Source organism: Sorex araneus, chromosome 3 (genome assembly GCF_027595985.1).
Source record: "Sorex araneus isolate mSorAra2 chromosome 3, mSorAra2.pri, whole genome shotgun sequence".
NCBI lineage: Eukaryota > Metazoa > Chordata > Mammalia > Eulipotyphla > Soricidae > Sorex > Sorex araneus.
In genome coordinates, this window is record NC_073304.1 from 12,376,844 (window position 1) to 12,506,717 (window position 129,874).

At 42.7% G+C, this 129,874-nt stretch overlaps 1 protein-coding gene, 1 non-coding gene and 1 pseudogene across 3 annotated transcripts; 2 read left to right on the plus strand and 1 right to left on the minus strand.

Moving 5' to 3' along the window:
- Positions 1 to 32,210: 32,210 nt before the first annotated feature.
- Positions 32,211 to 93,483, minus strand: TTC8 (tetratricopeptide repeat domain 8). Of its 2 annotated transcripts, XM_004610246.2 has the most exons (15): positions 93,264 to 93,483; positions 81,294 to 81,323; positions 74,047 to 74,167; positions 72,459 to 72,522; positions 71,942 to 72,101; positions 71,503 to 71,592; positions 68,521 to 68,565; positions 62,168 to 62,253; positions 56,999 to 57,086; positions 54,612 to 54,722; positions 41,800 to 41,939; positions 40,165 to 40,339; positions 39,544 to 39,666; positions 34,504 to 34,587; positions 32,211 to 32,887 (listed from the first exon to the last, which is right to left on the minus strand). In XM_004610246.2, exons 1-15 carry the CDS (start codon positions 93,375 to 93,377, stop codon positions 32,771 to 32,773), a joined length of 1,548 nt encoding a protein of 515 aa, XP_004610303.2. In that variant the 5' UTR covers positions 93,378 to 93,483; the 3' UTR covers positions 32,211 to 32,770. The 2 variants fall into 2 exon arrangements, with proteins under 2 accessions (XP_004610303.2, XP_004610304.2); XM_004610247.3 differs by lacking the exon at positions 81,294 to 81,323.
- On the plus strand, positions 35,341 to 35,487 carry LOC129403730 (U2 spliceosomal RNA; annotated as a pseudogene).
- Positions 93,484 to 119,170: 25,687 nt separating the features above from the next.
- Positions 119,171 to 119,274, plus strand: LOC129404093 (small nucleolar RNA U13). The gene has a single exon (XR_008629686.1). It is a non-coding gene; the product is annotated as a small nucleolar RNA U13 (small nucleolar RNA).
- Positions 119,275 to 129,874: the final 10,600 nt, after the last annotated feature.

A 129,874-nucleotide genomic window follows, 5' to 3' on the forward strand; every position in this document is an offset into this window, starting at 1 on the left:
GGCATGCTCCCCAGCAGGGGAAGCCAAGCCCCCCAATTCCATTAGGTTTGCAGACAGGAAGTGCCCACCGAGATGAGAAGGTGGAAGGGAAGTGGACACCAGTCTTCTGCCGGAGACAGCAGGGAACCTGTAGAGAACCGAGGCTCGGGGGTGCTTGAGGGGCCACAGCCACATTCTGCAACCTCTGGACACTGATTGGCACTGTCCTTCCCTGCTTTCACCTCCCGCAGCCCAGGGGATGACCCAACATGTGTTCAGTCCCTCTTTGCCTAGAGGCTTCGAGCAGCTTCTATCTTCTGACGAAAACAAACATGCAGCTTCCATGCTTATGCTCTTAAATAATCTTTAGCGCTGTCATCTTTAAGTTCTGTACCAAATCTGCCAAGACTGAGATCATGGTAATCACTTTTATATAGGCAGAAAAAAGAACAGGAACTCTATGATTGGGGTCGTCTCTTCTAAACAGCTGCATAATTTGGATGCACTTCCTTAGTCTGCCTTTGCCTCCATTTCCCTTCCTGTAATAGGAAGGGGTTGGACCCAGACCTTTAGCTTCCAGCCTTTAATGCAACTCACTGTATCACTGTCATCCCGTTGATCTACTCAAGCAGACACCAGTACCATCTCTATTCCTCCCAGCCCTGAGATTTTAGGAGCCTCTCCTTACTCGTCTTTCCCAATGATTGGAGGCTTGAAAGAGCCTCATTGCCCTGAAAGGGGTCAGGGGAATGAGACCTATCGTTACTGTTTTTGGCATGTTGAATATGCCATGGGTAGCTTGCCAGGCTCTGCCTGTGCAGGCGGAATACTCTCAGTAGCTTGCCAGACTCTCCAATATATATATAATAAACCAAGTAATAGTGCTAAATATGGAGGAGCGCTTTCCATTTGCTTGTTTTGAGGAGCTTAGAGGTATTGGGTTGAACCCAGCTGTACTCTGGGGCTACTTTGGGCTGCGTTCAAGGCCAATATGCAGTGTCAGGAATCAAACCTGGGTCAGCCACATGCAAAGATCCTTAACTCCTGTAGTATCTCTCTGGCCTGAATTTTTTTCTTTTCTTTCTTTATTTCTTGGGTGGGAATGGGCATACCTGTTGGTACTCAGAAGTAACTCCTGACAGTGCTAGGGGGACCATATGAAATGCTGGGGATGGAACCAGGTCACGATGTGCAAGGCAAGTACCTCAATCTACATCCCCGGCCCTGGCATTCATTTCTCACAAGAAGAATTTATTCACAAATTTCGTATTTAATTCAAAGTGTTAATTTTAGTAACAAGAAGGGAGATTTCAGATTTTGGTTACCTGACTAGCAAAAGATGAGTAGATGAGTAGATGGGACTCACCACTCCCAAGGGGGCAGAGCTGAGGGCCAATAAGGCAGGCAGGAGGGGTGCACAGTCCAGGGAGATGGGAGAATGGCAGAGAGCTGAGAAGGGGAGTTCAGATGCAACTCACAATAAGAAATGTTTTGCATTATTCCCGAGTACTTAGAGTCGTGTATGCATGTGACTAAAACCATAGTTTCATTAAAACAGTACAAGATACTCTGATTTTCTCCCATTTATTTTATTCTTTTCATGTTCTTGATCATTGTTAGAGACTGAATGTGTGGGTTCCCCCTAAATTCACACTGAAGTCTTAAGTCCCCTTCTGTGACGGTAGAGAAGGAGGGCTTGGGGGAAGTGACTAGGTTATGAAGATAGAACTCTCAATGAGATGTGCAATCCTGCTTGATTCTGGCACCCTGACTCCCTAATGTCAGACTTCTGGTGAGTCCACGAGAAGTAAAATTCTGTTGCTTAGGAGTCACCCCAGCCTGTGTCTCAACCCCTGCAGAAACAGAGACAGGGATCTACTAGGTTGACTTTACCTCCCAAGGACTTAGGCAAGTTTCATCTGTTTCCTTGTTTCTAGTTACGTCTTCAAAGCAAGAAAAATAATAACTCGATTTTTTAGGCTATTGGTGGAATTCAGTAAGGGTCAATTCCAGCTCAGGGTTTGGCATATAGCTGAGTCCAACTGGCAGAACTAGATTTTACGTAGTACTATGATTGCATTAAAAATAAAGAGTCACATATGAAAACAGTCCAGAGAGGGGGGAAAAAAGTAACTGTTTCCAAAAAACACCAATTCCACCAAATAGTTCAAAATCTTCCCTTTAGATGGCAGGAGTTCAATGTGGAAACATGTGGGTGTAACTCACACTTGGGGGTCTGGGGGTGAAGGGGAAACAGTTTGTGTTGGAAACACACAATGCCATCAAGCAGTGCTCCAGTACAAGAGAAAGTTGCCTCCGTTTCAAAGTCTCTGCTCCATCCCCCTGGGGTACTTCATAGTCAAAATGTCTTGACAGGTTCCTGGTTGCCAAATACCCGCCTTCCCTTTTTAAGTGATGTTAACCCAATAGTTTTGCTCTCCAAGAGGTTGGGAGCAAACTGGATTTTTATAAACCAGCTCTCCTGCCCCCACTGGCTGAAATTATAACTTGCAGAGATTTTGTTTTTAATTCCAGACTTGTTTTCAACCCTAATGCTTAATTGAAAGGGTCCCTGTTTCCTCTACTGCCTGCATCCGTCAGAGTTCCTGGCTGAAAAAAATAGAAGGCATGCTCATAACTGACACAGAAAAGGAGCGCTTTCAAGGCTGTGTGATCACTTGCAGAAATTCCCGGAGGGTTAGACGCCAGCTGGCAGCCTAAAAGCCTGGGGGCCAGGCCTTGAGGAGACCACACAGGCCTGAATATTGTCTGTGGATCCAGAATTGGGGTTCCTAATGCTGACCCCACATTCTTCAGGCCAGACTTCTGCCTTCTCTCTTGTCAAAAGCTAAGAATAAGCCCGGAGCACTGCTGGATATGGCACCAGATCAGGCAAAAACAGAAAAGGGTAACTAAGAAGATAACTGAATCTCAGTAAAGCAAACCTTTGGCATTCAGGAGGACACTATGTGGAGACTTTAGATGTTCCCAAGAAGGCTAATGTGTTCATTATCCCTATCTGGTGAGACGGAGAATGAGGTTTCTTGTGCATCTTCTCATTGACTTTTCATTTTTCATTTGTGCTTCCATCTAATTACTGCCATTTTTATAGCAAAGGAGCAGAAGTTGTTTTACTTCAAAGAACACATCAAACAATAACCAGAGATCCACAGAGACAAGTAGAGATGAGAGTGCTGTATACTCAGTGGGGTAGACTCAGTATACAGGCTGCTCAGATCAAGTCACTGTGTTTAAAGAATCAGCAAAGGCAAGTCAGGGGAGGTTCAAATGAGGAAGCAGTAAATCCAAACTCCTTCCCTGGGAATTATCAGCACTGTAGGATTCGGGTATTATCTGAACTTGTCTACATTATCCTCCTCCTCATCTCATGTACTTCGGCCACCCTAGACTTGTCTCCATGATCCAAGTTTTTGGGGACCAAGAACCAAGTTTTCCCCCTTGGGACATGCCCCCCTCTTATTTGGGGATCACTCATCTCTGTGAAGCATGCAGTGGTGGGGATTAAACTCAGGAATCCTGCATACAAAGCATGCCTTCGACCCATTGACTTCATTCTCTAGCCTAGTGTATTGTCTCTGGTTCTCTTTATTCAAAATGATCTTTTCTTGACTAACTTGTTTCTTTTCATAGATTAAATGAAACCTTCTCTAAAAACGTGTCCTTGGGACCAGAGAGATAGTACAGCTGACCTGGGTTTGATCACCAGCACCACATATGGTCCCCCTAGCTCCAAAGAGAGAGAAGGAAGGAAGGAAGTAAAAAAGGAAGAAAGGAAGGAAGGGGGGAAGGAAGGATGAAATGAAAAAAGGAAAGAAAGAGAGAGGGAAGGAAGGAAGGAAGGAAGGAAGGAAGGAAGGAAGGAAGGAAGGAAGGAAGGAAGAAGGAAGGATGAAATGAAAAAGGAAAGAGAGAGAAAGAAGAAAGAAAGAAAGAAAGAAAGAAAGAAAGAAAGAAAGAAAGAAAGAAAGAAAGAAAGAAAGAAAGAAAGAAAGAAAGAAAGAGAGAGAGAGAGAGGGAGGGAGGGAGGGAGGGAGGGAGGGAGGGAGGGAGGAAGGAAGGAAGGAAGGAAGGAAGGAAAGGAAGGAAGGAAGGAGGAAGGAAGGAAGGAAGGAAGGAAGGAAGGGAGAGGAGAGAGAAAGAAGAAAGAAGAGAGAAAGAAAGAAAGAAAGAAAGAAAGAAAGAAAGAAAGAAAAGAAAGAAAGAAAGAAAGAAAGAAAGAAAAGAAAGAAAGAAAGAAAGAAAGAGAGAGAGAGGGAGAGGAGGGAGGGAGGGAGGGAGGGAGGAAGGAAGGAAGGAAGGAAGGAAGGAAGGAAGGAAGGAAGGAAGGGAAGGAAGGAAGGAAGGAAGGAAGGAAGGAGGGGAGAGGAGAAGAAGAAGAAGAAAGAAAGAAAGAAAGAAAGAAAGAAAGAAAAGAAAGAAAGAAAGAAAGAAAGAAAGAAAGAAAGAAGAAAGAAAGAGAGAGAGAGAGAGAGAAGAGAGAGAGAGAGAGAGAAAGAAGAAAGAAAGAAAGAAAGAAAGAAAGAAAGAAGAAAGAAAGAAAGAAAGAAAGAAAGAAAGAAAGAAAGAAAGAGAGAAAGAAAGAGAAAGAAGGAATGAGAGAAAGAAAGAAGAATGAGAGAAAGAAAGAAAGAATCATTGCACTTTGGGATAAATAGCACCCACCTCACCACTCTTTAGCACATTTTGTTTTATTTCTTTAAGACTACTCACCATTTGTGGTATCCAAATCATGTGCACTGAAGATCATTATTAACAATATTGTAAATAATAGAAACTCAATCCCAAATAAACAGTGTTTAAAAGGACTACTTACCATTATAGGTAATTACCTCATTTATTTGATCCCAATTAAAAACAAAACTGTCAGTCTCATTTTCTTTTTTTTTTCTTTTTGGGTCCACTCCCGGCGATGAACAGGGGTCACTCCTGGCTTTGCATTCAGGAATTACTTCTGCCGGTGTTCAGAGAACCATATGGGATGCTGGGAATCGAACCCAGGTCGGCCGCATGCAAGACCAAACGCCCTAGCCACTGTGCTATCGCTCCAGCCCCTGTCAGTCTCATTTTCTAACATAAGATTTGTGAGTCTGAAGAGCTCTCTGCATCCAGAACTATGTGTGACATACATTGCGTACTCAAAAGTTAAGAATTAAATATTAAGGGATAAATAAGAGATTTTAAAAGAGAAAAATTGGGGCAAAGCATTCCAGTCTGAGAATAGAAGGATGCATGAACAATCATGAGTCATAACAACGTGTCATTCTAAGAAACACATTGTTATATCTTGTCAGCTTGGGAACAGTATCCATATGATTAGAGATGGATGGTAGAGACAATTATTGGGGCCATCAATATATACTTGGCCCATCATTGAAGGCAACATCTTTGCACAGTGAATGACTCATCAACACTAAGGAGTGACACAGTGGAACATCTTGCAGAAGAGGCCAAGTGTAGGCAGGCACCAGTCAGAAGTCTTGTATGCCATGCTAGACAGTGAAAAACTTATTTATCAGGGATTGGAAAAAATCGAGAGGTTCTGTCTAAAGGTAAAAGGAAACTGAGATGAGAACATTTTGTGTGGAGACTGCCCTGCAGAAAAATAGATAACGGGAGGCGGGATTAGGGATGTCATTCCATTGTAGAGCGGGTGCCATTGTAGAGGCATGTGTGAGGCCCTGGGTTTGACACCCAGTACACCAGGAAAGAAAAAAAAAGAGGTGGGCAGAGGAAGGTGGTTAAAGTAACTCTGAAGACTGGTTGAATCTGCAGTAGGCACCTTGAAAATGCCAGATTACTATATATTATATTATTATATTGGGCTGGAGCACAGGGGGTAGGGCGTTTGCCTCGCACACAGCCGACCCAGGTTTGATTCCTCTGCCCCTCTCGGAGAGCCTGGCAAGCTACTGAGAGTATCGCGCCTGCACGGCAGAGCCTGGCAAGCTACCCGTGGCATATTCGATATGCCAAAAACAGTAATAAGTCTCACAATGGAGATGTTACTGGTGCCCGCTCGAGCAAATCGATGAACAATGGGGCGACAGTGCTAATAATTATTATATTATTATATGGAGTTGGCAAAAAAAGGAGACCAGAGAGCTAAGCAGGAGTTTCACAAACCCCAAACAAATGTGACACAAAGGTGTGATCAAAGTTGTCATCATAAACAATGATAAATAAGGGCCCCGAAGTCATTATATAGAATCAGCAGAATTTGGTGACAAATTAGTTGTTTGTGTCAAAGAAAATATTCAGATCTTAGTAAGTTGTCTGGATTGTAATTTGTGGGTTCTGTTCTCACATGGTGGAAAAGAGCCAAGAGCTCTCTTGAGACCTCTTCGATAAGGCCACAAATCCCACTCATGAGGGCCCCTGCCTGTTCTTTGACTTAGTTTTCTAGCCAACCCATCATTTCTGTGTCCTATAGCACACCCTGACATATTACTTTTCATTCACATTAGTCAAACTTGATTTCAGTGGTTGCAAACCAGGAAACCTGATTAATAAATTAAAGGGTCCTTCAAATGAGACCAAAAATAAAAAAAAAGAACCATGAAGTTCTTAAATGCTACTTGAAAAACATAAGTAGTAGAATATAAAGAAATAGACTTTTCTCCAAGTATAAGTAATTATTGCAAAACTAACCTATGGCTGGAGAGATAGAGCAGCAAGTAAGGTGTACAGACATATGTATAAACATACTGGCACATTCAGAATCAACAGATGTGCAAACCGAAAAACACACATACCTCCTCTGACTTCTCCCTACACTCCCTGTTTAGACCTCCCAGCCTCACCTTGCACTATTTCCCACTTGAGTACTTGTTGTCTGATTCCTGCTCCTTGAGCAGTATGAAACATGCATCTGTCCTAGGACTTTTCCAGAGATGTTCCCTTGTCCCCTTACCCATTATCTTACTCCACTCAACTTTGTGTAACATTTAAACTCATTGTTCCAGCCCTCTCCACAGTCACCATTCTCCCTTACACGTATGTTTTCCCAGACCACAAATTTTCTTCTCCATTTATTATCCCATTTATTGATCATCATTTCCATGTAGTCCCATAAATACAAGGCATTTTGTGTATTTTTCTCACTACCATATCCCCATATTCATTCCTCTCCACAGTGACGATGGACTGGAGCAATAGCACAGCAGGTAGAGTGTTTGCCTTGCACTCGGCCAAGCCGGGTTTGATTCCTCTGTCCCTACCGAGAGTATCCCACCCGCATGGCAGAGCCTGGCAAACTACCCATGGCATATTCGATATGCCAAAAACAGTAACAACAAGTCTCACAATGGAGAAGTTACCGGTGGCCGCTTGAGCAAATCAATGAACAACGGGACGACAGTGCTACAGTACTACCATATCCCCACAGTCTAAGCCAACACTTAGCACTTGGTCGGTGTTCAATAACATTTGTTGAAGAAATGAATGGGGCAGAAATTCAGCAAGACTGAGAATCAAGTCTTCCTCATTTCCTACACCTAAAACTCTGACTAGTAGGGAGGATTGGGGGTACATGAAATATCCATGAGAAACTTGAAAGGAGATGTGTTGCCCCAATCCATGTACCAGGATCAGACTTCAGGAGATTGTAGGAATGTGATGGAAGAGAGCACAGTGAGTTCTGACGAGTGAATTCTATGCCTGGTATCCTGGAGAGAGCCCCAGGAAATGCCCCATCCAAAGAGGGGAGATGTATCTGTGCATCTCAGAGAGGAGCACACTTACAAGGGAGCACAGCAATGGAGAGACCACCACCGATGTGGCCACAGGACAGGAAGAAGGAAGAAAACCTGTGTGGCCAGAGGTATCCTCCCCAAACCTGACTCCGTGTGACCAACTCCATGCCCCAACCCTTCATACTACCCTACAAAAGTGACATGATTGTTGAAGACTGACTGGAGTGTTTCCACTCCTTCCGTGGGGATTGAGGTGGAACACATCGGGGAGAGGAGTTACGTAAAAATAAGATTCTGTTTTCTGCATGCTGCTGTTCCAACTTGCCTAATTTTATTTCATGTCAAAACAATCGCTAATATTTAAAGGGAAGAAATGAATTTTAAAGACATCTTGCTCAGGCAGAGTCCAACACGGAGCCCAGAAGTCTGGGACAAGCGCTGTCGCGTGGCTGACCTCACATGCCCTTCTCCAGGGCAATCAGATCCACAGTCAGTGGCAGCTGCACGCAGCTGAGTGATCTCCATGGCAACCACAAGCAACCACAAGCCCATCACCTGGGCTTTATCCCCAACTGCTCTGTCAAGGGTGAATTGCAGACAACTGCCATACAAGGGAGATGGAAAATTCATATTCTCTCTTGCTATTCCCTTCTCGTGTTCGGATATTAAATTCTAAAAGCGGCCCTTCCCCTCTTTCCCTAAAATTAGTCTGAATGCCTTTTTATTTCTCTCTCTTATTTGCCATCTGATTCATGGCTTCTAATGCCTGATGATGTGAGGGGGTGGGATAGAATTAGCACTCAGCAGTTCCCTTGGGGGTCCCCTACCCCATGTCATACCATGCTACAGCTGGCAAGATGACAGCGTGTTCCTGAAGAAGGAAACCTCAGTGAGGCAAGGTCCTCTCCAGCGTGTGTGTGTGTGTGTGTGTGTGTGTGTGTGTGTGTGTGTGTGTGTGTGTGTGTGTGTGTGTGTGTAGGGAGATGTCCATCCCATATGATTTCCGGAGGGAACCGGAACTTGGATAAGGAAGGTCAGGCTGAGTTTTCCAATGGAGTTGTGTTGATGAATAAATGATGATCTACTGACCAGATCTTGTGGATCCCTCCCACTCCTCTGACCTATCATTTAAAGTTGAAGACAGTCAACATGAAATCCTGTGGAACATGGTGCAGGTGATGGGTTCTTTGGTTGCTATGGTGATTACTCAGCTATGAGTCAGTTTGCCTCTAAAAACAGTTCTACCACCTTAATGAGCCAAAGAATCAACTACAGAACATGTCTAAAGTGTCTATTTCAGGGACCCTTCCCTAAGGTCTGATTTAGTCTGGAGAAACACAGTGGACAGCCCAGGGATTGTCTTTAAAAGCATCCTCTCCCCAAGTAGGCTATTGCCGAGGTGGTTCTCATGTACTCTGAGAAACTCAATGTAATTAGACTCTGCTGGTACCAGGGTGCTCACTGACTCAGGGAGAGAGAAACATGGCTGTGGCAAGGTCTTATTCCATAAATCTCAATTTATCTCCTCCAACGTCTCTGAATGCAGAGTTTTAGAATACTCATGAATAAACAACGGGTACAAATTCTCTAACCCCTGAATATCAAACATACGTCTCAGCAGGCAAGCCTGAGTTCATTCTAGACTGATTTATATTAAAGTAGACATTTCTTTTTCAGACACCTTGGACTAATTTTTATTTTTTGGGAAAAGATTTCTATGGTATGGAAGGAAAACATAATCTCCTAGCTTGATGTTGAGATATCAGAAGAAATGGATTTTATATCTTCTTGATTCTACAGCTGTTGTAATAAGTAATAAAGGTTTTATGGAATTTTTTTTCTTATTTTTCCCTAAAGGTATTTGAATACCCATTTTAATGTGAAAGATACAAAATTTATATGGTTATATCATTGGGTGTTGAGCAGTGGATGGAATTGCACTAATTGCTGAAATTGAATGAAGTCTGTTGTTGCTAATTATCTCTTTAAAAAAAGAGCAACCATATTATGCCCAATTATACCTTGTCAACAAAATTATGGATTTCAAAAGGCAGAAAAATTGAATATGTAATCTCAGGTTAGCCTAGGATATTGTCCATGTCTAGTCTTTACATTAAGAGATTCTGATTATCAGTTAGAAATGATGACTCTGGGCAAGAACTGAGTGTTGAAAGTAGGTAAAGGGATATACAGAATAACTTTTCAGTATCTGTATTGAAACCATAATGCCCAAAAGGAGAGAGAAAGAAGAGAAGAGAGTGGGGAGAGAGAAGGAGAGGAACGACTAAGTGAGCAAGCAAGCAAGAGAGAGAGAGAAGAAAAGTGCTTGTCATGGGGGGGACTGAGAACACTAGTAGTGGGAAATGCACAATGGTGAAGGGACAGGAGTTGGAACATTGAAACCCAATCATGAGCAACTTTGTAAATGTGTATCTCACTGTGATTCAATTAAAAACAAACAAATAAAATCATCATCATCATCATCATCCCGTTGATTATCAATTTTCTCGAGCAGTCTCAGTAATGGCTCCATTCATCCGAGCCCTGAGATTTTAGAAGCCTCTCTTTACTCATCCTTCCCAATGGTGCCACATTGGAGGCTCTTTCAGGGTCAGGGGAATGAGACCCATCATTGTTACTGATTTGGGCATATGAATACGCAATAGGGAGTTCGCCAGGCTCTCCCATGCGGACAGGAAACTCTTGGAAGCTTGCCAGGTTCTCCAAGAGGGAGAACTAGGCTTTAAGATTTCGAGAGCTTGGTTTTACAGTCTCTGGATGTTGGCCATTAGTGGGATTACACGGTGTGGGGTTGGGGAGGAGGGGGGCAGTTTGTGTGTGTGACCACCTAGCTACTGGAAAATGGGGGATCTGGGCGGAAGGGGCCTAGTCCCAATCCCAGCAGGCTTGGTGATCTCGGCCCCAGGTCCCACACACCTGGGTTCCTTTGCCACTTGCTTCATGTGTAAGGCTCATCCGACTGTGCGGAGAGGGGCCTTGAGCATGGCTGTCGCTGGGTTCTGGAGGTCCTCGGCCGCAGGGGCTCTGCTCGGGGCGGGGAGGGAAACTCAACCCACCCCCTTTGAGGGGAACCTGTGAAGACAGCCAGATGAGGTGGCAAAACTCTCACTCTCTTAATTGTGTTGTGCTAGTTTCTCATACTGACCATAACTTGACAGGCCCATAGGGATGTAAATATCTTCATTACTTTGGTTTTGCCTACTCTTCCTTTGCTTATAAGAACTTAAATTTGATTTCTACAGCTTTATTTCAAACTCCGTTGTGGTTTTTGGAAAAATTTGTTTTTAGGGGCTTTAGCAGTAGCACAGCGGGTAGGGCGTTTGCCTTGCACACCTTTGACCCGGGTTTGATTCCCAGCATCCCATACAGTCCCCTGAGCACCGCCAGGGGTAATTCCTGATTGCAAAGCCCCCGTGCATCACCAGGTGTGACCCAAAAAGAAAAAAAAAAAAAGAAAGAAAGAAAAATAAAGAAAAATTTGTTTTTAGAGAATGGGGCAAGATGGAGGAAGTTGCTGGAAAACAGGAAAATAAGCTGCTATTAGACTTTAACTCCACCCCCACACCAAATTGGCTTTTAAAAGAGATAATAAGCCTATATTAGCTCAAGTTGCTATAACAAAATCCCACAGACTGGGTGACTTACACATCAAACATTTATTTCTTAAGTTCCTTGAGCCTGAGAAGTTCAAAATCAAGGTGCCAGTAGACCCAACTGCTGCTGAGGGCCAGTTTCTCTATTTGCTCGCTATAAACTCACCAAGCAGAGAGCTCTCTTCCCCTTTTTATTAGGATACCAATCTGATAGTGCAGCAGATAGGGCGTTTGCCTTGCACGCGGCTGACCTGGGGTTCAATTGCTCTGCCCCTCTCGGAGACCCCTGCAAACTACCGAGAGTATCCTGCCCACATGGCAGAGCCTGCCAAGCTCCCTGTGGCATATTCGATTATGCCAAAAACAGTAACAAGTCTCACAATGGAGACGTTACTGGTGCCCGCTTGAGCAAATCAATGAGCAACGGGATGACAGTGCTACAGTTTTACCAATCCCATTAAGAGGGCTCTCCCCTTGTGAGCTCATTAATTACCCCCAAAGCCCCCACCTCCACATACCATTTGCTATTTCAACATGTGAAGTTGGGAGAGCACAAACATCCGAGCCACAACCAGGGCTACACAGCAAAAGCACTTGATGTGGTTCAGGAAACCTGGTTCCCCTCACCAGTGATGGTCGTCGTGAGCTTCTTAGAGCCTGGGCAATTTCCTCATCTGAACCATAAAGGAAAGGATTAAACACTCTGATCTGGATCCCAGATGTTATGATCACTTAGTGCCCGAGTCCTGGGGACTGTAAAACAATGTGAATCAATGAACAAACACATGGATGAAAACCTGTGAAGAGAAAGAAATCAGGAATTTAAAACCTCTCATTCCTGTCAAAATACTCTCTCACTCCCATCAAAAAGAACTCTTCAAATTAAAATAAAATCATTCTATTGATAAGCATAATTGTTGAGGTACCTAAATGTGTAAAATTGTTTTAGTAAAAGATATTTCAACTTGTAGCATTGTAGCATCTTTTTCTTACATAAACCTCCAAAGCAGCACATTTTCTGAATAAGTGTTTTATTATTTATGAATCATTTATAATTTATATATTATTATATAATAATAAAATTAAAACTTTTATTATTTACTAAAAATAATTGTTTCTCTTTCCACAATACCTTTGATCTTTCCACGGTACCTAAGGTTCGTAGCTTTGCATATTATTCTCTTCCGTCTTCTTTTTTGTGGCCCTTCTCTGACCCTGAGCCTCAAGTGGCCCCTCCCCTCCCCCAACACCTAGTTGTTTTACATGAACACCTCACGCTTCAGTTGACCTGGTTATGGAAGCAGTACTGTCATCTTCAGATAGGTTTTCCTGCCTCTTTTTTAAAAAGTGAACAGCCATAAGAGGTAGACCTAGATGGACTATTGGAGAGTGAAGGAGAGAAACAATCAGATATAGCACTGGGCATCTTTTGGACGTTCAGTAAGGGTTTGTTGAATGGATAAATAGCTGCCATGGGAATTCTCCTTCCAAGATAATGCTTTCCTCCCCTGCAGACTGACATCCATTCTCTTGCTGGCTATTCCTTTGAGTCCATGTGTTCACCACAGATATAAATGTAAACTTCAGAGCTGCACTTATTGTGCCATCCAGAAAATAGCCCCTATTTCTCCCAACAGGCTTTTGTTACTTCCACACAGACATCAGTGTAGACATGGCCCCTGGCTGGCAGTGTCTTTTTCTTTCTTTCTTTCTTTCTGTTTTTTTTTTTAAGTCAAAACTCTTTATCATGAAAACAAAAACAGAAAAGGCTGGAGAAGAAGTTCATTTGCCTCAGCAATGCAGGGGGTAAAGCAAGTACTTTTCCAACAGTTGAAAGGGTACTTTGGGTGTTTCTGGCATTAGGAAACCTTGTCATGGTCCTCTGTGCCCAGAAAATTCCATCTAGCAGAATCTAACAAGACATTTTTGCTTTGAGATGATCATAAAAACCCTTTTCAGGGAGGGTTGGCCCCAGTAAAAATGATGGAAAATGAGATTATAATAATAAAGAAATAATAAAATGATAATAAAATAAAATAAAAATAATAAAGAAGATGGAAAATAATGAGAATACCCTGTCCTCTAGATGGCCATTTGTGAACCTGTCCATTTAGAACCTCACAATGTGGTCTTATTTTGAAAGGGTTTTTATGGATGCAATTAGCTAAAATGAGGTCTTTATATTGCTAGAGGTGATGAGGGGGAGGGTTTGAGCCACACCATGCAGTGCTTGGGGGCTGACTCCTGGCTCTTCACTCAGGGATTACTCCTGGAAGTGCTCAGGGAATCAAATGCAGAGCCAGGGATCAAACAGGAATGGGTCTCATAAAAGGCAAGCACAATGGCCCTCGAACAAACTCTCTCTGCCCTAAAATGAAGTCTTATGAGCAAGCTACCGAGAGTTTCCTGCCCCCATGGGAGAGCCTGGCAAGCTCCCCGTGGCATATTCATATGCCAAAACCAATAACAATGCTGGGTCTCATTCCCCTGACCCTGAAAGAGCCTCCAATGCGGCACCGTTGGGAAGGATGAGTAAAGAGAGGCTTCTAAAATCTCAGGGCTAGCACAAATGGAGACATTACTGAGACTGCTCGAGAAAATTGATGATCAACAGGATGATGATGATAATGATGATGATGATGATGATGATGATGATGATGATGATGATGATGAGTAGGCTTAAATCCAAATATGGTGTCCTAATGAGAAGTCAATACCACAAGCGTAGAGAGGGAGGGAAGCTAGGTGACCTTGAGGCTGGATACTGCAGTGACCAGAGAAAAGCCGAGGAATGGAAGGAGGCTTAGACACTGAGGAGTAGGGTTCCAGAGGATGCAGTCCTGATTCTTGCCTCAGATTAGTCCTCTAGCTTCCAGCATATGGTTCCCTTTCCCAAATTCAAATCTTCTTAAGGTCAGACAATATTTTTCTGGATTTTGTACTGTGATATCATACTGAAGAATGTTAGATTATTAAAGCCTTGGGTCCTTTATGAAGGTAGGAGAGAAAAGCTGGAGTACACGCTAGTTCAAGTGGAAATCCCCAGTCAGATGTTCAGGATGTATAAATCAGTTTACTTAATGCTCAAATCAAAATCTTAAGAGATGGGCTGGAGCAATAGCACAGCGGTCAGGACATTTGCCTTGCACGCGGCCTACTCAGGTTCAATTCCCAGCATCCCATATGGTCCCCTGAGCACTGCCAGGAGTAATTCCTGAGTGCATGAGCCAGGAGTAACCCCTGTGCATTGCCAGGTGTGACCCAAAAAGAAAAAAATATATCTTATGAGACGGTGTATCAGTTAGGATGCTTTCAGAACCTGTCAAATGTAAGAGCTGAGAGGTAGTTCAAATGGGAGAGCACATTCCTTGTAGATGTGAGAGACTGGGTGCCAGCCTGCTGCACCACTGGGTATAGTCTAGGTTGGCCTCTGACAGAACCCAGGCCTTAGCAACAAACTGTCAGGCCCACTACTGGGTCAAGCACTGATGCTGGAGAGACGCTCTTATTTTTAAAAAGCAATGGATATGAATAAGTTTAACAATAAAACAAATAGAGTGGTTTGTACATTAGAGAAAAAATTGAATAATCATGAAAGATAAACAATTTATGTTCGTGGACTACATACCAAAAGTAAGGCAAGTTTCTCTGGAATTTGCTATTAATCTCTAGTAATCTCAAGGAAAATAGCTAACAAAGAAATTGGTTATCATAAGTGAAATCTAAACATGCCTTATCAAAAGCATAACCAATGACTAGAGAGAGAGAGAGATAAATAGAGAGAGATATATATAGAGAGAAATAAGGTGAAATCAAAGTGCTGGATAAATAAGATGATGACATATAAGATTTGGTGACTTTGAATTTTGTGAAAAATGTTGGTAACATTAAATCAAATACTAACTTGAGGTGCCTCTTAATATTAAGCTCCTACTAAAAAGACAGAAAAATTGTTGGGTTCCCAAATCAGCACAAAAAAGTTAATGGGAAAGTTCTCTAAATTCTCTGACTCTTCTCAAGGGCAACCTTGACTTTTCTTTACCTCCGCTACTGGGGCCCATCACCTACAGAGATCCCAATTAACGCTGCCCCACCAGTAAAACAGCTATCCCTGGTTCCATTTGCTGTGGTGGAGAATGGAGGGCAGGAACATGTTTAAATAGAGTCCGTGGTGAGAGTAAATTCTTCCGTGGGCTCTGCCTGTACCATCAAATCACATCTACACTTCTATACCATGTAGGAGATGGATGCAGCTAATCTGAGTTCTCACAACTATAATGATGGTCTTAGTTTTACAAGCAAATAGAAGTCTTTGATTTCCCAATGGTGCCCACATAGCAAAGTTCAGGACACTCCTGAGAGTTAACTTGCAAGTTAAAACAAAAGAGAATAGGATCCTCCCACCATATCCACACCTACACACGGGCCTGTGCATGCTTGCATGCACACACACACGTGGATTCACAAAGCAAACACCCTACAGAATGCCAAAGGTGTAATCTCTGTGGCACCCTGTGGGCAGAAATGGGTATGTGAGTAAAACCAGCCCAGGAAGTGTCTCCAAACACTTATTCATCCTCCCACTGCCTTCCAAAAGCATTGTGTTGAGTTTACAGCTTTGAAAATGTAATGAACACTTTTACTCGTGGGAGAGCAGGTCCTGAGAATTTGCACAGGCTATGCTAGAAACAGACACAAATCTCACTGAGCACTGGTCTACCAAAGGCACAGCCCAGTCCTATCACCGTTATCTGGTTTCCTAGGAACCTGGAGATCACCAGGGCCTAAGGTGAACCTTTCATTCAATCCCATAGTCATCATTGGTCCATCAGATTGGAAAAATTTCACCCTGCAGGGTAGAATCTCAAGCACTGTCATGCCAAAAGCCATGCCCCGCCCAATCCATTAGTCACTACAACCTATAAATGGTTGGTTGTCCTGGCAACTTCAGTCCCTCTCCCAAATTGAGAATGGCAAGAGGAGTGTCTGAATGTCCTTGCTGAGGTGGCTGCTCTCACAGGGTGGATGGACAGATGGCCTGAAGCTCCTTGTCCTTGGACATCTATTCCTGAAGTCGGCCGAGGCACCTGAAGTACCATGTGAAAGAGAACAAGTGGTCTACCGGAGAGGGAGAAACATTTAAAAAAAATTAAAAATCCACACTGGACAACTCTATGGCATCATCTTGAGGGAAGAAGACACAGAACTGAGAAGTTTTGAGGAAGTGACAGAATTCCGAACAAGAGGTGCTAATAAGGCAGTCATGCAGACTCTAAGCGTTGGGCACTGAGCAACAGGAACACTGAACAACAGGAAAAGGACGCCCGTGAGCCCACCGGGCGGTGAGGAGAGGCAGGCACCACGCACAGTGAACCTCTCCCTCTCCGTCCCCCTGAGCTGAGGAAACAGGTCTAGGCGCTGCTGAAACAGACCTTATCCTAGAACAGCCGCTTCAGGTGAAGCAGTTGGAAGGTTATTTTTTTATGCTAGAAGGTATTTTTTTATTCACTTGGTTTGGAGTTAACTGCAACATCCATAGGGCAATTTTTTGAGGAGGATTGTTTGGACCATACCTGATTATGCTGGGGGTCTACCGCTGCCTCCATTCTGTGTCCAGGCTTGCTCCCGTTGGTGCTCAGGGGACTACACAGTGCCAGGGTCAAACTTTGACCATCATTATGGCATGCACAGGATCAGCTCACAGAGCTCTCTGACCCCACATGGCTATTTTTTTTAAAGTCAAATAACCATGAGATACAGTTGCAAAGTTTTTGTGATCTGGTTTCAGCCATACAGTGTTCCAACACCCTGGTTCCATTTGCACACGTCCCCACACCAACATCCCCCATATCCCTCCTGCCACTCCCTGCCCAGCCTGTCTCTATAGCAGGCACTTTTCTTCTCTCTCTCTCTCTCTCTCTCTCTCTCTCTCTCTCTCTCTCTCTCTCTCTCTCTCTCTCTCTCTCTCTCTCTCCTGTCCTTTTTGAGCATTATGGTTTGCAATACAGATACTGAAAGGTCATCATGTTTGGTCCTTTACCCATTTTGAGCACACATCTCCCATCCAGAGAAATCCCCTCCAACCAACGCTGTTATAATGGTCCCTTCTCTATCCCAGTCGTTGAGACAGGCTTCCAACCATGGGCCCTTCATCCTGGCCCTTGTTTCTACTGTCCTTGGGTATTAGTTTTATACTACATATTTTTATATGTATATCCCATCAAATGAGTGCAGTCATTCTATGTCTGTCCCTCTCCTTCTGACTTATTTCACTCAGCACGATAATTTCCATGTCCATCTATTTATAAGTGAATTTCATGACTTCACTTTTCCTAGGGCTGGAGCAATAGCACAGCAGAAGGGCGTTTGCCTTGCACGCAGCCAACCCGGGTTCGATTCCTCCACCCCTCTCGGAGAGCCTGGCAAGCTACTGAGAGTATCGCGCCCGCACAGCAGAGCCTGGCAAGCTACCCGTGGCGTATTCGATATGCCAAAAACAGTAACAACAAGTCTCACAATGGAGACGTTGCTGGTGCCCTCTCAAGCAAATCGATGAGCAACGGGGTGACAGTGACAGTGACAGTGACACTTTTCCTAATATCTGTATAGTATTCCACTGTGTAGATGTACCATAGTTTCTTTAACCAGTCGTCTGTTCTCAGGTACTCAGGTTGTTTCCAGATTCCGGCTAATGTAAACAGTGCTGCAATGAACATACAAGTGCAGGTGTCATTTCTGCTGTGTGCTTTTGCACCTTAGAGGTATATTCCTAGAAGTGGTATTACTGGGTCATAAGCAAGTTCAATTTCTAATTTTTGGAGGAAATGCCCATATTGTTTTCCAAGTTATTTTAAAGAGGAAAAACTGCAAGGCTTCAACTTCAAATGGCATGCCTCCAGGGGCCCTCCTGTTGGTGATCTTGACTCAGAATGTATCCGCTCCATCTTCTCACCTGTGTCCCATGCCCAGGAAGCTGCTTGCTCATCAAAGCCTTGTGATGTTGTGTATCACGGACACAGGACAGAGTCAGGGAGATGACTCGGCGGGCTGAGTGCAGGCTCTGCATGCCAAGCCCAGCATTGTAGGGCATGCCAAGCACTGAGCCAGGGGCAACCCCCCTGACCACCCCCCAGCAACAAGAGCTGAAGCTTAGTGAGGTCCGTATGCAGGGTGTGTCACACAGCCTATTTCTCTCCAGCCACGCAAGATCTTCGCCCACTACCTCTGCGGCTGAGGAACCGTTCCATGCTTCCTCTGTGGGCTGTGTCCAAGATGTGCTCGATACTATTTGAAGTAGCCGAGTTTCCAATTACAGGTCTCCCTTGTTTGGGAAGTTTAATATTCAGTTAGTCTCTATGTCATGAACAGGCTGCGTGGTCGGGAGTGTGGAAATATACTAGTGAAGGGGGGAGTAGAAGACCAGTATTTAAGTCCCCCATCTGTCTCCGCCAGCTACGTGACTGTGGGTGGATCATTTTCTCTTGCTCAGTTTTGTTGTTCTCATCTGTGAGAGGAGATTCTTACTCAGTCCCTCTGCGCAGAGTTGCTGAGAGGGCCAGGCAAGAACAGAGAAGCACTTTGTGACCTGTAGAACTCAGGGAAATAGCAAGACTCCCGAGAGTGGTAGCATATTGTGAACCTTGTTTTTCCTGCTTCCCCTCATTCTTTATCAAACTTATAATAAGTTGCCGGCTCCATCGTCTACTTTGGCTCATTTACCTCTTCTTAGGAGGCTGCTAGAAAGAGCACATGAGGAGGGTCAGACTCTCAGATATGTCCCTCCTCAGGAAGGTTAGCATTCTCCAATCATCAGCCTGCAGACTGGTTGTCCGTGTAGCAAGTTTGCTCTACTACCTTGGTTATAACTGCTGGTCAGTGGACCAATATGCAGGACTGGTGCCAGCTGAAGGTATAGAAAAAAACACTGAAGAATGCTGAGCTGGGTAAACTCGATGTAACCACTCTGAGAAAAAAAAGGGAATCATGGTAGTTAACTAGTAGATTTGAAACATTACAGGCAGCATTTAATACATAATACTTATTATCATGATGTTCTTTCTCCTGGCTTCTGTTCACAAGTATCTCACAAGGATTTTAAAAGCTGGATCCTTCTGGTGAAAGTTCTCTCTCTGGGGGAAACTTCGGAATCTCCTGTTGGAGATACTGGACACCTCTTGCTGGTGTTGTGTTAATAGGTTTTTTCATCAGCATAGGGTTATCTACAGGATCAATTTATTCTTGTAGGAGCTTTTAAAGTTGTGTCTTCTGAGGGATTTAATAGTGAAAATACTCTTGTAAACCATCTACCCGAATTATAAGGGACATTAAAATCATCACAGCCTCTCCTCATTTTGTAACATTCTCATTTTGTAACAAACATGTTGTAATAAATAGAACCACAGACTAGCCTAGCTATTCCTGCTTTTCTTTCCCTCAAATTTGTTTTGTGAAATAGCAAGCGGTCACATAATTAGTAATTTTGCATTTGTAAGAAGACAACAGTTTTATTATGAAAATTGTTTGCTGCAAATCATAATAATTGAAACCCCCATCTGTGACATTCTGTAGGCTTTTTCTTTTTTTTTTTTTGTGCATGAGCTGTGACTCTCTAAGCAAATTTTTATGCTTTTTTAGCACAGATGGAAAGATAAAAGGGTAGAAGCAAGCAGAAGTGTAGCATGAACTATCTGATCTGTTACATATGTTATGCAATTTGAATAACTGACTTAATTATCTAGTTTAAAGATACTCATTTTCACACTCTTCATGGGAAACTTGATTTTATATGTTCTATCTATCTATCTATCTATCTATCTATCTATCTATCTATCTATCTATATCCCAAGTTGTATTCTAAATTACCTTTAGAATTAGCATTGTCTCAAAGTCAAATCTTACAAAATGTTCTTTTTTGCACCCTCAGATAACATGTTAAGTCTATACTATGAAATTCAAAAATCTACACTCTAGCCCTTTCTGAGGGCCTTGAATTTAGTCCTCATAGCCAGCCTGTTGCTGCTACTGCCCAGCTCCTATGAAGCCCAGTTCACTTTCTGAGGGCCCACAAGTGTATTCATCCATTAGTCTGGCCTGATATGCCTCCCCATAGCTCTTCCCTTCACTGGTAGTCAAAATGTCATTATCCTTCGAGGTGAGTCTCTTTAATTCAATTATTTGTTTTTAAAAACACTTCTAGAGCATCTAGACTTTTGTAGCATTCACAATGTCTATGAACATAGCAATGCATTTCAGTTAACTGATTTTTAATCAGGTCTATTGAAATATAATATACACAGAGTAAAACTAATTTTTCTTTTTGTAAAGGTGTAGAGTTTTATGAGTTTTTTTTAAAAAAAGTTTCATTGAGGTACAAGAATTATATGAATATTGGTGGTGGGAAATATACACTGGTGAAGGGATGGATATTGAAATATTATATAACTGAAACCCATTCATGAACAACCTCTGTAATTGGTGAGAAACATGAACTGTGTATCTCAATAGAATTCAATAGTTTTTTTTTTTTTTTTGCTTTTTGGGTTACACCCAGCGATGCTCAGGGGTTACTCCTGGCTCTGCACTCAGGAATTACTCCCAGTGGTGCTTGGGGGACCATATGGGATGCTGGGGATTGAACCCGGGTCGGCTGCGTGCAAGGCAACACACCCTACCCTCTATACTATTGCTTCGGCCCCTCAATAAAATTTTTTTTAAGAATTATATGAATATATGTATCTATTTACTTATACTACACATTGATCAAACCATTGCCATAATTTAAATAGTAAACATATCTTGAGTGTTGAATGAGTTTACCCTCATGTACAATCACTGTCATCCCTTTGTTCATCGATTTGCTTGAGCGGGCACCAGTAATGTCTCCATTGTGAGACTTGTTACTGTTTTTGGCATATCGAATCCGCCAGGGGTAGCCTGCCGGGCTCTCCGAGAGGGGCGCAGGAATCAAACCCCTGTCGGCCACGTGAAAGGTGAACACCCTACCTGCTGCACTATTGCTCAAGTCCATAAGAAAAGACTGTTTTATTCGTTGTTGTTTTTCTGAAAATATACACATAAACTCTATTTTCCTGATGTGCCCTCATCCTGGAAGGACCCCTCCCTCAACGCCACCCCCCCCCACTACCCAATCTTGTTCCTCTCCCCAGCAACCACTGATACTCTGCCAATCTAGTTTGCATTTTCTACAATTTTACATGCCTGGAACAAAATGCAACGTGCTTCTTTTGACTTGACAAAATGAATCTGCTCTTAGCTCGTGATGTGCAGCTGTTGCTAATGCATCCCTCCTTGTGCTGGGCAAAGTCCAAGGGTGCCGTTGAAACATTTTTTAACAAAAAAAATTAATTTTTGTACTTAAGCTAAATTGCCTTTTAAATTCCTTCAGGCTTGGCTCAGGAGGCGGTTGTGGAGATGCTCTGGCTAGAAGTAGCTGTAGTTACGTTATGCCCGAGGAGAGCCCCAGGGACTGGTGCGCCTTCCGGATATGGCCTCGAAAGGGGGATTCTTCCTTTAGAAACAATGTGACATTCACGGAACAAGGCCCTTCCCCATTATCGGTGGGAGAAGTTTGGTGGCAGGGGACAGGTAACCCCGAACTGTGTGTGAGCTGAGGAGGGGGCCTGAAACCCACGGACCTGGTGGAACCTGGCAGGGGTGGACAGGCGGAGGTGGGGCACGGGGCTGGCGACCCGACTGGCCACCTGCGCCTCTGTCCCAGCGGCAGGCGGAGCCCCGGACTTCGCACAGGCTCCTCAACCGAGACTTGGTTCCTGTTGAGTCGGGTTGTCATTTGAGTTTGGGTGTGAGGTTTCTCTCCTTGCTAAGTCATTAAGAATTAAAAAAAGGAAAACTGTGAAAAAACAAACAACTGTACTGGCCATACACCGGATGAACTTTTTTTTTTTTTTTGCTTTTTGCTTCACACCCGGTGATGCTCAGGAGTTACTCCTGGCTCTGCACTCAGGAATTACCCCTGGTGGTGTTGAGGGAACCATATGGGATGCTGGGAATCGAACCTGGGTTGGCCGCGTGCAAGGCAAACACCCTACCCGCGGTGCTATTGCTCCAGCCCCCCATGAACGTTTGGATTGCCGCTGCGCTGATACTACGGCCTGAAGATGCAATACCGCTCAGGCCTTACATTTTTGGGGAACATCAGAGTCACGGGTGGTTTCGGGGCCTCCAGGGTCCTCCTCGGCTGTGCTGGGAGCCATGCGGTGTCATAGATCAAACTGTCACTCACGCACAAACTTCATGACCCCATCAGCTGTTCAGAGCGCAAGAGCTGCTGTCCCTCCGCCAGCTCTGGTGCTTGTGGCCGCCCGCCCACCGCCATCCTGACTGGCCAAAACATCCGTTTGTTTTAAAATTAAGATTTAATTGACATGAAGCCAGGAGAAAGCCCTGAGCACAGGGCTTTAAATCTAAATTTTAAAATTTTGCTGAAATTTCTAAACAAAATTTAATTGACATGTAATATTCTATGAGTGTCAGGTGTATGAAAGGGTAATCGATATATGGGGATAATACAAAACGATCAGCAGGCTGGAGAGACAGCACGGTGGGGAGGGCGCTTGCCTTGCACACCGCTGACTTGGATTCAGTCTCCGGCATCCCATATGGTCCCCTGAGCACCACCAGGAGGAATTCCTGAGTTCAGAACCAGGAGTCACTTCTGAGCATCACTGGCTGTGGCTCCCAAACAGACAAACAACAAACATACAAAATGATCAACAAGGCTAGTTAATATCTGTTACCACATGGAGTTATAATTTCTATGTGTGTGATGGGGACTTCCAAGATCTACCATTCCAGAAACTTTCAAATATACTATTCATCAGGGGCTGAGAATATCTGGCCCACAGGCCATGTAAGGTCCATGAAATCAAGCGATCAGGCCCTGGTACAAGATGGGAACTGACACATGCTTCTCCTCAGTGGCCAGTGCCCATATGTTGCATAACCCAAAAATGAGGTTCTAAACATCTAACTGACCATAGGCATAAAAAATTTTCCTGCCCCTGGCATTATAAACTGTAGTTGTTATGGTGTACATTACATCTCCAAACCTGTTTATTTTATAGCTGTAAGTTTATACCTTTAATCTTTTCACTTACCCCAAAACCTCTGCTTCTGGCTACCACCAATCTGGTCTCTATATATTTAGATTTTGGATTTTGTTTTAAATTCCACATATAAATGGGATTACAGTCATACTGGGTATTTATAAATGGGTACCAATCATTTATCATGATGCCCCCAATATCCTTCAGATTGCTATAAGTGATAAGATTTCCCACATCTTATGGCTTAATAATACTCTGTTGTGTCTCTACATTGATATTACCTTTTCTTCAGTCATTCATTTAACCATGAACACTCTGGTTGCTTCCTTGTCTTAGCTACTGGAACTCGGAGATGCCTATATCTTTTACAGTTAGAATTTTCATTTCCTTTGGAAAAATACTCTGGTGAGGAATTGCTGGATTATGTGAGCATGTTAATTTTTGTTTTTTGAGGCATCTCCATAGTAGTTTTCATAGTGGCTACACTAATCTACATCCCACCAACAGTATTAGGGTTTCCTTAACTTCACATTCTTGTCAATAATTCTTATTTCTTCCATTTTAAAATAACTGCTCTGACATATATGAGGTAATGTCTCATTGTGCTTCTGATTTGAATTGCTGTGAAGCTTAATAATGCTGAGCATCTTCCATGTACCTACTAATCATCTGTTTGTTTTTGGAAAATATTTGTTTAGAGTATGCTTATTTTTCAATCATATTGTATGTTTACTATAGAGCTGTATGAGATACATTTTAAATATTAACTCCTCTTCAGATCTATGAGTTGTGATTATTTTTTGATGCAATTATAAATAGATTAATTTTTCCAATAATTTATTGCTAGTCTATATAATCATGTATTTTTTGTATACTGATTTTGCATTCTGCGACTTTACTGAATTTATTAATCCTAACAGTTTTTTAAGTCTTTAAGATTTTAATATAAATTATCGTCATCTGAAAATTAATTTTACTTCTTCCCTTTTTATTTAGATGTCTATTATTCCTTTCTCTTGATTAATTGCTCTAGGTAGAATTTTTCATACTATATTGATAAAAGTGATAAGATCTTAGGGGAAACAACTTTAGCTCTTTACCATTGAGTATAAGATGTGGATTTGTTATATGTAAGCTTTATTAAGTTGAAGTACAATCCCTCTTGTTGGTAATTTTTATTATGAATGAATGATGAGTTTTCCAAAATAATTTTCACATCTATTTACATAATAGTATGATTTTTAATTCTCATTTTGTTAATGGGGTGTATCACATTGAATTGCAGGTGTTGAATCATCCTTTTCTCCTTGAAATAAATCCCACATGATCTGGGTATGTGGAGCTTTTGTTGACTTTCGTTTGTTAATAATTTTGGTTTTTTTTATTATTTATTTATTTATTTATTTATTTTTTATTTTTTTTTTTGTGTTTATGTATGCCCATCAGGGATTTTGGCCTACTTTTTTTTTTCACCAAATACTCTTATAATTCTACTGTACTTCAATTATTAGCTTATTTGGTACAACTATTTCTCTTAGGTATATCTAACATATCTCATCTAGTGATATGCAACCAACTTGTATATAAGTAGTTTGGAATTGTTGATTTTTTTTTTTTTTTTGCTTTTTCGGTCACACCCGGCGATGCACAGGGATTATTTCTGACTCAGCACTCAGGAATTACTCCTGGTGGTGCTCAGGGGACCATGTGGGATGCTGGGAATCGAACCCGGGTCAGCCGCATGCAAGGCAAACGCCCTACACACTGTGCTATCACTCCAGCCCCGAAGTAGTTTGGAATTGTAAGCTTCCTTTCTACTCTCCTCTCCAAGCTTCTGTGCTGACATTTCATTTGTGTATGTTATAAACTTCACACTATATTGATGATATTTTTGGTTAAACAGTAAAATATCTGAAAAATCATGTCCATCTCATCATCATCATCATTCCGTTGATCATCAAATTTCAGTAGCGTCTCCATTCGTCCTAGCCCTGAGATTTTAGAAGTCTCTCTTTACTCATACTTTCCAATGGTGCCACATTGGAGGCTCTTTTAGGGTCAGGGGAATGAGACCCATCATTGTTACTGGTTTTGGCATATGAATATGACACAGGGAGTTTGTGAGACTCGAGCAATTCAGAGACAAAGTTCTTATTTTCAATAGGAAATGCAGGAAGATAAACAGATCTGAAGGAGCTATCTATGAGTGTTTCTACTTTGAATCCAATGTAGCTCTGAGATTTAGGCAAAAAGTAGGAAGAAAGGTTCTAGAGTAGGAGAACATAGAAACTAAAACAGATTGGAAACCATGGGCACATACACGGTAGTTGAATTTATTTGGAGAGAAGATGTGCACAAAGAAGACTGAGTGAGCACTGAAAACGGTAAAGAATGGAACCCTGAGTTATAATGAGGTTTAAGACAGGCTAAAGAAAAGGAACAAAACGACGGGGTGACTGAGAATAGTTCATGAGACTGAGAAATGCTCTAAGAAGAAGAGAGATCACACTGGAGAACTCAAAGGAGGAAAGAGTTTCAATAGTGTATGCAAATGCTACAGCACAGTGGGTAACACAGCGGGCAGGGCGTTTGCCTTGCACGTGGCAGACCCAGGTTCGATTCCTCCCCTCTCGGAGAACCCGGCAAGCTACTGAGAGTATCCCGCCCACATGACGGAGCCTGGCAAGCTACCCGTGGTGTATTCAATATGCCAAAAACAGTACCAACAAGTCTCACAATGGAGACGTTACCGGTGGCCGCTCGAGCAAATCGATGAACAACGAGATGACAGTGATACAGTGACACAGTGATGCAAATGCTACAGACGATCAAAGAAATAAAGAACAAAAAGTCATCCACCGGGGCTGGAGTGATAGCACAGCAGGTAGGGCATTTGCCTTGCACGCGGCCGACTAGGGTTCGAATCCCAGCATCCCATATGGTCCCCTGAGCACTGCCAGGAGTAATTCCTGAGTGTAGAACCAGGAGTAACCCCTGTGCATCGCCGGGTGTGACCCAAAAAGCAAAAAAAAAAAAATCATCTACGGAGACATCCCATATTCATGCATTGTTGTTAAGATGATGCTATTTCCCATTCTGTGGGTACAACAAAATTTGCTACAGGCTTCCTTTAGGGATAATTAGAAATGTTGTAAAATTACTAACAGTGGGGCTGGAGCAATAGCACAGCAGGTAGGGCATTTGCCTTGCACGCGGCCAACCTGGGTTCGATTCCCAGCACCCCGTATGGTCCCCCAAGACTGCCAGGACTAATTCCTGAGTGCACGAGCCAGGAATAACCCCTGTGCATCAACGGTGTGACCCAGAAAGCAAAATAAAAAAAATTACCAACAGTTATGTTCAGCTGTGAAGATACTAAAAGCTACCGAAGGGGATCCAGGGCAATCAAAGCCATGGCATTCCTGCACTCGGATTCATTTGATCCCCAGCATGGCCTGGAGTCCAAGCATCAATGGGTGCAGCCCTCAAGGCCCAAGCACTGCTGTGCCTGAATAGTATCACAACGAACCCTGGTGCTGAATGACCACAGAACGTCAGTGTGTGTGACCACAGGCCCCTGACAACTGCTTGAGAGGCCACAAAATCCATAAAAGCAAGCGGGGGAAACAGTTCCGTGGGCAGGGATGCATGCATTGTCTGCATGTGTTGGGACCCAAGTGCAAACTGTAGTCCACATGGCCCCCTGAACACTGCTCCAAGGCCCTTGAGCACCCCCGAGTGGCCCCTCTGGTTCCTCCGCCCACAGGGCTCAGGAAGCTCTCTATATTTGTGCCTTCACTCTGGACCATCCCGTCCAGTTGGCCAAGTTCACCAACAGTGGCCCCCAGGTCACTCGGACACTGCTTGAGAGGACACCCTTTGAGAACACAAAACTTAAGATTGAAAAGAATTTCATCCTTTAAAATAATTATGAACTGGAGTGATAGCACAGCAGGTAGGGCGTTCGCCTTGCACGCAGCTGACCCAGGTTCGATTCCTCCGCCTCTCTCAGAGAGCCCAGCAAGCTACCGAGAGTATCTCGCCTGCACGGCAGAGCCTGGCAAGCTACCCATGACGTATCCGATATGCCAAAAACAGTAACAACAAGTCTCACAATGAGAGACGTTACTGGTGCCTGCTCGAACAAATCGATGAGTAATGGGATGACAGTGACAGTGACAGAATAATTATATGGCTTATGAATAATTTCTTGAAACTTATTGATGATGACCCTCTGGATTTGCTAACTAGTGACCTTCCTGCCAGTGGTCTCGGTGAGGGCTGTTGGAGGAATGAAAGGAGGATGAGGAAGTCAGCTATAGCACCTGCACTCTCGAGACACTGAAAAAGGAAGTAACAGGACGAAAGCTAAAGGGGACTCGGTTCTCCTCTGTGGGTTTTTGACAGATACCAGGCAGGGGGAAAGGAATGGAAGCGCTGGGATCAAAAATGTGGGGCTGAAGGAGAGAGTAAGAGGGAATGTGCCTGCCACAGAGTGAGGGGAGGTGGCAGGGGGGGATACTGGGATACTGGGAACATTGGTGGTGGAGAATGGGCACTGGTGGAGGGATGGGTACTTGATCATTGTATGACTGAAATGCAATCACAAAAGTTTGTAAGTTTGTAAAAAAAAAAAAAAGAAGAAGAAATGTGGGGCTGGGAAATTATAGAAATGGGAGTTTCAACCACTAAGAAAATCTGTTTCTTCTTTGATTTAAAATAAAGGTGGAGGGGGGATTTTTTTTTAAATTTTATTGAATCACCATGAGGTAGTTACAAGCTTTCATGTTTGGGTTACAATCATACAATGATCAAATACCCATCCCTTTACCGGTGCACATTCCCCACCACCAATATCTCCCTTTCTCACCCTCCCCATGCCTCCATGGCAGACAATATTCCCCATACTCTCTCTCTACTTTGGGGCAGTATGGCTTGCAACACAGACACTGAGAAGTCATCATGTTTGGTCCATTATCTACTTTCGGCACACATCTCCCATCCCAACTGGTTCCTCCAGCCATCCTTTTCTTAGTGATCCCTTCTCTATTCCATCTGCCTTCTGGAGGGGGATCTTTCTGTGTAAAAAAAATCATGTCTGGCCTTTTGTGTCTTAAGATGATACAGTTATCTTTCCTCAATATAGCTGCTTTCCCCAAGAATTCCGTCATCCACAGTTCACTAACTCTTTACTTGTCAGGATTCAGGTTAAGGGACTGGATGACATTGCAAGAAATATTATAGTCCCTGAAGATAACAATTTATTTATTTTTAAACACAAATTAAACAGTTAATCTCAAGAATTTGGACTTAATATAAAGAAATCAAAAAAACACCTCTTTAACATGACAAGATTGTAATTAGCCAAAATAAAACTAGTGTCTTTTATATGGAAGGTGTAAAACTGTGGTTATTTTCAAGTAGATGATGTCCCCTCCACACTCACCATTGCCACCCTACCACTGACGATCATTTTGAAATTCTGGGAGTTCTTTGAAAGTACTCTTATCCACGGAGTATTCCAGTTGACCTATTCTTTTGAACTTAAAACTATACAGTAATCATCTTTTACCTAAATTTGATTTCTGGGCTTATTATGAGTTCTACTGCATTATTTTAAAAATCTTTGTTGTTTTCTGAGTATTTATATTCAGTCCTTTGAAAACTCCTGATAGAAAATGCTCAGGTTAATAAGAAATTTTGATCAAACAATCTGCAGGAAGAGTGAACACCTATTAAGGCAAGGTAGAAAACATAGTCAACCTTCCTTCTTTAGAAATATTGGTACAGAAGCCAGAAGTTATGTAACCCAGAAATAATTTTGTTACAAGGATATATGTAGCTCCTGATACACAGTGTTATGTCATCAATCTGCCCTTAGCTATCCTGACTCATTCTTTGCATTGGTGTTCACAATGAATTAACATAAATTCAAGACATAAATCTTTCCATATCATCTTCAACATGACTCATTCGTGTGGTTCTTTTTTTTGCTGCGTTAATATTCCCTCATTACTTAATTTTACTCGTGCATGTAACATTCTTTTTAAATGATGATAGCATTATAAGTAAAACATTAAGAGTCTTTTTTTTTTTTTTTTTTTTTGGCCAGGGGTTCGGGGATGGATTAGGCGTTGCACACCCAGGCTCTGCTGAGGGCTTACTCCCAGCTCTGACTTTGTGCTCAGGGATCATTCCTGGCAGCACTCAGGGGAACCCATATACTTCTCCAGGGATTGAACTAGGGTCGACCACAAGCAAGCGCCTTATCCCTGTACTATCTCTCCAGCCTTAAGAGGTAGCTTAATACAGAGGTTAAGAGCATATCCACCTATGAAATGGCTCCTCTGTTCCTGAAAGACTATGATCCTGGAGGGCTACTAATCACGTTTGGCACCCAGCGGCTTCTTACAGAAATGCATCTAGACTGTGAACTGAGCTACAACCCCAGGCCGCCCGGGGAGAGGAAAGGGTTTTCTCTCTCGGCCTTATCTTTTGGTGACTTCTGGCAGAAATCTCTCTGGACTAAATTACTAAAATGTCAGAAATCCAAAACCACACGGCCGGTATCGCAGCCGCGCAAGCTCATATATTCTTCACTCTCAGCAATGGAAAACAAATTACCAAATAATGCCTTTTCAGCAGGTTTGATTGTTGGGGGAAAATTCTAAATAATAATAGTGAGTAGTTCTCTGTTGAAATATTGAATGTACTCAAAGTATAGAGAGTAAAGTGAAGATCATTAGCTACTCAGGTGGGGGGGTGGGAGGGGCATATATTGAGGTTCTTGGTGGTGGAACATGTGCACTGGTGAAGGGATGGGGGTTTGATCATTATATGACTGAGACTTAAACCTGAAAGCTTTGTAACTTTCTTCACAGTGATTCAATAAAATAAAAATTAAAACTCAAAAAAAAAAAGAGCATATCAACCTGCATTTGGATGCCCAATCTTCTACTAACTCTATACATCCTTGACTTTTCTTTCTTCATTTTCCTCATTAATAAAATAGAAATAACAGGACATCCAAGGGCCTAAGTAGTATTTAGTGAATTCATTCACATCAGTGCTTAGAATAGTGCTAGGTTCATAAAATATCCTCATTAAGTGCTAGACACTGGCTCTTAGCTGAAATCAACTTACAAAAACAGAGATTTCCCTGTTGGATATTAACCCTAAATGTTTTAGACTTCACCAGTGCTCTTGCAAGTATCCCAAATCCTCTGAGACAGGACCCGTATCGGAAAAGACAAGCTGAACTGACCTGAGGACTTAGTCTGGGCTTTACAGTAAAAACCTTGCTTGTTCTCAGAGAACTAAGAGCCCAGAAGAACTAAGTTTGGGATCTTTATCTCTTACAGCATTTATCCAAACAACTGCAAGTATTGGTAAGAAGTTGACTTAACTGCTTGACTGATTGTTTGAAGAACTGTTTGACTTAACTGTTTGGTATATACGACTAGAATGAAAGAGAAAAAGCAATATAGATATCCCTGGGAGACAGAGCATCTCCTTGCGTTCATCTTCCCCAGAGAACTGCCTCTGCCGTATTGTCTTACCTCTGTAAGTGATCAAGCACAGGGACATGCAGTCCTCTACCTCTGACCCCTTCAGCTATCTATAAGGATGCTGGTAGCTCTGCACTAAATGGGCCATTTTCACCATCAGTCTGTGGTCCTGCGCCTCTCTGTCTCTCTGCTGGTGAGGCCCGGGGAGGGCGGGGAGCTTGTGGCTGCAAGGCTCGAGGCACCCCCACACCTGGTGAACTCACATCCCATTACGTAATTTGACTCTGGAGGGTGGGCCCTGCCCAAGACCTGGCAGCTGCCCAGTGTGGCTCTGCTGAGGCTCTGGTAGCCGCATCGACACCGACAAACAGTGTAGTAAATCCTCACACAAAGACTTAACCTCACGGTGAAGAAACCTCATAGAATGATTTTCACATATTTTCTTTTTCTTAAGTATTTTTGATAACCCTTTAGCCATTTGGTTATAACAAGCAATATAAAACATATTATTGTGTGCCTGCTGTAAAGGGGCGGGCTTGGGGTGCAGTAGGGGAAATGGGGACAATGGGGAAGGGAAGGTCCCTCGGGTGGCGGGGTCAGTGTTGGAACACCAAAAGCTCGTAATAACTGTATTGTGAACAACTTTTTAAACCATGGTGTTTAGATAAAGTATAAAAAATGAAAAAGAAAGAATTAAAAAAATGACTCTAATGATAGAGTACAGTACTGGGGAATGTAACAGTGCTTAAGGAAATTCTCGTGAGTTAAACTAGCACTCGTGTGTCCTGGAAAACCGGAGAGGTAAAGTCCTCAAGTGCCGGAACAAGCCGTAACTCTACTGTCAACCTGCAAAGAGTCTCAGAACCCTACTTGCCTCATCTGTTCACCTTTGGAAAATACGTATTTTTGCTTCCACCACCCTCTAACAATATGTAGGTGTCTGACTTCATATGTTTTTTGTTATGTCAGCTAAGTAGTACTACTTCTACCAAGCTGAACTGAAATAAAGACTGTACTTTAGTGTTTAGGAAGTTAAAAACATGGACGGTACCATGGACAGATTACCAAGCAGAAAGCATAACCTTGAGCGGCCACTTCCGTGGACACATCTATATGAACACCGATGAGGACACCACACAATTGGGAAGAATCAAGTCTGTGAGCTTTTCTAAGATTTCAGGGTGTACAGTTATCAGGAAATAGCAAAACTGGTGGGAACGATGACTTGATTTCTAAGATTACTGAACTTCTGAAAAACTTGTTTTAGCAGAGATTACTGAAATAAAAATTCACAAAAATAACAGAATGACAGCGTTTTACACACTGATTTATTTTAGAAGACATTCTATAAAAATTTATGGAGCATCTGATGGAAAGCATTTTAAAATATAATTTGTAGGCTCTAAATAAAGTTTCTACTTAGGGTTTATATACACACTTTTAGACATAAAGGTTAATTTTGATGGCCTCTTAAGCTACATGAGCACTAGTGGCCAGCCTGTGGACATTAAAATACACATTTTATATAAAGTTGAGGATAATTTATGAAAATGTTTTATAAACATCATAAACAGATATTTTACCATACGATAGATGTATACAAATCCTTTTCCTTATCGGCGATGCTCAAGGGTCACTCCTGGCTCTGCACTCAGGAATTATTCCTGGTGGTGCTTAGGGGACAATATGTGATGTTGGCAATTGAAGCTGGGTCAGCAGCATGCAGGAAAATGCCCTATTTGCTGTACCTATCGCTCCAGTCCCAAATCCCATCTTTCATTTTCTATTATGCCTCTTACACATGAGTATGCACACATAACTTTGCCCCCTGCATAATGCTACTATAAAAATACATGTGGTCTAAAAAACAATCAGAGCATAGCAAAATGCTGCTTTAACTGCTTAATTAAAAGTTGTGTATCTACATGATCTGGAAATGCAGCTTCGGACTTTTGAGCAGCAACATAGCTTCTCTGTAGATCTCCAATCTGTAAGCAAGACCAGAGAGCATAGAATGAGATAAAACGAGCAAGGCAGTTTGGGAAAAAAAAAAAAAGGCATCGGCATACTATAGAAACTCAGAGGGTTCTTAAGGACACATCACTTGGTTATCATTATTACTTTACTTTTATAAGTCTTTCATGTAGATCATATTTCAATCTTTTAAAATGCGCGAGAAAAATCAAATCACCAATTACATAAATAATTTCTGCTCCATTACTGCTGTCTAGTACAAATTCAAAACCCAGAGTTTTCATATTCAGTCATGATAGAATTATAAAAATAAAATGACATGTGTGTGCTGAAGCAGTCAGCTCTCGGGAGCTTTGGAAAATTATTTGTAATGAACTACAAAGAGACATATTTTGATTGGAATATTATCTATTAGACAGAATATTTAAGATCCGATAACCTGCTCTGGGGGAGTCTAAATAGCGCAATCACAGTGATGCTGGGGAGAGATCTGGCCTTGACACTTTGCAACGGGTGTCTCTGTCTGGGGGTGAATCAGCAGTCTGCAGCTCATGTGGATCAGTGGCTAGCAAATGACAACTTATGAAGGAACAGCTTTTTGAGTACAGATGCCTTTGTAATATATGAAAAGTGACATTATTGTACTTTCCCGTAGTCTGTAAAGACTCCTCCTTACATCAGTCAACAGAGTGTTTTTTTTTTTCCTTTGGCCTTTCCATTCTCTTTAAACTCTCCTTTGAGTATAAGGAAAGGTTTCTAAGTTACAGCTATGAGATGCCTCTTGTCTTCTTGTAAAAATGACATATGATCCCTTTTAGCTTTGGGATACAGCAGGAATGCCTCATTTCCCTCTGTGCTGTTCTTAGCTAATATAGCTTTTGCAATTATCCCTAATTCTATGGCAGTCTTGCTGAGGAGTTGGTGGCAATGTGATGTACAAAAAATATACACATTTTCCTTTCCGTAAAAGCCAGTTAAGAAGCCCTTTCCAAACAATAAAATACTAGGGCTGGAGCATGATAATACAGCAGGTAAGGTGTTTGCCTTGCATGTGGTCAACCTGGGTTCGATCCCCAGTATCCCACATGGTCTCCTGAGCACTGCTATGGAGTAATTCCTGAGAGCAGAGCCAGGAGTAATCCCTGAGTATAACTGGGTATCACCCAAAACCAAAAAAAAAAAAAATTTAAAGCCAAATAAAGTACTTAATGAGCATTTTTTGGTAACTGTCACATATCTGCTTAAAATGCATAGACATAAATATAACATCTATATTTTGGTGTCGCTATGGATTGAATTCTGGGTCTCACATATGCAGAGCAACTTCCTTACACACGAATCAACACCTAGAACCCTTTAAACATCAGACTTTTTGACATGAAACAATTCTCTTTAATCTACTGAATCTTCAGTCAACATTTGTTGGTGAATTTATTTAAATTTTGTTAAACTGTCCCTTGAAGTGAAGGGATATATGTATATATGTTATGAATGCTAGATAACTAGAAAACTAGAAAATAAAATTGTTTATTCCCAGAAGTTACGGTTAGAATTTCCTTATGTACCTGTATGTTAAACACAAGAAAAAGAAAACATATCAGAAGAAAAATGATGGGGAGAGAGAGAATACCTTATCAGAGATGGTTGCAAAGTTAAAATGAGGCTCATACATATGGGGTGCTAAAGTTGATGCAGTTTGTAAAAGTGCCCTTGCCTGCAGGAAAAGGGGGGGAAAAAGGGAAAAACAAAGACATATAATTATTTATCAGCACAATACTTGTAATTTTCTTTTGGGGACTGGGGGAGTAGAAAGAAGTGCCAGAGATCAAGCCCAAGACCTCTGACATGAAAAGCATGCATTCTCTGACTGACACGCACACCCATCCCTTTATATTTGTGTTTAGGTTAAAGAATCCTTTATGTAGCATAGGACCTTAAAAAACTCATACTGTGGAAATATAGATGATATTCCTCATCATATAGATTTACTAACATATAATTAAATACTTACATCTAACCTAAATTATAATTAGATATACATTACCCAAATTATATCAATATGTATGGATTTATTATTAACAAGTCAAAGTTTATTCCATGCTTTAAAATATGGAGGAGGGACTGGAGTGTGGGGCCTACAGTGGTTAGGGCGTTTGCCTTGCACACAACCAACATGAGTTCCATCCGCAGTATTCCATCTGATCCCCTAAGCACTGCCAGGATTTATCCCTGAGTGCAGAGTTAGAAGTAAGCGCTGAGCACTGCTGGGATTTTTCTTGGGGGGAGGTATCCCCCCTCAAATATTTTATTTGAAAATATGGAGGGGGAAAAAAGAGGAGTGAAAACTCACTTCAGGGAAGATTTGTTTGTTTTTAAGTTAGGAGCCATAATTTACAATATTATTATTAAGAATAGATTTAGTTACTTGAGAAGCTCCTGTGAAGTCTATGTTTCAATATAGCATACAATCGCTTCTCGGCCTTTTGGCTAAGATCAAGTGTAGTATCAATACAGCATACAACTCAAAAGATAATATTCTTGATACTGAAAAGAAATAACACTTTTTAGTCTAGTTTTTAACTGATTTAGCAAGCTTCTAATGAACTATTTTCTAACAAAACATCAAAATCAAAATCCTAAAAGCCATAGTTAAACTCCAAAGTCCCAAATTCTGTGCTGGATGATAATAAGCATATTATTATTATTATTATTATTATTATTACTATTATTATTATACTGCTGACTTGAAAATAACAACTGAAATTAATTGAGCAGGATAAGTTTTCTGTTCTCTACTGAGAATCCCACAAGGCTGGAGCTGGTAGGGCATTTGCCTTGAACGCAGTCAGCCCAGGTCCAATCCCCTGCACCCCGTATGGTCCCTTGAGCCCACTAGGAATGATCCCTGAATGAGTCCTGAGGACCACCAAGTGTGGCCTAAAAACAAACAGACAAACAAAAATAAAGTATCCAGAACCCAAATTCACATCACTTCTTCTTTCCACTGCAAAGCTGGCTCCACTGCAAAGTCCCATTGATAATACAAGTGCGCTGGAGCGATAGTACAGTGGGTAGGGCATTTTGCCTTGCATGTGGCTGACCCGGGTTCTATTTGAAGCATCCCATATGGTCCCCCGAGCACCACCAGGAGTAATTCCTAAGTGCAAAGCCAGGAGTAACACCTGTGCATATGACCCAAAAAGCAAAAAATAAATAATAAAAAAAAAGAACAAACCCATCCATCTTACTTGCAGCTGGGGAATTTGTAAATTAAAGGCAACACCCAATAATGGCTCTTGTTTTGATAAAAAGTTTCTCGCTACTCTTAGGAGACCCTGTTGGAGATGGTCCTGTCCAGCTGCTCTTTCTGTCAGGGCCTGTGGGTGATTACTTCCTTGGTCTGTTTCTTCTCCTCTTCTTTTAACTGCTATTAATGCTGTAGGAGTATATTTAGCAGTCTTAACTTTCTGTTACTTATGTAATAACAGCAACAGAACAATTTAAACTCACACCATGTGCTTAATAATATGCTTTTATTATGCATGTGCTTTGTCCGCATCTTCTGCACACGCCCTCAAGATCTCCTGGGTGTCAATTCTGTCACACTCTATTTTCCACATCGTCCACGCTTTGCCACATACACTTCCTGAACACCTACCATCGAGCAGGCCCATCCCAACCAGCACTGCAATACAGAGGTGAGAAGACAGAGAAGGCCCCTATTGGGTGCCGCTGGCGTCTCTACCTTCTATGTCTGAATATGAAACAAATTTGATGAAACAAGCAATGTGAAGGGCACATACAGGAGAGTGATATGCCGTGCCTGAGGGTTCCTTTGGTCTGAAGGGAGACCGGGTCTTTCTACGGAGGTGGCAGTTACACTAAGACTTGAAAGACAAAAAGAAAGATGTCACGGAGAAGCTGAGAGAAGCACTCGGGCCTGACGGGAAGAACGGCAGTGCACTGTCAGGAGCAGGGGCGCCGCCAAGGCTGCCCCTCGTCTGTGGGGAAGGAATGGAGGAAGGAGAGGAGAGGCCAAGATTTTCTCCTGTTCAGCAGGCCGCCTTTTAATTTTAGCTCATTTCTTTTGTAGCAGCCACAAAGCTCAACAATAAAACCCACAACCCCATCCGAAACAGGGAGAGGAGATGAACAGATGCTCTCCCCAAGAAAAATGAATGGCTGGTAGGCATATGAAAAAAATGTTCAACATCATTTATTATTGGGGAAATTTAATCAAAACAAAATTGAGGTACTATCTCACCCTTGTGAGAGTGGCATATATTAAAAAGACTGGACTGGAAACAACCACAACCAGTTGGCAGGGAGGCAGTGAGAGAGAAACCCTATTCACCACTGGTTAGAATGTCATCTGGGTCAACCTCTAAGGAAAGGCATATGGAGAATTCTCAAAAAAGTAAGAATAGAATTCCCAAATGATCCAGTGAGTTGTTTTTTTGTTTTTTGTTTTTGTTTTTTTGGCATCTACCACCAAAACACCAAAAAAATATTCATTCCGAGTGACATATGCATACCTATGTTCATTGCAGCTCTTAACAGCCAGGATACCCACATGTACAACTAAAGTATGTATGGATCAAGAAGCTGCCATGCACAATGAACTACTAGGCAGCTCTAAGAAAGGTGAAATCATGCACTTTGCTGCTATCCGAATGAAACCAGAGGACATCATGCTAACCGAATAAATGCTTTTTATAAAAAGAAATAAGACACTCAAAATAATCTCGGAACTGAGCAGCTCACTGCAGAGATGCCCCTGGACCCTACACCAGGCCGACTTCACCAGGGTGCCTGAGATGGGAGCAGGCCTTGTGCCTCCACCTGCCCCCTAGGAATCCCGGTGGCTGCCAACTTCCAGAACCCAATGAGAAGCCCAAGTACTCGGAAGCAGCAAACACCAGGCCTCAGGAGTAAGGGATGAGCTGGTCCTTCTCCTCTCCCCATCCCTATGGGACCGTGGAGGTCACATCCACGAACTGCCTCCGGCCACTATTAGAGCTTCCTAATGGCCATGATCCAGAGACACACAAAAGAATCTCTGAACCGAGCAGCTCGCTGCAGAGATTTCTCCAGACCCTAAGGATCTAAAATTTTAGAGTTCCAGGAGTCTTGTGCTATTCAGAATAAGCAATACAAAATACATTATCTAGAATATGCCTCAAACGGTAGGTTGGAGTGGTGGCAGAAAATTCAAAATAATGGTGGTGGGAAAGTGTAATGGTGGTGAGACTGGTGTCGAATTATGGAAGGTTATCCATTATTGTGAGCAACTTTATGAAAATAAATAAAATTAAATATAAAGAAAAAAGAAATAAAAAGAAAGGGCCAGAGGCCAGAATAGGTGAATCCCTGCAGGCCAAGGTTTACAATCTACATCTTATTCCAAATGAAGGCAGGCAGAAGTCTTTGGAGGATGCTAATAAACAAAGCAGTAAAAAACTGATCTCACTTTTGGAAAAAAAAAAAAACAAAGTCACTTGACTGTTCTGAGGATATAAAAGAGGATGCAAATGAAAACGAAGAACAGCCAGGAGACTCCTGTAGTAGGCCGGCAAGAGAGGAGAGTGGCCAGAGCAGGAGGTGAGAAGGAGAGGGGTCTGGAAGCGCTAGAGTAGAAGAAAGTAGCAGGTCCGGATGTGGCCTAGCAGTACCCGACAGGACTTGTTGAACATGCGGGGGACACGAGATGACAGGGAGCAGTAACAGGAAGCAGGGGTTTCGAGAGTATAATGGGGGTTCAAGATACGCAACCCCCAAATATTCTATACCTTGGCGCCATCGATATCGACAGCTGAAGGAAAAATGCACAAAAATTGGAAACCAGAGACCTCTCTGGCCCTGCTTTCCCGCTCTCACCCATCACCTTCCTCCTTTTTTTTTTTCTTTTCGGGTCACATCCGGCGGTGCACAGGGGTTACTCCTGGTTCTACACTCAGGAATTACTCCTGGCGGTGCTGGGGGACCATATGGGATGCTGGGAATCGAACCCAGGTCAGCCGCGTGCAAGGCAAACGCCCTACCTGCTGTGCTATCACTCCAGCCCCCACCTTCCTCCTTAAAACAGGTCAAAAGGCCCCAACATAAGAGGTGGCCTCCCCGGGCCCCAAGCAAAGGAGATCTCCTGTGTACCAGACACGGGGCTGAGCACAGCACGGGAACTAACCCTCGCTTTCCTGTCTCTTTCACCATTCCTGCCTCTTTACAAACTTCCTGCTCTGATCTCTTTGTGGTCTTCATTCGCGTGTGTATTCTTCCATAGACATCTGTATGCTGTTTTCCCATGAACCATCTAGTCTGTTTTCTCATCAGACCCAGCCCGGGGGCCTAGGAGGGTTATGAAACTTTCTCCCCCTTGCACACTGCCCCCAGGGTTTGGGCTGGGGCAGAAAGACGATGGGGTGGGGATGGTGAGTGCAGAATAGTCTGCTGGGAAATGAAGAAGAGATGGGGCGGGGGACAGGAACGCAAGTTTGTCCCAAGAGGGTTGAGGTTCCTGACAAGGTCACAAGGGCCCTACACGACAGAGCTGGAATTCAACCCGGGCCTGTCAGCCTTGAGAGCTTCCTTCTCAACTGTGACGTCGTCTACTACCACCGGGGACAGAAGTCCACCTGGTCTGTCCACCAGGGCACCAGTCAAGGTCACCCACCTGCTCGACGTGGCCCTTCCGCATCTCCAGCACGGCCAGGTTGTTATAGGCCTCGGCGTGGTGGTTGTTGTTCACCAGAGCGAGCCGGAAGCACTGATAGGCCAGGCTCGTGTCTCCCACGCCCTGCCAGAGGAAAACACAGACTCACAAACACAATTCCACACGCAGCTCCGGCTTCCTCAGACACAGGCATCTATGTCCTGCTGTCAGAGACACCGCAAAGGGTGACTGCAGGAACTAAGTGTGAATGCTGTACACGATGGAATATAAAATGATGCAGAAAAAACTATATTTGGGGGCTGGAGCAATAGCACAGTGGGTAGGTTCGATTTGCACGCGGCCGACCCGGGTTCGATTCCCAGCATCCCATATGGTCCCCCGAGCACTGCCAGAAGTAATTCCTGAGTGCATGAGCCAGGAGGAGTAACACCTATGCATCGCCGCCAGGTGTGACCCCAAAAGAAAAACAAACAAAAAAACCAAACTACATTTGGGGAAGAAAAAAAAAAAACAACCCTGAATTGCACCTGGACAGGCAATAGCAGGAATCCCAGAAGTTGTCTTCGGCTGAACCTGCGTCCCTTTCGTTACACCAGAAGTCACATCGGAAAAACAACCTACCACAGCTATATGGCCCAAGTTGTACCAGACATCAGCCGCCTCGTCTTCATTTTCAGCCAGGGAGAGGGCGCGCTCAAATGAGGTCAGAGTCATATCATACTGCTGGGCATAGAAGCAGCAGAGCCCCAGATTGTTGAAAAGCTGGCAGTTGTAAACACCCATCTGCAGGAGTCGCCTTGGTGGGAAAGAACACAAATTTGGGTGTCAGCCCAAATTTATAAATGTTAGAACTATGTATAATTTACATCTATTTACTGTTTGAGATGACTTTATTTGATGTAAGAAGTTATAGTAAACTCCCACTCCCCCACCAAAAAAAAAACTCCAAAAAACGTGTAAAAGCTAGTACAAAAGAATTATCTTTTGGAATGGTACCAGGCATGGGAAATAATGTCCCGAGGCAAGGTCAGAAACGGGTTATATAAGCCTCTTTCCACAAACGCTTTGTGAGAGAACCACAAGTGCGGAATGAAATAGTCACATAAAGTTAATTCCACACATTTGTGTTTCAGAGAGTTTTGGTGGTCACAAACAAATCCCACAGACCTGAACTAAGTTGAACCCTGCATTAGGCGTGGACCTCCAGGCATCAGATTAGCTCTTCTCTGGCCTAGGTTATTTGTATTTTGAGGTGTAGCAAATTCCCACTAAGGAAAACAGGCCCATCAGTGGGTCTCCACGTTATCCATGTGGTTTTCAAGAAGCCCATCTTGTACCTACACATTTATGAGTCCCGAAGGACAAAGAACAACAGAATTCAAGTAAGTGACCGAAGATCCTGCACAGGCTGACTGGGCCTGGGGCGTATCAGCTGCCCGGGGCAGAGGACACGCTCACACTTTCTATTTTATGCTCCCATCACACAGTAGTCAACTGTGTTATCCAAGAATGGCAGAAGAAATAATAATTTTTTTAATTAATTTTGAAAACTAAAAGCAGAAATAAAATATGTCTCAAAAGGGGACCAGTGAAGAAATGAAGATGTTGAAAGCAATGTATCAGTAAGAACTGACAATGTGGGTTGGAGTGATAGTACAGCAGGTAGGGCATTTGCCTTGCACACAGCCGACCGGGGTTTGATACCCGGCATCCCATGTGGTCCCGTAAGTACCGCCAGGAGTAATTCCTGAATGCAGAGCCAGGAGTAACTTCTGAGCATTGCCGGGTGTAACCAAACCTTATTCCCCCTCCACCTCCAAAAATAGACAAAGAAAAAAAGAAGAAGAAGAAGAATTGACAATGTTTCACCAAGAAGGTCATCCGTGTGGGGTCTTTGTTAAGCTTGGAACGTGCAGTCAACTGCACTGTACAAATCCATCACTTCCTGCTCCAAGATTCTTAGGTTAACTGGGATTAATGGAGGCAATAATAGTATGAAATCTTTCAGTAATGGCCAAACTGTCATTGGTTGATGACAAAATAACTCTGCCTGTGATGTGGTGTCTTAAAAACTCATATTTGTCAACCAGGTGTTTCTGCATGATGCAGGTGTTTCCGCATCTCCAAATTGGAAGTGTTTGAATTTGGGGTCTCATAGTAATCTTTCCTGTACCTTATTATTATTTTTTTTATTCACTGTTTGTTTTGCTAATATTTGCCAGTAGAGCAGCTTGACAACTGGGAGGCAAAGCTGACCTGTAGAAACGGAGAGCTATTTCTGGCTGATCCGAATAGAAGTGGTTGCTCCCAATGCAGGCGATGGCCTCCACGTGAGTGCTGTCCTGTTTCAAGACTTCTTTGTAGTACTCTGCTGCCGACGATGTGTTGTTCATTTCCTGTTCTCCGGGAAGACAGAAGAACAAGACTTTACTCACTGCCAAGAATTTTTTTTTCCCCCTGATTTCACATTCATTCATTCAACAAACACAGTGAATCTATCATGTGCCAAACTCCGTTTTAAGCCCCCAGGGCACAAAGACGAATGACAGGAGAAAGTGACTCAATCCAGGAGGTGGCAGTTGGCAGGGAAGACAAACAAATGAACAAACATGCGAGCGATTGCCAGGCAAAAATGAAGAAAAACAGAGCAGGAAAGGCGAGGAGGAGGAAGGGGAGGAGAGAGAGGGGGCTGCTTCAGAAAAGGTTGCCAAGGAACCATCTGGAAGAGGAGTCCTGTGAGAGTCCTGTAGGAGTCCTGTAGGAGTCCCCAACCCTGAATGGAAGGGGGACGCAGGCACATCTGGGGGAAGCACATCTGGGCAGAGGGATGAGCGAGCCTGAAGTCGGGAGCTCGAGTTAGGTATGAGGGGGCCACACAAAGGTTGGGGAGGCTACAAAAGACGGGGGGGTTGCTGCAAGGGTGTATGGGGGAGGGAGGAAAAGGCAGGAGGGATGGAGGGAGGCAGAAGAGAGGGAGAGAGAGAGTACAAAGGAGACAGGAGAGGTAGCCAGGGGCTTTGGCAAGGGAAGAACTTTGGTGTTTTCCTAAGTTGAGGGAACTTAAGCGGTTAAGGGCAGAGGAGTAACAAAGTGTGTCACCTTTCAATTTGGTGACTACACACTGGGGCCAGCCAAGGGGAGAAGAAAGGTAGCAGGAAGACCAGGAGTCTCAAATTATGCATCTGATTGTTACCCAAGCATCTCAGATCTCGGGACCAGAGAAATAGCACGGGGGTTAAAGCACTTGCCTTGCTCCCCTACAACCCAATTCACCACACAGGGTTCCCGAACACCGCCAAAGACCACCCCTGAGCACAGAACCAGATGCAGCTCCTGAATACCCTGGGGTGTGCCCCCCGACCACTGCAAAACACAAAGGACTAAGAGCCTCGGATCTCTCGAAGCCACTGCTGTAGCACTCATTATTCATAACTTAAAATCAATTTTAAGCTTTTTCGCAAAACACAAGACTATGGATACATTTGTTGGCTAATTATGAGCTCTCACTTTCCCAAATTCTTCACTGTTTTGTATACAACTCTCCCTTAACCTCTTAATATGGGAATCCACTCAAAAGTATTAAAAATAAAACAACTGAAGAAATGTGGAGTTTTGTTATATTTTCCATAATGAAGGTCTCAAAAGAACGTGGTGTAGCTATCACACAATTACGTAGTCGCAAGGATTATGCAGTAAAACATGGTAACTGATTCCAGAGTAATCACACCCGACATGTATTCCAAGTCCTTCCCTTCTATGGGCTGAATATTCCAATGTTAGAATGAAGTCCCAGTACTCAGTGTGGAGGTGTTTGAGATGGAGCCTGTCGGAGGTAAATAGATTATGGGTGGAGTGATCATGACTGGGATACATGCCCTGAAGAAAGACACAAGGAATTGGAGAAAATAACACAGCGGGGAAGGTGCCTGTCTAGCAGTTGGCTGACCCAAGTCAATCCTCAGCACCCCAGATGGTCCCCTGAAACTTCCAGGGGTGATCCCTGAGCTCAGATCCAAGAGTAAGCCTTGAATACCGCCGGATATGCTTTCACCCCCCCCCAAAAAAAAGGGGGAAATACCTTTAAAAAAAATCAATGTTACCTCAACAATCATTGAGGATATCCCTTTCCCTCTGTGGGGAGACAGCAGGAAGACATCCGGCCCAGACAGGAAGAGGTCCCACTAGGAACCAAGGTGATCAGCACCTTCATCTTGGAGAGCCTGGACTCAGAAATTTCTGTGGCTTTTGTCACTGTGTTTAAGATATTTTGTTATAGAAGTCCACAAACAAACTAATACACTTTCCTCCCCAGAGTAATCTCCACATCTGGGCGGCAGCATCATCAGGAAGCTTTAATGGCCCTGGGACCCCGTGGAGCCCAGGACTGTCACATTTCTGATTTCTTGGACTGCCACATCTCCGCATGCTAGCTCCGGTGTTAGAGCTGCAAAGGGCAGTGTATTACAAGCCCGCATGGGCTTCCATGAGCAACACTGGGTGGCCCCGCCAACAGACATCAATGTTCTCACAGTTCTGGAGTCTGTCAACTCAAGATCAAGGCAGCAGTAGGGCCGGGATCCCAGGAGGATTCTCTTCTAAGCTTGCAGGCAGCCTTCACTCACTGTGCCTTCATGTTGCTGAGGGCCCGATTTTGTAGTGTCTCTTCTTAGTTAGGGCCGACACCGTCTTGAGCATACCAGACCTCTGGCCTCTTCTAAATAAGTTGTCTCCAAAGCCCCATCTCAAAATACAATTGAAGGTAAGAGCTTCAAGAGATGAATTTGGAGGCAATCAACTCAGATTCAAACTGGTGGCAAGCCCACTGCAAAGCTACTCCAGTCTGAATAGCTAGTTGTTTCAAGGTCTTTAGTTCCATAAAGGATGCTTTAGGATGCTTGTGTACTTGATTGATAGGCACAGAATTCATTTATGTATCTTCGAGGAATTTTAGAGTGAAATTAACTTATGTTTCTAGTAACCTCATATGGTGTACTTCAAACTCGTTCTTATAAAAACATGTGCTTATATTACATAAATTTAAACACGGCAAATGGATATAAAATGAAAAGTCCCCCAAATCCTAGTCAGTGGAAGCTACTAGTAGTTCCCTCAGTATTCTTTTAAAAGTGTTCCTAGGATCAGAGGAATAGTAGAAGGATTAAGGTACTTGCCTTGCACACAGCTCTACCTGATTTGGTCCCTGATGAGCACAAATGGTTCCCTGAGTACAGAGCCATTTTTGTTCTCCTTTCCGAGCTCATCTTTTGTGTTTGAGCACCGGTTCGTGAGTCAGAGTGGCCTAGTGGGGCACTTCCCAACTAACAGAGGTGTGCCTTGGCAATCTCTGGCATGGAACCCTACTTCCTTTTGAAAGAGGAAGCCTCAGTTTCCCCTTGCCAGCTACTGCCATGAACAACTCTATTTTCACTCTCTTCGGTCCACGTTTTATTTTATTTTTTTTTAATTTTTTATTGTGGAAAGTTACAAAGTTACAAAGTTTTCAGGTTTAAATCTCAGTTATACAATGCTCGAATACCCATCCCTTCACCAGTGCTCATATTCCACCACCAAGAATCCCAGTATAGCTCCACTCCGCCCCCTCACACCCCAAACACCCCCACGCCCCTAGCCCCCCCACCCTAAGCCCCCCCCGCCTGTGTAACTAATAAATTTCACTTTACTTTCACTTTGATTGCATACAATATTTCAACAAAACTCACTATTATTGTTTGGAGAGTCTCTCCCCTAAAGTCAGACCTGCTGAAAAGGAAGCATTAGGTAATTTGTTTTCCATTGCTGAGGATGAAGAAGTGTGAGGTCGAGTGACCACACTTAGCGGCCTCTCAGTTTTGGGTTTCTGTAATTTAGTATTTTAGTAACTAAGTCCAGAGAGATATCTGCCAGAAGTTGCATCGTTGCCAACTTGTACTTCTCAGTTACATTATATTCCACATATGAGTGCAATCTTTCTATGTCTGTCTCTTTCTTTCTGACTCATTTCACTCAACATGATACTTTCCATGTTGATCCACTTGTATGCAAATTTCATGACTTCATGTTTCCTGACAGCTTCGGTCCACGTTTTAAACATTCCTGCAAATTTCTGGGCTCTTCCTGTATATTTTCTGTATAATTTCCCAAAACCATAAATTCTGCCCCCAGGAGAATTTCAGGGCTCACAGAAGACTAAGAGATAATGGGGCCATACCTGGGCATATGGTGCAATAGAACCTAAAAGGTGATAAGTAGGCAGTCCCCACCAGCCGCAGTGGGAATGAAAGATGTTAATCTTATCTTAACCACACAAACAGGACCTAAATTAACAAGACATCTGGGGAAACAAATGGGATCCTCTTGAGATTTTGGTAAGAAATACAAAGCCTGCCCGGCTCCACAGCAAATCTCCAAAAGAACACAGTTTGCCAGTGTGCTGCAGAGTTCACAGCACACAGGCAGACCGGCCAGGGCTGACAGCTCTGGGTCCTTTTCACAGTGGCGATCGGTAGAGTCTCCTTTCTGCTTAAAGGCACAGCTGTCTGCAGCCACTCTGGACCCCCTCTGACAGACAAATGGCCCAGCTCCACAACTGAACCTCAGCAGGCTGCCACGCCACCAAATCATCCCAGCTCCGTACATCCTGGAATGACAAGGGTGGCCACACGACACCTCCAAATTTCACAGTACTGTCAGCCCAGGAGGATCACAGCAAATCTGATGGGAAAGTTGCATAGACGCCCACCAAGCTCAATGAGCAAAAACAGTAACCCAGAAGGCTCAATAAGCACCCGCTAACACGTAAATCCTCAGACGACGACTTCAGTGACACTGCTGTGAGATGTAACAATAATCACAAATTGACTTGCGTTGATCTAAGTTTTGACAATTCCATCTGTCTGTGTTGTAACCAATAATGTGAAATAAATTTTTTGTGCCTTCTAAGGGGGCAGCTGGGGTGGTGATGGGAAACCGGGGACATTGGCAGAGGGAAGGTCACACTGGTGTTGGGACATTCAATGACTGAAACTAACGGTCTTATAAACAACTTGGCAAATCATGGTGTCATAACCAATCACTGTATCACTGTCACTGTCATCCCGTTGATCATCGATTTGCTCGAGCAGGCCCAGTAACGTCTCCATTCATCCTAGCCCTGAGATTTTAGCAGCCTCTCTTTACTCATCCTTCCCAATGGTGTCGAATTAGAGGCTCTCCGGGGTCAGGGGAATGAGACCCATCTTTGTTACTATATTTGGCATATGAATACGCCATGGGGAGCTTGCTGGACTCTCCTCCATGGGGGCAGTAAACTCTTGGTAGCTTGTCAGGTTCTCTAGGAGGGAGAACTAGGCTATCAGATGTTGCCACACGCTTCGTGGAGCTTGACAGAACGTCATCACCAAAAATTGAAGAAAAAAAAAAAAGACCAAGCATTCCTATCAAAATCCCACAACATGAGCCAAACTTAATTTAGTCCTGTACTAAGTTCCTCCCTGACTGAGGAGTTTCTTTTTTCTTCGACTTTTCAATAAATTTGTCTGCTTCCAACTCTGAGTCTGAGCATCTTTACTCCTCAATATTTTCATTCTTGAAATCTTGAAGAACAAAAATATTGAATGATATCGAAGAACTTGAGAACTGTGGCTGAGCACAAAGACCAGTGGTCATTGCTCCTGCGTCACTCGCTCCAGGTGAAAGGAACCTCTGCTGATACTGCCTTAGTTCCCTGCCAGGAGGACCAGTGGGTGTAAGTAGACCCTTCAAAGGAAATACAGGTGGACTGAGCAGCCTCATCTTCTATGCACCGGGCACCGAGGCCTGCAGGGACCCCAGTCAAGGCGGAATGGTAGCATAGCTGAAAGCTGCTGGAATCTGGCTGCTGTCTCATTCCTGGGGGGATTTGACCTACAGGAAGAGGGTCAGTCATGACTACGCAGGCTGGTAGGGAAAGAAGGGCCTGGGCAAAGACCAGACCCGCTCTAGTTCCCATCACTCTTTACATCACTGACAAAATAAGTGAATTTGTAAAGGTGTGTGCATGTGCACTTGAGGTTGAATCTCCCACCAATCTGCAAGTCTCTTGAGATCCAGCAGTTTTTAAGCAAGGAACAGGTTGGGAACTTAAAAGTAACCTCTCATTCATCCAGGGTATGGCTAAAGGTTCTCCCATTTCACTGCGGTTTTATTTTGTTTTAACACTTTTGCTTTGTTTCGGTCAAACCTTATATTTTTGTTCTTATCACTATCACTATCATCCCGTTGATTCTCGATTTGCTTGAGCGGACCTAGTAATGTCTCCATTTGTCCTAGCCCTGAGATTTTAGAAACCTCTCTTTACTCGTCCTTCCCAACAGTGCTGCCTTAGAGGCTCTTTCAGGGACAGGGGAATGAGACCCATCATTGTTACTGTATTTGGCATATGAATATGCCACAAGGAGCTTGCCAGGCTCTCCCGTGTGGGCAGGAAAACTCTCGGTAGCTTGCCAGGTTCTCCAAGAGGAAGAACTAGGCTATAAGATGTCTTTGGCTGCCAGGGTTCTGCTCAGGGTGGAGAGGGAAACTCAACCCACCCCCTCCAAGGGGCCCCAGTGAAGACAGCCAGGCATGGGGGCAAGAGACTCTGCGTCACTCTCTTCCGTGAGCTTGGTTTTATAGTCTCCGGATGTTGGCCGTTGATGGGATTACATGGTCCCGGGGGCAGTTTCTGGGTGTGACTGCCTAGCTACTGGAAAATGGGAAATCTAGGCGGAAGAGGCCCAGTCCCAATCTGAGCAGGATTAAAGATCTCAAATTCTTAATTTCATAATTCTTAAATTCAATAGTCTTTTTTTAAAAATTGAATCATAGTGTGATACACAGTTACAAAGTTGTTCATGTTTGGATTTCAGTCACATCATTTTCCAACACCCTCCCCTTGAATACTCTAGGAAGTGGTAATGTGCAGCAACTTTGTATGTAAATGCCATAAGCTTGAACACTATTGTAACCCTATTACCTAAACTATCATATTATTTTAATTAAAATTTTTTATTCTTATAGTTTAGAAAAATTAACTTTTCTGTTCTCAGGTTTATCAGCATTTTCCCTTATAGTATTCTGACTTTGTCTCAGGCTTAGAAAAGTCTCACCATTTTTCAAGTTTATACAAATAATTCATCTGTGCTTTCTCCTGGAACTTTCATGGTTTTAAATCTTTCAGTCACCTGGCAGTAATGGATTCTTTGAGCAAAAGAAATCATTACTCACCCAGGTCTATTTTTATCTATTAATAACCCAACCATCCAAAGGGTCCAAAAGACAATTTTTAATGACATCATAAATTTTCATGTATATGAACCTATGTGGACTCTATTATTTTGGTTCTTCAACCAATTCCTGCAAAAGAGTTGTTTAAATTATAGTGGCTCTGCAATAAATTTTATTAAAATAGTATTTTCAAATATATAAATAACCATAATATCATTTAAGTGATTTTTATGGTGGCTATTTTTGACTCAGTCTGCAAAAAACCAACTTTAATTAGATATTTATTTAAAATTAAATTAACAACATTAAAATTTTAAAAATTAAGGAAGAGAATATTGCTGTTTTTCTCAAACTCCCCTCTCAGTTTAGTAAATATACAAATATCTTTTCCAAAAAATTGATGCAGATAGAGAATGGGCTGTATTTCTGAAACGCAACATAATTTTTCTGATGCCCAAGAAGTATTATTAGAGTAATATTCTTCAGGTAATATCTTCTACATGAAACATCTCTTAACAAAGAGCAGTTCAAATAAGGACACGCCTTTTGAATGGATAAATAAGACGCCTCAAGGAATTGCAACCAAACAGATTTAACAAGGATAAACCATCTCCAACAAGTTTCTCTGGAAAAACAAGCAATGAACATGAGACTGTACAACGTGTTCTTTTCAAAAGAGGAAACATTTAAGAGATACAAGACCAAAATTAAAGTGATAAATAAAAAGAAAAGCACATACAGGAAGAAAATCCCTCCAGAGAAAAGCATGGTGTACATATAAAAATCCCGAAGGGCATATGTCGTGTGGGCTGTGATGCCAAGGAACAAACTTGGCTAATTAACTCTAAATTCACTGACACATAGAGACGAAAAAGACGCACAAGAAATCTGTCTGTGTGGGGAGATCTTAGGCCTGGGGGGAAATGAACTACGTAAATCCAAGGGAAATACTATATTCAAGGATTTCAAGTGGCAGCTTAGTCCGGGATCACCCCCCGATTTGTGCAAGCCACATTCCCCCCTCCTTTAGAATACGCTCCGCTCCACTTTCTCTCGGTATGAACCCAAACTCTCCTTTCCTTCACTGTGCATTTATAAGTACAACTATAACATAAGCTCCTCCGACTCTTGGCCAAAGCAGGAAAAGAAAGAAGGTGGCTGGGGAATGGAGGCCCCTCCCCGGGGCCCATCCTCAGCCCAGCCTCAACAGCAGAGCTGGAACCACCCTCCCACCAGCAGCCAGACGCTGAAGATGCCACGTTCTCTGGCTCTTTTTTGCCAGCACTTCCTGCCTATGCAGAGAGAGGCGGAAGGACTGAAAGATGCAAAAGTTGGGGCCTGAAGGTCAAAGGGCTCCGAATACATGAGGATAATCACCACCATGCCTCAATCCTACTGTTTTCCAAAACTGATTCTATTTTCCTTTCCTTCCTAGGCGCTTCTGGGTCAAATTTTTATTTCACATCTTGGAACCTGTTTTGAATCAAACAGACTGGAGCTTATCTCGAACTGCCATGTTGAGACTTCTAGGTGAAAATTAAACAGCCTGATTCAGCAACTCTGTGACTATATAAAAAACAAAAAACAGGAGACCATCTGCTGATCACAGCAACACAGAGCAGTTTTCTGTCAGAAGACTCTTGTCAGCCAATCCCGGACAAGTACGTGGTCTTAAGAACCAATCCCCAAGTTTCCATAACAAGTGACTAGCTCGGACCACTTCTTGGCCTTCCCCTTTGAAATTCCCAGTGTCTCTACTCAGAGGACACTGGTTGGAACTGCCTGCTCTCTACCCCAACCCCCGAATCCTATTCCTGGTTCACAGATCCAAATCATCATTCCTAGTCTCCTGTAGGATAACATAGCCTCAGTAGTTTAGGTTTATTGGGTTACTCCCGTTACAGTGCTCCTATTCCTCTTTGTTTATTTGTAGCTTCTTTCTTAGCGTTCTGTTGACTTGTAAATAATGTTTTTCTCTTCTCCTTGAGTCCTTTGCATAGTTTATTCAGAGCAATGTCCTTTTTGTATGGACACAGGAAGACTTAACAAATGTTATGCTTTTGTAACCTGGGAGTCATTTGACTCTACATGATATTTTCCTCCAGGGCATCTGTTCTCTTGACCTAAGCCTCAGCTGCCCTTACTTCCTAGCACCCTCAAAGCACAGTCCCGACGTGGGACAAGAAGGACCCAGGGCAAGCGGTGAGTTGTGTGCTACCCTGGCATTGAGATGGGCCTGGCCAAAGTGCCTAATGCTTAACTATAAGTTAAGAGCTTGATCATGGACAAATGCTGTCATGATCCAAACAGTGATACTAGATTCGGACCCTGCTAGGGTGAGGAATGATTAATCCGGCCTGAGTGCTGTGGTCTGAGCCTGTGGCAAGATGTTGCCTGGAGAGCTGCCTTGCAAGCCTCAATGTATCCCTTGCTATGTCCATACAAAAATAACTAGTATTAAGATGTTAATAAGTTCCTGGACTAAGGAAAAGAAAAAAACCTTAAAAGTGAGGAAGGGCTTTGGAATGCCCTGCCCTCAGGAAGGGCTTTCTTATGTTGATTTTGCTACCTGGCTGGTTGTAGCCTAGAGGGCAAGGTGGGAGAGACAAGTGGTAGGAGAGAGAGAAGCCAGAAAGAAGCGGCAGTTGATCCAGAGAGAGCCCGGAGCAGGGAGTGCGGGAGATGAGAAAGATGGAAGATTGAATAAACAGTAACTAATCAGCAACTAGCTTGGTCCTCGTTCTTCCTTCGCCTGTCCTTGACCACCGGCCGTCCTGATCCAGTCCAGACACTGCGGTTCCGGGGCACGGGACGCGGGCGGTAAGACAGAACCGCCTAGAGAGCCCGCGAGTGCTCGCGCCCCTCGGCGTTCTTTAGTTTTTTACAGTCTCCAATTCCTATTTCTAGTCATTTGTATTTAATGATCAAATTCATCTTTTTTCTTTTGGGGCCGCACCAGCAACACTCAGGAATGACTCCTGCAACTCAAGAATTATTCCTGGCAGTTCTCAGGGGACCCTATGGGAAGCGGGGAATTCAACCAGGGTGAGCTATGTGCAAGCAAGCACTCTACCCCATTGCACTATCTCTCTAGCTTCGATGATCAAACTCCTCTATTTGTATTTAACAAATTATGTTGCAAAAGAAGTAAATATTTCTAGGCTACTAATGACAAATTACTAGTGATAGCACAGCGGGTAGGGTGTTTGCCTTGTACGTGGCTAATCTGGGTTCGATTCCTCCACCCCTCTCAGGGAGCCCGGCAAGCTACCAAGAGTATCTCGCCCGCATGGCAGAGCCTGGCAAGCTATCCATGGCGTATTCAATATGCCCAAAACAGTAACAACAAGTCTCACATGGAGATGTTACTGGTGCCCACTCGAGCAAATCAACAAGCAACGGGATGATAGTGACAGTGACAGATAATTTTAAAAGACAGAAATGTTCACTACAGAAAAATATGAAAAATACAGATGGTATAAATCAACTCTAGAAAAAATAAAAGTCATTTAGAGACTGCTACTCAAACATAGTAACTATTGTAATCTTCCATTCTGGAGAATGGAGAGAGAGAGTAGGATTTAAGGCACTTGCCTTGCACGAGGCTAACCCTTGTTAATTAACAGTACCAGTCAGGAATAAGTTTTCAGTACCACTGGGTATGACCCAAATACCTCCCTCTCTCCAAATAAAAATAAAAGGGCTAGAACAATAGTGCAATGTGTAAGGCACTTGCCTTGCACACAGAATGTGGGGTTTGATCCCTGAAACAACATATGGTCCCCTGAGCCCCACCAGAAGTGATTATGAACACAGAGTTGGGAGTAGCCCTGAGCATTCCTAGATATGATCCCACAACCAAAAAATAACTTCCATTCCTTTTCTAACAAAAAATGTTGTCATACCTAGAGTTTCAATAAAATCAGAGTACAGGTGCTTACATACAGTACTATATTTCAGTCAAAAATAATAAGCAAAAAAGGAAGGAAATAAAAAAATCATTTAAAAAAATTTAACTGAGGTACTGTGATTTACAATACTGTTGATGGTAGTCTCATGTATACATCATTCCAACACCAGATACCCAGCAGGGAGTAAAAATCATTTACATAAAAAGATTAAACTTTCTGTGTAGATGGAGATTATTTTAGTGCTGAGAAAATTTAGGAGACTCTATGGGAAAAGTATTAGAATTTTAAAAGTACTCTTTGTTAGGTCGCTGGCATCAAAATCAATTAAAAAAATTAATGTACTCCCACTCACCAGAAATAATAAAGTAGAAAACATAATAGAAAAAAAAATGGAAGGACAAAAGACATATAACTACGCCTGCAAGGTTGTCCCTTGCTTGGCATCTGAGAACTTGACTGGCTCCCTATATTGAGATAGAACTTCCCTGAAATGGGCTAGAGTGAAAGTACAGTGGGTAGGGCACTTGTTTTACATAATGCGCTGACCCGGGTTCAATCCCTGGCACCTCATATGGTCCCTGAGCCCAGCCAGGAGCAATCCCTGAGCACAGAGCCAGGATTGAGCCCTGCGCACTGCAGGGCATGGCCCAAACACCAGAGCCTCCCATCCCCCCGAAAAAACCCAAAATAAAACAACATTTCCCTAATTAGAGGATCTCACTATGCCAGAGCAACTGCACAATGTGGTTCATGAGGAATCCCCGGGTTTACTTCTTGGAGACTAGGATTGTGGTACTGGTAGACAAAGGAAACATATCCCCGATTAGAACCTAGTATACCAAGCACATCTGCATGGATCTTCCTGATAGACAATGTTGCCTACATGCTATCATAACTCATTACTGGGAAAATTATATCTAAGTCCATCTTGTGGGACTTCCGTAGGGGAGGATTCTTGAGAGCCTACAATCTTCAGTTTCCTTTGAACTTTGCTTTATGTGCCTTTTTCCCTTTATTCTGGATCCTTCTAATAAATCACTGAACCTCACAGTGATTTGAGATGCCCTAAACAAAACATCATTATGGAAATAAACACGAAATAGTCATTAAAGGACACACACACACAAAAAGACCTAAGGAAATGAAGCATTATGTCTAGAGTGGGGAAAAAAGCAACACCAGCCCCCTACCTCATTCACATATTTAATGGAATTCCAATCAAAACACCAGCACAGATATTTTTAGTGATTCTTGATAAGTAAATCCTACGGTAACTATGGAACAGCAAAGAGCCAAGAATAACCAACTGTGAAGAAGAACAGATGGTAGAATTCTCCCAGTCTAGGGTCAGAAGTTACTATAAAGATACAGTAATTAGACAGCAGGGAGGTTATCTTAATGGGGCTTTTTATAGATTTTGACAAGATGGCACTAATATTTATAAAAGAAAACAAAGTCCAAAATAGCCAAGACATTTTGAATGGAGATGTACCAAACAGTAAATTTTATAAAGCTTCAGAAAGTGCAATGGTAAAACACTAGTATGAAGACAGATAATAGCAATAAGAGAATAAAATGGAAAGCACAAGATATATGAGATATATGGATACTTGACACATTAGGCTCTGTGGTAAGGACCAGTAAGGATGCTGGGGCAACACTAGAAATACCCCACAAATAAGGGGAAAGATTTAAATCTCAGTCCCAAACTACTCTCAGGCCTCTTCTGTAGGCTTGAAATACTTCACACTAAAACTTAGTCTGACCAGGTGTATACACTAAAGTCTCTGTCCTATCGGTAAACCATGAGCAAACAATGATAATTTCATTTGCTCAGGACCCAGAGAGACTATCAACTTACTAGGGGAAAAAGCGCTTAACTTTTCATCAACTGTTTTATAATAGGAATCTTACCTCATAGATTCTGGCAATTCCACAAAGTAGGGTTACTTCTCCTGGAAATCTGTCTAAGCCTTGTTTGAAAAGATTTAAAGCAGTCACAGGTTGATCCAATGAGTTGTATACCTAAAAGCAAGATACATACATTTTCATAAAATTAGTGGTTTTTTAAGTAAGTGTTCATTTTGACAAATTTATAATTATTGCATAGCAATCAGTTGAAATTTTAAAAATAATGTTCCTAAAGTTCGGTTTGAGCTCTATTATTTAGCAATCAATCCTGAATATATTTAGGAAATAAGTAAATTTACTTCAATACTATCATAAAGGCAATAATACATTTCTTAAAAAATCAATTTGTGGAAAAATAGGTAATATATTTGGCAACAGTCAAAATAAATAAACTATTTTTTAACCGCAATGCAAGTGATATCTTAATAGATGAGTCAGAAAATGAGAAATGAGTATTTATTTCAAGCTGTCAGAAACTTACAATGTTCAATTTATAATGTATAGAAGATGTTAAGCTTAATTTATAATGCACAGAAGATAAACTTAGATTCTAGATGTTCCAAACATTTTTGAAAACCACTACACAGTATGTTAATACAGCTATAACTTTCAATTGATTTTCTTTTGGCAACTATTTTTAATACTATATTTCAGAAATAACAGCATTTCCTTTTATACATGCCTCAGCCCTTTGTGAACCTTCTATGCAACACTTTTTAATCTTCAATTTTTTTTAATTTCTTTTGCTCTTTGGGTCACATCTGGCGATGCAGAGGGGTTACTCCTGGCTCTGCTCTGGGACCAGAGGGATGCTGGGAATCGAACCTGGGGTTGGCCGCATGCAAGGCAAACGCCCTATCCTCTGTGCTACCGCTCCAGCCCCAATCTTTACATTTTTTTTTTTTTTTGGTTTTTGGGTCACACCTGGCGATGCACAGGGGTTACACCCGGCTCTGCACTCAGGAATTACTCCTGGCGGTGCTCAGGGGACCATATGGGATGCTGGGATTTGAACCCGGGTCGGCTGCGTGCAAGGCAAACGCCCTACCCGCTATGCTATCACTCCAGCCCCCAATCTTTACATTTTTAAAGAAATGGTAGGGTAGCATTGGAGAAATAGTATAGGAATTAAGGCTTGCCTCACATGTGGCAAGTCCTAGGTTCGAGCCCTGAGCCCAGCACTGGGAGTGGCCTCCAAGCACTGCCAGGGGGCTCCTAAGCCCCACTCCCCCGAAAAAAAAGGAAAGAAAATTAGAGCAGGGCTGGAGTGATAGCACAGCGGGTAGGGTGTTTGCCTTGCTCGAGGCCGACCCGGGTTTGATTCCCAGCATCCCATATGGTCCCCTGAGCATCACCAGGAGTAATTTCTGAGTGCAGAGCCAGGAGTAACCTCTGTGCATTGCCAGGTGTGAACCCCCCCAAAAAGTAAAAAAAGTCAAAAAAGAAAAAAAAGAAGAAGAGCAAGACATTATAACCATCATAACTCCTACTCCGTCAAATGTTTTCTTGATCAACTCGGTGGGACAAGTAGACTACAGACCGAAGATGAAGGCCACTCAATACCTCTATTGCAAACGACAACATCCAACAGGAGAGAGAACAAAATGGAATGCCCTGCTGCAGAGGCAGGGTGGGGTGGTGGGGGCTGGGGTGGGGATGGTGGGAGGGATACTGGGAACATTGGTGAAGGAGAATGGGGACTGGTGGAGGGATGTAAACGAAATGCAAACATGAAAGTTCATAAGTTTGTAACTGTACCTCATGGTGATTCACTAAAAAAAGAGAAAAAAACAACAACTTTGTTCCGACCCTGAAAATGCTGGGTGGTTCCTCAGCACCAACAGTCCACATGGCTGTGTGTGGCACCACGGGACACTGACTGGGCTCTAGGAGCAGAAAGACCTGATTTGGGACGCTGGTGTTCACTGACCACGGAGCCCTGAAAGCCTTCCTCTTTTTGAGTGCCCTTTGCCCAGGACTCCAAAGGCAATGGTCAAACCTGCTTTGCAGGGTCGCTGTGAAGGTTGAATGAAACCCAAGCCATGGGGCGCTGCAGAGGAAACACTCCAAGGCCCCCAAGGAGACAATCCTGTCTTCTGTGGCCGCCGATGTGCCAGAGCAAAGAGGGTCTCTCGAGGCCTGTCCCCCAGGGGAGGCCGGCGGCCAGGCCTCTCCCCTCCAGTGGGCAATCCTTCCAAGGGGTTTTCTTATTTTCCCCCTGAGTCGGTTACCCTCCATATGCTCTCACTTAGTCCCGGGCGACCAAGGCAAATAAGCCTGAACACATTAATTTGCCAAAAATTCCTCAAGAAACTGGCAACGCTCCCCCGTGCAGAAGCTGAACATTTATTCTGGGAAGAATGATTTCACTTAACCTTAAGAGTACTTACTTTAGCCAAGTAGAGAAACGTATCCACCATTTCCTGCTGCGTCAGGGCTGATCTGAACTGCTTTTCTGCGTCCCGATACATTCCTAACCTAAGGGCAGCCGTTCAAAGAGGTCAACATTCAACCTGAACGTCAGTGATCCAGCATCTAGTCCTACCCTGGGAACAGCACTAGAAACAAATTAATTCTGCACGAGAAAAAGCCTCCCAGACACATACGTTAATATTAACACGTATGATTTTACACTTGAGCAAGAAGTTTCCTGCTTTCCATATTCACTGGCGATATAAACCCCAAAGGCAGCGTGGAGGGTCATCACGGCTGCCCATAAGCCAGGTCAAGCCAGTTCACACAACCAAAGAGATTAGATCAGCTGGACATATGGCAAGTGACCTGAATAAACATTTAGGCTCCATATTTTTATTAGCAGACCTAAACAGGGGTATGTCTTTGAAAGCACCTTCTGCTCTGAAATAAAAACTCATTTCTTAAAGGTACCCTTACACAATTTTGATGTAAATTCTAATCACTACTTGGACAATATGGCATATCACTTTTCTATTCTAGGCAGATTTTTCCCCCTATTTTTGGAACATTACACTAATTGTAACTAACACCAACACCCATTGTTACCAGGAAGCCGGTGTAAAGCATACCTCAGCTATCCTTAACGTGGCGGGTTTCCACAACTCCTCATCACTAATAGCTCCGTAGGTACTTTATGATTATACTTTAATTTTGTGAAATAAAGTCAGAAAAATTCAGTTACATTCCCCAGTTCTACTTTCATTTAAAGACTAGAAAGAATAGCTTTGATCCTTCCTAATCCAAGCCTCAAGCATTGACGTGGTTACATGTAAAAAGCTATCAGAACATATGAATAAAAGGGCCTGAGTAACCTTCACACAACTCTTCAGGGGGAAAAAAAAAGCTACCTCAAGTTAGGTGAAATATAACCAGGTTGACAGCCTCACTGAAAGGTTGCACTTTAAAATAATTTTTTTTAGGTCAACATGAACTACAATGTTATTCATGATTTGGTTTCAAGCATATAATATGCCAATAACTATCCCTTCACCTCCACTAATGTTCCCAGCTTCCCTCCCACCCACAGCCTACTTCTATAACAGGCACTTTTTTTTTCTGCTTTTTTGGGTCACACCCGGCATTGCACAGGGGTTGCTCCTGGCTCTGCACTCAGGAATTACTCCTGGCGGTGCTCAGGGGGCCATATGGGATGCTGGGAATCGAACCTAGATCGGCCGCGTGCAAGGCAAACGCCCTACCCACTGTGCTATCGCTCCAGCCCCAACAGGTACATTTTTAAAATAATTTTTTCTTTTTGTTTTGGGGGCACACCTTGTGGCTTACTCCTGGCTCTGAGCTCAAGGCTCACTCTTGCACCTCTTATGAGGTGCTGGGGATCAAGCCTGGGTGGGCCACGTGCAAGGCAAGCTCTCTACCTATTGTACTATCACTCTGACACACCTCCCCCCTTTTTAATATAAACTTTTGGCACTACATGGGATATTTCAAAACCTAGTATGAGACTAACACCCAAAGACAGTAGAAACAAGGGCCGGGAGGATTGGTCCATGCTCGGTCCATGCTTGGACCAATCCTCAAGGGCTGGGGGAGAGGGCAGTCGGGATAGAGAAGGGACCACTATGACAATGATCGTTGGAGGGATCACTCTGGATGGGAGATGTGTGCTGAAAGTGGGTAAAGGCCCAAACACCATGGCCTCTCAGAACCTGTACTGCAAACCATCATGCTCAAAAGGAGGGGGGGGGGAGACAGAGAGAGGGAGACAGAGAGAAAAGGGGGAGAGAGAAGGAAAAGCACCTGCCATAGAGACAGGTTGGAGTGCGGGGCAGTTGTGGCAGGAGGAATATGGGGGATACTGGTGATGGGAAGTGTACACTGGTGGAAGGATGGATGTTGGAACATTGTATGACTGAAACCCGATCATGAAAGCTTTGTAATTGTGTCTCTTATAGTGATTAAAAAAGTTGGCTTACATATATAAAACAATACACAATTTATACATATTATGTATGTAATATACGTATATAACATCAACAGAACCTGTCAGTTTAAACCAACAGCTGAGTTTCATGAACACCTAACACCCAGTCTGTGTAACATTATCTAATAAATTGTTTCAAAAAATTATTTTTAAAGAATTATAGTCAAAAGAAACATCTAAAGCAAGAATATAAAACACAAACAGATCAGTTAAAATGGAGGGTTGGAGATATGCCTCAAAGGTCTGGACCACTTGCTTCACATGCAGGGGTCCCGGGTTTGATCCCTGGCATCACCTGGTCTCCTGAGTGGCCCCTCAGCTCCACTGGGAAAGACCTCCGAGTACCACTGTGGATGGCCCCCCAAAAGCAAAGTAAATAAGTAAATAAACAAATAAGACAATGTCAATAGAAATGGAAACAAATTTTTAAAAAATGAACCAAAATATTTTAATTTAACTTAAAAAAATAATTTTTTTCTTTTATTTATTTATTTATTTATTTATTTATTTATTTATTTTTTAATTGAATCACCATGTGGAAAGTTACAAAGCTTTCAGGCTTAAGTCTCAGTTACACAATGCTCAAACACCCATCCCTTCACCAGTGCACATATCAAGCTACTGACAACCAAGAAAGAGAAAGGTCAGGTCATATTTTTTTTAATCAATGTATCCTTAAGAACTCCTATAACTTCTAAAACTGTCTACAGAACTTCTAAAAACAAATTTACTTTTAAGGTGCTTTTGTCAAACAAATGAGGTATATATCAGGGCAGGAGAAACAGTACAGTGAACAAAGTGCTTGCCTTGCCATGTGGCCAACCTGGTTTTAATCCCCAGCATCATATACGGTCCCCTGAGCACTGTCAGGAGTAACCCCTAAGCAGAGAGCAGGAGTAAGTCCTGAGCACCACTGAGTGTGGCCCCCAAAATGGGCAAGCTATATAAAGAAAGCCTAGAAATAATAAAAATATCAATAAAGTTCATAAACATGGATCAATATCAGCTTCAGAGCCCCAAACTAATTCTCACCAACTGCCAATTCTTCTCTCCAATTTAATTCATTTAACAATTCAAGCACCAACTGCCTGCATATTTCCTGGTAGTAAGGAGATGCAAAAATGAAAATAACAACCATGCCCTGAAGACACTGATAAAGACTGAAACCAAACATGTACACAAATAAATTAAATTAAGTGTAATTGTATTATCACAGCAATGAGGAAAATAAAAGGTGCTTTGAAAGCACACAGTTCTAGGTGAAACATCTAAATGAGAAGTAGCCTAATTTCAACTGAAGAAGAACAAGCAGCCTTTTCATTCTGTTTACATATTAGCTTTTCCTCAGAGTACAAGGACAGCTACAGCTTATATTAAAGGGCGTTCACGGGAATTGAAGCCCACCTTGACTTGTATTAGAAATATTTATCTGTATGAAATACAATTGGCCATTTGTCTCTTCACACACCTGGGTCAATAGCAGGTAACAAGTTTCAGGGCTTCTTTACTCAATGCAAGATAAATATATTCAGAAGTCTGACTATGTCTTTTCTGATCTTTCAATCAATCTGCTTGAAAAACATGTTTATGCATCAAATGAATGAATGGAACAACCTCAGATTCAGAATTATGGGTGTGGTAAGAAACTTGGCATCAAAAAGCTGAATTCAAACTTTTGCTCTGCCATTTCCTAGTTATACAATTTCAGCTAAGCGCCTCTCTCTGTCCAGGGCTGTCTGTGACACTGGGGAAGCACACAACATCTATTTCCAGGATGCTGGGAGACTAAAATCAGATAAGGAACATACGAACAAACTCTTTCTCCACTGTAAAGCACTTTGCAAATACGATGCCTCAGGAAACAAGACTTGAGAGCCAAGAGGAACAGAAATCGAGAGACTGAATTCTAGTTCTGAGGTATTACAAGGTTCTGATGTAAATCTTAGCCTTTTCCTAGCCTCTGCTTCCTTAACTGAAAAAAAAAAAAAACAGGTGAGACATAAACGTCTCAAAGTTGACCTTCCTAACTCAAAATTTTTATGACGATAGCACTAAAAGTTTATTATTATATATATAGTACAGCGGTTGAGCGTTCGCCTTTCACATGGCCGACCCGAGTTCGATTCCTCCGCCCCTCTCGGAGAGCCCAGCAAGCTACCTAGAGTATGGAGCCCGCGAGGCAGAGCCTGGCAAGCTACCCGTGCGTATCAGATATGCCTAAAACAGTAACAATAAGTCTCTCAATGAGAGACGTTACTGGTGCCTGCTCCAACAAATCGATGAGCAACGGAATGACAGTGATATATTTTTTAATTTTTATTTCTATTTATTTTTGCTTTTTGGGTCACACCTGGCGATGCACAGGGGTCACTCCTGGCTCATGCACTCAGGAATTACTCCTGGCAGTGCTTGGGGGACCATATGGGATGCTGGGATTCGAACTCAGGTCAGCCGAGTGCAAGGCAAACACCCTACCCACTGTGCTATTGCTTCAGCCCCAAAAGCTTATTATTCTAATTTAAATTTTTTTTTATTTCTCTTTGGGGGAAGGGGGCATACCCAGTTATGCTCAGGGCTTACTCCCAAGTCTGTGCTTTAGGATCACTCCTGGCAGTGCTCAGGGGAACATATGCAAGTGTGAGGATCAAACCTGGGTTGGCTGAGCGTGCAGGGGTGGGGGGGGGGGGAAGTGCCTGCCATAGAGTAGGCTGGGGGGTGGGGGTGATGGTGGAAGGGAAACCAGGGACACTGGTGCTGGGAAATGTACACTAGTGGACGGATGGATGTTGAAATACTGTTTGACTGAAACCTAATCATCAATAGCATTGTAAGGGTCACAGTGATTCAATTAAACTCCAAAAAATTTTTTTAAATAAACCTGTTTTGGCTGCATGCAAGGCAAGCACCTTACCCACTGTACTATCACTCGGGCCCCAAACTTTATTAACCTAAAGGTGTTAGTACTTAAATATACCATGTGATTGTTAAGTGGACACTTTCATTAGTAAATCCAAGTTTTCATTGCTCATGATGAAATCTACGTTCAGCCAAAAAATATATATATATATATATATATCATCAGAGCTGGAACTCTGCAATATAGTGCCCCTGCTAATCCCTTCCCAAATGAGCAAACGTTTACCTGTAGTAACACTTTCCAATCTGCACCTTCCACCACCAGTCCTTGTACTGAGAATACTCTGTGGAGAGGGCGGCCAAATCCAAAGCCTTTGGAAACAATTCATTTTAGATTAGAATTTTCTTCTCTGACAATCAACAGAAACAAGAGATAATGAAATAAACCGTGTAATTAGCATCAATCAAAACATGCATTAGAAATCAGACAGAAACGCGCATTGCTCGTGCTTCCAGATGGCCCCGCCAATTTCCCCTAAATAATCAGTTCCAGAGCCAAGGGCTGACAGCAGATGAGAAGTAAACACTGATCAAAGGGAAGCCAATGTACAATAGAGTTGGATGGTTTTAATATACAAGGTACAACGGTGACACCGAACTCTGTAGGGGTTTGGCCCCCTCCCCATCAAAACGCCTCCCGGGACAGAGCAAGTTGACACTGTGTCGTGGGGGTCAAGGCTGGGGTTGTGTTTGTTATCCAGGCTCCCAGGCAGCCCCAGGTTTAAGACGCATGTGGAGAAATCGAGAAAGACTGAGTAAGCAGAGAGAGGTTTGGAAAACAGGGTCATGAAAGAGAGACAGGAGCTGCAGTGCACGGACAATCACCATGATCACATTAACTGGATGTCATTTACATTCCCGTTATCCTAGGGTCAGACTTTTCTTGGCAGAAGATGGAGAAAGATCTTAATTGCTTTCATATTTGACATCTGCTTATCCCCTTCTCTCTAATGTCTTCCAGTCTGTCCCTCCTAGTTTAGTGAGGATCAGGCAAAAGAGGACTAAATGGAAATTAGGATTTTATGCAGAGGAAGTAGAAACCATTTGGACAAAAAGAGGAAAGGAAATGAATCTTCATACAAATTGGAAGCTCACAGAAATCTGACGCTCATGTAAGTAAGAATATGCTGAATGAAAACTTCGATAACTGGTTAGAAGAGACTATGGAGTTTTTATAATACTTATTATTCAGTCTCTTAAGGTTGGAAACTTCCACTTTTCATTCCATGTTAATAGAATTATGATACCCAAAACTCAATTAAAGTTAACACCTAGATTTTCATTCTAATTATCTCAGAATGCATCCCATATTGCTCCTTTTAAAGCATTAACTCTTTCCTGAAGTTAGTGCCAGAAGAGTTTGTTGAATTTTCTTCTGAAAAATTAGTAACTTTTCCTTGTGTAACTTCCCTTGCTCCAGGAATATTTTTATTGAGTTCTAATGGTTTGTTTTTAAGAATATATATTCCTAAGAAAATATATACTGGGGCCGGAGTGATAGTATAGTGTGTAGGGCATATGCCCTGCATGCTGCCAACCTGGGTTTGACACCCGGTCTCCCATATGATCCCCCGAGCACCGCCAGGAGTAATTCCTGAGTGCACGAGCCAGGAGTAACCCCTGAGCATTGCCAGGTGTGACCCAAAAAAGATAAATAAATAAATAAATAAATAAATAAATAAATAAATAAATAAATAAATAAATCGCTGTCACTGTCATCCCGTTGCTCATCAATTTGTTCGAGCGGGCACCAGTAATGTCTCTCATTGAGAGACTTATTGTTACTGTTTTTGGCATATCCAATACGCACAGGTAGCTTGCCAGGCTCTGCCACTTGGGCTCGATACTCTTGGTAGCTTGCCGGGCTCTCCAAAAAGGGGTGGAGGAATTGAACTTGGGTTGGCCGTGTGAAAGGCAAACACCCAACCTCTGTGCTATCGTTCCAGCCCAAAATAAAAAATAAATAAATAAATAAAGAGCTTGCCTCTTAAAAAGTATATATACATATATATATATAAGCTTAGTACACATTCTGATTTGTGTGTGTATATGTATATGAGTGTGTGCGTGTGTGTGTGGCTCCTAAGAGGTGATGTTTAAGGGACCCTTTGCCCAATGCGACAGGCAGTCCAATGTGAGGCCCCCCAGGATGCAGCACTGCTCAGGCCCTCTGGTGCGAGGGATACCTGAGACATCCAGAGGTACTTGGGCGGGACCTTCAGGGCTGTCCCAGCAATGATCAAGGGATCATGTGATGCCATGAATCAATCCAGGGTTGGCAGCATGCAAGGCATGTGCCTTAACCCCTATACCATCTTTCTGGCCCCCAGGGAAGACTTTATTTTCTTTTGATCCTATTATTTTTTAAAATATTTTTAAAATTTAATTAAAGAGGGGCTGGAGTGATAGCACAGCGGGTAGGGCGTTTGCCTTGCACGCGGCCGACCCGGGTTCAAATCCCAGGGTCCCATGTGGTCCCCTGAGCACCGCCAGGGGTGATTCCTGAGTGCATGAGCCAGGAGTGACCCCTGTGCATGGCTGGGTGTGACCCAAAAAGCAAAAATAAAATAAAATTTAATTAAAGAACCCTGATTCATAAAGTTACTGAGAGTCGAGTTTTAGGTATATAATATTTCAATACCAATCCCTCCACCAGTGTCAACTTCCCTCCACCAGTGTTCCCAGATTCTGGCCGCATCCACACCCCCACTCCCACCCCTGTCCATCACCTTCACAGGCACATTACAAGGTTCCAGCGGTTGCAGCTCAGATCTTAAGCTTTCAGTGCTGTTGAGTCTGTGTTCGGGATACACATAGCCATACCATTCTCCCATGCCTGTTAACTGAAGCCCCGACCCTGTTCATCCTTTACTTCCCTTTCTCTTCTACCAGGGAAAATTTGAAATATGCACACTATTTATAAAGACTTGGTATCCGGGGATGGAACAATAGCACAGTGGATAGGGCGTTTGCCTTGCACGCTTCGATTCCCAGCATCCCATATGGTGCCCTGAGCACCGCCAGGAGTAATTCCAGAGTGCAAAGCCAGGAGTAACCCCTGTGCATCGCCGGGTGTGACCCAAAAAGCAAAAAAAAAAAAGAAGAAGAACTGACATCCATCATGCTGTTCTAATGAAGTTGAAAAATCAATATATTCACTTTAAAGTTATGCGAATAACTTTTTTTATGTGATTAGTTATTAATATGTTGGTTTGGGGCCTGGCTCTGTGCTCAGGGATCACTCAGTTGGGGTTGCAGGACAAGTACCTTGCCATGCTATATTATCTGGCTCATCATATATTTATTTTCCCCTTCTCCAAAGCCAGAAATAAAAACGGCCAAAAAAATAAGAAGAGCAAGCATAAATTTAACTAGCATTATCTCTGGAAATACTCAGAAGATGTACTTCCATCAGTTCAATTCATGGGTACATTATAAACATCAAAATACATTAATCTTCATTAAATTGAGGCCAATAGACCATGCTCACTCTAATGTGGAATATTAAGGCCTTCCATTTCTCAGGAAAATATGTCATTCTAAAAATGTTTACATGCTCCAATTTTCCAAAATTAGATTTTGCTCTGCTTTCAGATACGATCCTGAAACAAAATTTCCCCAGTAACATCTATATGCTTGTGATAATAAATTATGGAAATTGGCATGAATTACTAATATGGATTATTTTTTTCTTTTTGGGTCACACCCGGCGATGCACAGGGGTCACTCCTGGCTCATGCACTCAGGAACTAACCCTGGCGGTGCTCAGGGGACCATATGGGATGCTGGGAATCGAACCTGGGTCGGCCGAAAGCAAGGCAAACGCCCTACCTGCTGTGCTATCGCTCCAGCCCCACTAATATGGATTTTAAATAATTAAAAAAAAACACACTGGGGGGTGGCTAGTAGAGGAAACCTCGGAACACTAGTGGAGGGCAGCTGACCCTGGCGGTGGGCTCAGTGATGGAGTACAGCATGTTGAAAACCCAACTACATAACACAATTTTGTAACTCACAGTACTTAAAAAAAAAACAAAAATTTGGAAAAATAAATAAAAGCACATTTTAGCGGTCGGGAGATAGTACAAGGGTTAAGGTGCCTGCCTTCCATCCCACTAAGCCAAATTCGCATCCCTAGTACCACGTACACAAACCTCAAGTGTAGGGTAACGTTGCTTTGCCCTCCCTCTCTGGCCCCTGGGAGCTTGTGTTTGTTGTTGCCCCCCAACCTGTCCATGACCTTTGTCTCCTGATCAGACTCCGACTTGTAAATATTGTCTTTCTTTTCCCCTTACTGTCCTTTGCACGGCTAGTTATTTCAGAGCAATTGCTTTTTGTATGGACACAGGAAGACAGTTAAAAAGACAAGCCTGGGTCTGGAGCGACAGCACAGCGGGGAGGGCGTTTGCCTTGCATGCAGCCGACCCAGGTTCAATTCCCAGCATCCCATATGGTCCCCTGAGCACCGCCAGGGGTGATTCCTGAGTGCAGAGCCAGGAGTAACCCCTGTGCATCGCTAGGTGTAGACCCCCGCCCCCCCAAAAAAGACAAGCCTATGGCTTGGGAACTGATTGACTCCAGATATATACCTCCTGGACATCTGCACTTTCAACTTAAGCTTCAGTTGCGCTTATTTTCTAGATCCCCAAAAGCAGGGTCCCAAGGAGGGACTGGATGGACCCAGGGCAAGCAGTGAGCTATGAGCTACCCTGGCATCAAAATGGGCCTGGCCAAAGTGCCCTAATGCTTAACTATAAGTTAAGAGCTTGGTCATGGACAAATTCTGTCATGATCCAAAAGCAATAACTAGATTCCTGGCTCATGCACTCAAGAATTACCCCTGGAGGTGCTCAGGGGACCATATGGGATGCTGGGATTTGAACCCGGGTCGGCCACGTGCAAGGCAAACGCCCTACCCGCTGTGCTATCACTCCAGCCCCAAAATTCCATTTTTTAAATGAATCTTTACCAGTAGTAACCTTCCTGATTGCTACTAGGTAACCACTCCAGTTAGTAATAATTTCTCTAATTATCTTAATATGTCAATTTTATTTCCTCAGCTAGATTGCCAGGCTTGTAGGGGAATGAAAAAGTGCCACATTTTTATTAATTTTCCTAGTACAAAATATTGTACAGACATTATTTTCTTTGTATTTGACATACAGAAGACAGAACTGAAGAAAATCTCTGCATTTTCTTGAATATTTAATGAATGGATATAAAGTTTTTGCCTGAAATAAGTAGGAAGACTGGGGGGAGTGAGAACAGTATCATTTAGTATCACTAGACACTGCACAATTAAGGATACTCAGTTTGGTCAACTATGTGAAGTTGTAATACTGCTACTCATTATTAGTGTAAAAAATTGAAACAAGGGGCAAGAGAGATAGCAGAGAGATTAAAGTTTTTGCCTTGCATGTAGCTGACTCCAGTTCGCTTCCTGGCACTGTATATAGTCCCCTGAACACACCAGGAGTGAGCCCTGAGCACAGAGCCGGGGTAAGCCCTGATCACTGCTGATACGGGATGGTCCAAACCGCAATTGCTCCTCAAAAGGGAACAAGTGGGGAAATCTTATGCATATATTTAAAATAAGACTTTTAAATTTAGATGCCATCAAGCTGATACGATGATGAGTCCTGATGACGGGTGGTGTGAGTCCAATATACTATTCTCTGCACTTTTGCACATTTGAAATTTTCTTTTACAAAACGTTAGAGAAGGAAAGGGGGCACACTAGTAATATATGTGTAAATAAAAACTGGATCGATCACACTGACTAATAATATAAAGAGGAAACAAAGACAAGCATCATATATAGCACCAGTGGATAGGACTGGTTTGCTTGCATGTGGCCGGCCCGGATTCAATTCCTCCGTCCCTCTCGGAGAGCCCAGCAAGCTACCAAGAGTATCCCACCTGCTCGGCAGAGCCTGGCAAGCTTCCCATGGCATATTCAATATGCCAAAAACAGTAACAACAAGTCTCACAATGGAGACTTTACTGGTGCCCACTCGAGCAAATGGATGAACAACGGGACAACAGTGGTACACACAGTGCTACAGATCTTCCTCAGCTTTTAAAGGACATCTTTATGAACTCAGAATTGTCTACTTTTACTCCCATTTTTCTACTGGATGGGTGATTTGTTTCTCAATTTTTGAGAAAGCTTTAAGTTTTATTACCAATTATTTCTCCCACTCAGCAACTGTCTTTTTTTTTTTTCTGAGTCCCCAAAAGGTTAAGAACCATTGTCGTGAGGTGGGGGTAGCACTGAGGATATAAAAATTTTTTAGTATTTTTAATATGTGTTTGTGAGCCCAAAATGACCTTTGAACCAGAGACACCATTTCTCTCATCTTGCCCTCTACATACTCTATGGCTGGGTTTCGTCTCACTGCCTCATTATTCAAACAAATTTCCCTTTTGAAACAAGTAATGGATTTGAAATATCAGTAACTTTCCAATTACTTTACTAACTCCATCTATTTATAGTGAAATATACAGAATATTTTTCAGAAACTAAACCCCAAGTCAGAAATATTACAATAAAAACTGTAGCGTGAACACAAAACTTACCGTCTTAATGTCATTTTCATGATGAAAGATATACTCAAACAAAGCCTAAAAAGAAAAAACAATGCCAAAATATATTAGATTTAGCTTTAGCAAAAACATCTATTGTTATACCAAAATGAAAAAGTCATTTTAACAGCGGTTAGATTGGACTAAAACAGCAAAGTAAAACTCTAAAGTACCTGGGGTTCACATGAGAAGGTTTTAGCTATCATTTGTTATATAATCACTCGTTCATTTGTTATATAATCGCTCGTTTTAAAATATGGCTATTAAACCACAACAGCTAATTAGAGAGAGGGAACAGAAGGGAATGCCCTGCCACAGTGGCAGGGCGGGGGGGGGGGGGGGGGGGAGATGGGATCGGGGAGGGTGGGAGGGATGCTGGGTTTACTGGTGGTGGAGAATGGGCACTGGTGAAGGGATGGGTTCCCGAACTTTGTATGAGGGAAGCATAAGCACAAAAGTGTATATAAATCTGTAAATGTGCCCTCATGGTGATTCACGAATTAAAAATAAATTAATTAAAACAATAAATAAATAAAATATGGCTATTGACAACTGATTTCTGTTTTTATAGAAAATAAATTGGACAGCTTAAATAATTTAATGAGTTTTTTTATACTGTAGATACTATCTTATCAGAGAGAACCAAAAGAAAAAATCAAGTTGAAGAGTATCTTAAAACATTCAGTCAATTTCTTATACACTGCCTGTACTATACAGTGATTACAATCTTGATACTTTACACAGAAGAAATCTGAGAATGCTTTCTGAAACAAAGGCGAGTTTATATATAAAGTGCACTACTTTTTGCTTACATTTAGCCAGGACTGAGAACCATTACCCTGACGCTGTACTCACCTTATATGGTTAAGTAGATAATTACTGATTACCTCTTAGTAGTCCTCTAAACCCTTATTTTATGCTTGCAAAGAGGCTAGCAACCAGGATGCTCCCAAGGTGCTTTACAAAGAAGGCTTAGAAGCAACCAAAGTAAAGAAAAAAGATAATTGGGACAAGGCCCTTCCTTAACGAACTCTACCAAGGGGTTGGGGAGATAGCCCAGGGGTGGTGGGGGGTTGGGGGGGTGCAGGTTTTGCATACCCAGAAGCTCTAATTAGTCCCAGGCACTACAATGGCTCCTGAGCTCCAAGGGTAACCTGGGAGGACCCCCAAGCACCATTGGAGTTGCCCTGGTAGTCCCCAAAACCACTGAACCTGGGCAACAGAGCTCCAGACCTTCTGAGCACTGTTTGGGTAGCACCACCACCTGCCCTGGAAAAAAAAAAAGAAAAAGAAAAAGAAAACCTCCACTACCCCACCCCCAACACCATCTGTCCTATTATTAAAAAGAACAATATAGTCGGTGCAGATACTGCGTTGAAAAGATTCTCACATCATCCAAGATTCAGTTCGGCATCAGCATAGACACTCTAAGCTGCACGTACCAGCCAGGAGCCCTGAGAAGTACGGGATTAGTTCTACAATACACTCAATACGTGCAGATCTGGGGCCAAGGAATTGGCTCAAAGGGCGGGAATGCCCAGGTTTTGATATCCCCAGAGCTGCATGACCCCCTAAGCGCACCCTGGCCCTGTGCCAGGAGCAGCCCCTGGCTACCACTGGGTGTGGCCCCCCAAATGAAACCCCAAACAGTGCAGAATCCAGCCCTGTCTCATCCAGTAACAGACCAGATTTGTTACTAGAATGGAAGCATCTGGATGCAACTGAGCAAAATGTCTCTGCTGACTGTGCTCTCAGGTTAGCAAATCAGCGGTCCAGCCACCTCGAGTACATGATCTAACCGGGAGGGCCAGAGAGCCCAGGTGGCAGCTCTCCTGTCAGAGGGGAGAGGAGCAGAGCCCCCAGAGTCTACTCAACCCACCTCATCTGACCATCCTCAGAGGAGAAAGCGAGAAAAGCATCACCAGCATGATCGAAAGCTGATCTACCTCCGGGTACTTCTTTTCCGGATTTAAACTTCGAGTCTATAGGGCTAGTGGCGATTTTCATACTCTCGTGTGTTTTGACATGTAGTAAGCTACACTAAAATGCCATTACAACTGAGTTCTAATGAACTAGGAATGTTCTAATGTTCTAGGAATGAACACAGGAACGGCCTCAACACATACTCACAGGGGAATTCACAGAAAACACAGCTAACCATCAGAGCTCAGAGATTTCCAAGTCAGTGTTTTTGATTCTGAATAATTTTAAACTTCCTTTCTCTCTCCCTCCTCATTCTCTCTCAAAAAAATAAAAATTCAACCTTTAAGTAATTAGGATGACTAATATAATGGCCTGTCGCTGTCAGCTCTCAGTAATAATTCTGAGATTGCTAATTACTATTTAGAAGGAATATACCATTTAAAAAAATCTTTAATAGCCAAAAAATCCTACAAAACTAGAAATTAATTTTCTTAGTGAAAATTACATACATATAGATCACCTCCTAAACTTCATTCCTCAAAGATCATGTTACAGATCTTCTTTGTCTATTACAAATTAAAAAGTGCAGTTCTTAACCAGGAGAAAAAGAATTTCCTAAAATAGTTTATAAACTTTACTTCCAGTTGACTTTCCCGACTGTAAGACTAAGAGAAATTTTACATTTATGAGAAAATTTTTTGTGCAAATTTGCATCCATTTCCCACAATAATCCTATGTTTAGATTAATTCACAGCATAAAATCATTTTAAGGAGAAACAGAGAGATTATACAGCATGCAGCCAACCCCAGTTCAATCCCTGGCAACATAAGGTCGCCTGAGCATTGGCAGGTATAGCCCCAGGGTGGCCGAGCACTGCCAAGTGCAACCCTGCCCTCCACCCCCCCACCCCCAACAGCAGCCCTGAGCAGCAAGAACTGAACCCCTGGGCTCCGTTGGCTAAGAAATGGCAAAAGAGGCTCCTGGGTACCCCTGAGCACCATTTGGAGACCTCTCCACTCCCGAAAAAAATTAATTGATTTTTAAGTACATACCTTTGCCAATTTAGGTTTCTGCGCATATTTTGTTAAGTTCAACCTAGATAAATTTATAAAAGGTCCATCAGCACTTGTAAGCATGGAAGCCTATGAGGGAAAATGAGAACAAGAAATCAGACATCTAATGTGCATAAATATTGCAAAGGGAACATAAATAAGGCGGGGGGGGAATGACCTTCCAAATCTCCCAGCGGCAGCAGAGATAGTACGGGGGCTAAGGCACAATCCCCAGCATGGCATGGTAACCCCAGCACCCCCTGGAGTACTCCCCGAGCACAGAGCCGGGATTCCTGGGTGTGGCCCCAAACTGCCACCAGCCACCCTGCCCCTCACTGCCAGTCCTCCACATAATTTTCCATTACAACAACAGTAGAAAATGACTCCACAGAAGGTTCCTCTGGCAGTCCGAGGCTATAGTAACGTTGACAGAACTTACCGTTCCCAGTCTGACAAATCTCCCGGACGAGCTGACAATGGGGCGAGCTGTGTAGGTGGTTCTGGGTGTCCTGATGGCCTGTTCCATAGTGCCTGGCCTGCCACTCTGAGTACTGGGCCGAAGGAAACCGGTAATAGGCCTCCCAGCTTGAGTGATGGGCCTGTGAAGATTGTCAGAATGCAAAGAGGATCAATGCAGGGGCTAGAGGGATAGTGAGGTGGGTAGGGCACTGGTCTTCAACACAGCAGACCTGGGCTCAATCCCTGGCACCCATGTGGTCCCCCATGTTGTCCCCTAAAGCACCTCTGGGAGTAATTTCTCAGTGTAGAGCCAGGAGTAAGCCCTGAGCATTGCTGTATATGTCCTCCTACACACCTCCCCCCCACCAAAAAAAAAAAAACCAACAAAACAAAGCAAAAACACAGAGACGATCAAGATCAAGAGCAACACCGTGAGAGGAGCAGCTCAGCACAGCCTCCTGGTGTTCAGAGGCAGAGGACAGGAGACCCGCACACACCTGATGGCCGGGCTAGGTCCTCCCGTGGGGTTCGTTCCGGGGAGTTTCAGGGAAGTTCCAGGACCTAGGAGGTGAGACGGCAAATTCCATCTATAAGTTTTATTAAATTGTAAAATGTCTCGGTTAACTTAGTTTAAAAGAAAAAAAAATGTGCCGGCCTAGTTAAAAGAATATCAATAACAGGAAATATGTCTGAGACTATCATTAACTTATGATCTATCATGTTCTTTATTTTTTCCCCTTTAATAGTCACACGAAGCCTGTAGGGAGGGTGGTATGAACCCATTTAGCTAAGGCTTAGGAGAGTTAAGTAAACAGGACAGCCAGTTACTACAGCTGTGAATCAAACTCAAGGCGATCAGGTCCCAAAGTTTCAAAACACATATAAATGTGATGGCTCTATCCTCATGGTTTGTTTTCAATACAAATTTCTTTTCCTAATGAAAAACCATTGACCCACAATAGCTGGAAGTTAAATCGGGGTGGGGGGAGATGTGTGAGAAGGGGGCTTCCCAAGCAGTGCCCAGGATCCCCTGAAGCTGCTCCCGGAGTTTCTGTAATACTCAGATCGAACTGGAGTTGGCCTGACGCAAGGCCAGCACCTTGACCCCTGTACCGGCAATCTGGCTCTCACATTTACTAGTTTTAGCTCCATAAAAGCAAAATGAGGGAAGTAAAGGAAATTTTTGAAACATAAAACATGTAGACATGTACCTTTTCCCTTGATTTTCACTGAAACTTTGAAACAGCTATTGCCTTCCAAAATATATAATTGACTGCCATAACTAATCAAGGACCAGCAAGGCCACCATATGTCATGGCTAAGGCATCCAGGACCACTCACGGCAGCTTATCTGCATGCTGGGACGAGGCTTCCAATGACAGTTCTTACAGGCACGGAGAGCCCGGAAAAGTCACCCCATGCCCTCATGCCACACATCAGAGCAAATCACCTTCAGTTAGGTCAATCAGGTGAATCTTTTTTTTAAGGCCCATTTATAACACTTCTGTTATGTAGGTGCTGCTTGAGTTTAGACTCCCAGATAAACAATCTTCCAAAATCTTAGAGGAGCAGTTCAATATTACGCATTTCCATAAAACATTTTTCAATGCATAGTATGGCTTTTATTTAAAATTACTATCCTCCAATCTCACACCTTAAGTTTACTTATTTATTTATTTTTGGTGTTTGGCTTTGGTGGGCTGGAGCGATAGCACAGCAGTAGGGCATTTGCCTTTCATGCGGCTGACCCCCTCTCGGAGAGCCCCGCCAGTTACCGAGAGTATCTCGCCTGCATGGCAGAGCCTGGCAAGCCACCCGTGGCATATTCACTATGTCAAAAACAGTAACAGCAAGTCTCACAATGGAGATGTTACCGGTGCTTGCTCGAGCAAATCAATGAGCAACGGGATGCCAATGACAGTGACAGTTTGGCTTTCGTGCTGAGGGACAACTCTGAGCTCTGCGTTTGGAGGTCACTCCCAGGTTAGTTGGTAATGATTTATGATTATAATATTTTGTGCTCATACAAAGTATTCCTCTACACAATGGCATTCTAGTTACTTAATAGAAAAAAAAGATATTTACGTGGCACTTGAGCAATGGCATTTTCATCTAGCATCTTTTCCGCAACTCCTTCCTGATCTACATCAATTTCATCCACATACACCATTTCAGTCAGTGCCCGGGCTTTTAAAATCCAGGCTGCCTACAAACACAAGCAAAATAAAACATATATAAAGAAGTACTGCATAGCCATTTATTATTATCATCCAAATTCATTCCCCAAATAAGTTCACTACTTAATCCAGTACACCGATTTAAACAACTAGATCAAGAAACTAACATATGAAGGTAAAGTCATTATCAATCAAGAAACAGCCAAATATAAATCACTAAATAAAATTATTGTAATTAACTGATAAGTCTTTTAACATGCCATTTTGTATGTAAGACAAGATTTTTAGAATAAGCTTTGAGTAGAATAATCATTTAAAAACAAATAAAGCAATAACCAATGTTATTTCTGCCATTCTTCTTGAAAGTCAAGTTCTTCATGAAGACATCCCTGATGGTTTAAACTTACTTCCCTCATTCTTTCTCAAAGAGCATCCCTTATACTTCCACTGTGATGTATGGAGATATCTAACAAACAATATAACTTGCTCTAGTATATCCTCACCCTTTCTCAGAATGGAATCTTTTTTTAAAAAAAAACAAAACCTGGTTCACTTTTGAAGTTTCTACCTACATTTTTTGTATACAAGAATTCCCCAAAATACTGAATTGTGCTATCATCAATTTGTCCCGATTCTCAATAGCTAATCAGTATATAACCTCGGGTCTTCTGTAGTCTAGTCAGTTGGGAACCTACTAGAAAGAAGGGGAAGGATGAAGGGAAACAGAAATCTGAAGACATCCTAAGGCTGTATAGAACAAAATATTTCATAAATGTTTAAAACTGGCCTAGGGGATAGCTCATGCTTGGCATGAGAAATAGGTTTGAACCTCTGCAACATGGTTCCATAAGCAATGCCAGGCATGCCTCCCCACGCCCCCCCAAATTTTTTTTAATTGCTTCTTTAAGTTTCATGTTTCTGCTGCACTATAGAATAGAAGCAGAAAACTTGGTGTCCTGCCGACATATGGAGAAAAGGCAACTCTTAATTCTTTGCAGCACAGAATCGGTGCTAAATAGAGGTCTGAAGGGAAATTTGGGGGGCCCTGGATTCACCATGCTATGGAACTGCCTCTGATGCCTGACTCAGCCAGGCGGAATGAGGACAATGGAACTGAGAGAGGAAGGATGAGGAGCATGCAGGCGCCCAGAGTCCTCATATGGAAGACCAGAAAGGCACTCCTTCAGCTAGCGCTTATTTTTTAGCACCTCTTAGTTATATAGATTTAGGCTAGGATCTGAGGAGGAAATATGGATCTTAAGTTCCCTGAACATGTCACCTGCTGGATTAGGCGACAAGGCAAAGCAGCTCACAACAGTAACGAGTGAGTGATACAGAAATGTATTTTTTCTAGGAATTAGAAACTAGAAAATTCTTTGTGAGCTGAAATAATTGAAATGCACACGTAATTTCTTTTTTAAGGAAAGAGAAAGTCATCATGCTCTCATTTTCATGTGAATAAAAGTTCTCTTCACAAGATACTTAGGTTCCTAATATGAAATTACATTTGATTGGTATTCATTTTTCTCTTAACTTTCTGGCTGAGGTGTACTAAGGATTCTTATCAAAATTCAATCTTATGAGATAAAATGTTTCAAATAACACAAATGAATAGGCAGAATATGGATTCAAAGAACAAGTAAAAAAAAATTAATTCCAATTGGAACAGCATTAACCATGGGAATCACCAAAGTGTAAAAGGACTTGAGTTTTTCACTCATTAAAGACCATGAAAATTGCCGGATCCCTATAGCAATTCTCAGAGGCCAGGGAAGGCATCGTGGTCTTGAACTACTGGTTTGATTTAACATCAAAGCTAGCAACAATAACACTGATTTGTCTAAGTGCCCCCGTCCAAACTGCTCTGTAGCATCTGATAGCTTTATTTTCTCCAAAGGGGCTTTCACTGCTCAGCACTCTGGTCACCAAGAAGGGCTGCAGCATTTTCGGCTGAAATGGCCAAGCAGGATGTGGGAGAGCACCTACTGTGCGCCGGATGAACCCGGGGAATCGAGATGCTAAGACAGAGCTCTCCTTCCTAGAATTTCCTGGTCTTGCTCCATATTTGGGGGCTGGAAGGGAGGAAGCACCATCATGTAACTCTGCAGGGTCCTATGGAAGGGCCAAGTCATGGGAGGAAGAGGGCGCCTGGCCAGGTGAACCACAAAGCCAAGGAGGGCTGGCTTGAGGGCTCGGGTACAGCCTGTCTGGAAACAGATCTGAGGATGGTTGCGGGAACAGGGGCAGTGGAGGCGGCAGTTGCAGAAGCAGCTGATGAAAAAGGCAGATGGGGAGGCCGGAGCGGTAGTACAACAGGTAGGGCGTTTGCCTTGCATGCGGCCTACCCGGGTTCAATCCCCGGCTTCCCGTGTGGTTCCCCGAGCACTGCAGGTATGACTCCTGAGTGCAGAGCCAACCCTGAGCAATCCCTGAGCATCGCTGGGTGTGACCTGAAAAGCAAAAAAGAAAAAAGTGCAGATGGGGCCAGAAGATAGGAGCCTATGATGTTGCCATGACGGAGACAGAGTTTCGTGGCGATGGTGAGAAGTCAGTGACGCTTCAGATCTCTGATTTGTGATCTAGTATAATGGACTTCTCAAAGTCAAGTTTTCTGGGGGTGTGAAGGGGGACAGACTTGGGGGTACAGGGTGTGTTGGGCCATACCTGGTGGTGCTTAAGGATATTCCTGGCACTACGCTCAGGAATCACACCTGGCAGTGCTCAGTGGACCATATTGGGGTGCTAGGGATGAAACAGAAGTCAGGGGATGCAAGACAAGCACCCGAACACTTTTACTACTTCCAATGTGGTGGGAAGTCTGGTTCCTGTCCCTCTCTTTTCAGTACTCTTTTTATAATGATTCATTTATTTATTCGTTTTGCTTTTTGGATCATACCTGACGATGCTCAGGAGTTACTCCTGGCTCTGCACTCAGGAATTACTCCTGGCATTGCCCAGGGAACCATATGGGATGCCAAAGATCAAACTGGGGTCAGCAGCGTGCAAAGCAAACGCCCTCCCCACTGTCCTATCTGTCCTATCCTCCAGTCCTGTGCTTCTCTTTGCTCATTACCACAATCAGGGATGCCTATTTCTTCTTGTTGTTTTGTTGTCATTTTCTGTTTTGTTTTGTTTTTGGTTCTGTTTTTACCAAATCTATGTGTTGCCTCACCCTGACACACTTGTGTAATATTTCCCTCACTCTCACTCTGCCATGGGTAACCCTGACCTTGGAGTTCTGCTACTACAAAATCTCTGGTGGGCACTCAGCCTTTTAGGTGCAAAACTTGCTGGGCCCTCTAGCGAAATAAAGCTCTCTCCAACTCCTAGAGCGCTGCCTGGTTCCTGAGGGGAGGCCATACTATCTCTCTGGCCCTACAGGTCGAGTTATTATTATTGTACCATTTATATACATAGTTGGCTATTAACCATCCTTACATTTTAAAAACTATTTTCAAGTACTTACTTGTTATCTCTTGGTCCAGTCTACCTCATAGTCCAATTCATCATACTTCTGAATATCCATCTTCCTACTAACTTCCCAAATATCAAGGGGGTACTTTTTTACAGTAAGCTAAAGGGAAGTAAATCCACTATCTCCACCCCACCCCTCAAACTAAAACACAAAAGCACAAAAACTAAATTGAACTTTTAAAATTTTTATTCTATAAAAATTCACTTTTTCAAAAATGTAAATAGACCTCTTTGTTCAGTTTCTAAACTCTAATTCTTAAGAGATAAAAAATACACGAATTTTTAATATTAAAAGATCTGTAATAAGATCTTACTGAAAACATTACTTCATTTTCAATTTTATCTGTATTTGAAAATATTAATCTCCCTGACTTCTGTCCGAATGAAAATGACCTTACAAATCACATATCACAGCCTGATTAAACATCAGATTGTATGCAAAGAACCATTCTTGGCAATGTGAACAATTCTTGAGATTTTAATAAAAACAGCAGATGGGGCTTTGGCTTAAAAAATTATTCTTTTTTTCATTTTTACTTTGGAAACAAGCCATGTAGTATTTCTTTTTTTTTTTTGCAGCCTTAAAATTCTGTCTTAAAAAACAATTTCAAAACTAATCAGTGGTTTAAAATAAAATATATAACAAAGCACTGTGATCCCAAACTGCCCCTGGAACCCAAATAAAAACAGAAACTTGATTTTAATCAGATATGATTAATTTATTCATAAATGACAGGGTCTGGCAGTTTTTAAAAACTGTTGCTTATATAAAGGCATTTAAATACCTATGGGCTGGAACTGCTGTGAAATCAATAAGAATAATAGGTGCTGGGGCTGGAGAAATAGCACAGCGGGTAGGGCGTTTGCCTTGCACGTGGTCGACCTGGGTTCAAATCCCAGCATCCCATATGGTCCCCTGAGCACAGCCAGGGGTAATTCCTGAGTACAAAGCCAGGAGTAACCCCTGTGCATCGCCAGGTGTGACCCAAAAAGCAAAAAAAAAAAAAAAAAAGAATAATAGGTGCTTTAGCATATTTAAAAGGGGAAAGTACGGTCTCCCCTCTTCTACATGAATCATCATCACAGCAATTATTTTCTTTTTCTCTGTGAAACACTATCTCTTCTCATGCACCCGCTAACTTGACTCTTTAAGACCTTACTCTTGCAATAAGAGCTGGCAACGAATCTGAAGAAAAAAACTAACTCGGTCCATCTTCCAAGAGGTAAATTCAATTTTTATGATGAAAATAAATATCTGAAAAAGTAAAAACTTTAGCTGGTGGAGTAAAACCCATTTAAATAGTTCTTCGGGGAGCCAAGAGACAGTGTAGGGATAAGGTGTACCTGGGTTCAATCCCCAGCACCGAATGGTCCTCAGACTTATGCAGCCCTTGGACCCCCTTTCACACCACCAGGGCATCCTGGGTAATAACGGCACTCCTGGGCCGGAGCAGCACCACATCCTCACCCTCACTCAGAACTGCGGGCTGAGCACGGCCAAGGAGCAGAAAAGGAGCACAGCCTCCTGAGCAACACTTGGGAGAAGCCTCCTCCCAAGATAAAAGTGATTCTGTTGCTCTTCACGTAAAATGCAAGGCCCGTGGTTTCTTTATTTGGCTTTTGTTTTGTTTTTTTGGGTCTCACCCGGCAATGCTCAGAGGTTACTCGGCTCTGCACTCAGGAATCAGAGGACAGGATGGGATGCCGGGGATCAAACCCAGATCAGCAAGGCAAATGCTCTACCTGCTGTACTATATGGCTCCATCCCCAAGGCCAGTGCTTTTACAATACATAAGAAGCTTTTGGCAAACTTATTTGAATAACCGGGGCTGGAGCAACAGCACAGCGGGTAGGGCATTTGCCTTGCATGCGGCCGACCTGGGTTCGATTCCCAGCATCCCATATGGTCCCCTGAGCACCGCCAGGGGTGATTCCTGAGTGCAGAGCCCGGAGTAACCCCTGTGCATCGCCGGGTGTGACCCCAAAAGAAAAAAAAAATTATTTGAATAACTTCAAGGAACCTGGATTCCGACATTCTAGGCACCACCAGTTAACATTTAATGCATCTGCCTCATCTAGGAAAATAGAAACCTAAACACAGGATACATATTATTGTTGCAAATTGACATCTGTTTTGAAGTTGTAAAAATATATTTTTAGGGGTCAACGCCATAGTACAGTGGGTGAAGCACCCGCCTTGCATGCAGCAGACCTGGGTTCAATCCCAGCATCCCCTATAGTTCCCTGAGCACCACCAGGAGTGATCCTGAGTGCAGAGTCAGGAGTAACCCCTGAGCATCACCAGGTGTGGCTCAAGACAAAAACAAAAAATTAAAGGAAAGACAAAAATATCAAAAGCAAGCTCAAAAGACTCCCTTTTAAACTATTATCCATTAGAGAATTAAGTCTTTGAGAGAAAATCAGGGATAATGCTAAACCTGGGTTCTTCCTGGAGAACTATAATGGAGGCTGTCTGTAATTTCCAAATACCACTTATAGTTTAAAATCTCACCAGCAAAGCAAATTGTGAATCTTCAAGTTTAATCAAAACCTTCCACTCTTATTCAAAACTACAAACAACCTACTCTTTTTTTTTTTATGAACTATGTCCTTTTCAAATGACTTGCTACACGTTATGCAATAAATAGTTCTGCAGGGGCAAGAGAGATAGTACACGGGTTAGGGTGTTTGTCTTGCATGCGGCTGACCCAGGTTAGAGCCCCAGCATCATGTATGATCCGCTGAACCCCGCCAACGGAGATTCCTGAGAGCAGAGCCCGGAGTCAGCCCTGAACAAAGCCGGGTGTGACTCCAAAACAAACAAAAGATAGTTTTGCGCCTCCAAATAGGAAATCATGATTATGAACATTCCAAAAGCATCCTTTGGAATAAGTGTTAAGATTTAACCTAGTTACCGTATTTGCGTAATACTACACAGGCAAGTACTTTGCATATTGTTTCTTTCTAAAATGTCTGATGATTGCTCATGAATCCCATATGTCTTTCAAATTGTTTACCTAAAAAAAAAACAACCCACTGTCAGAATTCTCTCTCAGGTGGCAGGACAAACACCTGGCAGTGCTTCAGCTCTCTGGTTTATAACACTCCTTTTACATTATTTCTAACCTTACTGAAACCCCTTTGGGTCGAAAGCTTCACTAGACAGGTAGTGGGTCTCCTAACCAGAACTGCCTCTAACCCGAGGCCCCCTACATCTTACCCAGTTGGCGATTCTGTCTGGCCCCCTTCTGCCTCTGGCCTGGTGAAGGCCAGGCTGTCCCTAACAGTCAGCCTACTCTCCCCACACCGCCCTGCGCCGTGCAACAATATATAGTTCAGTCTTCTCTGCAGTGCGGCTCTGCTTGACTTCTTTCTGCCGAAGCCTCTGGTTCCTCTTGCTGCCTTCTTTATTTTTTCCTGCTTCTGGTCAACAGCAATCATTCCTATTTAAGCTCTCTGTCTTAATGAATAAAGTGCAAGAGTTCTAACAGGGCTATTTATCTACAGACACAAAGGCACCAGAAACACTATAGTTTGCTACGAAGCCACCGAAGGTTTGGGAAGCACAGCTAATTTCATAACCCCACAGGGCAGCACACAGCAAGGCCTCTAATCTACAATGACAACTAAGCAGTAGCAACTAAAGCCTTCTCTAAACTAAAGGTTGTGCTAAACCGTTACCTGACACACTTGTAACTCAGGATCCGGTTCCTGGAAAGCATTAAGAAGGAATCAGACATTTTTTAAAGAAATAGTTTCTAAGGGTGCCAGAGAGCAAGTAGAGTGTTTGCCTTGCACATGGCCAACATGGGTTCAGTTCCCAATACCCCATATAATCCCCCAAGCCCCTCCAGGAGTGATCTCTCAGCACAGAGCCAGAAGCACTGAGCACCACCAGGTGTGTCCCGAAAAGAAAAAAGAAAGATGGAAGAAAGAAAGATAGGAGAGAGAAAACAGAGAAAGAAAGAGAGAAAGAAAGAAAGAGAGAAAGAAAGAAAGAAAGAAAGGAAGGAAGGAAGGAAGGAAGGAAGGAAGGAAGGAAGGAAGGAAGGGAGGGAGGGAGGGAGGGAGGGAGGGAGGGAGGGAGGGAGGGAGGGAGGGACAAGTCCAACAAGAAATCTGATTCATAATCTGTTTCTTGGTCCAACTAGAAATCAGACTCATTACAATTTTATTCATAAAAGCTTATATGTATGTTTACAGTTAGCAGTCTTTATTGAATGTTTCACCTGCAGCATGTTTTATTGAGAAACTAAAAATCAGAAAAAGAAAAGATGGGGCTGGAGCGATAGTACAGTGGGTAGGACATTTGCCTTGCACATGGCCGACCCGGGTTCAATTCCAGCATCCCATGATTCCCCCTGCCAGGAGTAATTCCTGAGTGCAAAGCCAGGAGTTACCCCTGTGTATTGCCAAGTATGACCCAAAAAGCCAAAAAGAAAAAAAAAAAGAAAGAAAACACAAAAGATCAATTGTTTTGCTTTTTGCAGTTCTAAAAACCAAAAAGAATATCCTAAGTATTTTTTAAGACTATGGTAGAAGGGTGACAGCTGAGAGACCAAGTACCTGCACTGTAAGCATGAGGCCTGAGTTTGATCCCTGACACCAACACATATGTGAAACACGATCCTAGTAGCATCGATGTCTGTGATCCCCGACCTCACAGCCAAGCATGTGTGAGCACCACTACTAAAGTGAGAGGGGCCCCAGATCAAAATGTGCATGACCCCTGACCACTTCCACCACACGACCAAAAATGGAAGGGAAGGGGAATAAAGAAGAACCTATTACAGGGGACTAGAGAGGTGCTCACATGGTAGACCCTAACACACGCCAGGGCTTCAGTTCAGTCCGGCACAGCCAGGAGTGGCCCTCTGGTCCCAGCCCCACAAAACATCGACCACTGTGTGCAGAAAAGCCAGTTTCTTTAGCATGACACGTGGTCAAACATGGGGAAAGGTGAAGTCGGGCTAGAGAGTGAGGGTCTCCCAGGGTGGGGTCAGCCGACAGTCAGAGGGACCCAGTGCAATCCGGCAACTAAGAAGACACGGCAGCTGGAGGATTTCAGTGCCAGCATGCAGGAGATGGATCGGAAAACGGCCTCACAGCCAACGTCCTACGGTCTACACTCGCTTTCTCTAAGACACTGAGACAGGGGACAGGAGTTGCCCCTTCTATTAACTTGCACGGTCTGTCTGCCCCATGAGCTCATTTGAGTCTCCTAACACCCATCTGAGAGGAGCAGGGTAGGTATAATCATCCTTTGGACAGATAAGGAAGCCCAATTCAGAAACATCATGTAATTGACTCAAGGTCACACCAAAGGCAGGGAGGAAACAGGGCTCTTTCTTGCCAGTGCATCTTGGAGATAAAAAGAAAAAGGGTGGGGGTTGGGGGGGAGAAGGATTAAGACAGAAATGAAGCCTAGGACAAAACACAGGAGAGATACAAGATAAGGTCCACAGAGTGGGGTAGAAAATCACCCCCAGGAGATGTGCGGACATGCTTAGAAAGGAAATGGAAAAGCAAACCTCGAAGGGAGGCAAGAAGGCACAGATAATAAGTAAAAGCTGAAAGCTTGTTATTCTGCCCGGGGCAGGAAGATGCATGCTTCTCAGGGTCCAAATTGAAAGTGTCGACTCAGCCTCAGAGGGTCCTGGGCCTGAGCTGAGCAAGCCTTCCTGCCCGCCTTGCCTTTCCGCGCCCCCCGCCCAAGCTTACACGTGGGATTGATCCGGCAGGTAAAGAAAGAGCTGTGGGACAGGAGGTCACAGTAGAAGGTCGGAGTCGAACATGAGACACGGGACTGGAGTGATTGCACAGCAGGTAGGGTGTTTGCCTTGCACGCAGCCGACCCGGGTTTGATTCCCAGCATCCCATATGTCCCCCCTGAGCACTGCCAGGAGTAATTCCTGAGTGCAGAGCCGGGAGTCACCCCTGAGCATCGCTGGGTGTGACCCAAAAAGCAAAAAAGAAAATGAGACACATAGTATTGAGGCTGCGGGGATGGAAGCTGGACTCAACTTCTAAGTGGGTGGGGGGCAGTGGATACGTCAGGGTCCCCACCCCCTCCTGGGGCGCTGCTCTGAAAACCTGCAGTGGGAGGAAAAGCATGTCATTCCCGAAACGCCAGAACGGTTATCGATCGCGTGGGATTTCGCAAGAGGACGGGCGACAGGAGCATGAAGGAAGGAGTCAGGGGAAAGGGAGAGAGATTATTCGAAAACTATCCAGTGGTAAACAACTTCGCTGAAGTTTCGTCAACGTCATGTTACCAACATTTTTGTGGACACTTGTCTCACACAAGGTTCCCAGGTTAGCAACATCCTTTGAGGAAACTCGAAATGCCAGGTTCCCACTTGCAGTTCTCTCAGGCGACTTCCGAACCCCAGAAGCGGCTGTTCTTCACCGCTCCCCACATTGTCAGTGAACCGAGCCTCACAACAGTCCTTTGACGTAGGTCTGTGGACATCACCCCGATCTCCCAAATGAGAGGACACCAAGGGCATGGCGCCGCGCCAGGGTCCACCAGAACAGTGGGAATGCAAAGGAAAAGAGGAAGGGTTCGATTATAGACAAGGGGTACAACTTTTAATTTATCCCCGAGACCTTCATCTTTGGAAATTTCACAATTAAAGCTCGTAATTGGTGTTTTTGGTTTGGGAGCTACACCGGGTAGTGCTCAGTGGACATCCACAGGGTCGGAGATGGAGGATCAGCTATCTACAAGGCTCGTCCCGGAACCCCTATATCGCTATCTTTCCATCCCCAGTTGGCAACTTAAATTTAAGCCAGCACATAGGATCTGCTGGGGGTATCGCAATCTACTTCTAGGGGCATCGACGGAGTTGCAGCAGCAGGCCTAGAGGGAGTTGGAAGCCCAGGGCTTGATCCGTTTTGATATCTGTCCCTGAACAAGCCACACTCCATTTCCCAATCCTCCCCCCTCAAACCGCTGAGAATGGCTCTCGACCCCAGGGATAGGTTTTCTCCCAAAACAAAGCCCTGCATTTTAGGAAGTCGACAGAATTTTCAGAGTTCCTCCTCTTACAGTCAGTGATGGGCAGAGCCTGGCAAGCTACCTGTGGCATATTCGATATGCCAAAAACAGTAACAACAAGTCTCACAATGGAGATGTTACTGGTGCCCACTCGAGCAAATCGATGAACCATGGGAAGACAGTGCTAGTGCTACATAGTCAGTGATGTATCAGGTGGCTGCACCTTCAATAAGAAGGCTCCATCACGAAGGGTTCCCCTAGAAAAGCATATACACGATGAAGAGAAAAGCACCATTTCTCTACCACCTCCCCTTTCGGAACCCAAAACGCACTCCCAGAGGAAACGTGCTCCATGAAAACATGCCTTTGGCTCTCTTTCCAAGCACGGGAGGACGAGGACGAAGAGAGTGAGCAAAAGGCACGGCCTAGAAGCTGCAGAGTACTCATTAGCATCAACTTCAATTCCCATCAGTTTGCTTCCTTCCTTCCTCCCTTCGGTTAAGGTTTTCTCCAAGGTTGCCACTCTTCCTTCAGGGGATTGACTCTCCAGATCATTCCGAACGAACGTGACTTCCTAATTGCCCTCGGTACTCCCTCTGGCTAATGAGTCTGCCCGGTTCTGCTCTTACACTAGGGTGAGCATTAGGATTCAGCAGTAACAGGAAGGGGGAGAAAAATGGAAGAGAGCCAAGACCTGCATGGGTTTCTGAAGGGCAGGCAGATCAAGAAACCAAGGGGCCAGGTGGAGATCCAATCTGCATAAATTAGCAGCACATGAAGGCATACAAAAAAACAAACCTACTCCACAAAGTCTTGTCTCCAATGATTAAGTCAGGCACAGTCTCCACGGCACGAAAGAGGAAAGAAATTACACAATCGCACGGAAACATATTTTTCTGGCTACGAGCACCAAATCATTTTCTCAACCAACAACTAACACACAGTTCACTGGGGAGGCCTGGTTCCACATCTTTCATCTAAACCAGGGGTTTTCACTTCTCTCCCTCCTAACCAATCACGGTCAGGCCTTCCTCTCTGTAATAGCTCTCATTCGGCGCCAAGACGGAGATGGAAAATGTGAGATACAGCTATTTGAAAAGCTATCAGAAATAGCTTTTCTACCCCATTCATCTACCCCATTAATTTAAAAAAAAATTTTTTTTTTTAAACCTGAACTGCCTGAAAACTTGCCTAATTTATCAACTGTTTCATTATAGTGCAACTTTAAAAAAAAAATTCAGGTTTGCTTTTCAAGTCCTGAATCTGACATACGGAGAGAAAGGACAGTAATCAGATTAAGCAACTAATCAGGATGATCAGTTAGAGCTGGAGAAGCGAGGCCCCTCTAGGTTACCGTGCCCTATGCAGTGTGGTTTGCATTTCTCCCTCTGAAGGCTTGTAAGTCTGAACCACTTTCTCTGTCAAGATACCAAGATTACTTTGAGAAAAGATAACTTCTCCTTATGAATCACTGTTCTTACTACGGGCTCGTAATCCGGGGGAAACTGTTGAACTGGCTGTTTAGCCTTCTTTATACTTAACACACCAGAACCGTAACAGCCTGAGTGCCACAATCCTGCTGCCTGTCTCTTCTTTATACTTAACACACCAGAACCGTAACAGCCTGAGTGCCACAATCCTGCTGCCTGTCATTTGGCAAAGGCAGTTCACCGTCCCATCTTCTTCAAAAGCCCATCCCCATGCCATGTTATTATCGTCTGAAAGGTTATTATACACCCTTTAGTATTTCTGTTCGAAAACAAAAACGAATTACTCCAAGGAAGCAAGCTATTAACCTTGACCTTCGTAAGAATCAAATTAAATAAAATCTAGATATCCTAATGGAAAGTACAAAGCGCTATTTACATTTTTTTTTAATGACACTCAATGAAACTGGTCTCTCTTAAATAGAAATAAATATACAAGGAAAGTCTCAGAGGTAGTTTCATCCCAAACACTGGGATCAGAACCAAAATATTTTTAATAGCTCCCCAGATTAAAAATATTAACAAAAAAAAAAAATCACTTTAAGGAGACTCTCCTCGTCTGGGAGAAAAATGTGCAAAGCCAAAAGAAAAATAAATAAGTTGTTTTTGGTTGGGGAGGAATGAAAGCAAAAGCAAAAATGAATCCATTTGGCCCTCAGAAGAAATAATTTAATTTCCTTGCTCTGCCATGAATCCAAAAACTACTTCAAATCACATTTGGTCCCAAAAATCAGCTTTGTGGCACAGCAATGGTAATTCAGAGTTGTAGAGGAAAAGTACTCTCAGATGGAAATGTCTGAAAACCTGGCCCAAGAGTCAAAGAGGAGTGGACGAGGCTCCATCAGCAAACTGCTGGGCACTGAGGCCCTTCCGGTTCATCTCTGATCGTATTTCTGTTAGCTTCGAAGAGTTTCTACTCTCACATCATTAACTTCCTCCAACAAAGCAATGAGAACCCAGAGAAATCTCAGTGATGATAACTGCTATTAGAAATACTCTCCTAGAGGAATCCAGTATGTTCTCAATTGGTTTTAAAAAAAAAAATCAAGGGGCTGGAGAGATAGTACAGTGGGTAGGGCACTTGCCTTGCATACAGCCAAACTGAGTTCAATCCCCAGCACCCCCACATGGTGCCCCAAGCACTGCCAGGGGTAAGTCTCTGAGTGCAAAGTCAGGAGTAAGGCCTGAGAATAGCTAAAAAACAAAAGACAGAGAGAGAGAGAAAGTGAGAAAGAGAGAGAGACAGAGAGAACGACAGAGAGACACAGAGAGAGAGAGAGAGAGAGAGAGAGAGAGAGAGAGAACTATGTTTGTTCATTGCAGCAGCTTAATACAATAACCAAGATATGGAAACAATACAAATGTTCAATATAGATGACTGGATAAATAAGTTGGTATATATACACAACAGAATAGTATGCAGTCATAAGAAAATTTAAAATCTTGCAGTGTGCTGCAACTTAGATGTAAATGAAAGATATATTAAGTGAAAAAAGTCAGAGGGAGAAGGACAAATATTGAAATGATGTCACCGATCCATGAGACACAGAGAAATAAAACAAAGCGACAGCCAGCAAAAATATGGGCCTGGGCCTGACATTTATAGACCTGCTATCCAGGGCTCATAGTCTAAGGGGAGGGAAGACAATTTGCATGATCCAATACAAAAAATAAATAAATTGCAAGTTTTAATCAAAGAAATTTCCTTAATGTACCAAAAGGTTTTTGTTATCAGCATCAGCATGCTCACAAAAATATTTGGAAGTGTTTAAATAATTACAAAAAAAAAAAAAGGCATAGCTTCATCAAACTTGGGAATTTATTATATTTGGAAATATTTTCCAGTTATACTGGGGAATACTTCCAAAATGAAATGGCAACTGGGTACAAAAGACATAAACTGGTGCCAACAGAAACATCCAGTGAGAAAGTAGTGTCTGAAGGCTGGGTCAGAGAATTACACGCGGGAAGCAGCCCTGAAAACTTGACAGCAGTCTCTCTAGGTATGCAAAGCCCAGCTGGGGAACTAACATCCCGTGAAACTCCTATTCTGGGGAAATGCTACTCATTATTCCAGAAATAATATAAAGTTCCCCCACAAACTAATTGTCTCAGCCAAACAAATCGAAAGAAAGGAGGGAGAATGATCATTCAATATGCACAAGCATTGCACAAGTCCCAGATTTAATCCTCTGCACGTCTGGGTCCTTGAGCACTACCAGGGGTGACCTTAAGTGCTGCTGGATACAGCCCCCCAAAAGCAAGTAAAATGAGACAAAAAATAAAGGAAAGAAAGAAAAAGAGTATTTTAAGTTCCTGGTGCTGGCTCTCCTAGGCCTACTGTGATATTCATAGGAGCTAAATCTATCACCTCTTGTTCAAAGTAGCAAAAAGAATGCAACAAATTAACATTGTAAAAGCAAGTTTACAGTATTAGAAACTAATTAGGTGTCATTAAGTTCTACTTTGATTTCTCAACAAATAGGGCGATGGAAAAAGCGAGGCCTTAACAAGAGCTATTGTGATAATGAATGATCTTAAACATGTCAAATGGTTAATCTTTACAACAGCAAGATTTCCCAGTATAATCTGTGTCTGTTTTCATTATCATTGTCAAAAACCACCGTTCCAACAATAAATAAAATAACTGAAAACAAGACAACCTTCCAAGGAGAGGGGCTCAGAGAGATAGTATAGCAGGCAGGGCCCTTGCCTTGCATGCAACCAACCCAGGTTTGATCACACCTGATATAATACCCCAAGTCCCACCACGAGTAATTCCTGTGCTCTCAGGCAGGAGTATCCCTGAGTTCAGCTAAGTGTAGCCCTAAAACAAGCAAGCAAACAAACAAACACAAACAACAACAAAAACAAAACCCTTCCAAGTGTGAAATATCCTGTTTTCAAACAGACCTCTACCAACTTGGATATTCCACTCTCTGGAGAAGCCTGTGTTCTCCCTTGAACACATTTTCTTCCTTCCTATTTTCTCACATCTTTCTAAGCAAGTTCCAATCAATTAAAACTACCTTGCTTCACTTCCCCTCTCCCCCCAAAAAGGGTAAAAAAGACGCTCCTTAACTCTTACAAAACTAGTTTTGAGGCTATGAGTTCTCTTGAAGCTGTTGCTTTTCCATGAAGCTTTATGTTGCTCCTACAAATCTGAATAATAATCCCACTCATGAAAGTACACTGTTGGTTAAAAAAACAAAAACAAAAACAAAAAAAACCTTCCAAGAATGTCAGTTAGGCCTAATGAATTTGTAGAAACCAAATAGAAACACCTGAGCTCTAACCTTGTGTAGGAGCTAATTAGGGAGATTTAGATTATGTCCTTGATTTATTGGTCCCATTCTTCCATGTGGTCTGGAGCGATAGCACAGTGATAGGGCATTCTCTTTTCACGAGGCTGACCCGTGTTCGATTCCTCCGCCCCTCTCAGAGAGCCCGGCAAGCTACCAAGAGTATCGCACCCGCACGGCAGAGCCTGGCAAGCTACCCGTGGCGTATTGGATATGCCAAAAGCAGTAACAATAAGTCTCACAATGAGAGACGTTACTGGTGCCCGCTCGAGCAAATCCATGAACAATGAGATGACAGTGACAGTGACAGTGATTCTTCCAGGTTAAAGGAACAGTGGCACGACTTCCTCTGACACATAAGTAAATCTCAAAAGAGATCAAAAGCGCCGTTAATCTCGCACCCACATAAGGCTGAACAGACTGGGGTAAATCACATGGGGCGGGTCAGCCTGGTGCTCACCCAAGCAGAGCGCCGCCCCCCCCCCCCCCGCCCAGCAGCCACTTGCTCCCACAATCCAAAATTGATGCTATACCTTTTCCCCCACCCCCTGACTAACTCCACTGTCTCAGGACGGACCTCACCAAGATATAATCTGCTGAAAATTCAGGTATGCAGGTTTTGTGACTAAAATCTTCAGGCTTTCTCGGGGTCAGGATGGCTACCTCCCCCCACATCCCTATATTTCCAGAAGCCTCAGCAGTCACATCCACACCCCAAAACTCCCAACCAATTAAAGAGCTATTCCAGCCTTACCATCCCAATAAAAATACTGAATCCTCTGAACAAACATCATGACCTATTAGCACCTGAATTGCAAACCATAATGCACAAAGGAAAAGGAGAGAGAGAGCACAAGAAGGACAGCGCCTCCCATAGAAGGAGGCTGGAGGTGGGGGAGTGGGGGGTTGGGAGGGTGATGGTAGGAAAACACAGGGCAATGGTGGTGGGAAATGTACACTGGTGGAGGGACGGGTGTTGGATCATTGTATGACTAAAACCCAATTATGAACAGCTTTGTAATGGTCTATCTCATGGATATTCAATTAAAAAAAAATTCCATCTCCTCTGGCCTCTTCCTTAATAAAAACATTCTGCTTTGCCTGCCCATTTCTGAAGTAAACAAATATCTGCCCAGGGCAAAAGGAGATATTGTCCCTCTGTCCATAGCCACACCACCTCCCTCACGCCAATGGAACCGATGGCAACTGGGCAGGACTTCCTTCAGGACTTTTCAGTTTGAATCCAAGTACACAATATGTCCAATTTCTTTACTGCTTAGCTAAAAATCTAAAAATTTACAACCTAACACAAAACGCCAAATGTGGCAGAAGGAAAAAGCATAATAGGGAAAGGTCAGGAATATGACGTTTTGAAAAAATTGTTATGAAGCACCAAAGAGATATAGTATTGAAATTAGTATTATCATAAAAGAAATTTGGGGCTGGAGTGATAGCACAGCGGGTAGGGCGTTTGCCTTGCACGCAGCTGACCTGGGTTCGATTCCCAGCATCCAATATGGTCCCCTGAGCACCGCCAGGAGTAATTTCTGAGTGCAGAGCCAAGAGTAACCCCTGTGCATCGCCGGGTGTGACCCAAAAAAGAGAAAAAAAAAATGAGACTCCATCTTTGTGACTCATTGAATTATTCACCTGTACATCAGTGTGCACGCCCTATAAAAGGGGAAAGAGTACCAACTTCTTTAACTGAGGATTAAAAGGGATGACAGGGGATGACTCTGAACCAAGTGTGATAGAGAATAATCAATTATTAGCTATCACTTTAAAAAGTTATAAGGTTACTTTCTCCGCTGAGCATAGAAATACATGCACATTTTAGAACTCAGCTCTAGCAAGAATTAGGCACTTAATAAAGTCTCTGAATTAAACATAAAGTCCAAATCAGAGTGCTTAGCACAAACCAAATGTACATTCTCAAGCACAATACTGCAAGTCACAGGGATTTTATGTCATCAAGAGTACAGGATTTTAATTATCAACAAAATCTCTGCTACTTTACCTATAACATGTCCCTAGGATAACCACCACCCAGATATCTGATCCTTGCCCACTATCAAAAAAAAAAATTCAGTGGTCAAATAAGTTTCCAAACTATTAGATTCCACCAACATTAGTTTCTCCAAAACTTCTCAGAGCACTTAGCATAAATATAAGTACTTAAATATCAAAGAAGGGAATATCTATTTCCCAAGTGCATGTTAATTAGGAAACTTTTTCACTGAGCAGCTCTTGGGACTGGCACTGAGAGACAGAGAATGGAAACTCCCCTAATTCGATGGAAAAAAAAAATGCAAACAGGATGCACAGTTCTTGTAAACTACTGGGCCTGGAACAATGTTTGGAGTATCATCGGTTTAGAACAAAATTTTTTGTACAAAAGCGAAGGAATCAATTAATGGGCTAAATCTCCCCAACAATGTGATCATGGATTGTTATTATTTTAGCAACATCGATGGGACTACAGACCCAATAAGTGCCACTGGAAAAATGAAAAATCATGATTCCTATTAAGTAAACTAACAGGAACAGAGTTGAATCTGGCATCCCTGTGAATCCTAATTTTTTTGAGGAAGAGGAGGATGATTTGAAGGCCAAAAACGTTTGTCTTAGTTTTCCTCCACCCATTTGCAGGTAGATAAGGCCAAGTCACACTCATGCCGCTGTTTATGCAGAGTTCCTCCCGACCCTCCTAAGCCTCCAACATCTCCAAGGAAACATCACTAGAGGCTGAGCTGGGAAAATAAGTAGAGTCCACTATTACTAGACACACTAATTGCCACAGTTCCGTGCCTAATCGCCCTTGAACTTTCTTTTCTTGGTTTGGGGGCCACACCCTAGGGTGCTCAGGGCTGTGCCTGGTATGGAGACGCAAGCGCTGGTCTCGCTGCACTGCGGCTCAGGCCCGCCCTGGTTCTGTTTTGGCCCCTTCCAGAAACCCCCTGCCCACAAGGGCTGCACTTCTCACACACAGCACAATCCCCTCTTTATCTAATAGCACTTTTGATTTAAGGAAAAACTGTAACTGGAGTTACTTTAGGTAAGCTTTCTAATCAATGACATCCTGTCTTTTAGGAAACTTACCCCCTTCCTCTACTCTAATTTTAAAAAATGTGTCTTTTGCCTTCTTAGATTCTCGTGACCGCCTTACTAGCCTCAAACTGCAATCAAGCCCCAGGAACAAAAAAAAAGCTCCTTCTCTCTTGGATTAAAAGTTTTAAGACAAGGGGCCAGAGCGATGGTACAGCCACTAGGGTGTTTGCCTTGCACGCAGCCGACCCAAATTCAATCCCCTGCATCCCATATGGTCCCCCCACCCCCACAAGCACCGCCAGGAGTAATTCCTGAGTTGCAGAGCCAGGAGTCACCCCTGAGAATCTCTGGGTGTGACCTAAAAAGCAAAAAAAAAAAAAAAAAGTTTTAAGAGGAAGTGAAAGGATCACCTGTTTGATAGTGCCAAAGCAAAAAAAAAGAGGCAGCTTTCCCATCAGAACATAGAGAAAAGGGCCTGTATGTTTAATGACTGTAAAAATCAATCACGCACGGGCAACGCGCTTACAGGCCGGTCCATGTGCAAAAAGTATCAGTGAATCATCCGAGTTCCGGAGCTGGAACTCGTTCTTTGAGGGGCACTTGGAGGGGCTGCTGACGCGTGGGAAGGGGACGACCGTGGCAGAGTTCTATGGGGTCACGAGGGGGCTCGGAGACTCCAGAGGGGTGGCCGGTGCAGACCAAACCCCGTCACCTGGCCCTGAGCATCCCATCCCTCCCAGGGCCTGGGGATGCTTCCGGGGCCCTCAGCCTCCTCGCCGGGATCCACAGGGCCGACTGGGGGTCCGCCCGGTACCTGGTCGTAAGGGGACTTCTCCAGCATCTGCGTGCACAGATCCGCGCACAGCTGGAACTTCCTGCGCCTGAAATAGCTCCAGGCCAGGAACAGCGGCTCCAGCTCCGAGCCCATGGGTGCCCGGAGGGCTCCGGGAGGAGCAGGGCCCAGCCCCGGGAGGGCGGAGAGGCCCGGGCTCTGCAAGCTGGGAGCGGGCGGGCGGCGTCCAGCTCTGCCCGGCAACGCGGGGCGCCGGGGGCCTCGCTGGGGAGGCCCACGCAGCGCGCCTGAAAATAGAAAAAAAAAGAAAGAAACGACAACAACAACCGGACGCGAGCCGAAGCCAGCTAGGGGATAACAAAAACATAGTGCAAAAAAGAGTACTATGAAAGAGCGACTTTTGATGGTTAGTTTTGAGAACGAGGCACCGAGACGACTGCGAAAAGGCAATGACTTAGACACCCCCGACCGGGGTCCTTCGTCCTCCCGGAGGGGGCGCGGTTGCCTAGCAGCCGAACGCTCCGCTTGCTCCGCAAAGGCGACGAAAGTCCCTAGAGTTGTCCTTTTGCAGTGGGTCTCTGTCCGACTCCTCCCCTTCATGCAACTTCTGCTGTCACTTACCCTCCATCTTTAGAAACACAAACAGGAAACCGTGTGTTTAATATCATCCCACCCATCAGAACCCCAAACTCTCAATCCCTAGAATGTTCCAGTTTATTTCTTCAAGTTTCTCACGCCAAATTGAAAAACATGGCAGGGGCTAAAGGAATAGAACAGCGGGCAAACTCTTCCTTGCATGCATCTGACCCGGGTTCAATCCCTGGCAGTCCATTTGGTCCCCGATCCCTGCCAGGAATAAACCCTCAGCACCTCCAGGTTCGCCACCCTCCCACCCCACCCCCAAAAGGGCATTGGAAGTTGTTTCATATAATGTGATCATTTTATATTTGAAAGACGCTCAAAGGATGCAAATTATTTCCCTGAGGTTGCATGGTATTAGGAACTGACGTGTAATCTGGTGACTACAGGCTAAAAGGGTTTGTTAATCCCACGATGCACAGAGGCTTTGGTGTGGCTAGACAGTATTCTCACTAAGCAAGATAATAGTGCAAAATGTTTAAGAAGGAGTTTTCTGAAACAACATCTCTAACTACTTGCTGTTTTTCAAATCATTCCAATAGAGTGATTTCTTCAAGGATAGCTCTGATTTCCTCCAGAGATGAGTATCTGTAATACTAATGAAAAGAGAAGGGTGAGTGCACAAACTACAGGTAGACTTCATTCTGAAAGACACGGAAATACTGTTTTCCTTGCTTCCTTCCACCCACAGTGAGGGATGGAAGAAACATTAACTTACTATTGAACTTTCTGGTCAAGTCTAAATCTCTTGTATAGATAAAGAAACAAACTGACAGCAACTCTTGACAAAGATAAATCGCTCCCAATTTTATCAAATAATGAGAGTACCAAAACCCAGATATTTAATCCAGATATTTTTATCTTTCCACAAATCAAAATGAAACTTACCTTTCTAAACTAAAAAGGATTGTAGATTTTTTTTTTTTTTACAAAGCAATCTTTCTTGCTTCTTGCTTCTTGGGGGCAATTATCAGCATTATGATTGTTATGCTTTTTATAAATGCAGTTGGTTCATTTGCATTTGTCTGGAAGCAGAGTCATCTGTTCTAATGCAGCAGTCCATTGTTTCTTAGAGAGGCTTTTTAGAACCACACATGCTGGCTGTTTCACAGGACCCTTTTGTTTCTGATACAACATAAAAAGGATGGGCAAGTCATTCTTAACCTCCAATTTAGGTAGAACTTTAACAAAGACTTTTTCTTTTAGAGTAAATGGAGACTTATAGAAAAGTTACAAAGGTAATACAGAGAATCTCTTACCCAGTTTCCCCTAGTATTCATCTTAACATCTTACACTGTTAAGATACAGATATCCTAACTAAACAACCAACAATAAATAGTACATTACTATGAATCATTTCCTGTAGTCTCCTTTTTCAATTCCAAGATTCCTCTTTTTATTTGCTTTTGGGCCACACCTTGCAGTGTTCAAGGATTTACTCCTGGTCCTACACTCAGGAATCACTGCCAACAGTGCTCAGTGGACCACATACAGTGCCCAGGGTTGAGCCAGGGTTAGCTGAAAGCAAAGCAAACACACTAACCCCTATAGTACCTTGCTGCCCCCAAATTCCTCTTAAATTAGACACCATATTTACCAATCCAGTCTCCTTCATCTCTTGTCAGTCATCATTTTTCACTTAAAAATTTTAATCTTTGGGGCTAGAGTGAGAGTACAACAAATAGAGCGCTTTCTTGCCTTTCATGTAACCGACTCGGATTCAATCCTCAGCTCCACATATGGTCTCCCAAACCTGCCAGTTTTGATCCCTAAGTGCAGAAAAAGGAGTAAGCACTGGGGCTAGAGCGATAGCACAATGGGTAGGGCATTTGCCTTGCACGCAGCCGACCCGGGTTCGATTCCCAGCATCCCATATGGTCCCTGAGCACCACCGGGGTAATTCCTGAGTGCAGAGCCAGGAATGACCCCTGTGCATCACCAGGTGTGACCCAAAAAGAAAAAAAAGGTAAGCACTGAGCACCACCAGGTATAGCCAAAAGAATTTTTTAAACTATTTTTTATTATTCATAATTATTCTGACAGTTTTGAAGAGTCCTGATTCAATATTCTGTAGAATACTGGGGAACTTTGAAAAGTAAAGATGGCCAGGGCTAGAAAGATAGTATGAGATTAAGATGCTTGACTACACACAACCAATCCTACTAGATCCCCAATTCTACATATTGTCCCATAGCACTATCTGGAATGACCCCTGGACACTGAGTAGCCTCTGAGTACTGCCAGACAAGGCCTATCAAAAATATAAATGACCAGGGGCTGGAGTAATAGCACCGCGGGTGGAGTGTGTGCCTTGCACGTGGCTAACCCGGGTTCGATTCCCAGCATCCCATATGGTTCCCTGAGCACTGCCAGGAGTAATTCCTGAGTGCAGAGCCAGGAGTAACCCCTGAGCATTGCTGGGTGTGACCCAAAAAGCAAATATATATATATATATATATACATATATATACATATATATACACACATATGTTATATGTATATATATACATATATATATATGACCAGAGGACAGAACAATAATAGAATGGGTAGGGTGTTTGCCTTACATACAGCTGACCTGACCTGATTGGCTGAGTATCTTCAGGAGAAGCTCTTAGACCTCCTGAATGCTACTTGGGAGGCCCCCAAATACAGAAATAAATAACAACAAAAGGGGGGAGGTGGGGAAAGAGAAGCATCAAAAATATTTTAGGAACACAAAATTCATCTTCAGAAGACAAGCAACTTTTTCTCTTAGTTTTTCACTTCTTTTGTTGCCTTACATATAGCTGGTCTGGGTTGGATCCCAGCATCCTGTATAGTCCCCTAAGAGAGTGATCCCCGAGCACATAGCCAGCAGTAAGCCCTGAGCATTGCCAAGTGTGGCCCAAAATCTGAAGGAAAAAGAAATTCTACACCCTCCCCTGACCAGAAAAGTCAAATAGAAGGGAAATTTGTAGAAATTATTTGCAAGTGCAGGATGTCAGGTATATCCAAATGTAACATAAAATGTACTTTTAAAAGGTCTTAATTATATTTTATTTTAAATTCATGTTATATGTTTATGGTTAATTTTGTCGAAGTATAGATAGAGTTTGTTACAGTTTTTAATTTTCCAATGTGTATTGCATAAGTCCCTAAATGGTAGGCTCGTATAGCAGGCAGAACAGCAAATGCGTATAGTTCTGGTGAAAACGGTGAAGAGTTACTTTCTTCCTACTAGGGAAATGAAGCAGAGTGGAAACCACTTAATCCTTTTGAAAGAGTCAATCTCGCGATCAGAGCTAGATCTCAGTCCAAGGATCCTTTCTCTGCAGCAACTAGATAGTTCTTTGGTTTAATCTGGTTCGAAAGCAAACAGCCCAAAGGGTTGGAGCACATGCTTTGCATTCGCAAGCCCCTCATTGGATCACAGCACCACATGGTCCTCTGAGCACAAACCTGGGGACAATCACAAATATGAGTGGACGTATACTAATAAATAAACTAATAAGTAAACACAAAAATAAGAACAAAACCAAATTGCAAAAAACATAAAACTTTATTATTAGTAGTGTTAGTATGAGTATTATTTTGGTTTGGGTGTTAGACCAGGAGGTTCTTAGGGATTACTTCTGACTCTGTGGCTCAGGGACACTCCTGAATTCCTGGTGGGCTCAGGGGACAGGAAATGGTGTCGGGGATTAAATGAGGTCAGCAGTGTGCAAAGCGAGTGCCTTCGCCACTGCACTATCTCTCAAGCCCTAGAACATGGTAGCTTTAAATACCACAGATTACATTTTCTTAAATGAAAAATTGAACTTATTCAGTCCACTTTTTGTTTTTTTCTGTGGGCACATTTGGGAGTGCTCTGGCTCTGTGCTCACGAATCATTCCTGGCACATTTGCAGTGCAAAGGATTAAAACCGATTGGCTTCATGCAAGGCAAGTGCCCAACCCACTGTACTAACTCTCCAACTAGTTACATCATTTAAACTTAACCCAATAGAAAAACAGAAGTATATTCTCTTAGTCAAGTGTTTATGCAGGCCCTGCAGTTAGTAATAAGAAGAATTACCGAGAAGAGTAAGACAGATCTCCTACCCCGAGGGTACACATACATAAAGGGTAGTTAGTGGAAAGAGAATTGGACTTAAGGCAAGAGTTATAGCTGTGTTTATTCTGGCAAATTAGGAATCAACATAAGGGTGATTTAGATCTGGACTCAGGAGCCAGGCTTCCTATATCTGAACTCCCCCTTCTCTCACAACATATGGTCCCTTGGGCAAGTAGTATCATGGCTCTGTGTCTCAGATAGGCACTTCATGCAAATATAATGTGTGTAGTGTTATCTAAGAATTTTCTATTAAAGATCAAGTAAAAGGATTAGGAACCAAAGAGTAGTACAGCAAGTAGGGTATTTGCCTTGCATATGTGCAATCTGAGTTTGATTCCCCCAGAGCATATATAAGCCCCAGAGTCCCACCAGGAGTGATCGTTGGGTGCAGTCAGAAGTAAGCCCTAAGTACCACCCAGTGTGACCCCCCCCAAATAAAATAACAACAACAAACTCAAATGACATAAAAAGGATGGGTGAAATGCATAATAAATGTTAAACAAAGACATTAAATACATCATTAACCTATATGTATATTAAACAGAGGAGGCATTTATGTGTAAATATATATTAAAACAATCATAAGCATGTTATTTTTAAAAATGAAAAAGGAAATAAAACTTAATATTCAAAAATCTTGAAATCAGTTTTGTCTATCTCAAATTATTCATCCATTCCAGCTTACTTTTCCTGTCCTCAAAACAACACTTACAGGGCTGTAGCGATAATACAATGGTGGGGCGTTTGTCTTGCACACGGCTGACCTGGGTTCAATCCCCAGCATCCCATATGGCCCCCTAAGCACCACCAGGAGTAATTCCTGAGTGCAGAGCCAAGAGTAACGTCTGAGCATCGCTCGATATGACCCAAAAATAAACAAACAAACAAAAAAACCCTAACACTTATGCTCTTCTAGTCATCACTAAGAAACACCAGTGGCCATGCATATTTTTATCTTCATCTAATAGAACAAGCATGGTTTGGCACCAGACAACTTCTGTCACTGAATTTTATTTTCTCTGCTCAATTCTGGTCCTTATAATATCATACTATCAGAGGTGAGGGCAGATGAGGCAAAGAGTCAGGACACTAGAACTTTCTTTTTATTAATTCAATATGCCAAAAACAGTAACAAGTCTCACAATGGAGACGTTACTGGTGCCCGCTTGAGCAAATTGATGAACAATGGGACAATAGTACTACAGTGCTTTATTGAATCACTGTAAGCTGGAAGTCTGCCTCATGAGTGGAGGGGAGAAGGCAGCTGAAATAGAGAAGGGATCACTAAGAAAATGATGACTGGAGGAATCGGTCGGGATGGGAGATATGTGCTGAAAGTAGATAATGGACCAAACATGATAAACACTCAGTATCTGTATTGAAAACCATAATGCCCAAAAGGAGAGAGAGAGTACAGGAATATTGTCTGCCATGGAGGCAGGGGGAGGGTGGAAAGTGGGGGTATACTTGGGATATTGGTGGTGGGGAATGTACACTGGGTGTTTGATCATTGTTGATTGTAACCCAAACATGAGATCTTGTAACTATCTCATGGTGATTCAATAAAATTTTTTTAAAGTGAAAAAAAAGAGCTACAGTTACAAAACTTCCATGTTTGAGTTTCAGTCATACAACAATCGAACACCCATCCCTCCACCAGTGTACATTTTCCACCACCAATGTCTCCAGTATCCCTCCCACCCCCGTCCCACCCCTCAAGACACAAGAACTTTGAACAAGCCACCGATAGTTTGCTTTTCCCATTTTTTTTTTACTAAATTGTCTTCAACTACCCAGTCTCTTTCCCTTACTTCTCACTGTGAATTTTAGTTTGATTTAGCAAATGGTTTATTTGAACTTCTTTGTTGATAAACTGTTCACTCCCAGGACATTTGGATAGACTGCCAGTCTGCAGATTATAAGCCACCATTTCATGTCCCACTGTATCACTGTATCACTGTCATCCCGTTGTTCATCGATTTACTCAAGCGGGCGCCAATAATGTCTCCATTCATCCCAGTCCTGAGATTTTAGCAGCCTCTCCTTACTCTTCTTTCCCAATGATTGGCAGCTCTTTCAGAGTCAGGGGAATGCCAACTGTTATTGTTACTGTATTTGGCATATCGAATATGCCATGGGGAGCTTGCCAGGCTCTGCCATGTGGGCCCCAACTACCATAAATTGGTGATACTGGTCATATGGATGATGATGACACTAATGATGATGACAGTGACTATTGTGTCAGATGCTTGTACAAAACAAATGGATTTAATTAAAGTGAGGCATAATTGCATTATCTTTTCAAAGAACATGAGGTAGAAACCAACAATCTTGCAACTAGGGATCAACCCAATGTTCAGTTAGGCTTTTATTATGACTTTCGAGCAATACTGCCCTTGAAACAATATCAAAGAAATTGGAGACTCTTCTTTTCTTCCAGTACCTTGAGCAAGTGCTTGATGAACATCTACTATAGATCATGTTTATGCAAAACACGCTTTTGAATACACATGATTAGATGACAGGGATACAGAATGAAGATCCATCTTTGTATCAAACAGACTCAATTTTGGCTAAAGGCTTTGGTAAGATGGCCTCAGTCTTTCAACTGCTAGGTGAAAAATTCAACAGCTGGACTCAGCAACTCAGAGACTCCAAGGAAACAGGAGACATCTACTGCTTCTGATCAGACTCCTACGCTACAGCCTCTATCTGGACACCTTTGCTCTAACTGTGGACAGACAGATGAACTTCAGGACCAACTCAAAAGTTTCTTGTGAAATGATGAGATGGGAAAGATTGTATAGGAGGTAGGGTGATTGCCTTGCATGCCCTCAACCCAGTTTGAATACCCAGCACCACATAGGGGCCCCCAAGGCACTGCCAAAGGTTATTTTTGAGCACAGAACCAGGAGTAGCCCCCCAGCACACCACTGACGGTATACACCAGGGCAGTTTCCCTGGGCTGTGCAACAAAATCATGATTTCTATTCTCAAGTACACACCTCCCTGATAATATCATAGCCTGTGTTTTCCTCTTGGATTAACCAAATTGAATAATGCATGTGAAATATTCAGTTCATTGATGATGGAGTCCTGGTGAAAGGGTATGAGCACACAGTATACAACTGAAGGCACAGTTCTGGGTGCTTCTACCTCTGCCCTATTGACTAGGAAAGAACTCTGCAGTATATAACTCAGGAAAAGCTTCACAGAAGCATAAAATCATGTTGCTGGGAGAGAGAGAGGCAGAAACAAAGAGTACACAAAAGTGCATTAGAGCTAGAGTACCAAGAATATGCAACACCATGCTGTGGAATTTGTTAAAAGCCAGAATTTATTTTTTTTTTAACCAGTGAATAAAAGTGATGAAATTGGCTACAAGTGAAGGCAGAGCTTACTTAGGATACTATTACAAAGACACCGTGAATAATGAGGAGGTGCCAAAAGAGGTCCTAGAAGAAGGTTGAAGAAATAAAATCAAGAGACTAGGGAGATAGAATCGTGGAAATATTATCTTTCATGAGCCTGACAGGTTTATAGCCCCAGTAAAACATACTTTTAGCATCACAAGGTGTGGCCCTGGAGGCTCTCTGAGCACTACCAGGTGTAGCCTTGGTGCTCCCTACCACTGCAAGGTCCATGAAGCACCCTATCTTCACGGCCTAGCACTGAACCACTGCTCAAGTTAGGCAAGTATCACTGGAAGTTACTCCTTAGGCCCTTAGCACTGTTTGGAAGGTCCACCCCCCATCACATTAAAAAAAAAAAAACAGAACTTGGACAGTGATAGGTTATATGGAAAGCACTTCGTTAAAGAAAGAGGAAGCTAGAGAACTCGAAACTCTCCAGGTTGCCAATGTGTGAATGGGTAGGGCTAGTCACCAAGATCAGAATAAAGAAGGGGTGGGTCAACAAAAAAATATGTATCAAATCCATGTTGGGGCAAAACGATTTTAAGAGTCTCAAGGACAGCAGGACACCAGAGATGTTCTGATGGAAATTAGAGAAACCACGGACTAGGGTAAAACATATTTCTCTAACACGGAGGTGATCTGAGGTAACAGCTGACATTTACTGTACTTTATTTTTAGGAAAAAGTGATTGAAAATTTTATACCCTTCGACTTTATTTGGAAAGTAAACTTCTTATTAGCACATCCATGCTTTTATTTTTGTTTTGGAATTTTTAATTCAGAGAATGACTTTCCACAATTTATAAGTAAACTGTACTAATATTATTTAAGGTGATCACAATTTTTTCTTATATACCAATATAATAATGACTACCACTTATGGAACCCTGTACATACTTTCAAACATGCGAGATTAATTCATTTTTTAATCTAGGAGGAGCAAAGTCTCTCTTCTTTCACAGGAAAGAAAACTGCAACTATAGATAAACTAGAAATTTACATATAGTATGATGTACTATATTTTCTTTGCATGCTAAAGTATCCCTAGTTTAAATCACAGTCAGCATTATATGCAGCAATGCATCTTTAGAAACATTCCCAGCAAAATCTGGAAAAAGATTTACTAGCATTTATCTAATTTTCCTCAGAAAATTATAACCATTGCAATGAACAGAATAAGATGTTTGGTTATTGAAAGAGTAGAGTAAAATTATTGTTTTTCAATTTCAAAAAAATATTTTTCTGAGAAATGTTATATATAAAAGCTCTTGATTTAAAAATGTGCATTTTGTATTTTTTATTATGTACTTCAATAATTTTAAAAGCTATTTCATTACATAGTAAATTCTGGAATAGAATAGTTTTCCTCAGTAGTCTATTCGGTACTATTGATAAAGAAGTGCATTATTGGGGCTGGAGCGACAGCACAGCAGGTCGGGTGTTTGTCTTACATGCAGCCAACCCGGGTTCAATTCCCAGCATCCCATATGGTCCCCTGAAAACCTCCAGGAGTAATTCCTGAGTGCAGAGCCAGGAGTACCCCTGTGCATTGCTGCGTGGGATCCAAAAATAAAAAAAGTTCATTATTTATAAAAGTGTAATACATTTCTAATTATCATAGCTAGAATAATTTTAGTTATTCACAATCCAATGTTCCAGAATTTCAAATATTTGAACAATAATTTTTCTCAATCTGGTAGGAAATATACTCTTAATATTTTGCTTCTACTAGGTAAACTTTAAATTTAGAAATACTAAAAAACTATGAGGCTGGAGCGATAGCACAGCGGGTAGGGCATTTGCCTTGCACGTGGCCAACCCGGGTTTGATTCCCAGCATCCCATGTGGTCCCCTGAGCATGGCCAGGAGTAATTACTGAGTGCATGAGCCAGGAGTGACCCCTGTGCATCACCAGGTGTGACCCAAACCCCCCCCCAAAAAAAAAAAACTAAAAACTAGGCACTTTCCTGGAAATAAATGAAATGCCTCTTAAATGCTGCACATGAGCCACAATGTATTAACCTCAAATTACTGACCATCTGCCAGTATCCATTTTCCTCTCAGGGCTCTCTAATAAAGTTGTTACCTATTATTTTGGCAAAGGTCTTTAAAGAAAAGTGAAAATGAAATGATCGAAATCCCCCTTTTATTCTAAATGTGCTTGTTTCAATCTGAATTTCACAGGAAATCACACATCTGCTAAGGTGAGCCATCTTGGTGTTCTTAAGAATATTTATCAAGTCCCTCTGATTCATATCACATTCGACAGCCTGAGCAGTTTTAAGCCAAGCACATAAAGAGAACCTGATTACTTTCAATTGTTTTTTCCATCAAGCGTCTTGTACTCTGAAAATCAGATACTGAAGTCTGAAAATGGATTGATTTTCAACAATTGAAGAAAGGCTAGAACCCTGTTGGTATAAATTCCATTTATGTGACAGCCACTTCTGGCTCCATATAATCCTGATAAGATTGAACATGATATGAAAGACTGCCTTGTGTTTATTTATTGATAAGAATTCAGGAATATTCTTTTAAAATATTTTGAAAGAAAAAATAGCTCTAAATGTTTTTAGTTAAAACTGCATAGCAAAGGTCAAACTAAGCTCTACTAATAACATGGTGCCTTTATATAGATAATCCTGATATATATATACCTAAAATATATCATATAAGTACTACATTTTTTTTCATATCCTGTGATATTCAAGGGTTACTTCTGGCCCTGAACTTAGAAATCACTCCCAGTGGGGTTCAGGGGACCATATAGGATGCCAGGGCTCAAACCCCAGTTGGTTGTCACTGTCACTGTCATCCCGTGTTCATTGATTTACTCGAGCGGGCACCAGTAACGTCTCTATTACACTCAGCCCTGAGATTTTAGCAGCCTCTCCTTACTTGTCTTTCCCAACGATTTGAGGCTCTTTCAGAATCAGGGGAATGAGATCTATCATTACTGTTTTTGGCATATCGAATATGCCATGGGTAGCTTGCCAGTTGCCTGTATGTAAGGCAATAGCCCTATCCATTGTGTTATCTCTACAGTGAAGTACTAATTTTTAAATGCAATATACACTATGTTCAGAGATTCCTGGCTTGTACTTTAATATTCCATGGGACACTTTTATCTACATACATGAGAGAAGAGCAATGACTCAGAAAGTGTCTTCAATTTAGCTAGAGTTTTGCTCTTCAAAAAATAAATAACTGATTTTTAAAAATTAAGTTCTGAGCTCTGAGGTCTTCTTAAAGCGAGGGCAGGCATTCTTACCCCACCCCCGGCCCCACCCCTCACCCCTGGAAACCATATCCACATCCCACCGCCGCTGCCAGGTCAGCTCACCCACCTGCCCTGCTCCACTGATTCACAACAAACTGTCAGAAGTGATGCGAACAAAGTAGCTGAAAATTATGCACACACCAATCTCCCAGATGAAGAAAATCTGGGGTGTCCTCTGAAAGAGTGTGGGGTAGGCTAAGCCCCAAGCCCCCTGAAGTTTCAGAATCAGGGGAATGAGATCTATCATTACTGTTTTTGGCATATCGAATATGCCATGGGTAGCTTGCCAGTTGCCTGTATGTAAGGCAATAGCCCTATCCATTGTGTTATCTCTACAGTGAAGTACTAATTTTTAAATGCAATATACACTATGTTCAGAGATTCCTGGCTTGTACTTTAATATTCCATGGGACACTTTTATCTACATACATGAGAGAAGAGCAATGACTCAGAAAGTGTCTTCAATTTAGCTAGAGTTTTGCTCTTCAAAAAATAAATAACTGATTTTTAAAAATTAAGTTCTGAGCTCTGAGGTCTTCTTAAAGCGAGGGCAGGCATTCTTACCCCACCCCCGGCCCCACCCCTCACCCCTGGAAACCATATCCACATCCCACCGCCGCTGCCAGGTCAGCTCACCCACCTGCCCTGCTCCACTGATTCACAACAAACTGTCAGAAGTGATGCGAACAAAGTAGCTGAAAATTATGCACACACCAATCTCCCAGATGAAGAAAATCTGGGGTGTCCTCTGAAAGAGTGTGGGGTAGGCTAAGCCCCAAGCCCCCTGAAGTTCTGGCAGCTGTGTCCACATCCCACAGCTGCCAACGTGCCAGTAGCCCAACTCCTCTGCTTCATAACTAACCTCTGCAGAGACACCAAACCACAAAAATTTCAGGTATACCGGTTTTCAGGCTGAGAACCTGGGGATCTTCTTGGAGTGGAGTGGAGGACACCCACATCCCACAGGCCGTGTCAACTCACTGGCCTAGTTCTACAGATTCTGAGGTTTCCAATTCCAACAACTGAAATCCCAACACCTCCAAATTCTACAATACTGACATCCCAGTGGGAGCACACCAAATTAGATGTGAAAATAACATACGTAGAAGCCCAATAAAACAAAAGCAAGGACACAGAAGTATCACGAGCAATGAAACAGTTTACTAAATTCTCAGACAAGTACTTAATAACTCCATGGTGCGGTATAACAATTTTTACAAATTTTTTTTTACTGAAATATTTTTGCTCATTTCATTAGACATTCAGTTTTTTTGTTGTTTTTTTGTCTTTTTTTGCTTTTTGGGTCACACCTGGCAATGCACAGGGGTTATTCCTGGCTCTGCACTCAGGAATTACTCCTGGCGGTGCTCAGGGGACCATATGGGATGCTGGGAATCGAACCCAGGTCGGCTGTGTGTAAGGCAAATGCCCTACCTGCTGTGCTATCTATCGCTCCAGCCCCTAAACATTCAGTTTTAATGATTAATATAAAATATATTTTCTCTTTGTGCCTGCTAAGGGGGCAGGCTTGAAAGATAGTTGGGAAGTGGGGACCTTGGTGAAGGGAAGGTCACTCTGGTAGTGGGATTGGTGCTGGAATATTAAATGACTGTAACAACTGTATTATGAACAATTTTGGAAACCACTGTGCTTAAATAAAGTAAAAAAATTTTTAATTATAAAAATGAAGTTCTGTGGTGCTTGTTTTATACATGACAGACCCCCATGTTATATAGAACCTAAACCATCACCAGGAACACAGAGCTAAGAGAAAGCTTTAGCTCCAGCTGGTTATATCCCTCTCAAAAATAATTAAGTTCTGAAATGCTCTAATACCATTATACAAACTCTCTAGCAATGCATAATGGTGCTACGGGTTTTAGCCCCAGTCATTTCTTTTAGCCCATATCATCCCCTCCAACTTGTCCTCTTCACTCGAGGGACACAGGCCTTGCTGGCTCTTTCTGTGACTTTGCGGGCAATTTTGTATTTGTTATTTGTCAGAAGTCATGCTTTTGCCCATATATCCCTTGCTTGTCTCTTACTCCATAAATCTCCTCCCCACTAAATAATCACTCCAATTAAAGAGGCTTTTCTTACGAGCCACCCCCATCTCATTCCTTGCTACATTTTTCTTTGTAGCCCCTCCTTCCACATGGGATATTTAATAAATAGGCATGTTTATATTATCCTCTATCTCTGTCTTGACCTCCTCTTCCCCAGAACAGTGCCAAGAGTATACTTGGCTGCATTCCCCCAGGGAATGGACTTTTGTTTGTAAATTGGTGGCAGCTACTATGCACTTTGGTGGTGGTGGGGTGCAGTAATTTTATCATCAACATCAATACTATGGTATTGATAGTATAAGTTATCATCAACATCAATACTATGGTAACCATGTTACCTAAACTATAATATGATGTTTAAATGAACAAGGGACCAAAGAGATAGTACATGGATTAAAGTACTTGCCTTGCATCTAGCTTACCCCAGGTAGATCTCTGGCACCACATACGTTCCTCCGAGCATAGCAAGGAGTAATCTCTGAGTACAAAGCCAGGAGTTAGCACCACCAAGTAAGGCCCCAAAACAAAACAAACAAAACAAAATTAAATAATGTTTAAAATAATAAAAAATATGAATAGTCAGTTTACCCGAAGGGCATTCACTACTAGATGGATGTGAGAGAGAAAGAAAGAGGGAGTCCAGAAGAGTCATCAGCTCCACAGAATGACTACAGACGTCTATAATACTTTTGATTTATTTCATTTGTTTGTTTTGGAACCAACGGTACTCAGGGCTTACTCCTATCTGTATGCTCAGGGATCAACCCTAGTGGCCTTGGAGAATTGAATGTGGGATATCAAGGATCAAAGAATCAGTCACGTGCAAGGCAAGTGCCTTACCCTTTGTACTATATCTCTGACCTCATACCCATTTTTTATTTGACTTCAGTGTATGGTGGTAGAAAGGAACCTGGGTTCTTTTTTTTTTTTTTTTTCCAAACAACTGACTAGTTTTCACTAGATCAGATGGGCACCATTTGTTAAAAAGGCTTTCTTTGCTCCACTTGATACTTTTTTTTTTTTTGTACCATTATTGAAGACAGTCTCTTGCCCGCACACCTGGCTGTCTTCCCCGGGGCCCCTCGGAGGGGATGGGCTCCAGCTTTCCTCCCCACCCCGAGCAGAGCTCCCGGCTGCCAAAGACCACCGGAATCTAGCTACAGCCATGCTGGAGGCCCCTCTCCACATGTTCAGATAGGCCTCATGAATGAAGGTACCGGCAGAGGAATCCAGGTGTGTGTAATCCCATCAACGGCCAACATCCAGAGACTTAAAAGCAAGCTCCCAGAAGCATATCTTTAGCCTACTTCTCCCTCTGGGAGAAACTGGCAAGCTTCTGAGAGTTTCCTGCCCACACGGGACAGCCTTGCAAGCTTCCCATGGTGTATTCATATGCAAAATCCAGTAACAATCTGGATCTCATTCCCCTGACCCTGAAGAGCCCCTAGTGCAACATTGTTAGGAGGGCTGAGTCGAGAGAGACTTCTAAGATCTCAGGAAAAGGACGAAATGAGATGCTACGGGATTTCGTGATTCGTGATTATTGAAGATTAACTGGCCATAATCTGGACTCTCAGTGCTATTCTATTTGTCTGAGAATCTGTTCTTATTTCAGTACCACATCATTTTGATTACTACCACTTCATAGTATAGCGTGAAGGTGAGCGGGGAAAGCCTACCATATTCTTTTTTCTTGGGATTTCTTCAGCTATTGGTGTGGGGAATAATTACTCCATATATATTTAAATATATATATATATTTCAACAGATTTGATATATGTCTTTAAACATGTCTTATATATTTTTATAGAAATTGCATTGACTGTTTAATGTTTTGGGCAAGACTGAAATTTTGACAATATTAATCCTTCCAATTCATCAACAAGGGATCTGTTTCCATTTCTTTGTGTCCTCTTTTAATTCTTTTAGTAGTGCTTTGTAGTTTTCTTTTTATAAGTCTTTTACATCTTTTGTCACTCTAATTCCCAGATACTTGATTTTCTGAAACACAATTGTGAATGGGATTTAAATTTTTTTCTTTCTCGGGACCCTTCTACACTGCTGGTGGGAATGCCGAACTGGTTCAGCCTTTTTGGAAACAATTTGGATGATTCTCAAAAAATTAGAAATTGAGCTCCCATTTGACCTAGCAATACTACTGCTGGGAATATATCCCAGAGAAGCAAAAAAGTATAGTTGAAATGACATCTGCACTTATATGTTCATCGCAGCACTGTTTACAATAGCCAGAATCTGGAAAAAACCTGAGTGCCCTAGAACAGATGACTGGTTGAAGAAACTATGGTACATCTATACAATGGAATACTATGCAGCTGTTAGAAAAAAGGAGGTTATGAATTTTGCATATAAGTGGATCGGCATGGAAAGTATCATGCTAAGTGAAATGAGTCAGAAGAGAGAGACAGACATAGAAAGATTGCACTCATCTGTGGAATATAGAATAACAGAATAGGAGACTAACACCCAAGAATAGAAGAATAGTAGAAATAAGTACCAGGAGGTTGACTCCGTGGTTTGGAGGCTGGCCTCACATTCTGGGGAGAGGGCAACTCAGAGAAGGGATCACCAAGTATAATGTGGTCGGAGGCCATGCAGAGGAAGGGTGATGCGGGCTGAATGTAGACTAGAGACTGAACACAGTGGCCACTCAACACCTCTATTACAAACCACAACACCTAATTAGAGAGAGAGAGAGAGAGAGAGAGAACAAAGGGGAATACCCTGCCACAGTGGCAGGGTGGGGTGGGGGGAGATGGGATTGGGGAGGGTAGGAGGGATGCTGGGTTTACCGGTGGTGGAGAATGGGCACTGGTGAAGGGATGGGTTCTCGAACTTTGTATGGGGGAAACATGAGCACAAAAATGTATAAATCTGTAACTGTACCCTCACGGTGATTCACTAATTAAAAATAAATAAATTTTAAAAATAAATAAATAAATAAAATTTTAAAAAAGAAATTACTGGAGAGAGTTAAATAAGAATTAGAAGACCAAGATTTGAAATAGACCTTTCTAATTTTATTGTACTAGCTTATATTACACTAGGCTGGATTGGTGGTACATTTGAAATAAAATATCCTAAATTGAAAAAAAAATTTTTTTCCTTTCTCATATAATTCATTATTTGTATAAGAAAATCCACAAAACACAGTTTCCTACTCTCATCACTACTATTTAAGGTAGTATTGGAAGCCCTTGCTGTAGCAATTAGCAAGAAAGAGATATTAAGGGCATCCAGATCAGAAAAATAGTCAATTTCTCACTATATGCAGATGGTATGATGCTATACTTAGAAAATCCTAAAAATACACACACACACCAAAAAAAAAAACCTCTTAGGAGCAATAGACTTGTACAGTAAAGTGGCAGCCTATGAAATCAATGCACATTTATAGAATTTTTTAATTCGACTGCATATGCTCCTTTCTCTTCAGGGTATGGTGACAGATTGTATTATTATCCCATTACTCACTCAGCCCTTCCCTGCAAAAAGCTACACATCCTCAATCTCTTGGGTGACAGAGAGTTCAAAGGGTGGGGCATATGCTTCACATGCAGGAAGCCCTAGCTCCACATGGTTCTCTGAGGATTACTTGGAGCAACACACAAACAAATCTTCACCTTAACCCTGTGATTTCTCTGCCCCCTCTGACATTGGGGTTGGCCATGTAACCAATGGGTTAGGAGTAGAAAAATATGCTTTTGTGTGGGTGGTTGACTTTTGCTTTCCCCCGTCTGCTTGTACAGCCTGAATCCTAGAATAAGAAGATATCTGTTGAAAAACACAATCAAGGGGCCGGAGCGATAGCACAGCAGGTAGGGCGTTTGCCTTGCACGCGGCCGACCCGGGTTCGATCCCCGGCATCCCATATGGTCCCCCAAGCACCGCCAGGAGTAATTCCTGAGTGCAAAGCCAGGAGTAACCCCTGAGCATCGCTGGGTGTGACCCAAAAAGCAAAAAAAAAAAAGAAAAAAGAAAAACACAATCAAGCTGCAGCACTGTATTCGACCCACAACCGCAATCATGCAACATGCACAGGAAGGAGATTTGGGCTATAAGATGCTAGGGTATTTGTTACAGCAATAAAGCTGATAAACGCATTTTTTCCTTCCACCATTGGATTTCTAATCTTCATTTCTACAACATTAGCATATTAAATTTTACTGACATGCATATAAAGAGAAATACAAATACCATGTTCCAAGACAGGACAAATAAACAGTGAAAAGTTGCAATTCTATTCTAATTATTCTTTGCTTGTTGTATTTTCTATAACCTGGAAAGTGGAATCTCATCTTTATTAGGAAAAACATTCCCCAAAACTTTTGAAACAGAATGGCAGAGTTGCTTTATAAGATATCAAAACCTACTTTAAAGATATAGTAAATAAAACAGTATAGTACTAGAGCAGGTTTATAAACAGGTCAATGAATTAGTATAGAGAATCCAGAAAATGGATGCAGCATATGTAAAAAAGGCCAGGGCATGCAGGACTTGAGCGTTTGGTGGCCAGGACCTGCCTCCCCAGGCTGGACAACGTCTGCGGACGGATGAAAGACCCGGGGAACAAAGAAACAGGGTTCCTGGCTCGTCGGCAATCAGTTTCCTCTCTCCTCCCCAGTGTAGCCCAATCTCTCACTTTACGGCGCAATCATACTCAGAGTTTTGGTCATAGTCCCGGTTATTATAGTTCCATTATCCTAGTCTCCTCGTAGACTTCAAGGTCCTCTCCCTCATTACACTTCTTCCTCATCTCGTCATAGTCTCATAGTTCTCTACTTCCAGTCATCGTCATCATTAGTCCTTCTTCTAGTCCCCAAAGTCTCCAAAGTCTTAGTTCTCATCCTCCCCTCTTTCCACTTACAGCATACTTATATAGGAATCATGAAGAGTCGGGGTACACATAGGTGGGGGTTGAACATTGTCATAACAACAAACAGATGTAAATCCACTCCTTCAGGAGATTAACTGAAGGACAAAATCTCATCTGAGGGTTCAACACTCCAGATCACTAAGGAGATCTGCTCAAGGGCTGGATTCCATCCAGGTTGCATTGCTTTCTCTTTCCCTCAGCTAGTAATCCATTTAAACAATCATAGTTAAATTCAGTTCTTATGCTATTTCTAGTCATTTTGTATGAACACAGTAAGAGAAATATTAAGCTTAAAAGTTGGCTCTTCCTGGGGACTTCTCACTATATACCCCAAACTACAGTCCTTAGACCAGGTTAGTCTTTCCTAACCCAGCAGGGTCTTATTCATTCACTTCTTTTCAGGTCATGATAGAGTTTGTTCCATGATTGTACTTAAACTTATGGTAAAATAAGTTTGTCTTGTCTCTTGTCTCCTTTCGATTCCAGGGTAGTTTATAACTTGCCCTGGGTCCATCCAGTCCCTTCGTTGGGACCCTGCTTTTGGAGTGCTAGAAACTAAGGGCAATGAGGCTTAAGTCAAGTAAATATTGATGTTCAGGAGTAAATATTATTTTGGAGTTAATTAACTCCTATGTTACAAAGCATGGACTAGAGTGATAGCACAGCTGGTAGGGTGTTTGCCTTGCATGAAGCTGACCCGGATTCGATTCCTCCATACCTCTCAGAGAGCCCAGCAAGCTACCGAGAGTATCCCGTCCACACAGCAGAGCCTGGCAAGCTACCGTGATGTATTTGATATGCCAAAAACAGTAACAAATCTCACAATGGAGACATTATTGGTGCCCAAGCAAATTGATGAACAACAGGATGACAGTGCTACAGTGACAGTTACAAAGCATCGCATGAATTGTCTTCCTGTGTCTATACAAAAAGGACATTGCTAAAAAAAAAAGCAAATTGCATAAACTAAAGAGAAAAGCAATATAGGATTATTAGTGCTTGATGGAATTGGCTGTGCCTCAGGGGCACAGTTGTGGGAGTAACTCAGCATACCTTAGCTCCCTGTGGGAGAAGCAAAGACAACCCAGTATTATCCAACAAGCATATATATGATGATTTGATGTATGATAAACATGGTGTTTCAAAGTAGTGAGAAATGATATCTTTTCAACAGATTGTATATGAAACAGTTTTCTTTCTGAGGGGAAAAACATTGAGTCATTCTCATCAGTGTTCAAAAATAAAGACTTCCTGCTTAAATTAAATTACAGAAGCAAAAGAAATCAAAACTTAATAGAAACAAAAAGTCCACTTGGGCAGTAAAGTCTTACCAAACAGACACAGAAACTCAAAAGTCAACATTGAAAAGATTGACTTACTTAACTACATAACAAATTGTAAACTCCTACAAAACAAAAGATGTCAGGAATAAAGTGAAATCATATGCCAGAAAATATTTTTATAACTCATGACTCAAAATATAAATATAGGAAGAATTGCTACATTTTCTTTTTAACCATAAACAATAAAATTAGAGCAACAATTATTTTTATTCAGCAATGAAACATGTTATGTTCTTATAATATTTTATTTATAATGTTTATCATGGATCATTTTAAATTCAATATCACTTCCCCACCTCCATCCCCATGTGTATCACTATTCTTTTTAATAAGCATTACACAGTCCAGGAAATTTTTTTTCTCCTTTTCAAATTACCTACATACCAATTCTTAAGCCTGGCTTAAATTACTTCTCTATATTTACTTATTCCTGCAGAATATATTTGGGATCCTATACAAATATATTCTGTATATCTGTACAAAGCATCTTTTTTATTCTCCACTTAACTTTTTATTTTGCATTATCTATTTCTTTCTGTTGGGGAGCAGCATTCTTTCAATATCAGTAGAGACAAATGCCCTGCTTAGACCTGAGGTGCCACATCCTGGTTACCCACTAGAAGCTGGGGAACTTTTACAAAATACAGATGCCTGAGCCTTGCCCTGTACACCTTAGTCTGAAACATGGAAACTAAGTCCTTGGTGTTAATATATTTTCAAAGTTCTCAGAACTTTGAAAGGTGTAAGATAAGCCTATACAGATGACCACCACTGTTTCCACAGTAAAAATTATGAGCTGACATCATTCTTCCACTGCCAAATCCAGTAACCAGTCACATCAGAATTTGGCCCTGTAGACTAAGCTCTCTTCCTGAAATTCCTATTTCTTATTATCCATTATGGCTTTGTCTCGCCATGGAGATCTAAAGTCACAAGACCCCAGTGTTCTGCTCTAGGAGCTCGTCCATCAGGGTTTACTCCTGAAGATATCTTATCCAGTCTCACACATTAAATATCACTTATCTGTTTTATATATTCCCCTTACCCTCATTCAGGTTCATAAGAAACAGATGGGGAACATCTATACCATCAAATAGGCACCCCAGGCTTAAGACTAAAATCCTTTCATTTTCTCTGTACACCACACAACTTGGTCTTTCTGAAGTCTCTCCAATCTGAGGAAATGGCACATTCATTCTTTCAGCTTTCCAGGACCCCAAACCTTAAATGTCTGTTTTCTCTTCTTTCTCTAACACATCCATCCAAAGCCACCAGCAAATTCAGTTGAATCTGCCACCAAAAATGATCTAAAACAACTACCTTGTCCCAACTCGCCTCATCTTCTGTGTAATGATCACCATGACCCTTGGGACCCTTGCACTAGCCTGTCCCTTTACTGACATTGCATCAGAGTAGCCAAAATGAGCTTCTCAAAATATTGTGTCAGTCCATATCACTCCTCTGATCAAAGTCCTTCCAATAATGGCCTTCTCACTCAGCTGGGAAGACAGAGTGAATTTGTTCTGCTTGCAACCCCTTTTCACCTGAAAAATGAAATGCAGGCCAGTGTTGCCAGAAACAGCTCATCGGCATCATGCAGTTTATTTAAAATTAATCTGGGGTCATTAATCATTCAGTAACTTTTTACTCTTGTCAAATTTTTCATGACCCTTTCCACTACACTCAGTCACTAATGAGACCCAGTTTAAGAAATGAGGCTCTGTCTCTGAAAGTTCCTATGGGGTCTTCCTCATCTCCCCTATTTCATTTAATACCACTTGACATTGACTCATACTACCCAAGTCACCAAGCCCTCTGTGCTATTCCGTAAATAGATCAGTATAACACCTCAGATGTTTTGCACTGACTCTTCTCCCTACCAGGAATGCTCTTTCCCAGATGTCCATGGGAATTGCTTCCTCCTTTCCTTCACATCCTTTTCACCAAAATTGCCTCCTTAGAGTAGTCACCCCCAGTCATGAGGATTAGTCACATAATTTTCAGAACTCGGTGAAAAACAAAAATGTTGAACCTCTTGCTCTTAAGAATTTCAAGACCACAGAAACAGTGCAAGAATCCAAGCCTGGGCTCTCCGCCCAGCTGTGATCCCAAGCAGCTGCACACGAGCGGCCCCTCTGTTCCTAAACGCCCATGATCCTGGAGGCCCACTAACTACTTTCAGCACCCAGCATCTTCTTGCAGAAATGCCTCTAGACTGTGAACTAAGCTATGGCCCCATGCCACCCCAGGAGGGGAAAGGTTTTTCTCTCTTGGCCTTTGCTTTCCCAGGGAGGCATGGCAACCACCATCTTTTAGAACCCACTACAAAGAGGTACAAGCTTGCAGTGATGTGACTTCTGGCAGAAATCTCCCTGGACTTAATTACTTAAATACCAGAAATCTAAAGCCTCACATGCTCTTCATTCTCAGCAACGTAAAACAAATTATCAAATGATGCCTTTTTGGCAGGTCTGATTGTTGGGGGGAAATTCCAAATAATAATAGTGAGTTTCTGTTGAAATATTGATGTAATCAAAGTAAAGAGGAAGTAAAGTGAAACTCATCAGCCATACAGGCCGGGGGCAGGGGGTAGGGGGTGGGAGTGGGATGGGAGGTATACCGGGGTTCTTGGTGGTGGAACATGTGCACTGGTGAAGGGATGGGTGTTTGATCATTGTATGACTGAGACTTAAGCCTGAAAGCTTTGTAACTTTTCACATGGTCATTCAATAAAAAATTAAAAAAAAAAAACAAAGAATCCCCAAGCCTGAATTCTTCTATGCATGGGAGACTGTGCTGCTGGTCATGGCAAACATATGTGAAATACCTCCTCAACAATGCCACATTTCAAAAATCAACTTCAGAGTCTGGAAGGAGATTTTGAGGGTTTCGGGAACGTGCCATGCAAGCATATGGGCATGAGTTCAAATCCCGGTATCCCCTGTACACAAAGTGTGATGATCCTGGTAGCACTGCTGTTTGAGCCTGGTAGCTTTGTTTGTAATTCGTGGTGACACAAATGAATTCCAACCATATCACAGCAAGGTGTCTGTAAGCACCACAAGAAGGGCTATGACACCCCGTCCCCACAATATAAAGAAAAGAGCAATTTTATTCCCTTCCTTTTTCTCAAATGGAAAAAATATGTATTGCAGTAACATGATTTATATGAGTTTCAAAGTTTATATTTATATTTTTTGTTTCACTTTTTCCCTCCTTCCTTCCTTCCCTCCTTCCTTTCTTCCCTCCTTCCTTCCTTCCTGCCTGCCTGCCTGCCTTCCTGCCTGCCTTCCTTCCCGCCTTTCTTTCTTCTTCCTTTCTTTCTTTTATGGCTTCTAGGTCACACCTGGCTATACTTAAGGCTTAGTCCTGCCTCTGCATTTAGAAATCACTCATGGCAGTGATTAGCAGGCCATATGGGGTACTGGGAATCAAACATGGGTTAGACGAGTGCAAGGCAAGCCCCTAACCTGTTGTACCCTCGTGCCCCTCACTCCTTCATTTCTTTTCGCCCCTCATTCCCTCATTTCATTTATTTTTCTTTTTTATTGAGTCAAGCTGAAGTGACAAAGTTATTATGACTGTGTTTCAGGCATACAAGGTTTCAACACAGAACCCTTCACCAGTGTCCGTTTCCCTCCACCAATGCTTAGCCTCCCCTCTCCGTGACACCAGTCTGCACTGTGGTTTATGGTACTGCTCTGATAGGATTTCATACATAACATTTTACCTTTCAGCACCAGCTCCTTCTCCCAGTTAAATGATTTTCTCCACCATAGGTGTTGGGCCACCCAAACCCCTCAACGCTGACCTGTCCCCTCGAATGGCATGTTTCCCATGGAACACCAGTTCTCATGTCTTTTGCTTCCATTGTCTTGAGTGTTTGTTGTTCCCCCATTATGTTTCTTTATATCCCAAATATACTTCCTCATTTCTTTATATCCCAAATATACTTCCTCATTTCTCATCTCCTTATTCTCCTTTACTCTTCTTCAGATATGTATATATTTACATATTCATGATTTTCCCCCCACTAACATGGAAGCTCCATGAAGTCAAGAATTTTGTCTAATCCATTCCAATGTACCCAACATTTATACCTTTAGGCTAATGCAAAGTAAATACTCAATACATATATGTTGAGTGAAAATTCAGCCATAACATGTACTCACAGAGTTTGAAATACAGTTATGTAAGCCCTATCTAGGATGAAGAAAATAAGATTAGAAGTATTAGCCCTTTCCTTTGAGGATGAAAACAAGAGGAAATGACTTGCTTTGGAAAAGGTTCAGAGCTGATATGTATTTTCTGTCACTTTATTAATTGTACATTAAGCCACTGACATGGAAGGAAGACAACTAAGCTTACTAGTGTTTAATAATTGTATGTTCTCATTACCTACAATAAGATCTGCTCTGTTGTCATGTTGTTTCAACCTCTTATAAATTGTTTAAGTGGCATTTCATATGAATACCAATTCAAGGTAAAAAAACATTAGAAAAATTACTGAGCCAGGAGTGTGGTTCAGATAATAGAGTACATGCATTGCCTATGTGAGGTAGGTCCTATGTTTGCTCCCAGCTCCCCATGCACCCAAGGATGTACCTCTGAGCACTGCTCGGTATAGTCCCCCCAAAGAGATGTTCTTTGGGCCTTGGGGATAAACGAATGACTAAAAGCTCCTGCCTTGCAAACATGAACTTGTGAGTCTGATCCTGATGCTGGTGCCACACACACACACACTGAGCATAGTATTGGTGGCTCTGCTGGATGAGGACATCCCCACCCCCTACCTGTATCGATACCAGCACTGCAACAGTGTATGATCGCTGGTGTACACTGTTGTGTAAGCCTGTGTAAGCAGTACAACGAAAGGTATCTGAGCATCAGACATTTAAGGTTTGGGGTCCTGGAAAGCTGAAAGAATGAATGTGCCATTTTCTCAGATTGGAGAGACTTCAGAAGCATAAACCACTAGAAACCATGGGACCAATTATTAGCAAGAGTATGAGCATCATGGTGACCTAAGGTGAGCACCACCATAAAGAGTGCAATCCCCACTGAGCACATGTGCAAAACCCACAGTCAACATTGCAGCACTAGCCACAGTAGCAAGAATCCAGAAACAATCCAAGTGCCTGAGAATAGATGAGTGGATAAAGAAACCATGGTACATCTACACAACAGAATACTACACAGCTGTTAGGAAAAAAGTATCACTGTATCACTGTCATCCCATTGCTCATCGATTTGCTCTAGCAGGCACTAGTAACGTCTCTTTGTGAGACTTGTTGTTACTGTTTCTGGCATGTCGAACACACCATGGGTTGCTTGCTAGGCTCTGCCGTGCAGGTGAGATATTCTTGGTAGCTTGCCGGGCTCTCCGAGAGGGACAGAGGAATCGAACCTGGGTTGGCTGTGTGCAGGCAAATGCCCTACCCGCTGTGCTATAGCTCCAGCCCAATAAAAAATGGAGTCATCAAATTAGTATATACATGGATGGGCATGGGGAGTATCAAGCTGAGTGAAATGAGTCAGAGGAAGAGGGACAGACATAAATTATTGCACTCATTTGCAGAATATTAAAAAAAGAGAGTAAATTATACCAAAAGACAGTAAAAACATGGGGCTGGAGTGATAGCATAGCAGGTAGGACGTTTGCCTTGCACGTGGCCGACCCAGGTTCGATTCCCAGCATCCCATAGGGTCCCCCAAGCATAGCCAGGAGTAATTTCTGAGTGCATGAGCCAGTAGTAACCCCCCCTGTGCATCGCCAGGTGTGACCCAAAAAGAAAAAAAAAACAGTAGAAACAAGGGCCAAGAAGTCTAGTCCACCAAGGTAGTTTGCCACCAAAGTGTAAGGAGAGTGCAGTTAGGACAGAGAAGAGACCACTATGACCATGATAATTGTCACTCAGGACAAGAACTGAGTGCTGAAAGTGAGGTGCATGATACCATTTCAGAGAGAGAGAGAGAGAGAGAGAGAGAGAGAGAGAGAGAGAGAGAAAGAGAAGACAAGTATCTGCCATAAAGGCAGGCTATGGTGATGGGGCAGTAAGGTGTGGGTGGGAGAAAAACTGGGGACTCTGGTGGTGGAAAATGTGCACCATGAAGGGCTGGGTGTTGGATATTGTATCACTGAAACCCAATCATGAACAGCTTTGTTCACATTGATTCAATTAATAAAAAACAGGGATCCTTTTTCACATTATAAGCATGATGATTGGGTGTTCACACATTTGTGTGACATGTACCTCTCTTAAATATTGTTATGCACTTGGCACAGTACCCATCTAATATACAGAAACCACAGGCAGGCATGTATTAACTTGTCATAGAATTGCAGCAACCAAGGCAAGGGGGAAAATCATGTTTACTCTGAAATCTGTATGTGTTATTTAGTTGTATTACTGTATGTCTACATACACATAGAATTCATTTGTTTTTGATACTCTTACTTGTTTTCCAAGATGTATGTCTATATATAATATATCTTGTTTTCCCCTATCCACACATACATTCTTGAAAGACTGTGAGTTAATTTTCCTTGATTACCCCTCCATAGTACCAAACTCAGTGAGTCACAGGTGGGCGTGTAATTTCTGTTTAGGAATGATTATGGTGGTGGTTCTCAACCTTTTCCTTTCTGTGGCATGCTTTCAAATAGCAGACAATTTGGTGATAAGTTTAAAAGCATTTGACAGCTAAAGTAACTGGAAATGAGACCACCATAATCACAGAAGAATCACTATTGTATCAAAAGTATATCGTATATTTTCTGGATGTATGTGAACATCTACAGTGGCTTCCTGCAGTTTGAGTAGAACCAATGAACAAACGTGTTCTGTTAAAAGCAACAAATTATTCATGTTTTTGTCTGTGAGACTAAGGTCAAGATATGCTTCTTCTATCTTTTGAGGAAAGGATAGGGTTGCCCTCTAGGGCCAGAGCCAGCAATGTGGAGGACCATGTGGTATGGGGGATCAGGCCCAGGTTACTCATGCACCCTAACCACTACACTATCTCCAGGCCCAGAGTTTTCTTGAATGGTGATAGACCCCATTGCTACAAGAATGCAGAGCTATAGGCGCCCTGCAACTCTGTCCAACCCCTGCACAAAGACAGCAAACTCTTGCCGTAGAGGGGGACGCGTGGGATGAGCATTTCTCAGTCCAGAGAGCTGAGAAATGCTCAGATAAGAGAGCTGAGCGTGGCCACAAGAGTCAATTATTCCCACTGGAACCCGCTACTGGACGGGCCCCCGCATGCCCTCTCACAGATACTGTGTTAGGAAGCAGGAAAGCCTGTGTTTTATCTCCTTCCTCTGCCATCTGAGGTGTCAATCCACCACCTGAATGCAGTTTGGTGTGGGAGGAAAGAAATCTGCATGTCCAGTCCCACAGACCCCCGGCACTGTCCCTGATGGCCCGGCCTTTAGCAGTCTGCAGTCCTTTGCTCCAGGGAAGCTGAGTTGAGTTCCCCAGAGCTCCTTTCTCTATGGCAATAGTCTGAATACAAACTGTCCTCACCCTTCAGGGTCCCACTTTCTCTTTCAGATTATGCTGCACTCACTGTTACTGTCCCGCACGGAAGAGCCTGGCAAGCTCCCCGTGGTATATTCGATATGCCAAATACAGTAACAATAACATGTCCCATTCCCCTGACCCTGAAAACGGCCTCCAATCGTTGGGAAAAAACGAGTAAGGAGAAGCTGCTAAAATCTCAGGGCTGGGATGAATGGAGACATTACTGTCACCCGCTTGAGTAAATGATGAACAATGGGATGACAGTGATACAGTGATACACTGTTACTGTAGTAACACATGTTATGTGTTTCCCAGAATTGGGGAACAGCTCCTGCCAGGAAACAGACCCATGGAGGGACTCCTGTGTGCCAAGTGGGTGTCCCTGACCAATGGGCTGCCTTGTCCTTGTCATCTTTTTTTATGGGGGGAGGGGGGTCACTCTGAAGCACTGCTCATAGAACCATGTGGTGCCAAGTCTTGAACCCAGAACTCCCATAAGCAAAGTACATGATCCAGTCCTTTGATCCATCTCCCCAGCCTCTTGCAAATTCTCACTAAGTAGCAGCATCACTTCCCACTGCTTCACAGGGTTGATTTCTTTATTTATTCTATTGACTGAGATTAGCACCACGCTCTGACCAACTGAGCTAACACGCCAGACTGGAGCGATAGCACAGCAGGTAGGGCATTTGCCTTGCACGCGACCGACCTGGGTTCGATTCCTCTGTCCCCCTCGGGCAGCCCGGCAAGCTACGAGAGTATCCCGACTGCATGGCAGAGCCTGGCAAGCTACCCATGGCATATTTGATATGCCAAAAACAGTAACAAGTCTCACAATGGAGACGTTACTGGTGCCTACTTGAGCAAATCGATGAACAACAGGACGACAGTGCTAGAGTGCTTGATTGAGATTCTGTGGTTTACAATGCTGTTTATAATGGTTTCTCATACGTATAATTCCTTCCCTCCTTTCCCTCAGTTTTGGGTCCAGGGTTTTCTCCCCAACTAAACTACAGGGCCTGAGTCATTGCTTCGGCTGTCTAGAGGATGCAGACTGCAGTAGTGACTAAATGGACTGAATGAAAAGAGAACTCCAGATGCTCTTAAAAAAAAAAAAAACTGAACAGGTAAACACATACCCTCCAGACACATGCTTGCCAGCGTGTGTTTACCTATTTCTGGAGAAGCAGAAATAATTTCCTAAAGCTTTGCATAAGTACTATGATAGAGGTGCATATGCTTGTGTAAAATACTCTAGGAACTCGAAGGAAAGCTCATGAGAGTAGAATGCGGAGGGTGTCAGTAGTAAAAGGCAGGGAAAGGTCTGCATTCCTTTGTCAGATCTTCCCTCAGAAGACACCTCACAGAGCGGCTTCTATAACAGAAGTTAATTTTGTACCAGTGTGGCAGCAAAACCTGAGCTACAGAGGCAATAGCATTGGTTCCTTTTCAGGGCTGGCAGGGGGTTGTTCTGTGTCTTTTTCTGGTGGCTTTGATCATCCTCTGGATTTCCCTGCCGTACTGCTCTCAGGCTTCGTTTTTTACAGGATGCTTTCCCTGGTGGGGGAGGGGGAAGGTGGCGATGGGTTGCCTCCATTTCCATTCCCAATCCTGCCTCTCCCTTTCTTTAATCCAAATAAAGGGATTTGCACCCCCCCACCCCTTTTCTTTTTTTAAAAAAAATTTTATTAGTTAGTCACCGTAGGGTACAGTTACAGAGTTATAAACTTTCATGCTTGCATTCCAGTCACACAATGATCGGGTACCCATCTCTCCACCAGTGCCCATTCTCCACCACCACTGATCCCAGTGTCCCTCCCACCACCCCTACCCCATCCCCACTGCCCCCCACTCCCGCCTCTGTGGCAGGGCATTCCCTTTCATTGTCTCTCTCCTTTGGGGTGTTGTGGTTTGCAATAGAGGTATTGAATGGCCATCATGTTCGGTCTATAGTCTACTTTCAGCACGCATCTCCCATCCCTAGCGAGTTCTCCAAGCACCCTTTACTTGGTGGTCCCTTCTCTATCTGAGCTTCCTTTCCCCCCTTTTCTGAGGCCAGCTTCTAAGCCGTGGAGCAAACCTCCTGGTACTTATCTCTACTATTCTTGAGTGTTAGCCTTCCATTCTGTTACTTTATATTCCACAGATGAGTGCAATCTTTCTGTCTGTCCCTTTCTTTCTGACTCATTTCACTTAACATGATACTTTCCATGTTGATCCACTTATATGCAAATTTCATGACTTCATCTTTTCTAACAGCTGCATAGTATTCCATTGTGCAGATGTACCAAAGTTTCTTTAACCAGTCATCTGTTCTCAGGCACTCAGGTTTTTTCCAGATTCGGGCTATTGTAAACAGTGCTGCAATGAACATACGAGTGCAGATGTCATTTCTACTATACTTTTTTGCCTCTCCGGGATCTATTCCCAGATAGGACCTAACATAACTAATTACACCTACAGAGATACTATTTCCTAACAAGATCACTTTCTTTTTCTTTTAAAAAACATTTTAAGTAACATGGTCATAAGAGCATTAAGGTTTATGGTATTGATGTCCAAAGCACCCCACCGCCACCCATGCACCCATGACCTCCATCACTGTTCCCATGTCACCTCTAGTTCCATCTTCATTCCCTTCCATGCCTCGCCCTTTGTCATTCAGATTTGTAATCCAAGGCCAATCTAAGGTCTGTCATTGTTCCGTGCTGTCTATTTCTTTGTTTTGTCTTTCTATATGCCACAGCTGAGTAAGGTCATCTAGGATTTATCCTTTTCCCTCTGACTTGTTTAATGAGATACCCTCTACTTCCATCCAAGTTGCAGCAACCTGCAAGATTTTATCTTATGGCTGTATTGTACTCCCTTGTGTAAAACTTCCCTATCCACTCATCTTGGATATTTGGCTTGTTTCCATATCCTGGCTATTGTACAGTGAGCACAGGTATAGATCTTTTTAACTGATTTTTGTGTTTGGGGGGATAGATGTCAAGTAGAATCACTGGGACATATGAAAGCTCTATTCTTACTTTTTTTTTAAAAGTAAGTTCTATGATGTTTGATGTTTGCCACAGAGGCTTAACCAGAGGACATTTCCACTGATGCGAGACAGCTCACTGCTGTTTTGAATTGCATTTCCCTGATAAAAATGACATGAACACTTTTCCATATGCCTATTGGCCTTTTTGGAAATTTCTAATCCTCTCTTCCTCACATTTTTGATGGGATCACTAGTTTTTATGTTGTTGAATTTTTGTTGTTGAATGCTTTTTATATCTTGTATATTAGCCCTTTGTTTGGTTATTGTATGTTAATATTTTCTCCCATTTGGTAGGATGCACGATTACATTAGCCTGAGTTTCATTTTCCATGCAAGAACTTTTTAATTTGATCTCAGAGGTGAATGATTTGATTTTAGTAGCAAAGATAACAAAAGCTCTAATGTTTATGGTTACTTTCTTACTCTTTCCTCATGATGGAAGTAACTAACTCATTGTGTAATTGACATGTCACTTGAGGCTCAAGCTCACTTGTGAATATCCTCTGCCTCCCTAATTCCCAACAACTTTATAATTCTCTTCACTAGCTCTTCCAACAATATCAATTTAGAGGAGAAGAAGTCCCATTTCCCATTAAAACAACAATCACCAGGGGTCAGAGAGATAGTACAGCAGGTAGGGTGCTTTCCTTGCATGGAGCTGATCCAGGTTTGATCTGTGGCAGCCCACAGGGTGTTCCAAGCCCATGGCCGGAAGTGATCCCTGAGTGCAGAGCCATGAGTAATCCCTGGGCTCCGATGAGTATGGCCCCGAAGTCAAAATAAAGAAATAAACCAATATCTCATTAACTAAAAACTTTTAACATTTGAGGACTAGAGCGATAGTACAATGAATAGGGCACTTGCCTTGCATGTAGCAGACCCGGGCTTGATCCCCAGCACCCCATATGATCTTCTGAGTCTGTCAGATGTGATCCTTGAGCACAGAGATCAGAGTTAGCCCTGAGCACCAGTGGATATGGCACAAAACAAACAAACAAACAAACAAACAAACAAAGAAAAACTTTAACATTTGGAAGTTCTGAAGAGAGTTACATGGCAAAACTTACAGCTGTCTGGCTGACTCTATTCCTCCCTCTTCCTAGAGCAAAAATTTCTCATTTTTCATGCAATTCAGTTCTGGCTAAATTCAGCTGCTTTGGGATCTCACTTTCTGTGCCAGGCACCCATTGGGGCACTTCTTTCCAAATACAATTCCTTACTATGCGAAACGGTGAGAAACTAAAATCCTATCATCTTATTACAAACGTATTTTAAAGAATGTAGAAAACATACCAATAATGGTGTAAAAAAAAACTATTCCTCCTATTACAGAACTGTTAACATTTTGGTATATTTTGTTTCAATCATTATTTTTGGTGTTTTGGGTGGCATACCCAGCTATGTTCGGGGCTTAATTTGGGCTCTGTGCTAAGGAATCACTCCTGACAGTGCTCAAGAGACCATATATGGTGCCAGAATTCAACCAAGCTTTGCTGTTGAAAATTTTTGCAGGGCAAGTGCCCTTAAACATTGTACTATCTTGCCAGCTTCTCTTTTTTTTAACCTTTAAAATTCTTCAGAACTGAAAGAAACATTTCACATGATCTTAAGGAATATCAGAGTGGCTTAGAGGTGCCTGATTTGCAAGCTTTTGGCCAAGAGTTCAAATCTTTGGCTTCCCATATAGGCCGGGCATGATCCTGGCAGCTCTGCTGTTTTTGCCGAGCACCTGCTACTTGTGATTCCCAGTGCCACAAGCAATGGCTAGCCACACTACAGATTGTGCGAACACCACAAGAAGAGGTGCAATCTCTGCCAAGAACACAACTAAAAAAGATGTGTGAGTGCCAGAGCCAGCGAGTGGCTGGCTCAGAGCGGCTGAGTTCCCCAGGCTCACTCTCATGGAATGAGCACTGCAAAAATCCTGAAAGAGCACTACAGGAAGTTGTGTGTTGCAACAGAGTGTTACCTCCAGAAAGCGTGTGGGCAAGCCCCCCAGCTAAGGAAGTATAAACTTCCATGGACACTGTGTCCAAAGGTGCAAGCACCATGATCTGACCTGCAAGCCCCAGAGGACACGGTGCCAAGTCCGTGTACACCCCTGGCTACTCCAATGAGAGCAACAGCCATAAAGAAAAAGGAAAAGGAAATTTTCTAAGTACACTAAAGGCATTTTTTTTTGTATTCTGATTTTTATTTTTATTTTTTTTGTAGTCTACCAGGGGCATTTCCAACGTTTTCAAAATGTGCTGAAAAATCTGATTTTCAATCTTTTGTGATTAAAAAAAAAGAATCTTGGCAGAAGCCACTATTTACAGCTGCCCCTGTGACAGCACAGTTAAATTTCCATATTTCCATTGTTCTAAATTATGCTGTGATAAATATTTTGGTACTTGGACTTTGAGCTGCCATTTCTGTTACAGGGCGGCAAGGTACTGGATGAGAAAAGAGTCAGTCGGGCAGGAAGCATATGTGAGGGTTCAAGATGTCAATTGTTCCTAAAAATTTTTTTTTCTTTAAGCAGGAGTATGAGTAGTCACATAATTTTTACAGGTGACTGGGGGCTGCAAAATTTAGTTGAAATATTATTAGAATCTGAACTGAACCCTGAAAACAGGATCTAGGAGAATATGTATGCACAAAAGGAGATGGAGTTTAGGAGTTAATATAAACAAAGTCAAAGGACTAGGGAAGGAAGAGAAATGCAGGAACCCAAGAAATCCCCTTACTTTCTAGCCTGCCTACTTGGGAGAACACTAATGTTCATAGAGAGAGAAGATAACAACGTGTGTAGATGTAGAGGAAGACAGGTTTTAGATTTCTTTTACTTAAATTTTATCCTAGTTTTTTTTAAAAAACATGTTTCAGGTGGTATCTAAAAGATATTTGGGAGGCTGGAGCAATAGTACAGTGGGTTCGGCATTTGCCTTGCATGTGGCCGACCAAGATTTGAGCCCCGCATCCCATATGTTCCCCCAAGCATTGCCAGGAGTGATCCCCAAGTGCAGAGTCAGGAATAACCCCTGAGCATCGCCAGGTGTGACCCCCAAAAAAAGATATTTGGGGGCTGGAGCAATCACACAGCAGGTAGGGCATTTGCTTTGCATGCGGCTGGCCTGGTTTTGATCCCCAGCATCCCATATGGTCCCCCAAGCACCACCAGGAGTGATTCCTGAGTGCAGAGCCAGGAGTAACCCCTGTGCATCACTGGGTGTGACCTAAAAAGCCAATAAATAAATAAATAGATAATTTAAAAATATATTTGTGGAAACTTAGGGCTGGATAGAACATCTGTTGTCTTTACTTGCTTAGATTCTGGGGCTAGAGGTTTTTTGTTTTTTTTTTTTTTCCTCCCAGAGGAAAGTTCTCAACTGTCAATTTAGTTAGAAGTAACCTTGTGATGGGTTTGGGGAATGTGACTCAGTGGTGAAGCACAAAGCACTTGCCTAACATGCTTGCAACCCTAGGTTGCAATGGGTCCTTGGCATCACACACACACAGTTCCATGATTAAAGTAATATGTGTTTCCCCCTGAGCACCCCAGCAGATGTGACCTCCAGCCCTAAAAAAACAAAATCAAGCAGTTTTATTTTCTTTGGGGGCTGTAGCTGGTGATGTTCAGAGGTTACTCCTGGCTCAGTACTCAGGAGTTACTCCAGGAGTGACTCCAGGAGTCACTCTATACGCTCAGGGGACCATATGGGATGCTGGGGATTGAACTCAGGTGGGCAACGTGCAACCCGTGGCACCTGTGACAAGCTGCTCCTTGAGGCTCTGTCTTGGCTCTGTCCCCCATTCCTAGCCCCCAAAGAGATGAGAGCAAGAGCCAGGGCTGACTCCAAGGACTGGACCCGGTGCAGGCACTGCATGTGGGGGGACTGGGTGCCAACCCCAGCACCCCATACTGCTGGGGGATTCCCAGCCCCTCCCCTGGGAAAAAAAAGACCAAACAACCTAACAGTCAGAGGGTCCCTCTGAGCCGGATGCAGCGAGGCGCCGTTGCAGCTGAAATGTTTCCTCTCTATTTGGGGGTGCCCAGGGGTGGTGTTTGGGGTCACAGGTGGCGTTGGGGACGGGAGCAGTGTCTCGGCTATGGCTCCAGACCACTGTAAAACAATCTTAAAACTATACCACTTCTTTTTCCTTTGAGGGGAAGGGGGAGGGCTTTCACTGAGTAGTACTCAGGGCTTACTCCTGGTTCTGTGCTCAGAAATCACTCCTGGCTGGGGGAATCATACGGGGTGCCAAAGACCCAACCTAGGTTAGCCTCAAGCAAGGCAAGCACCCTAGCTGCTGTACTATCTCTCCGGCACCTTCCTGCATTTAGTTTTTTATGTCTTTTATATTTTGCCATATATTCCTTCTTATAGATCAATGAGTAACTAAAATTGGTTGTCAGCAAATAGTTTATAATTTTATTGAATTTTAGAAACATTTCAAATGTTCAAAATATAAAAATCCTTACTAGAAACTCAAAGTTCAGGAAATACAAAACCAAAAATAAGTTTGGGTATATATTAAATGACTAATTATTATCTATCTAATGATGAATGAACTTTGGGAGACATTTTTACCCAGATCCTTATTTTCATTAGTTTTAAAGGGAACAAAGGGTAAAACCATATCTATCTAAAAAAAAAGTAAAAAAACAGAGGGTAAAACCATATCTAGCAGTAAAACTTTGACCATTAGTAAAACTTTGACCAAGTTTACTGGCATGATATTAGTACCAATGAATTATATAAAGTTACAGAGGTGAGAACTAATCAGCTTTATTTTTTGCCCTAGTATTCATAAATGTTTCATTTTATGCCAGCTTTGCACTTACGCCTGGCCTTTTAGTCTCGAATTGAGCCTTGTTTAATTATCAATGTTTTTGCTTCATACTCTACCCTTGGGTCATTAACAATCACAATGGAAAATATGATAATGGAAAAATAAATTATTAAAATATGTTATTAATAGAAGTAGTTACATATAAATCACAGGATCCAAGAGATATTGAACTGAAAATTCTGAAACAGAAAAAGTTTTCCTAACTCTAAAAAGCACATGAACCGATAAGATACCACAAATATATGGCAATAAAATATAATATTCTTTGAGTTTGCTGTTAAAATTTTAATAGTCAAACTTTTACCATGATTTTTCAAGGAACTCACTATTAACAAATACTATTATTTCTAAAAGTAAATACAAGTGACAGAGAAATTACAAGTGTCACTTACAGAGATCTCCAGAACTTTTAATGGCCTCAGAGCTACTTCTTTGATGTGAGGAGATTTTTGGTTTGTTTAGTTTTTTGTTTTGTGTTTTGTTTTTTTTTTACTTTTAATGTCTTTCTAGAAGACTCTTCAACCCTCTTTCCTTTCTACAGAGATTCTTGTTATCCTGAGCCAAAGGGTAGTTATAGAATGGGTATACACATCTCCCGCCAGTTTTGCTTATGAAATCCTTCAAATTCTTGGCTACCTCCCAGGAATTCAGAGAAGAGAGGGTCTTTTCAGTATAAGAGCTTCACAGCTAATCATTCTGGATCATGAATACTAAAATACTAAAAGCTTTGGGAATTGTGCTATGGTCTTATAATCATTTTTTTCTGCATCATAGTTCTGAGTACCCTGATAGGTGATAACTACAAACTATAGTGGATTTAATTTCTGCTTCAGTTTCCTGGCAGAGTTCATGGAATCTACTCACTCCTTCAGCATTGGTTTTTTTTTTTTTTTTTTTTTTGCTTTTTGAGAGTCACACCTGGCGATGCTACAGGGGTTACTCCTGGCTTTGCACTCAGGAATCCCTCCTGGCGGTGCTCAAGGGACCATATGGGATGCTGGGAATCGAACCCGGGTCGGCCGCATGCAAGGCAAACGCCCTACCCGCTGTGCTATTGCTCCAGCCCCTCAGCATTGCCTTTTCGTGACATTTGTACAAAATGCCTTCCTCTGAGATGGCCCTTCTTTCCTGCATGTAGACTTGAAGTCAGAATCCAAATGTAAAAAGCAGTCCTTTTGTTGCAAGCTGGTAATTGACATCTTGGGGGGTGTTGGGAGAGGGGGGGTGGAATCCATCTCAGACAGGGGTGTCATATCCAAATCATCACCTGGGACCTGGGAGATAGCCCAAAGGACTAAGCAAAAGCAGTTGAGCACTGTTGCATGTCCTCATCTCCCAAAGAGATCATCACTCTTGGGCAGTCATGTTTCTTGCAGGAATATCAACTTATTCCATTGTTGTCAGAGTTCTGGGTTTTCACAATTCGCAGAGACACCCAAACAGCGGCTTTAGGACAGAGAGGATGCGTATAGCATGAGTTCATTTTAATTGAAAATC

Bases quoted from the DNA above. Each gene is read 5' to 3' on its own strand.
- TTC8 (XM_004610246.2), bottom strand. From the start codon at position 93,377: ATGGGCTCGGAGCTGGAGCCGCTGTTCCTGGCCTGGAGCTATTTCAGG. The intron at 62,254-68,520 runs GTAAGTTTTGTG...TTGTTTCCAAAG, and splicing joins ATGAAAATGACATTAAGACG to GCTTTGGATTTGGCCGCCCT. The intron at 57,087-62,167 runs GTAAACGTTTGC...GGCTGCCCTTAG, and splicing joins ATTGGAAAGTGTTACTACAG to GTTAGGAATGTATCGGGACG.